This window comes from Carassius auratus, unplaced genomic scaffold, assembly GCF_003368295.1.
Source record: "Carassius auratus strain Wakin unplaced genomic scaffold, ASM336829v1 scaf_tig00216558, whole genome shotgun sequence".
NCBI lineage: Eukaryota > Metazoa > Chordata > Actinopteri > Cypriniformes > Cyprinidae > Carassius > Carassius auratus.
Window position 1 is genome coordinate 1,054,626 of NW_020528631.1, and position 144,179 is coordinate 1,198,804.

Here is a 144,179-nt window from a genome sequence, read left to right on the forward strand (position 1 = left end):
AGCACAAAGTGACAAATCAGGAACACAACTGATTGATCATAAAGAGGAAATAATCACAAGAAGTGCTAATAATTAGGGCTGTCATTTGCTTAAATTTTTAATCTAAATAATTACATACTCTGTGATTAATTAATCTAAATTAATCGCATACACAATTTTTCTTGTGAAAGTATAAAATATTTCAATTCAAATGAATAAAAGTGAGTAAAACTCTTCAAATGAGTAAAACTCTTTTATTATTATTTTCATTGTTCAAATAATGGCCATAACAATCAACAATATGACCCAATATGCTAAGAAAATAAATGTAAAAGTGCTTCAGGAAGAAGATATTTTTCACTGTACAAACAAGTCATCTTGAAGATGACGTTGACTGCTAGAGTTGGTATCATGGGACGTGCTAGGTCGTACCTCTGGATGTATGTATCTTGATGTATTACTTTAGAGTGGACGAACTCCTGTGATATGCAAATTCCTTGCAGACATTGCAGACAACTTTATTTTTGTGTGCATTCATAACACAAAGTAATCTATCCTACAGAAAAGCATTACAATTGCTAGATCTGATTACTTTTCGTCTCTTTTAGAAGAAAACAAACTTAACCCCAGGTATTTATTCACTACTGTGGCTAAATTAATGAAAAATAAAGCATCAACAAGTGTTGACATTTCCCAATATCACAGCAGTAATGACTTTATGAACTACTTTACTTCTAAAAGAGATGCTTCCAGAAGTCATAGATCCTCTTCTGACTATTATTAATTTCTCATTGTCTTTAGGATATGTAACCAAAACCTTCAAACTGGCTGTTATTAAGCCTATCGTCAAAAAGATTTGAGCCTAAAGAACTAGTTAATTATATTATATTATTAGAATTTGTAAAACTGCATTTTTCAATCTCAAAAATATATCTAAATTAAACCTAGGCTCTCAGTGTCAAATGCAGATATGTTAATCAATGCCTTTATGACCTTAAGGTTAGATTATTGTAATGCTTTATTGGGTGTTGTCCTGCATGCTTAATAATCAAACTACAGCTAGTCCAAAATGTAGTAGCTAGAGTTCTTACTACGACCAGGAAGTATGACTATATTAGCCCAGTCCTGTCAACACTGCACTGGCTCACTATCAAACACTGTATAGATTTTAAAATCTTGCTTATTACTTATAAATCCCTGAATGGTTTAGCACCTCAGTATTTGAATGAGCTCTTGTTACACTGTAGTCCTCCACGTCCAATGCATTCTCAAAACTCTGGCAATTTGATAATACCTAGAATATCAAAATCAACTGTGGATGGCAGATCCTTTTCTTACTAAGCGCCTAAACTCTGGAATAACCTACCTACCGTTGATCAGGAGGCAGACACACTCTTGCAGTTTAAATCTAGATTAAAGACCCATCTCTTTAACCTGGCATACACATAACACACTTATACACTTCTAATATCCAAATCCGTTAAAGGATTTTTAGGCTGCATTAATTAGGTAAACCGGAACCGGGAACCCTTTCCATTACACCAAATGTGCTTGTTACATCATTAGAAGAATGGGATCTATGCTATATTAGTCTGTTCCTCCCTTATTCCGAGGTCACCGTAGCCACCAGATCCAGACTGTGTCCAGATCAGAGGGTCACTGCAGTCACCCGGATCCAGTATGTATCCAGAAAAAAAGACCATGGATTATTCAAACTGAAGGCTATCTGAGGAATTACCAGTTGGAAAAATATGTCCTGCATCCATGTTAACATCCATGCCACAAACCACATTCACACACAGAGAAGCAGAGCCGAAGAACAACCAAAACTTTCACAAGACATACTGTAATTTTGTTACTTCTAAAGAGCCAAAAGTTAAAGTGTAGCTTAAAGAAGATAATCAGTTTCCATTGGTTTAAATAGCCTAGTGCTGTGCATTAGATTTATTTCATATATTCAAAGAGAACATGTTACATTTATAGTGCTGCTACTGTAAAACAATGTGAAAGAGAAGCTCATATTCTTTTTTTTCCTTTCTTTTTTTTTTGTCCCACCTGTAATGTTATAGTATGTATGATGGTATGAAATCTTACAATCCAGACACTCAAGCGATACACCACAATAATATCACCACCTGAGTTATTACTCCCACTGAGGAACTGAGATGATTCTAAAGGTTCAGAAAGGTGTGCAGGTGTATTTCACTTTATGCAGTTCAGTTTCCCTTGATTTAGTTTGGTTTTCGTTTATAACATTTCCATTGTGCTTATTAAAAACAGTGTGAGGAATAAAATGTATCCCCATCTGCTCTTCAAATTGAGGTCTTTTGTGCTTTTCACACAGTTTTTTCCTCTTTGATCAACTTCTCCAACCACTGACTTCAGATTTTCTTTTAGCTGCTCTTTCTCTCTCTCTCTCTCTCTCTCTCTCTCTCTCTCTCACTGCAGATGGCAAAGCCTCTGCAATTCATTATTCAGATTTGACTTCATCATTTATAATGGAGGGTGATGTATTTCAAAATGCCTCTCTAAGTCATGACAAGTGAAACCAGTCTAAAATGTGAGGCCCAGCCAGACCCGAAGGCTGTAGAAACTCAAGTCAACACACAGCTAGTTAACTAGTTTTACATTCATTTCGAAATGAATGAGTGGGGTTTTATTTGCAGTCTTTCTTTAGGAAGAGTTTGTTTGCCTCTATAAATGCGTAGGAACCCTCTGTTGAGGTTGACTGGATGGTAGATCTCAGAGCAGCGTGAGGGGAATGAGAAACCATGTGATGCTCATAAGCATTACATTTTATTGTCAGAATGCAGAGGAAATGATCCAAAAGCTAAATCAAAGGCATCATCCTTCGCAGCGAAGCCAGTCCTAAAGGATACAAAATAGTGGAGTTAAATATACTGCAATAATATTTGGATGAACATTACCATGTTCAATATACTGTACTGTACAGTATGTAAAATATACTGCATATACTGTATGTACCATATACTACTTATACAGTTGTGCTCAAAATTATTCACACCCTTGTTAAATATGATCAAAGAAGGTTGTGAAAATGTTTTCACTAATACACATTGGTCACAATTAATCATAACTTTTTTTCCAATACTTTTTGCCAAGAGAACAGCTCTGAGTTTTTTTTTTTTTTTTTTTTTGGATCATTGGATCCTTTTGGAAGATCCAACCATTATAAGGTTTCTAGCATGGACGGTCATGGTTTAATTTTTTTTATCCAATTGCATTATATAGAATCCATTATACCATCTATCTGAACAAGAAATATGCCCACAACATTAAAGATCCATCAGTATATTATATTGTACACATGGGTTACTTTTTTATCCCTCCAAACCCATCTTGAGTATTTCCATTTCCATTACATTTAGCAGACTTTTATCCAAAGCGACTTACAAATGAGGACGATAAAGGCAGTCAAAACTAACAAAAGAGCAACAATATATAAATGCAAATGACAAGTCTCAGTTAGCCTAACAGTTCACATACATACATACATACACACACACACACATAAACTCACACAAACACAGAGGAAAACAAGTAGATAGAATAGAAAAAATAGAAAGCTAGTCTTTTTTTATAGATGTGTTTTTAGACGTTTCTTGAAGATGGCTAAGGACTCAGCTGCTTGCATTGATTTTGGCAGGTCATTCCACCAGCAGGGAACAGTTCATGAAAAGAGAGCAGCCCGAAAAATGGAGCGCAGCTGGAGGAAAACAAAACTAGAGGTATTTCGTATTGCTTGGCGGGAAAGTAGCATATCCTACAGAAAAGCATTAAAACTGCTAGATCTGATTACTTTTCTTCTCTTTTAGAAGAAAACAAACATAACCCCAGGTATTTATTCAATACAGTGGCTAAATTAACGAAAAATAAAGCCTCAACAAGTGTTGACATTTCCCAACACCACAGCAGTAATGACTTTATGAACTACTTTACTTCTAAAATCGATACTATTAGAGATAAAATTGCAACCATTCAGCCGTCAGCTACAGTATCACATCAGACAGTGCACTATAGACCCCCTGAGGAACAGTTCCACTCATTCTCTACTATAGGAGAGGAAGAATTGTATAAACTTGTTAAATCATCTAAACTTACAACATGTATGTTAGACCCTATACCATCTAAGCTCTTAAAAGAGGTGCTTCCAGAAGTCATAGGTCCTCTTCTGACTATTATTAATTCCTCATTGTCATTAGGATATGTCCCCAAAACCTTCAAACTGGCTGTTATTAAGCCTCTCATAAAAAAGCCACAACTTGACCCCAGAGAACTAGTTAATTATAGACCAATCTCGAATCTCCCTTTTCTGTCCAAGATACTAGAAAAGGTGGTATCCTCACAATTATATTCCTTCTTAGAGAAAAATGGTATATGTGAGGATTTCCAGTCAGGATTTAGACCGTATCATAGTACTGAAACTGCTCTCCTTAGAGTTACAAATGATCTGCTCTTATCATCTGATCGTGGGTGTATCTCTCTATTAGTTTTATTGGATCTTAGTGCTGCGTTTGACACAATTGACCACAACATTCTTTTGCATAGACTTGAACACTTTGTTGGCATCAGTGGAAGTGCATCAGCAAGGTTTAAATCGTACTTATATGACCGCCATCAGTTCGTAGCAGTGAATGAAGATGTATCATATCGATCACAAGTGCAGTATGGAGTACCTCAAGGCTCAGTTCTAGGGCCGCTACTCTTCACGCTTTATATGTTACCCTTGGGAGATATCATCAGGAAACATGGTGTTAGCTTTCACTGTTATGCTGATGATACGCAGCTCTATATTTCCTCGCAGCCCGGTGAAACACACCAATTTGAAAAACTAATGGAATGCATAGTCGATATAAAAAATTGGATGACGGGCAATTTCTTACTGCTAAATTCAGAAAAAACAGAGGTGTTAATCATAGGGCCTAAAAACTCTACTTGTAATAACCTAGAACACTGTCTAAGACTTGATGGTTGCTCTGTCAATTCTTCGTCATCAGTTAGGAACCTAGGTGTGCTACTTGATCGCAATCTTTCCTTAGAAAGCCACGTTTCTAGCATTTGTAAAACTGCATTTTTCCATCTCAAAAATATATCTAAATTACGGCCTATGCTCTCAATGTCAAATGCAGAAATGTTAATCCATGCATTTATGACTTCAAGGTTAGACTATTGCAATGCTTTATTGGGTGGTTGTTCTGCACGCTTGGTAAACAAACTACAGCTAGTCCAAAATGCAGCAGCAAGAGTTCTTACTAGAACCAGGAAGTATGACCATATTAGCCCGGTCCTGTCCACACTGCACTGGCTCCCTATCAAACATCGTATAGATTTTAAAATATTGCTTATTACTTATAAAGCCCTGAATGGTTTGGCACCTCAGTATTTGAATGAGCTCCTTTTACATTATACTCCTCTACGTCCGCTACGTTCTCAAAACTCAGGCAATTTGATAATACCTAGAATATCAAAATCAACTGCGGGCGGCAGATCCTTTTCCTATTTGGCGCCTAAACTCTGGAATAACCTATCTAACATTGTTCGGGAGGCAGACACACTCTTGCAGTTTAAATCTAGATTAAAGACCCATCTCTTTAACCTGGCATACACATAACATACTAATATGCTTTTAATATCCAAATCCGTTAAAGGATTTTTAGGCTGCATTAATTAGGTAAACTGGAACCGGAACACTTCACATAACACCGTACTTTCTACATCATTAGAAGAATGGCATCTACGCTAATTTTTGTCTGTTTCTCTCTTGTTCCGAGGTCACCGTGGCCACCAGATCCAGTCTGTGTCCAGATCAGAGGGTCACTGCAGTCACCCGGATCCAGTACATATCCAGACCAGATGGTGGATCAGCACCTAGAAAGGACCTCTACTGCCCTGAAAGACAGCGGAGACCAGGACAACTAGAGCCCAGATACAGATCCCCTGTAAAGACCTTGTCTCAGAGGAGCACCAGGACAAGACCACAGGAAACAGATGATTCTTCTGCACAATCTGACTTTGCTGCAGCCTGGAATTGAACTACTGGTTTCGTCTGGTCAGAGGAGAACTGGCCCCCCAACTGAGCCTGGTTTCTCCCAAGGTTTTTTTCTCCATTCTGTCACCGATGGAGTTTCGGTTCCTTGCTGCTGTCGCCTCTGGCTTGCTTAGTTGGGGTCACTTCATCTACAGCGATATCATTGACTTGATTGCAAATTAAAACAGACACTATTTCAACTGAACAGAGATGACATAACTGAATTCAATGATGAACTGCCTTTAACTATCATTTTGCATTATTGAGACACTGTTTTCCAAATGAATGTTGTTCAGTGCTTTGGCGCAATGTATTTTGTTTAAAGCACTATATAAATAAAGGTGATTGATTGATTGATGAGAGTGATTCCTGCTTAAAAGCTTGTTTTTCTGTTTGTTTCATCTGACCATCGAACCCAGTCCTGTTTAAAGTTCCAGTTGTGTCTAGCAAATAAATATGCTCAAATGTGTTTGGATGAGAGTGTTTTCTTTTCTAGTTTTCTTTTTTTTCTTGAAACCCTCCAAAACAACATTATTTTGTTGTTGTTGTTGTTTTAGGCTTTCTGACCCCAAGACTCAACTATTTTCTGCAGTTCTCCAGCTGTGATCCCTGGAGCCTTTGGCCATTCAAACTCTTCTCCTCACCGTACATTAGGACAATATTAGACACATGTCCTCTTATACTGTATTAGAGAAAAATATTTATTTCATAATGTGATTTTCCCCCACTTTCTTTTTTTGTTTTTACTTTAATTAAAGGTTAGAATGTGTTTAAACAATACAGATTTATTTTCACAGGCTTCTTTGATCATATTAACTAACTGTATAAATAATCTTGAGCACAACCGTATGTACACAAAGTTGCACACAAAATAATATATATAAAAAAAGTGTAATAAAAAATGAAAGTACTTAAAATATACTACAATATAAAATAAGAAATCAACAATTAACAAATGATATTCAAATAATATTACTATAAATAATGCAACTAATATTAAAACATTAGTATCAAATTACATTGAATATTGTAATAAAACATTTTAATCAATATTTGTGTCTATTTATGTGCTTATTGCCGTATCAAGCTGTAGTTATACTGACACCAAACTTTACATACAGAGCAATTTTGCTGCATAATAAATGTATATCATATATAAACATATCTAAAAAATAAAAATAAAAAATACCTTGCTATGTGTAGTGTGTTAGGCTAACTAATGTTTTTCATTTGCACTTACATATTGTTGCTTTTTTGTTAGTTTTAATCGCACCTATTATCCTCATTTGTAAGTTGCTTTAAATAAAAATATCTGCTAAATGACTAAATGTAAATGTAAATATAATCTGTCACTTATGTGGTTCCATTAACATTAGGCAGCTGCTTTATGTAGACAGCATGCAGTGAGGCCGCTCACTAGGTTTTGGAACAAAGCTATAGACTGCTCTGTGTTCTCAGTCTCTATGGAAGCGCATTGTGACCCTGGGCGGAAATGGAGCCAATGAGTGTCAGGAATCCCAAGCAATTCTGCAACAGAAGAGGAACAAGTGACTTAATGTTCATGCCCATCCTGTGTCTGTGTGTGTGTGTGTGTGTGTGTGTGTGTGTGTGTGTGTATGTGTGCTGGCAACCCAGCAGCAGCAGTGTATCAATAGGACACAGGTGCACATTACAAAATGCACAACTAACCAAAGGTCAGAGGCCAAGAAGCCAACGCATGTGCATGCATGCTAATAACCACGAACCAACACACATGTAAAGCACACACTAATGGAAAAAGCATAAAAGCATTTGAAGAAAAGGTGAAAGAGCTAGTTGGAAAGCTGGATAGTATGTAAGAGTATGTAAGAGAGAGAGAGCCAAAGAGAGAAAAAGTGCAGTGACGCATACACCTCAGAAATAGACTGGAAATGACATTTTGCAAAGCGATTCCCGCTATGAGAGCAATTTTCCCAATGATTTAACCTCAACCGGCATCTATTTTGGTGAACCGTGAGCTTAAAAACAGCTTGCTGCATGAAAAAGCCACTCTCAAAAGAACAGGAGATTTGCCTATGAAACGAATAGGATTAAATACACAATATTTTTTTCTTTTTTGCAGGATTGAAAAGTTCACATTTGTATTATTATATTTAAGTTTAGCTAGGCTTTATATCAGCATCACATTGTCATGATCGTCTGTATGTTTAGATTTCTATGATTATCTTCTATAATTGAATCTCTTTATCAGTATTTCATGTGTTCTCTTAGCAGAAGTGGGGCCAGATTGGACAGACAGCAGGTGGCATGATTCCCTACACAGCTAATAGGCCACACAGTGCTAACTTACTTCATGCCAGCCTGATAACAAATAAATACATCTCTGATGTCCTGATTCGCCTGAGCTTCTTGTTAATTATTCTTAGGTATTTTTAGCAAACACAAGATTGTAGAAATTCAGTCTGAGAAAGAATAGAGCGGTGTCTCTGCAACTTAAACTGGTTTACTGGATTTTGCTCATCTAGTTCGCCAGGTTTATAGGTGTTCTGAGAATTTGTTCCACTTGCCAACCAGCTATAGCAACTAAGAACCACCGTAGACTAATTTAAGATGTTTAGTTTTTTCAGTAGGGTAACCCTATATAATGAAGGGCAGAGACTGAACGATGTTTGGCATGTATGAAAGAGGGTTAGAAAGAATCAGAAAAAAACTGTTATGGCTAAAAAGTCCAGACATAACCTTTCCAGAAAAATGGCATCACTGTGTGATAACATGATTTTGAGAACTGATCGTAACATTAAACAGCCTGGAGATTAAATATTACAGCACCTGGACAGATAATCACCACCTGAGAGAGGAAAACAAAAGAGAAAGAGAGAGACAAATGGCAAAAGCAGAGAAGGACTTAATCAGAAAGACTGTGCAGTATACAGTAGGGCAGTTTAATGCTCTGTCCCACAATGCAATGTGCTCAACTTGATCTTTCATTTCCAGTGTGACAAGATTACAGAAGATTTTTTGATTACAGATTTATTTATTTTTTACTATTTTAAATGATGACTGAAACCTTGTATAGCGGACACTTCTTATGTTAATTGCCATCTTATGATAATTTGCTTGTAACCTCAACTGAAAGTCGCTTTGGATAAAAGCGTCTGTCAATTGAATAAATGTAGATGAAATGAAAATAATGTTTTTTTTTTTTTTTTTTCATATATCCACCTTATTTATTTTCAAATTTGGAAGTAAGCTATGTTCAAAGAATATGTGGGACTTCCAATTCATTAGAATGAATATAGGTAAATAACTAGAATAATGACTAAGTGCAGTAAATGGTAATATTATTTGCATTATGATAATAAAGTAATACAATATGATAACAAATACTAATTTGCAATATCAAGCAGCATCACAGTAAGTTTTTGTACAGCTAAATTAACAGGCAGCAACTGATATCTATAAGCCTCACACATTCAGTAAAAAAGTCCATGCCCACTCTTATGATAAAAATATCATTAAAGAGAAATATATATATATACACACACACACACACACACACACATATATATATATATATATATATATATATATATATATATATATATATATATATATATAACTCTTTCTGTTGCTATCGTAGGCTATATGCATATTCTCCATTATATGCAAATTTTCTGTATGCATGGGACACCCAGATGCATGATCTATTACATTTGACCTACATATTGTATCTCACAATGCATGCACTCACCACAACCTTCCATTTCCATGTGACAGTTAAAGCAGAAGTAAAATCAGCCATGATTTTTTAAATGTCTTTTTATCTATTTAATGAAGCAACCGAGAGTCAAGGCTAATTTCATAATTAAGTAGACATGACTCATATAATGATATACATATTATGAGGTCATGTGCCAACAATGCACCATACTGCAGTTTGAAATGTTGCATAATGCATACCGTTTCACAACTATTAAAAAAAAGTAGTCAGTGTGTATTGCACAGTAATATAAGCAGTAGATAAGTACATCGAAAATGGAATGAAGGTTTGGCATCAAAACCGAGAAATTCATCACACATGTTCCTCATGCTGTTCTTTGTCTTATTTTGCTACACTTACAGACAAATGGTAAGATAAAGAAGAGATGAAGAGGAGTAGAAATTAATCATACCAAAGAAAGAAATAAAGGATTGTAGGAAATTACATTTCTATCGATCGCAACATATTCTCCCTGTGGTTGAGACTGCTAATCTTTCAGGGGCTGTGATATTGGCTCTTAGTGAGCGGCACTGACTGCCGGTCAGACATGTCCAGACACCATGTAAGCTCTTAATAAAATTATTGTTTTCTCAGACATGGACATGGATTTTCAATTTGTCCCCTCACGCTCACACTTTCAGGGGCACATCGCTGACACACCCCAAATCACAAGATACGGATTTACTTTCTTTTTGATCAAAAACTCCAACTGTGATCAGATAAAAGTAAAAAGATGCATGGCTCTTTTATGTGAAAAGGACATTAGGGAGAGAAAGAGCGAGGCAGGCAGAAGGGAAGACGTGTGGGGCAAGCGCACGGGATGTGACGGATGCGCTCCCTCCGAGTGGACGGTCTGGCCATGTCTCAAGAATCCTTCCTGTTCCTGTTTGTTGGCCTGAGTGAGTGCTGTCAGTACTGCCAAAGGCATGCTGGGTAACACTGACACATTGCAGCCAGCCCAACTCTCTCGCACCGGGAGGATGGGGAGGAGGGAAGTGGAGAACGCAGGATGGATGTGAGGGAGGGAAACAAGATTAGAGGACGGGAGAGCTGTAGAGAGTCAGAACCCCTCTCTGTGCTCGCATATGTGAGAGGAGAGTAATCTCCAAGTGGAGAGCGAGGGAATGCGAGCGATGGAGACGTCTAGGTGTGAGAGGAGAGAGGGAAAGATGAAAGGAGTGCAGGAATGGGAAGAAGGGAGCGAGATGAGAGGCGGCGTGCTGAGAGAGACACATGGTGTGTAGTGTGTGTTCTGTTCTCTTTCAGTAACACACAGCGGGGTCATCTGTCCATGACCAGCACCATTGTGACAGTCTGTGTAAAGAGGATTTATGTCTTGAACTAAGGCACTGCGAGTTGTATGTACCACAGTGTGGCATAGATGATTTGGAAGCGGTTTTATTTAATATGATAGTTCATCCAAAATAAAAACTAATAATGATTTACTTTCACCCTCATGTCGTATAACTTTCTTTTCCTACATAGAACACAAAAAGAGATACTTTGAAGAATAAATGGGGAAGAATAAATGTGATGTACCTTACAGAATAAACTTGTTATTCGCTTATAACTGTCTACTCCATGGAGCCGTTAACCAGCAAGTTTAACAATGAAAAAAAATCTAATTAATGAACAAATCATTCACATCATTTTCCCCAAATGTCTTAATTCTGAAAATATCTGACTCAAAAGAATGATTTGTCTATGAATCAGACGTCGCTTACTGTATCTCATGAACTTGAATGTGCAGATGTTAAAAAAGCTTTCCATTTACAGTAATTTCTCAAGGATTTAAACAGTTTCTGAAAATTTGGCTTTGCCATCACTGGAATAAATTAAATTAAAAAATATATTAAAATTGAAACCGTTATTTTAAAAGAAAATGTTTCAAAATATACAAATTTTTACTGTATTTTTTTTAACAAATAGGTGGTAAATTGGTAATCATAAGAGACTTCTTTCAAAAAAATTCAAACTTATTGACCTCTAAACTTTCAAACAGTAGTGTAGGTATTGTATTATTTCAGAAGTACGGACCATGTATATGATGATTTTTGGTTACTTTTAGTCCTTTTATGTTACCAGTCCCTAGTCATTGTAATTTCATGGAAAAGAGCAACAAGTATAGTCCTTCAAAATCTTTTCTTTTTGTGTATGAACGGAAGTCAGACAGGTTTGGAAAACATATATGGATGAGTAAATTAAGACAGTTTCTTTTTGGGTGAACTTTAACTCTCCTCTTCTGACGTGGTAAAGTAAAAATATTTTTTCCATGTCAGATTTGAAGTCTATAATAACAGTAACAGAGTCTGGGGATTTTCAAACTGTCCCATTCTGTTGGTGTGAGTCTTTGGTCCTAAATGACCTTCAATTTATTACACAATAAACCACATACAACTCTTGATGGTTAAGGCAGGGGGGTTGTGGGTAGTTCTAAATAAAAAGGGAATATTTTCATTTGTCTTGTTTTCCCATCATGTGTTTCCAGACAGAATGTAGCGCTCTGGAGAGCCTGATCCAGTTGTCTGGAGGAATCAGCATTGCTATGACAACCACATACAGCCCACTTTTCAAGGACCATAAATTGTTTATTGTAGAGTTTCAAAATTTTATTCAGGTAAACTCGGTTCAGCACTCTTGTGTAATCTGTGTCATTATTGTTTAGACTGGGGAGCCTCTAGGAAAATCTGTCAAAAAAAAGGGAAGGAAGGAAGGAAAGAAAGAACAATACAAAAAAGTTATAATAATAAATCAGCACGAGCTGAATAGCAAAGTTCAAAAGTTTCTCACTTTCTTCCCAGAAAACATTCTCATCCAGAATTTTTTTTTTTAATATGTATATATATATATATATATATATATATATATATATATATATGTGTGTGTGTGTGTAAGGGGGTTCTCTATGGTGGCCTCAACGCTCTGAAATAGAAAAAAACCTGAAAAAATTAAGAAAACATCTTTACCAATTTGACAACACACTATACTCAAATACTCACAACACAAACAAAAACAGAAATGTCCTGCAAATTCTCATAACATAAATAAAATAAAAGTTCGCACATGTAGTATGCGAACCCCTACCCCAACCCACATGTGAAGGAAAACTTGAAATCGCTTCATATGACCCCTTTAACTGATTCATTGTCAATGTTGAATACTTGAAAATGACCACTATGTGTGACCGTAGAGATGGGTGTGGAATTGTTTCAAAGCTTTGGCACATTTGCTTCAACTGTTTCAGTGTTTCACGAAGCCTTGCTTTGCCCACCATTACTGTTATGGTGAACAGTGGCGGCTCCTGCCAGTTCTCTCGGGGGGGGCATATTTGCTCGATTAATGAGGATAGTTTACCCATTCAATTGATAAATTAACAGCTAGTTAAAGATGTAAAGGGAACTGAACTACTATAGTATTAATTAAAAATAAACGGACATTAGGAATCAATCTCTTGCTCTCCTTATGTTTTTATATGCATGTTAACAGCAGCAGCAATTGAAGACTTACGCCAGGACGTGGTTTTCCCAAAAAAAAACTTTTTACTTTGATTTCTGTTTAATAAGAAATAATTGAAGTCACATAAATCACTGTTTACACAACTCGCTTATATTACTGCTCATTTATATCACATTCCTTACTTACATTACACTGCTTACTTAAATTACTCACTTATATTACACTGCTCCCTACTATCCATATGCATCTTTGCTCTTTCGTGTTTTTTCACCTTCTCCGAGAGATGATGCATTTCGGTGACACCTGTAGTTGTCCATGCAATGTCCGTCATGCTCTCGCGATGTAACAAAATGCAGCTGTAAATTAGCAGAATAAAAGCGTCAGCTACTTCGCAGCCTATTAGCCTTTTTCTCTGCTAATACCACTTCCTAGAAAATACTTGTTTATACGACTTCCCGCCCTTTGTAGATACTTGTTTGATGTTTAAATTTGGTCTTGGTTGTCCTAATTCTTTAATTGACAATTTATCCTTATTGCTACAACGAATGAATGGTATTTCTTTCAGTGACACGATAGAATTAATCTACGCTGAGGTAACGTTCACCATGATGTTGATCAAGTTCTGCTGACAACTGAATTTGCATAGCTGTCCCTGTCTCTCTCTGTTTTTTTTTTTTTTCACATTTGATAAAGATATTAAAGTAGTTTTAAATTTTTCCTTGTTGTTAAAATTAAAAATAGTTTTTAAATATTATTGGGTGTCACTGTTCCCACCAGTAGTTGCACAAGTTAAGGTTAGGCACGATGACAAAGGCACGTTAGGGCTAGCCCTCCCGGAACTCATTGAGATTGCATTGCAGTGGCTGCAGTTCAAAAATAAAGATCTATGAATGGAAGTCTATGAGAGCACTCTGGGCGATTCACAGTTTGATAGAAATCGCCCAAAAAGGGGCGGTACTACACATAACGCGACTCTACGCTGATTTGACTATTTAGAGGCAGCAAAAACAATCTAGAATAGTGAAAGCTAGCGTAACCCTGTGGTTGAATGTAAAATAAAAAAAAAAATCCCTTCCTTTCCTTTGGTGGTGCGTCACCCAATCGCCCTAATGGAGAAACCACAACTGGTGAATGACATCAAGTTGACCCTTCAAATATGGCAGACGGCTTACGTTTAGCGGCACATAGTAAAAGTCACTAATGAGGCATTTACGTTTACATATCCATGAGTGTAACCAAAAATTGTCTTACTATAGGATAGGGAGATGAGAGGGTCTGCATTACTTATTATTGGAGAAAGCGTAATGGTCAACTTGGATCATGTGTGCCTGAATAACCAACCACATTACAGCCTTGACGTCATTGAATTTCAGTCAGAGTTGTGCTACACACAATCGCCGTTTACAGATATCATAGGATTGAATGAGAAATGCCGCAGGCAGAATCCCACCAGTCGCAAAAAGTCAGTGACTTCTCTCATAAAATAGCATTTTTCACTGTGTAAACTTAAAAAATATTTAAATATGCTGTTGATTTATTAACTGATAACCTGTTTTTTTTTTTTCAAAAAGTTGTTTATTCAGCACAATGAAGTCTCTCTTCCATTGACATTAGCATGAGCTGTTACGCTTTTTTGGCTAAAGGTTGCAGGCCTGTTGCCCTCTAGTTGCTTTGGTGTAACCAGCCACTTTTATGATTGGCAAACATCCATTACCATCATTTCTATTTTCAAAATAGTTTTTAGATGAAACGCGTTACTTACACTTTGTGGCCTCATTGTCAGGTCCAGAGCATCATGCAGCGATTTATACTCAAAACAATAATTGGTGAAATGTACACACACGTAAATTAGCACTGATGAGACTGGGAGGTTTGCTAAAAGTAAACTGAACCCATTTTTCTATGACATCTGAAATCATGTTGTTTTTCCGCAGCCAGGAACGGGACATCGTCTGCAGTGCATCGCAATCTTATTGTAAACTATAGTCTTCTCCTCCTTCACTCGCTGCATGTCGACTGAACACCTGTGGGCGTGACAACAATGCGTTGATTCAAACAATGGGCGGAGTTGTCTGGAGGCAGTCATATGCAAATGACTGTGCCCAGGTGACGTCAGTTTGTCCCTCTGATTAAAAACGAACCGTTTTCTGAGGGTAATTACATTTTTTATTACATACATCCTTTTTTTATTGATGAGGAGGACATTTTAAGTAATCAAACTTGCAGGATGTTTTAAGCATACAAATACCTACTTTTTATGTCAAAAGATCAAGGGAAATTTGGTTTCTCATGTCAAGACCCCTTTGAATAAAGTTCATGTTGCTCGATACAACAGAATTATAGTGACTAGGGGCTGTCAAACTCCAAAATGATGAAAAACCCCTTGAAAACGAACTACATTTCAGGTTTTCTGAAACCATAGGATAGTTTTGTGGTAGTATGCCATTATTAGTTCAAATTGTGAGACGAGAACTTCAGTTCATAGTTATTATTGTGGAGAATAATGATGTTAAGTGACTCTACTCCTGACATGACAGTCAATATCACAGGGACCTACATACAATAGAGACATCCGAGAAGGTTGAAGAGAAAATGAGAGAAGATAGAATCCATAATAAATGGTTGTCTAATGTCTATAGGGGTTTTACTGTGTAATATTCGGTAAGCGCTATTGACTGATTTCACCCCATTGAGAGGAACACAATACCAGAAGTGTCAGCTGCTCTTTGCTCTGACAACAGCTCAGACCTGGAGTTACAGCTCTAAAAGAGAAAATATAGATTAATCAAAATAAAGTCAGTATTGGACAGCTTCTTGTTCTCATCTCTCTCTCTCTCTCTCTCTCTCTCTCTCTCATCACTGTTAATAAAGCAGCTCTATTCCAGGCCGAGTATTTTGATTATACATGTTGGTATAGTGTGCAACAGGGATAAAGGAAATTTTACATAACAATTATAATAATAATTTATGCCATATAACTATCATGCCCACTGGCCTTTTCCACAAATTGTGGGATAAAATGTCCCTTTTTTATTTTATAATTTTTTTATTAAAACAAACTTCTGTTGCGCGATTAATATTATTAAATTTTTTTAACTATACATATATGGGATGAGTAAAAAAACAAACAAACAAAAAATTCCCTTAAGTAGGTGATGTAAACCTACACCTTACATATGTTGGATGAGGAAGGACTGCTGCTGTGTGCGAATGTTTACAACTGGAGGGTGATTAATCTTCTCATTACATGTTTGCCTTCATATAGGTGGAGCTGGTCACACATGCACCAGACTCACTCACAATGGAAGTTAAGCTCTAGTGAGATAAGAAAAATATGCACGCAACTCCTTTGAATTAACACCACACATGTCTTACATATGAGATATCTACAACCAACTGCCAACACACACATAAAACATCAGATTTTATAACTGTCATATGATATGACATGTCCTACAGAATCTCTCTCTCCTCCCGCAGATGTAATCAATATCCAGGAATGTTATTGCGAGGGTCACATGGAAACCTTCCTCACTAATATTAGTAATTTCCTGCGGACGGACAGGATCTCCTGATGCTGAACCAAACTGACCACAGAGCTGAGCATCATGACACCATGTCTGCTGCCACCGCAGCTCTATTGCTGTACTATCCACTCACCCTGTTACCCAGGGTTATGGTTTACCAGGGCGCTCCTAATTTTAACACAATGTCTGGAGTCCAGACGTTCAACTGCTGCTGATGAAAACAAAGATGGGGAAGTACAAGTCCTGTTCTTCGCAGCACGGCTTAATGCATACAACCTGTTCGGTTTATTGCCTTGATTGTTAATCAAATGAATGCAATGAAAAAAATCATGAACGATTAAATGAAATCAGAAAAGAATGTCATCAAATAGAGTGCTGGCTCTCAACTGGTTTTGCTTCAAGGCCCAGATTTTACATTGGACTCAACACTGCATTCACCACAAACTAAAACTCTTAAAATGGTTTTTAAGGAAATATTATAATACAAACTAATAGCACATCACAAAATTACTTAAAAATAATGTCAAAACTGAAAATATAAAAGCTAATCTGGTTTATTAATAAATAAAATAAAGTTATATGAATAATAATATAATTTTAAAACACTAACACAAATTCTAACCATGCATGATTGCATTTTCTTATAGCATTAAGCAATTTTTTTCTTGCTATCTGTTTCCCTCTGACCTAAATCATTTTTAGGTTGTAACCCACCAATTGAGAATGACTGACACAGACCTTTAGTTGAGCTCTGTATGGGTTGAGCCATGTTGTGCTGTGAGGAGGAATTAGTTTGTGCATAATTAGCAATAAAATAGTTTGAAAGCTACACTTAAATTTCCTCAAAAGCCATTAAAATGTCTAATCAGATATGTAAATTAATCTGTAAGTCTCTTTTCAATCAATAAGCTGCTGTAAAATCTAACATTTCTAGAGTCAAACTAAAATTCATTTTGCACCTTTCACAGACACAAACGGAGTTCCACTTTATTAATGGTTGCTTGGCAACAACCAATCCACTGGCATCTCTAAAGCGGACAGAGGTCATAAGGGTGGCATCCTGTTTGGCAGTGGGTAATTGGGGCAAATCACTGAGGGCACGAAACACACACGACCTTGTGACCATATGGTCCTTTGGGTTTTGACTGCAACTGAAATCAAAACAGCCATATGTGCACAAAGGAAGTTTGTTCAGGAGCGAGTGTGTTTCAGAAACACAAAGCTGAAAAAGAAACAAGAACATGACTGAAAATAAGGATTGTAGTTGAGAAAAAGATGAAAGATGAAAGTCTTCAGAGAGCCTGGGGAGTTACAGACCAGTAGATGGAGGAGGCTGATAGGGGTTGAAGAAATGAAAATGTCAAAATTCTTGACAAAAAACAAACGAAAAGTAGGTGAGACAATGTGTTTTAGTGTGTTTGAGTTAAAGAGAAAAAGTGTAAATGTATAAAGGAGTCACAGTCACAATGAATAAAAGACAAGCTGAGAGAGAAATTGAATTGAGAGAAAGTGTAGAAACCACAACCCCTCATGTCATACGACAACCATGAGGCAACCGTAATATAGCTCACGCACATGCACACGCACAGAGAGAGAGAAAGAGAGAGAGAGAGAGATCTGGTGCTCTTCCTCTTCCTTAAAATATCCCCAAAAGATCTTTGCTAGTAAAACGTTTTTACTCCACATGCCACTGAAAAAAAGCACATCCAACTTGCTAAGAAAAAAGTATGCATTAAATTCACTTTTAGCAGATAACAACATTTAAAATTCAGAATTTTTCTATTAAATGGAGCTAAACCACTGAAAACTGAGTAAAAGCATTGATGATTCACCTGATTTTTGTCCAATCAAATACACTCTAGAAAGAGAATATCCCTCCCCCAAGTAGCAAGCTGCAAATCATAGCTAGATAATGGATGTGATGAAGCAAGCCTACTGACTCTTTTAAAGAAGTCCGTCGATGAGTGGCACCCAAACTTCCCGTTTCAACAGGAAACATGTCTTCACCGGACAGAGAACTGCATTTGTACATTTCATGAGATAAAACATGCAATATAAACAAGCTTATGAAAGACAGCATTTTACACTCTTGCTACCAGTTCAACTCACTTCCAGTGATTTGTGTGAACTGGCACTTTCCTAAGTTCTGCCTCCCTTGGTAACTGTTGTTGACTCCGATATCTACAGTATGTGACTATCAATAAAATATGCTCAAAATGTGGCAAAAAATGATTGGACTTTATTTTTATGTGGACTGGAATGGATTCGCGTTTTTATTTGCCATTTTTCTTTAGGTAATTTGTTAAATTATGCATGCAAACATAACTGAAGTAGAATTAATGTAACTGAAAATGGAAAGACGACAAGTCAGACTGCTTGTCACAGTCAGGTAAAAAAAAAAAAAGCTTCACTTGAAAGAAACATAACTGATCATTATATTTACTTATTACTTATTACTTTGTGTTATTACTTATTTTAAATGTTTCTACAATGTATTTAATAAAGTACTGTGAATTCTTCAGTTCACTACTGACCTGTTTCCATAAAATTTTATTTAAAACTACCCAAACATACAGATCTTAAACTTGCATTATAAGAGATCAACAGCTTGTTTGAGGAAATGATGGTGCTAAAGCACATTACAACATTTGTAAGGAGGAGCTTAGCGAGGAATCGGTTGAGGAATCAAGTCAGCTTCGTAGCAGTGTGTCGGACAGTTCATGAAAGTGGTGGGCCAGTGCAGTTCAGTGTCTCTTTAGTCCTGAGATTAGCGTGCAGAGCCACTCCTGCTTTTACAGACTGCAGACCAGCCGTCCGCAGCCTCAGGAGTTCGGTAATTAAAGCAGGATAGAACGCTATCAAGAAAAGCAGCTTATCTTCAATACAGCCAACCATGCAGGCAAGCAGAGCCTCACACAGACACACACTCTCGCTCACAAACACACATACATCCTGCATCTATAATCCCACTGAATACATCAGAAACCCTGGGACGAAGTGGGAAGTATTTTCCAGATTTGCCAAATTTCAGGAAAACATTCCTCTCTGCATGCCTGTGTGTGTTCGACTTAAATTCTTCACTGGATAAATGTAGCCAGCTTTGTGAACCATGCATGCATCACCAGCCCAGTTTGGTTGCTTTAATGAGCTGTAATCTCTAAGCCTTCAATTCATGCTTGAACCTGAAATAACTCTAATTCTGCTCAGAGGGGAATGTTGTCTTTTAAAATGTGACGCCGCTAACACTGTCTGCAGCCGGAGCATGCTGGATTTATACTCTGATTAATGAGAGCGTCTTTAAATGGGGTTAGATCAGGTTCTCTCTACAACCTTGTCTAACAAATCATGAACATTCTCTGTCTCCCTCTCTCACTCTCCATTGTCAGTATTAAATTTCCCCAAGTCAAGACTTAGAGGCTCCAGGGATCAATGCGAGCTGCCTGTCCAATTTATTAAAAGTAAATGGAGATTAATTATGATCACCTAATGAGCAGGCCACCATGTTAGAATTACTTTAAAACTGTGAAATATGAAATGTTTTCTTAGGTATATGCCTGCACGCCCGCTGGCTCCCTGTCATTGTTCAGGCAGGTGAGAATGCAGAAGAGATGGGCAATGAGCACAGAAGAGGGAAAACGTTCTCATGGCCACCGATAACAGAGCATAGTTCTCTAAAGCAACGTTTTTCAAAAGGGACTTTTGGATATAATTCATGTTTGATCAAAATCCATTCAACAATTAAGTACCACACATATATCTAATCTAATTTTTCACACTAACCAAACAATCCTAGGAAAAATACATTATGAGTCTCAACGTGTATATATATATATATATATATATATATATATATATATATATATATATATATATATATATATATATATATATATATATATATATATATATATATATATATATATATATATATACATATACATACAGTGAGCATGGAAATTCAGACCCCCTTAAATTATTCACTCTTTGTTATATTGCAGCTATTTGCTAAAATCATTTAAGTTCATTTTTTTCCTCATAAATGTACACACAGCACCCCGTATTGACAAAAAAAAAACACAGAATTGTTGAAATTTTTGCACATTTATTAAAAAAGAAAAACTGAAATATCATATGGTCCTAAGTATTCAGACCCTTTGCTCAGTATTTAGTACAGCCATGAGCCTTTTTGGGAAAGATGCAACAAGTTTTTCACACCTGGATTTGCCATTCCTCCTTGCAGATCCTCTCCAGTTCTGTCAGGTTGGATGGTAAACGTTGGTGGACAGTCATTTTCAGGTCTCTCCAGAGATGATCAATTGGGTTTAAGTGGCTCTGGCTGGGCCATTCAAGAACAGTCACGGAGTTGTTGTGAAGCCACTCCTTCATTATTTTTTGCTGTGTGCTTAGGGTCATTGTCTTGTTGGAAGGTGAACCTCGGGCCCAGTCTGAGGTGCTGAGCACTTTTCGTCCAGGATTTCCCTGTACTTGGCTGCATTCATCTTTCCCTCGATTGCAACCAGTCGCCCTGTCCCTGCAGCTGAAAAACACTCCCACAGCATGATGCTTCACTGTTGGGACTGAATTGGACAGGTGATGAGCAGTGCCTGGATTTCTCCACACATACCGCTTAGAATTAAGGCCAAAAAGTTCTATCTTGGTCGCATCAGACCAGAAAGTCCTTCAGGTGTTTTTTAGCAAACTCCATGCAGGCTTTCATGTGTCTTGCACTGAGGAGAGGTTTCCGTCGGGCCACTCTGCCATAAAGCCCCAACTGGTGGAGGGCTGCAGTGATGGTTGACTTTCTACAGCTTTCTCCCACCTCCCGACTGCACCTCTGGATCTCAGCCACAGTGATCTTTGGGTTCTTCTTTAACTCTCTCACCAAGGCTCTTCTCCCCCAATAGCTCAGTTTGGCTGGACGGTCAGCTCTAGGAAGGGTTCTGGTCGTCCCAAAGTCTTCCATTTAAGGATTATGGAGGCCCCTGTGCTCTTAGGAACCTTAAGTGCAGCAGAAATGTTTTTGTAACTTTGGCCAAATCTGTGCCTTGCCTCAATTCTGTCTGAATTTGTTCTGACATGCATTGTGAGCTGTAAGGTCTTATCAAGTCCAATCAGTATGATCAAACACAGCTGGACTCAAATGAAGGTGTAGAATCATCTCAAGGATGATCAGAAGAAATGGACAGCACCTGAGTTAAATATATGAGTGTCACAGTAAAGGGTCTGAATACTTAGGACCATGTGATATTTCAGTTTTTCTTTTTTAATAAATCTGCAAAAATGTCAACAATTCTGTGTTTTTTCTGTCAATATGGGCCGCTGTGTGTACATTAATGAGGAAAAAAATGAACTTAATTGATTTTAGCAAATGGCTGCAATATAACAGAGTGAAAAATGTAAGGGGGTCTGAATACTTTCCGTACCCACTGTATATATTTTGTTCTATTAAAATACATTATTTTTATAATATTACAGCTTTTACAGTAAAATTGATCAAGTAAATGCTTGGTGAGCATTAGACACTTCACTAAGAATTTACAATAAGATCCCATTAGTTAACATTAGTTAATGTGTTAACTAACATTAACTAACAATGACCGACACATTTGTTACAGTATTTATTAATCTTTATTAATTTTACTCAAAATACAACTGTTCATTGTTAGTTCATGTTATCTCATGTGTAAAAATAGTATTAACAAATAAAGCTCTTTATTTTATTAATGTATTAATGGTTGTTAAAATTAACATTAGGATTTGGTAGAATTTGTTTAGAATTTAGAATTTGAATTTGACTTCAGTTGCTAATAATTTAATATCTTCTCTTATTTTTCACAAGTGTGGAGAGACAGATATTCAGTGTTCAGATATATACAAACTATAAAATTATGTTTAATACCCAAACCATACAGCAATGTTTCTCTCTAAGCAACCCATTGTTTCAATTTCCCAAGAGTCTCTGGGGTCACATGGGGTCAAGGCCAGAGCAACACTTCTCATAGCATTTGTGACCATCAGACACGTATACAAAGAAGCCGGAGGCAGATCATGAAGTGATGAAGCCCATGGGCCCACTCTGCCTCTAGAAGCAGACCCCTTATCCTAATCTAAGCATAAAGTGCAGCTGGCTAAAAACTGAATACATTAAGAAACACATTTTTGGTAGTCTGACATTATTGATAGCAACTGAAGGCCCCAGTGTTCAGCGTGCATTCTAAGGCTTCGGAGGCCCCTGGGCATTGGCCCTTGGTCCATAATCCAGCCCTGAGAGTAGCTTTCAGTGCTCTCACACATGCACACATCCCTGACTGATCACCCACTGGAGCCTGATTCTTCATAAAACACATGCCACCATCAACGCTGTTCACTTCTGATTGTGCTTGCCAGCTCACATTCTGCCAAAAACCCCACTGACCTTTGAATGTGCAACAGTTTTTTTTTTTTCAATCTTGTAGAAGTGATGTTATCCCAAAGAGAAGCCAGCAGTCTTGCAGAAGAAAGAGTGCTATTACATCAATCATGTGCGAAGAGTGTAGGTGTCTGTGTGTGTGTAAAGCTGAACAGTTTGCTCTTTAAGCATGTGCTGCTCTGAAGCATTAACATAAAGTTAAAGGAGAAAGAAATTGCAGGTCTCTGGAAGGCTGCTGTCTAAATTGGTTAAAATTACAGCATAGGATCCTATCTGTGCATCTGCTGTCCAGGTAATTACAGAGTGCCGCTTTCACTGAGAGAGAAAAATAAAAAAAGTCTGCTCTGATGAGGTTGTCGTGATTGCTGCTATTTGCTGCATTCGTTCAGATCACTTCAGCGCGTGACGAGGTATTTGTTTTTCCCCACCTCTCCCTCTCAATTCAAAGATTAGGAAAGGGTTGACTGAAAGTTAGTGTGCTATTTAAAGCACATTTCTTGTTGCAGGCCTTGGCAATGGGGATGGTAAGCAAATTTCAATAAGGCGGACCTCAGAAACTCCAGAAAAATACCTTGTAAAATGGCTCTGATGTGAAATGAACTAGCAAAAATAGCAGCATCGGATGAGAACGGGCTTCAAGACAGAAACATCAGCTAGACAGACAATAGAAATGAGATTACAATCCGATGTGGGTTTGACAGCTGTGAATGAGACAGCGTTTCTTTTCATGTTTTATGTCAGTGTCGACGTTTTTGAGGGAAAGAATTGAAGACACTAGCAGATGTAAGCGGTTTCATTCTACAGAGCTGAAGATGTGTTTGCTGCTGCCGTATTAGTCAGAAATGTGGAAGAACAAGATGACCTTATTTCTGCCTATTTACAGATTATTCTTTGATAATGCATCACATTTTGTTGAAAAACGAAAGGGCCAATGGGTGACAAGACCTTTTTTGATCACCATGTTAATTTGCAAAAAAAGAAATAGTTAAATTGGACAAACTTTCTACAATTTTGACCCTGGACCACAAAACCAGTCTTAAGTGTAAATGTTCTGAAATTGAGATTTATCTGAAAGTATCTGATCTGAAAGTATGGTTTATTAGGATACTAAATACTATCGCCTTTGAAGTTATCCAGTTATAAGTTTTGATATATAAATTTACGATAGGAAATTTACCAAATATCTTCATTGAACATGATCTTTACTCAATATCCTAAGGATTTTTGGCATAAAAGAAAAATCAATAATTTTGAACCATACAATGTTTTTTTGGCTATTGCTAAAAATATACCACAGCGACTTAAGGTTTTGTGGTCCAGGGTCACAATTAAATGTTTACATTTTCAGATAATTTCATGGTTACCTTAAAAAGAAACTTACTGCATAAAAAAGCATATGATTATAAAGATACATTGTGGAAACTTTATGTTTTTTTGTTACAAATGTTTACAGTCAGTAAAAGTAATGATAAAATAATCAGCCGATGGCTAATTAATATAATCCTTTTTGATGCGACACAAACACACACACACACACACACACACACACACACAAACAGTTCTACATTAGACTATGCCAAGGCTAAAGAGCTGGGAGCTACTATTCCTTCATCTTACTGAAGAAATCCTTTCAAACAAGACAAAAGTGTTGCTGTGTGCTCTAGACTAGTCATATCAACTTGCCTGAGGGTCTGCACGTTGGTCCAAAATTCCTTTATTTCTCACAAATAGAGTGTCTTTTTAGGGAAGCTAGAGAGGCTTTTCATGCAGTAACCTCACAAGAAAGCTCAGAGACTCTTGGACTGTGGAGAATGTCTGTCAAAGCATGTGCACTGAATGAAAGTTGTATTGTTTAGCTGTTGAATAGAGCGTTTCCCTGTGGTCCTCTACTTGTCCGAGCACATCATGTCCACTCTGATGCAAAATAACGTCTGTTTCCTTCACTTCACTTTCCATTAAGTGACATTAAAGGAGCTAATTGTGAAGAAGAATAGGAATGAAGTATTCACACACACTTAAACATGCACATTCAGTTCTCTTGACTCACGAGTAGGTCTGCTTCTACAGCAGATACACAAATGAAGATGTTCTTATAAATGTAGATTTAGACAAAAAAATGTACATTATTGGCCTAACATAATGTGATTGTTCTTTTTTTGATCATTAATCGGAAAATTAGAACTGCAATTTAAGTTGATTACAAAAGGATAAATTAAAGTGTACTATTGTGAAATATGAACCTAGATGTATTTAATTTTAAACATCAACCCAATGTCACCTTCAACCCGTTTATCAACCCAAGGTCACCTTCAAAAAAAAAAAAATTCATTTCTTTAATAGATTTTGTTCTCATTAATAAAATTAAATAAATTTCATTTCGTCTTATTGACATAACTTGACATTACAATGGTTTCATTCTGTTTTGTGTGATTTCTCTTGCCGTATTTAACAGCATTTTGAAGGATTCAGTCACTTTACACAAGCCTACACTTGTTAAAATGGATGAAAATTCTGTCCACATTTTCTGTTACATTGTGTCAAAAATACTTATGGGTAAAAGTAGCTATAGAAATGTTTTACATTTCAGATGCTGTCAAACAAAATAAATATTGTAAAATGTCAAAAGTGCAAAAATGCAATATGGTAACGCTTAATAATGTCATGCAAAAATCATAATGAAGTAATATGCATAACTAGCTGCAAAATATCATACCTCACATTAATGGAAGAAATACTTCGGAGCAAAGTAAACAACGGTGCGAGAAGCATTAAGCCTCATCCTGTAAGCAAACACAAAACAGAAATGAGTTAAACACAAAGGGCAAGGTCAGATGTCTGTGGGAAAGAGTGAATCTCATGTCCTCTCTCTCTCCCTCTGCTCTCCTGCACACTGAAGAGGTGTTTGCCAAAGACATTTCATCATGTCATCAACTTTCCTTCTTGTCTGAGGTTTTGATGATGGATGTCGGCATGGATGATGGATGTTGAAGATGGAAAATGTGATGAGCAGATTATTAATTGACTATTGATTGAGGACAAAGTTTCCCTCATGAATGTGAAATCAACAGCTCAGATAGTTGCTATTCTTCGGTAACATCAATCATTTTTAAACAGGACAAGGCCATGATTCATTCTTAACTGCACCGGCATGCTGTCACCAGACCTAGCACAGGAGGTCCTGAGGAGCTGGATAAGGCTGGAGGAGCTGACTCAGAATGGGTGAGAGGGGTAAACACACACACACACACTCATGCGCTCCTTGAGATGATGGTCTCAGACAGTGAGTCAGGTGGGCATTTCCACACTCCACAGTAATGTCTGACAGACAGGTAAAAGGAGACACACATTCCTGACAGACAGGAAGTGGGAGAAGAAACACATGAATACGAATCTACTCGGCTGACAGAGAGTGGCATCAGCAGTGGTCCTTGTGTCAAACTCTGTAAGCAGCAGTCTGACATACACACACACAAACAGCTCCTTTTTTCCGCCAAGGTGCCAGGGTCACACCTTCACCATGTTTGATTTTGTCTTTCATACCAACAAAGCTTGAAATAAATATGTATTCAGAATGGTAGCAGTGCCCCAGTGCTGTCAGGAACCTGTCATGTCGTCCTGCTGAGTCTGACACACAAATAAACACACTCACGGTCATACCTTGTGGATCTTTGAGCCTCAGATGTAGAATTGAGAGAGGGCAGACTTTCCTAAAATTAAATCAAATTAAAAATACATTCAGTTAATCACAAAGTTTTTTGTGGTCAATTCAAAACATGACCCTGGGGACAAAACTTCTATAATGTTTGTAAAGTGGTTGTGTGTTCTTTTTTTTTTTCTTTTTTGATCATTTTACGTGGATGTACATTGCGATATGGAAGAATGGATCTGCCACTACTTCCTTTACATTGATTTGAAACAATACGAGGGTCAGTAAATGAAGACAGAATTTTAAGAATAAGGAATATGCATTCAAATTTTGTGAATATGTGCAAACTCTTTCTGAGTTTTCATTTGGACTTCTGTATTTTGTTCTTTTTGAGTGAATGACATACAGCCAAGTATGGTGACCCATACTCAGAATTTGCATTCTGCATTTAACCCATCCAAAGTGAATGAACACACACACACACACACACACCCAGAGCAGTGGGCAGCCATTTATGCTGTGACGCCCGGTGAGCAGTTTGGGGTTCAGTGCCATGCTCAAGGTTACCTCAGTCGCGGTATTGCCGGCCCGAGACTCGAACCACAACCTTAGGGTTAGGAGTCAAACTCTCTAACCACTAGGCCATGACTTCCCTCTTTTTGGAGCTTCACAACCCCTGGTCACTACAGTATGAATTGTATTAATAGCTACAATAAAAAAAAAATCTACCCTGTTTGGAACCAGAGTATTAATTTCCCAGTGAACTTTTCCTTTAAACAAGCACAACTTCCCTCATCCACAAATCAAACAATGACTGCATCAGAGACTGTTTGTCTATCAATATTTAATTAAGAATATTTTAATCTTTACTTTGCCAGTCCATAAATCTGCTGAAACCTCATTTAGAAAAGACTGGGTATATTTTCAACACTCTAGTGTTGGTTATTTTTCTTTCAGCGGAGCCCAAAACCCATTTCCTCCCCCTCAGAGTGAGCGTCACTGACTCTTTCCTCCAGACTGGTGTCATGACACTGTATTGATCATGTTCCACCCACTCTGCTTTCCTATTCCCACTTTTCATTAATATTTTTGCAGAAACAATCTGCTTCTTTTCTTCTCACTTCTCTCCCTCCCACTCTCGCTCTCTTCACCTGTTCCATTGATATTTTTCACTGAAAACACTTTTTCTTCATGCTCTCTCTTTCCTGGAGCCTGAGGGCACTGGCAGCAATTAGCTGGAGTTCTGTTGTTCTGGGTGAAAGCTGCCCTCACAGGCAAACAGATTCTCTCAAGACACACCAGCACTCACAGATAGAAATACGCTACATGTAATACAGTTGATGATGTTTGTTTGTGTGTGAGCATATGTGTTTAAGAGACTGCAGTCATCACTGAGTGTGTCTTGGATCTGGGTGGTTCAACTCTGTCAAGTAAAAAAAAAAAAAAAAAAAATTCCCTTTGGTGCTACACTGGCAGGAAACCAGCGTTGTAATTCCAGTACCATCTTAACAAGTGCAGTGTCAAACAAGGTCAGCAGTATGAATGGTAGTACTCTGGATCATGTGCTGGTAAAAAAAAAATACATAAGAATTATGATCGTGAATGTCAGTCATGTTTCAATGCTTTGTGGAATCCTAACAGTAGAAGAAAAATATACAAAAGTTTGGGGTCAGTAAGGGTTTTGTGTGTGTGTGTGTGTGCGTGTGTGTGTTTGAAAGTCTCCAACATTCACCAAGGCTGCATTTAATTGATTAAAATACAGTAAAACAAGAAATTATATATAAAAAAAAACTGTCCTATTTTAATACATTTTAAAATGTAATTTATTTATTTGTTTGCAAAGATGAATTTTCAGCAGCCATTGCTCCAGTCCTCAGTGTCACATGATCCTTCAGGATACATTTAAATATGCTAATTAATTAAGAAAGAGAACTCTTTCATTAAGTGGAAGTTTAATTGACGTAATTTGTCAATTAAGGCCAATAACTAAGTAAATAAATAAATAACTTAAGGAATGATATGATTTTGCTGTTTACAAGAAGAACCCCCTGATAACCATTAAAAAAAAAAAGGCACAGGGCTATGAAAGTATCTCTGAAAGTCAGGATGTTCATTGATTCACTGTAAGACAAACTGTCTATAAAAAAAGTTCAGCACTGTTGCTACTGTCCCCAAAAGTGAGTGTGCTGCAAACATGACTATAAGAGCAAAGAATGCTCAATGAATGCCAAGTGAAGCTCAACCGAAGCTGGGTGATGCAACAGGACAACAAAACACAAGAGTGATTCAATAACACAACGCCTTCAAACCGATTCAGATGTTTCGGCATGACTTTGAGACAACAATTCATCCCAGACCTTCCCAGAATACTAACAGCAATGCCAAAGGATTGATGCAAAATGTATCATTGTCCAGGTCTGATCCCAAATTACAGAAATAATGTAGGTTATTACTGCCAATAAGCTCATGCAGTAATTAATTTCAAGTGCATGTTAGTAGTTGTCAATGTTGTTTCTAACCATACTGTGATTGTTTACTGCCATGACATAGTTAGCTAATTTTACAGAAATCTCGCCTTCATGAGTTCACATACAGGACATTTAAGGTTCTACAAAAATCACTTTTAAAGCACAATTAAAAGCAAAAATTGTTGATCAAAGTGCTGTATTTTAAAATCAAATAGACAAATCAAAGCAGAAGAGCTGACATGCAAAGAACATCATATGTTAATATTATGAATAAGTCACAAAATGTGAATTATAAAAACAACACTACTGTACTTGCACAGTCTCAGAAAAAAAAAAAAAAAAGAAATGGCATGTCTTGGGATGGAATTTAAAAACATCAGTAGTAGAATATGATATGATCTGGAGTGGCATGCTGTAAGGTGTAGTCACAACAATGGGTGTAGATTTTATCTAACAGTTGGGGTAGGGGGGTAATTGTACTTGTAAGGATATGTGTACATAGATGAAAGCTTTACTACTATCTTTAGTCTAGCCATAGTTGTTTAAATACGAGACAGATTCAAAGGTTCACCACACGGTCCGTTATTCCACAAGCAGGAACTCCAAACAGGGTGGGTGGGTAAGCACCGGGTAACATACACAATAACCAAAAAACTGATTAAATTAATATAGGGCAGATAATGAGGGGCAGACAGAAAAATATTATAGGGCAGATAATGTGGGGCAGACAGGTGAGCACAAGGAAGTGATTAACTAATACCGTGAACAGGAACGACCAAATATAGACACAGAGGGAGAAACCACAATCAACAGTCCACAAGGGTGTGACAGTGTGCACATATGTATTCCTATAGACTGATCACATGAGCATGACATCAACGTTTTCATAAATTAGCATTTTTTTGTTTTGTGTTGTTTACTTGGAGGTGGATCTTTTTCAAAAACTTGTGTTGTTGTTTAAATGAACGTCCAAATTTAAAATATTTGTTAGTATTTTGTCTAACACATTTGGTTGGAGTGTAATGTTTAGTCCAGCTATCATTCCACAAAACGATATGAGTCATCAGCACATTTGCATTTAAAGACATTAGAAAAAGAGCAAGGGTTTTAGCAGTTCATTATCCGAGTGACTACAACACAACAACCCCTCTAGGGAACATTAACAGCATTTTTGTTTCCATAATGACAAATTCTTCTCACCTCTTCACACATAACATAATTATGTCTTTCCCTTTTTATCACTCTTGTCAGCTGCCTTGACATAGAGGACCCAGCATTACAGAATGCAGTGTTTCAGTAACGCACATACTGTATGTTGCATCTCAAAGCAGTCAAGCTACTGTATGTGTGAAGATTGAGGACTGAAGCAAATAAATAAAAATAAAAAAAATAAGAGAGGAATCTAATTTTCTAGCAGTTTGTGTTTTTGAGTTGCATTTCAATGGGGTGCAATGAGTTTTTATGGAAGCGTCTGCTCCCATGGTATGAAATAACATGGCATTTCAGCTCGACTGACAAATTTTATTATGAGTCTTTATATCTGGGGCCTTAAGCTGCCCTGATCAGCATAATCCCTGTCCAAACAACAGATAATGAATCTGCTTTTGAAACAGCAGGCAGCTGCAGAAAAACCCACTGCTGATCTGGAGAAGATGAGCACAAATTATTCGATTTATACCAGCAGGAGAATTTCTAATGTGTTTGTAGTAAGACTCCCAATGTTCATCAAAAGTGTCCTCTAGTTCGGGACAGAGAAAGAGAAGCTCACTGACACACAAAGATTAGATGCACTAATGCATGTCATTTGCATGAATATGACAAACACAACCAAAAACTGACTTGAAATATCATTGTGGTTTAAGAGTGGCAGAGAAAACACTCTTCCATATTACTGTACAATATCTCTCTAGGATTAGAAAACAATAGGGTGATAAAACCAAACACTAATTGTCCAAGGACACATTTGATGGATGTCTCATTACAATTTTACATCTCTTATGATCCCTGTACATGGAATATGGTTATTTTCTCTCCTCAAATGCCCAATCTGTCCTCGATTATGCAGGGAAGTGTTCCTTGGTCTTTCTGGCTGACACACACAGCTCAATTCAAATCACTGCAGTCTGCTTTGGCCCAAACTGATCCAGTCAAACATGACACGGGCCACTGCAGCAAAAGAGTAGAATGAATGAGGACAGCAGTTCATCTCTCTCTGCTGCCATGCTCTGGTGGATCACTTTTGACTTGGGAAATGAATGCTTTGTGGATGTAAAGAGAGAGAGAGAGAGAGAGAGAGAGAGAGAGAGAGAGAGAGAGACTATCTTTCTGTATTCCTAAGTCCCTAAAGCATCTGTGTGAGATCAGTTAAAGGATTAAAAAAAAAAAAAAAAAAAAAAAAAACTAATTAAATGTAATAACTGCATTTTGTAAACTAATTTACTCCCTTCGATTTTGTAAATGTACAAATGCATTGTCTTTATCTGCGCTATGTGAACAGAGCCATACTAGATAACTTGTTGTCTGTGTGTAACTCAGAGACAGAGGTGTGAGCTGTGTGTTTTATGGCCTGTGTACAGAAACCGAAGTTCTGCGTTCTTACATTTACCCCTGGATTGGGCTAAACTGAACTCACTTGAATGAAAAGATTTTCTAGCTTTATGGACATTGCCATCTGTGAATTTTAATTAATTTAATCGCTGTTGCTATGGTCAGGGGCGATTTTCACAGATATCGCAAGAATAAAAAGGGCTTGAAGTTTTTTTATAGAAAACAATAATAAAATAGTTTTTAGTTGCTCCACAGTGAAAACTTTATTTTTAAATGCTTATAAATGGTAAAAATGTTATTTTTTCTTCTTCTTTGTTTTCTTCTTCTTCTTGAAACGCTGGGCATGCTAAAGCCAGTGGCAACACATTTTAAATGTCATTCCCTTCAAATGGAAAATGTCAAATCCTACAGTGCAGTAAAAACACTTTAAAGGGGTCATATGATGCAATATCAATTTTTCCTTTTTCTTTGGAGTGTTACAAGCTCTTGGTGCATAAAGAAGATCTGTAAAGTTGCAAAGACTAAAGTCTCAAATCCAAAGAGATATTCTTTATAAAAGTTAAGAGTCAAGCACCCCCCCCCCCCCTAAAATGGCTGGTTCTAACACACCCCCACATCTCTACATCATGATGTGTGAAGATTTGCATAACTCCGCCCAGATGTTCATGCAAAGAAAGAAGGCATAACTTACATCCTGGTCACAGCCATGTTGTGGAGAAGCTGTGTGTTTCGTTGTCAAAGCGAAGCTACTTTGTATGGCCTTCCAAAAGAGGACACAACTAGAAATCAGTGGTTAAGTTGTATTTACAACACTGTTCCAGAACACTTCAAGCCAAATATTCAGATGTGTGCAGCACATTTCGTGGAGGATGAGGAATGTTTACTGTGAGAGTAGCCTACAATGCCGGTGTCTGTTTCTATAAAGTGGGGCAGTTCCAACTTTGCAAGGACAGTCTGGCACTTCTGACTCACAGTCTGTAAGTATATTTACTGATGATTCAAAATGAGTTTTGAGCAGTGCAGAGTAGCGCTTGTTTGTCATTTATCTGATCACAAATGTGGAAATGTTTTTATGTTTACACAGTGCAATATGCAATGCAACACATAAAAAGAGAGTATAAGTAACAATAATCAGTAATTACAGTATGTCCCCACTGGATGCAACAAATGCCTCGTTTATAATGAGTTTTATTGTTTTTGTCTTGACGCGCAGGGACACATGGCATCTCAGTATGGTAAGGGGTGTAACATTTCCATCACACACTTGAGGAATTCGGCCAATCACAATGTACTGGATAATTGGGCCAATCAGAGCACACCTCGTTTTTCAGAATGATGAGCTTTGTAAAAATCTATGCGTTTCAGAAAGGCTGGCCATAGAGGAGAAACAATAATTTACATTATGTGGAAAATAATGTGTTTTTTAAACCTTAAATGGCATAAACACATTGCATTACACCAAATACACAAAACAATGTTCTTATTAGCAATGTTCTTATTTTCCATTTAAGACAACACTACCATTTGGAATTCACCCATGTCTCTAGTATCTACCTTATTTTTAACATAAGACTGGGGCTTCCATTTTTAGCTTGAATGTGCAAGGCATCCTGAGTTATCTGCTTTCAGTTATTTTATTTTCCACTTATTCCAGTTAACATTAAGTTATGCTGCTTGTTATTGCAAAGTAGTATTTGTTATTACTTTGTACTTGTTATTTTAAATTATAATCTTCATCACAAATATACTGTACCTCAAATAGCCTAGTTTTACTAAATTTACTACATTTCTAGTTATTTACATGTAGACTGTAATCAGGGCAGACCCCGTATTGAATTTTTCATTGAATAAGGGAAAGATTTACAGTTTACAATGGCATGCGCTGTATAAAGGATTACATACAGTGTTCACAACTCACAACATTCAAAACTGAAGTCTTTCTCAACTTAAAGTCTTTTGGGAAGTTGTTTCATCAGCTGAACAGTTGGTTATTTGTTAAACAACAGTACACACTGTTCTCCTAACCCTCACAGCCTCATGTTCATTGTTGTCAAAAATTAAACATGGCACTTCCTGACTATGGTCTATAGTGGCTAATGAATCACAAGTCTCACTTATGCACTATAATACACAAAGTTTAGTACAAAATAATTACTGAGTGTACTCTCATAAGGGGAAAAGTTCACCTCTCCAGTACTGACTGCACTGATCATGCCAAATTATGTACCAGGAAGGGTATGATGAGGTGTGTCTAGCAAATATAAAAATCATTCTTGCAATTTTGTCAAATTAGATGCATTAGAAGCTGAATGCATGCATGTTTAATGATTCTGCTGACCATAGCATAGTGAGCCTTCTCAGCTTGTCCTCTGACCATCAAATCTAGAATCTACTCTATTGCTACTGCCGTGCTGTGATCCTGTCTCAGCGCCTCATTTAGATGATTGATACGAGGACGCAGGGCGAGGGCTATTTTGTGCACAAAAAAATGACCATGACCATTTTATCTCTGTATTTTGGCGTTTAAGTGAATCTGTGAATGTGGAGGGCTGCAGAGTGAAAACTGCAACAGAAAGACAAACAGAGTCAGTCTGAGTCCTCAGGCTAAAATGACTCAGTGCACCCGCTGCTTTTATACTGTTTTCACAGAGCCATTAAAACCTGCAGTTCTACTGGAATAGGACTCAAAGGGAGAGGAAAGATGGAAAGAGACAAAGACGAAAGAAATGAAAAGCAGGCCGGTGGGAAGAATAGGGGAAGAAAGGGAGAAAGAGAGAGAGAGAGAAAAAGCTTCCATGTCTGACAAGAACTGACATATACAGTACAAGCCCCTCAGTGACTTCAGTGCTTGACTGAAATAACCCTTACCTTCAGCGCACAGGCTCTCTCTCTCTCTCTCTCTCTCTCTCTCTCTCCACACACACACACACACACACACACACACACACATACACACTGCCTTATGCCGGACTGGGTCAGATTCTCGGATAGATCATCTCTCTCTTATGTAAATTCTGACTCAGTTTGTTGGAGGTAGAGGGGGATTTCTCTGTCGGTTTTAAAAGGTCAAGTGGAAAACAAAAAGCCAGTAGTATTCATGGATGCTGCACTGTAGTTATGTAATAATGCAGTCAAATGATGTCACAGAACAACATTTCTTGAACTAAATGTAACTGATGACATCAGAACAGTGTTATGAACACAATTTACAGTAATTCTGACCTGATGTCAGCTCCCCATTATTAAGGCCTGTTTACAAGGATGACATATATAACAATAATTATATTGGTGTCCAAACCAACGGATGATTATGTTTCTGATCTTGTTTCTCATCTTTCTGAAACACAGTGATTTTTACACAAGCTCATCGTTCTGAAAAGCAAGGTGGGCTCTTATTGGCCATCTATCCAGTGCATTGTGATTGGCCAACAACCATGAGCATGTGGTGGAAATTATAGACCCTTTACCATACTGTGATGCTGTGACCTGGTGCGTTGATACAAAAAAAATTATAAAACCTATTATAAACAAGGCATTAGTTGCATCCAGTGGGGACAAAATTACTTACTAATTTACCAAATTACACACACACACTTACCAAATTCGTATACACAATCTACTGATTTAAAAGCTTGGGAGCTAGGGAGCTGATTGAGATGCACCCAAAGTTATGCCTTCTTTCTTTGCATAAACATTTGGACGGTATTATGCAAATCTTCCCACAGAGTGATGTAGACATGGGGGTGTGTTTAACCAAAGGATTTTAGGAGGGAGAAGACAAGTCTTAACATTTATAAAGAATATCTCTTTGGGTTTGAGACTTCAGTCTTTGCAACTTTAGGAATCTTTTCTATTCACGGTCAGCTTGTACAACTCCAAAGAGAAAGGGAAACCCTAAATCACATCATAAAATGAAAATGGCCACAGATGAATTATTTTGACATGCCAAACTAAATCAAATGTAAGATAAACTAAAACTACTAAAACAAATTTAAATAAATAAAATTGACGGTGGTATAGACCTAAGTGTTTCGTCATATTTAATTTTTAAAAGGAATGAAAGTGAGGCTGTTAGGAAAAGAACAACAGTTGTTTAACAGCTGATGTTTATTGAAAAATAAAAATAAACAAAAAGACAAGACTCTACGAAACATTTTTTTCCTACAAAACAAAATTTGTTAGTTGTGAAAATGACATGATCTGCAACCTTTATATGGCATCTGCCATTGTAAAGACTATAGAGGTAAGTCTATCTCTCACAACCTTTTTTCACCCATGTTAGTTATGGCATCTAACCTGACTAAGGTCTATAGTGCAAAAACAAAAACTAAATTTAGTCGTCACAAATTCTCTTAAAACTAATGCTCCAATTCCTTCTGGAGTAGACTGTCATTGGGATTTCACAATGTCTTTTACAATCAAATTAAATTGTGATGTCACAAAGTCCTCCTGAAATCAAATCAAGTGGGGGAAAATCCTTTATCTGTGCAATTATTTCCCAATCATCCTTCCTCACTATCTCAGTGCTTTCTATCATGTGGAGGATGTGAGGCATAAATTTGATGATTAACTGGATGGCTTTCGTGCTGTTTGCTTTGTGCAGGTCACGGGTGGCTCACCTGTGGAGAGTAGCATGTAATCTGGAGCGAAGCGCTACAGTGATTCTGGCTGAGAAATAGATGTGCCTGTCACATCGAATTAAATTTTCAGAGAGCTGGTCTGGACCTTGATGGAAAGAGATGCTTTTCTACACCAGAAAGAGAGCAAGGGAGGTGGAGTATTGAAAAAGAACGAGGGAAAGAGACAAGGTTTGAAGGACAAACGCAAAGCGATATCAACAGGCTAAACAACAGCCTCACAGGTGTGAAGCACTCTGCCTTATAAATGCTATTAGTAGTCTTTTATCTGACTTGACAGCACACTAAATGCAGGGACTCTCCCTCTGGAGTAATTGGCCGGATGAATGTCTTTTCTCAAGGGCACAGTGGTGATAGTGGATCTGTGTATCTCTCCAGTTCATAGGTCAGTGTCATTTTGGTTTTAAACCATGAGCTTGTGGGTGTCAAGGCTTTTTTAAAACCATTACACATTCTCAAAAATAAAGTTCCAAAAGGGGGATTATAGGGTTACAATATAAACCACTTTCATATTCTGTGGGGTCTAAAAAAAAACAAAAAACAAAAGAACAAAAGGATATAGTCCACTTTAACGCTGCATTCCTTCATTTTTCTTCATGGAACTATTGATGCCAATATAATAACTTTTTTTTGCAGTGGCACTGCTGCTGTCAGCCGGAGTATGTAGACTGTGTAACACACGCACTATATATAATTGCAGAACTATATTTAATTGATAAGTTTCTGTCAAACATAGGATTAATTGAGTTAATTTGTAAAACATCCATTCATGTGTTTAATATGTGTCATTTCATATATGTATTCATACTTATTATACATTTTGTTTTATATAGCCCACTTTTTACAAAATACTTAAATACTGTGAAAACCGGAAGTGTTTAACTTTAAATGTACCAGCAGCATGATTTGATCAACAGAAGCAAATGCTTATGAGTAATAAGTTGCTGTAATTTTATCATTTAAATGTTATTTTAAAAACACTGGTCTTTCCCCTTCAATTATACTTACATAGAAGACACCTGTATGGCATCTTGCGTCAAGAGTGACACATTTTTAAGATGCCATTTTACTCCATTCATTTTTACATTTTTATTTATTTTCAAAAAGCAGAGCGTGTACTGTATGAATGGTCCCTTTGAACATCCATAAGACCTTGTCTGCCCTCTGGGAACACTTCTCTCTCCCGCGCTCTCTGTGCAGAAGGGTCTTTGACTAGAGAGATTAATCTAAGATAAAGGAGCATAGAGTTTAATGTTTACACCCACCAAGCAGATTAATTAGAGGAATTGAGGAAGCACACAGTCAGGGACAAAATGCTCATTTATCATGAAGCGAATGATGGAGAGCAGATGAGATGGAGAAAGAGAGAGGCACAGATGTTAATGGTCCCGCAGAGAGGAAGCCGACGTGGTGGTTATTGTAGCGAATCATCACAGGCTTCTCACCCTCTGAAAATGAATGCCACTCAGACCCAGACAAATAAGATCTATTTCTGACCGTTTGTAATTCACTTCTTCCTATGTGAGAGAATGTGGTTTTTAGTACTTTGAAACATCCCACAGCAGCACGTTCTTCTGGCAATCATTCAGCTGTACTCTTCACTCCTTCAAAAAAACTAAATGGCTGCACGTCAGTGATCACAGTCCAAATCTATTGACTCTAAATGCTTTATGAACAGCATGACAAAATCCCAGATTATTTAAATATATTGTTTAATCTTTGATTAATAGTTTTGTGTGTACATATAGGCTTATAGATAAAGGCCTCTGATGAATCAAATTAATACATCCCATGTATGAATTCCTTTGTTTTTTTTTTGGTATTGGTTATTAAAGCAGCATGTAGAATCAGGACCTAGGGCAAATTTATTAAACAAAAACTAAAAATAAATAAATAAATAGAAAGAAAATAAGAACAATGAGAACTTACTCACCTGTATGTTTTGACACTTTGTTCTTTGTCCATACAAGTGGGAAATCAGAATCAGAAATATCAGATCAGTGTTATTTTAGCCATAATAACAGACTATTATAGTATTAATATTTTGAATGGGCTTTTCCAGTTATTTTATTGTGCTTTTGTCATTGTTTTTTATTATTTCTATTTAGCTTTTATATATATTCATTTCAGTTTCAGTAATTCATTTTCAGTTGGTTGCAAATACAATATTTCTTTTTTTTTCCCCATTTAAAATTGTCATTCAGTATTTATATATTATTTTAGCTTTAATGCATTGATCACCTCATAATAGTCAGTCAGAATCAGTCATTATCAAAATATAAAAAATAATTGCACATACCATTAACCTTGTTTATTCCAAACTGGGGTCGGGCTGTGAGAATGCTGCATCAGTCTTTTGAGAGCGTTGTAATTGTTAATTAAACCTAATACTAATTATAAATTGATTAAAGAAAATGCAAATGACAGCAAAAGCAATAGTATGTTCTTTCTCTCAATAGACAGGATTTGGAATGGTGGAAAGTTCTTACACACCAGCTGGCCATTGAGACCTGAAGCACAAGGCACTATTCATCAACCTCCACAAGATGCCAAAAACACATAGAACTGAGCATCTCCCTCTCTCCTTCACACACACACACACACACACACACACAAACCCCACACAGCTGTGTCTTGATGAATGCTCCTGATTTATTCTGAGGAACTGGGATCATTTGTTACTTGCGACACCCCTCCTCTCTTCCATGCTTTGATAAAGCTGCCAGCTGCTCCAGTTATAAACACTCTTTTGATTTCTCGACTTCTGGTAGCCAAAACTGACTTCCGCCTTCATGCAAAACCTTCTCGGTGAGAGCAACAAAGACACGGGGTGCCAGAGCCAAGACTAGCCATGAGGCGATGGATTGAGACACATAGCCATACTTTGAGTAAGAAAGATCCACTCTAAACTTATTGATCTATAGATTTTCAATGGCACATCTCCATGACAGGTAGATAAAGACAAAAGGTGCAACAGTGTTATGTGACAGAAATGTCTTGATATTTAGTACATCCACACACACACACACACACACACACACATATATATATATATATATATATATATATATATATATATATATATATATATATATATATATATATATATATATATATAATAGAGAAACTTAAGATTTAATTTCAGTCTCATTGGTTTCAGTGAACACATCGACTTTATAACACCATTCATCAGCTTTTGGCCTACAGGTCAGACTTCACAGAATTGGCTTCATTTTATTCCAGTAAATACAGACTTGATCCTCCGTCTAAGTCAAAGCTGTGACATTTAGAGCTAATGCCATTTCTTTAATGGAATGCAACTTACCTAAGCACAAGGCCACAAATTCAAACGTTGATCTGATGTCCTTAGTGAAAAATGGTCCGAAACGACCTCAGCTTGCGGCGATAAAACAGCAGCACATTGAAAACACTGCCCTTTATTGCACATATTAAAAAGCTCCTTCCAAATCATTTATTTTTGCCATGAATAACAGGTCCTCTTCACACTTTTTAATATACAATATAAAAACTACATGAAAGACACACACACACACACACACACACACACACACACACACATATATATATATATATATATGAATGAACATTTATAATGTTATATGCATATTTATAATTACATTTTTAGTTCTAAATATTTAACAATTAAATACAATAATTAAACCCCCTTTGGAGGTTTTGGTTAAGGTGGCACTGACTGCTTCGGGAAACCAGGAAAGCTTCATCTTTGGACAAAGCTCAGAGTTTTGTAGGACATTTCGACAAAAGGGTCTCTAAAAGAAATCCAAAGAAAACACTCTTACTGTTAAGCATTTTATTCATTAGGTTTACTGCTAACAGTTGATTGAGCCCTCCACACATAAGCTATTGGACCAAATTTTATAAACCACAAACAAGTGATGAATTATTAAAATAGTTACTCAATGACTTGGATGCTGGTGATTGTGACCTGTTATGAAACATTGCCTGAGGACATTTTTGCTTGAGAAACCTTCCCTTTATTAATATAATATTGAGGCTTTGTTCAATGCTCTTCAAAATGAAGATTAATACAACTTCAGTCAGTCAACATATAATGCATGTTTTCTATTGTGAAGCTCCACTCTGGGATAACGATGGTCTTAAAAAAAAAAAAAAATTGTGCAGTTGCAATGCATTTCAAACTAGTGAAAAATGTAGGATTAGGACATTTGTGTGTGTATAAAAAAAACAAAAATCACATTAATACATATTATGCCTGGGTTGTTTACAAAACATTTCCCCACAGAAAATATTGCATAAATAAAAAGAAAAACAAGTTCACTTATCCCAAATAACAGTGAGGACACTTCCTTTAGTCTCCACGGCAACAAACCTCAAGCAGTTCCTACAAGGGCAGACTAGTTTGTTAGTAACTTCATCCACTAAAATGCTCTGAAAGCAAACAGTGCAGCCCTTGCAGACATCTCATCTCTCCACTGCCTCTGCAGGTCAAAAGACCTTCAAAAACTCCACATGACCCACTACAAATGAAGTCTGAATGATGGAGCAGAGCAGAGATCAGATACACTAGTGAATTTTGGGTGGGATGGACATTCATTTGATATACTAAAATAAAATGCTTTCAATCATGGCAGTAAATGCATAGATTCCTGAGGCTCAAGAGGTTATTACTGGTCTTTAAAAAGAAAAAGCAAAAGCAATGTTTAGAGCCTATTCAAGAGAAGAAGAAAAAAAAATGTATATATATATAATAATAACTAATTTGACTAAACATTTCCAGTTATCATTGGGTTGTAACAGAAAAAGTTGTGCTTTAACTCTACAGATATCTAACTCCCAATTGCATCCAGTTCTAGTGAAAGCAGCGATTTCTCAAACACAAAAAGGAAACACCAGTAGCACCATTAAACTGCGTGAACAGTGAGGCAGACAAGGCATGGGTAGATTTCTACAGCAACAAAGATGAAAGTGCAGGAGCGGAGTAAAGGACGGACTGCCTCGTGCACATTTACCTGTTAGACTGTGTGGAAGTGTGTGTTTGTGAGAACTGTTAATGTGTATGGACCTCTGAAAAATACATCTGTTTGACAGAGTGTGTGTGTGTCTATCTGTGAGAAACTGTGAGTGTTCACACACCAGATTTAATCGTGTTAGTCCGTGAACCAGAACAAGGTAGTAATTCATTAAACTGGTTAAAAAAAAGAAAATCACAACACAAAATATCAGCAAAGTTAGTAAATTCTTACTAAGAATGTTTATTAAAATAAATGCCAAGGAGGTTAATAAGAAAAAAATAACAGCATACACCATAAAAAACGAAATGCAAGCATGTAAAAATACCTATGACAAGAAGAACTAATAAGTTGCTAATGAGTTAAACAAGCTAAAGAATCGGCAAGAAAACAATAACTGTAGGAAAAGGCAACGCTCCCAATGAGAGACAGATCTGAGTGAAGAGTGGGCTGAGAGGGAGGGCGGAGGAGGACAGAGGACATGAAGAATAAAATACAGGTGTAGTGGGTTTCATCAGAAAAAAAATATTGTACATAGAAAATGAAGTTAGAAAAATACATTAGAAACCTGTAATTTACATTTACACATGTAGTAGGCAGGCGGAAGAGTTTTCTCCATACACCTGAAAGACTAAACCCAAGTCCAAAACATTAACAGCATGTAGTAACTGTAGTAACATGAGATTTGTTTAATACTGTCCATTTGCTCTGTAGTCATCTTTGCTCCTCTCCAATATTGCATTTCATTATTTCAATATGTTAAAAAACATGTATTTAACACTGAGAAGACATTGACCTTTTTTTGTAACAGAAGTGAAGAACAAGACTACATTAAAGACTGCCAGGGTTACAGGACACAAAGCTGAATGTAATCTTATTCAATGTGATGAACACCTCCGGTTGTTTCAACGACTGAAAACTGCTCGGGGCGGACCTGATCTTTAGCGTGTGATTTGATACTGTGGCTCTTCTGTGACTGTTCGGCTTTGGCACTGATGAATATCCCAATGACCTTCCTCTCAGTAATACTTTGAGTAAATGCTATATTTTCCCTCTCCACACATGACTTGCTCCTTTCAGATCAGTGCACTGTAATGCTACATCTATCCTTTGTGAAACACCAAAAAGACTTTCCCAAAGTAAGCGGAACACATTTTCCCTCTTCCCTTCTTCCTGTTTTTTAAAACCAAAAGCAAAAACACTTCCTTGGCATAAAATAAGAGTATGTTTTGGCAAATATGATCGAAAGCTTCCAGTTCGCAAATCTTGAAACAAGAGGAGGTTTCAGGTGAAGTCCAATTCATTGAGTTCTTTTTGAAATCTGCCTTCTAAAACACCTGGCAGACTTCCGCATCATGATTGGCAGTTGTTCTTGACAAAAATCACAGTAACCAAATACATAGACAGCATTGCTGATTGTGACCTCATAATAGAAGAATAATAACGCAGGTAAAATAAAGAGAAAATACACACTTTGTTCAAATGGAGATTAAAGTAAAAACAACAAAACTTCAACTCAATCTTGGGAAGACGAATCATGGCACATAGTTAGCTGGTCAAATGACTGCTATTCCTTTGCATAGAATAGATTCAGTGGCACAACACTGCAACAGCCTCGTGGTTTAACTCTTAGGGTGCTTTTCTCACAAACCCTCCCTCCCTCGCTTGATCTGCACTATCCTAGTTGGTGCTGGATATTATTGGACAGAATGTAACACTCGGAAAAAGAAACGACCATCAGTAAGGCACTTATCTCTCTCTAACTGTTCTCCTCTCCTTTAACATCATTCCTCCAACATTCCAAGGTTTGACTATTCTGGTCTGTTTTTTTTCCCCTCCTGGTCAATAATATCCAAAGTCACACAACATTTCTTTACCACCTTACGCTGTACTATTCTACAAACATTATATACTTTTTTTGTATTAGGTTTAATATTTTGTAACTGTGTAAGTATAAAAAGCTAAAATTGGCAAAAATATATATTTCTTCTCCAGCACCCTGTAAAAGTATCTAATTTTGATCTTTCGGTATTTTAATATGCAATGAAATATCTACATTTGTATACATTTTATATATATATATATATATATATATATATATATATATATATATATATATATATATATATATAATGTATGTATAAAGCAATTCGAACAGGCAGACATGGCTTTCACATCCTATGTTTTTTTTGAGGGGGTGTACAGAACTGAGAGTGGGCTCAGTAGCTGGGGGTGTGCAGGACACATTGTGGATGGGCTATTTGATACGGGTCTGGAAACAAATCTAAACTCAGTTGCTTCCCACTCGTACATTTCAATTCATGAAGGCAAGAACACCTGCATGTAGTTTCAGCTCAGTTGTATACATTTTTGGAAGGTGGGACGGGGGAAGAGAAATAGAGAAGAAAAAAAGAAAAAGAAATAAGAAATTTAGAAAAATCACCAAACAAAAAGTAAACGTGTACATACAGCAGTGAGGTTAAACCCTCCCCCGTTCTGTCTACTTCATTCATCTTAGTGTTCATAGTTTTTATTCCCCCTCAAGGAAATTAGCGTCTTGTGGGACAATTAATCACCATTTCATCCATCTTTTGATTTGCTATTATAACAAACAGATACAGGCATGACATTAAACCTTTTCAAACTCTAGACTAAAATGACAGAACCCTTGGCGGTTGGATACATACTCATGTATATATATATATATATATATATATATATATATATGAAATTCATTAAATGGAAACCCTTTGGCTAAATGCGCACACATAATACTTTTTTTTGTCTTTAATCTCAGAGCTCATTCAAAGAAAACATTTTAGAAAGTTCAGGCACTATATGTTGGGAGGGGTTGAGAGTTTTTAGGATGGCATAGTTCAGTAAACTGATTCCGGTTCATATCCCAGCTGTCCAACCCTGAATATCCTGAAGATTCCAAAAACACTTCACCCCAAATCTCTTGCCCTGCCTGACTCTGCCTACTGCCCCATACTAAACTGGCACAGATTCTGCAATGAGCAGCACATATAAACCTGCAAGTATTGCCGAACGCTAATAAAATACATGGAAACGAAACAGGGAGAAGTAACAGAAAGAAATCAAACCAAGCTTTGTGCATTCTGTCATTGTAGCCATGCTCTAAGTCAGCTGGACAGGCACACCCAGAATGTGTCAGCACAGTAAAACTCATCAAGTGAAAAACACAGGATTACATCAGAGAAGGACAGGAAATACACAAGTTGGTGTGAGTGCAGATTTCTTTCCTTCTTTTTCTTTTTCTGATTTATAGTAACAGATTACATGGGTTGGGTAGCGTATAGACAATCTGGATGCTGATGTCCCGTTTATCATTATGACTGATAAAACTAGGGTCACCAAGCTTTCTATTTCTTTCTCACTCTTATTTTTTTATTATTTTTACATTTATTTTGCGTATAAATGTATTAAGGGCTGAATTAGCAGAAGACGCTTCTTTATTGCTTTTAAACTTCAGTGCAGATTTTCGGGAAATGCAACATCACTGTTACAATTCACCCAATCAGATTTTAAAAGAAAAAGAAAGAAATAATAATAAAAAACAACATCAAATAATAAAGAGTATCATCGTTGTTATCGCTACACAATGTGTTGGTATGGAGGGTTGTTGTGTTTTATGTTGGTTTATGTTAGGATCACTGCTCGGACAGGTGCCTCTCTCTCTCTGCGTCCACCAGGCTAGCAAAAGGCAATTACCAGTTAATCTGATCAGCAGGCAGGCTCGGGCGGCTCATCATTGGGTGAAGAGTTCAGAGTTCATTTGTTAGTTGCCGGTGGCGGCTAGGTGGTTAGGAACAAAAAAGAAAAAAAAAGAAAAGAAAAAAAAAAAGGTAGAAAAGATATTAGTTAGCAAGAAGAGATTGGAATGACATCATTTTAACAGCAAAATGAATGCAATCTTTGTTTAACACACTAATTCCATGGCAAGGAGACAAACACAGGCTAAACCTGGTTATGATCATGACACAATAACATCATGATCCGTTCAATCAGGACGTTATTACATGTAATTAAAGCGCTAAAATGCCCCATGATCCCACAAACAAAAGCAGAGAGGTATCACGTAGACAAACTAAAAAACAAAACAAAAACAAACTAACAAAAACTAGTAACATTTTAGTTTCGAGGCGAAATGCGTGTTACGAACAGTGTAATTAGTTGTGAGGGGGAATCAGAGAGCTAGTGCTATGTTACGCAAATAAACAAATAAAGGTCGCGAAATATCGCTTTGGATTATTTTTCTTTATTTTTCAGTGAACGTACTGTATACACAAGATTCAAAAATACATCTGCTATAAAAATAGTACCTTCAGTATAAACATAATTGGGTGAAAAATACATTTTTACATTTAAACAGATGAACAAACAAAATCCAATGAGCTTAACCTGAGATATTAAAAAGTATATATATTGAGGTAATAGCTTAAGCACAAAAGCCAATGGCTTTGCTGTCGATGGAAGCTTATTCCAGTCCCTTTGTATTTTAAAATGATTTACACAGACACACACAAAAGAAACGCACAAAAAAAAACAAAAAAAAAACAAAATCCAATGTATTTTTGATCTAGACGTAGTTAAGAAATGCACTGATTTATTTAAAGCTATGAAACAAATGTAATTTAATTCAGTTACAGTCTCAAATTTCCGCAAACCTGAGTGTTTCCAGAGGCACTTCATATGTAAACATTTCCCCAATAAAGATATGCAGTGTATAAACACATGTATGGTCTCCATTCAGATAATAAACACAAAGAATTTAAAAAAGATAGAAATATCTTATCTAACTAACCTCTGTCTGTGGTCACTATCCTTTGGTAAGGATGGACCCTTGAATCATGTCGCCGCACTTTAGTAGCCATTGCACCTAGATTACAACAGGTCCATAGGGTTAGACATGGTTCAGCCCAGTAGAAAAACATGGGTAACACTTTACAATAAGGTTCCATTAGCTAATGTTAGTTAACTACTTTAGTTAACATGAACAAAAACAAAATAATCCTTCTACAGCATTTATTAATCTTTATGTTATTTTTAACATTTACTAATGCATTATTCAAATTAAAAATTGTGCTCGTTAACATTACTGCACTGAGTTAGCATGAACAAACAATGAATAACTTTTTTCAATAACATAGATTTATAAATACAGTAATGTATTGTTCATTGTTTGTTCATGTTAATACATTATCTAACATTAATGAAACCTTATTTCTACAGTGTTACCAAAACATGCATGTAAAGCCTGTGGACCCCATAACGCTAGAGCAGAACTCTAGAAACCAGAGAAATACAGAGCAAATTGGATTTTGATCTTTGTTTAAAGGGGTCATATGATGCGATTTTAATTTTTCCTTTCTCTTTTGGAGTGTTACAAGCTATTGGTGCATGGAGAAGATATATAGTTGCAAAGCCTACAGTCTCAAATCCAAAGAGATATTCTTTATCAAAGTTAAGACTCTGCCACGCCTCCCTAAAATGTCTCATTCAAACACGCCCCCACATGTCTTTGGAAATATTTGCGTAATGCCACCCAAATATTGACGCAAAGAAAGAAGGTGTGGTTTCAGTAACCGCAGTTAGTGTTGAAGCAGCCATGTCAGGGAGATGCTGTGTGTATCTAGGTGAAAGCAAAAGCACTATATTCGGCCTTCTGAAAGTAGATGCATTTATGAATCTTTAGGATTACTTACAACAGAACAGCAACGCATTTTATGGATGACCGTTTCGTGAACCTAGGAGAGGAGGTAATCTGGTGCTTCTGAATCAGCTACTGTGTGTTTTCTTGTATTTGCTATTGAATGTTCAAATGCTGAGTTGTGTGTGCGCGCGTGCGTGTGTGTGTGCGTGCACGCACGCGCACAAGAGAGAGGGTCACACAGTGGAGTCAGCCATCTTAACCGTGGCTTGTGTACTCCAGACTCATATGAGCTTCATCATGGTGTCTGTCACACCCCTCTGTTCACCTTTCAGACTTGAACTGATGGTAAATCTAAGGACATTAACTGTTTTTACATTCATTTTGAAAGATGAAGCTCGCGAGTATTGAAAGGGGCGTTACATTTCTGATGAGTGCTTGTGGTGTTCGACCAATCACAATGCACTGTTGGACAATCAGAGCAGACTGCGCTTGTCAGAAGGAGGGACTTTGTAGAAAACTATGCATTTGAGAGAGGCTGGGCATAGATGACCTACATTAATGTACAGTATTTTAAATAATGTATTTTTTTTTTACATTAAAGCATGTCAACATATTCTGTTACACCAAATACACAAAATAATGGTCTTTAAAAAAAGCATCATATGACCCCTTTAAGAGATCCATTTAAAATGTATCTTAATTTGAAATGGCTAGCTGTGAAACAGGCTTTACATGAAGTCTCATCTATATTTAAATTTATGCATATAATGTTTCCACATATAATACATATTCACAATATCAACACATCAAGTAGAAAATCTTTTAAAAAACAAGAGTAATAAATGCATACAAAAAAAAATTACAACTTAAAATTACATAGTAATTTGTTTGACTCACAAGGTACTAGGATTTGAGACGGGTGGGTAAAAGAAAACAACAACAACAAAAAAACGGATCATCACAGAATAGTTGCTAAACACAAATGTTTTAACTCAGGAAGTGCTAATGGTTCCCTCTAACTGTGTGTGTGTATACGCCCACATGCAACGCTGGAACAGCAGATATCCAACAAATCACTTCTGATTGCACTGAAGCCCAGCGAGCAAGCAAAGGGGAAAGAGTGAGAGAGAACATGGTCTGGTCTGGAGGAGGTTTGATGTTGGATCGATACTGTAAGTAAATAAAAGGCTGCTAAGCTTGTGAGCATTTAAGTTTAAAAGTGGAAACGCTGCACTGTCAGAACAGCAGAAGACCCAAACATGCCAACTCTACAGCATCCAGTGAAATTAACTCAGAAATCCCTCCATCAAATCAAAGACTAGCACTAACCAATGCTATTCAAGCAAAACAATCGACTGCTGGCACACATGACTTCAAGCTATTGATCGCCATCTCCATTTACTTGATTTCTAAATGTTAACATTTCTTTGATGAAAAATGTTGAGTCTGTAAAAGATGATGTTGGGTTATTATCTATCTTCTTCACAAGTGTTTGCAGAAGCCTCACTAGGCAGGGGAGTATGGACAATTCTCTCTGAATAGGGTCGAGCACTCAAGATCACAAGGCTAAAAATAAGACAACTGGATACAGTGAGAAGAGTGGAAGAATTTAATGAACATCCCCAAAGGGACTCTGGGCTCTTTCTCTCTTTGTGCTGCTCGCCACTGGTACCAAGGCCTGCTACAGCAGGGACGAAAGAAATTATTTCAAAAGCCAGGAGAAATCCAAGGGGAACCACCAGTAGCCTGCCTGACAAAGCCTCCAGCAAGAGAAAGAGACCAAAAAAAAAAAAAAAAAGATGTGTGCAAGCAAGCATGCCGCAACTGTCTGCGAGTGTGAATATGTGCGTGTGTCCTGAGAAAAGAGCTCTTACACAGCAGCAGCAAAAAAACAAAACAACAAAAAAAAAAACCTGAGAGATGAATACACCTCATTTAAGACACAGAGAAGTGTTCCCTTTCCCAACCCGTCTCAGTGGCAAATGTTTAATCACCTGGGTTACCCAGCCTGCTAGCACGAGCTAGTCATTATATATTTACCTCTCAGTGAGTCCTGAACTGGGCCGGATGACCAGCCATCGAACATCCCCCCGTAAAACATCCCGACAGTACCCTCTTGTGGGGCACCGAAGAGTGAAGTGCCAAGCCCCCACACCCGCTTACCTAGGACTCCACTGTGCTCGATGGGATATTCCAGCAGAGATGTGGGCGCCAAGGCATAAGGGTAGTCATAGGGTGTGGTGTAGATAATGCCTCCGTCTGGCGTTGGGGGCACCAGGGTAGGGGTGCCATTAGGTAGCATGGTGGCCATCTGAGTGGGCCGAATGAGGTTCATGATGGGGGTCCCTGCCGGAGTTGGGGGCCTGAGGGCAGATGGGGGGAGGACCTGACCTGCAGGAGCCGCGATCAGACGCGGACCTTGAGCGGCTGCTGCCGCTGCTGCAAGAGAGAACGCAAGGGTGGCTGCCATAAACAGAAGAGTGAAAGATAGAAAGAGTGAAAGGAAAAGAACAAGACACAGAGAGAAAAGTAATGGGAGAGATAAAGCGATAGGAGGAGGTTGTGTATGTGAAGGTGTATACAATTTTCAGAGCAGAAAGGGAATATAGAAATGGACAGAAAGCACAAAAACAGTGTGAAAAGCACAGGCAGGGAAAAGAAAACAGAAGTACACGAAAAGAGGAAAAAAAGAGGGAGGGGGAAAAACAGAGGAAAATTAGTCCATGCAATGGTCAATGAACCACAAAAAAAAAATTACACTCTAAAGCAAACAAAACCCCCACAACCAAAATCAATACAAAAATGAATCAAAATAAAAAACACAAGGAGGAACTGATGATTGATCATACCAGGGCAAACCGATCATCACTAATACACAACAGAGTAACTGATTTAAAGCAGCACATCTAAACTCAATGTCCTGCAGCATGTAGAGGAAACAGCACTTCAGTTTGTGTTAAAATATGCTCATGTTATTTCTTAACGCTGTAACTCTAAAGGGCACTCTCTAGAACTGATTCCAGTAAATTGCCATAAGCTTTCCCACATGAATCAAAACCTCTATTTGCCACTGGGACATTTAGTGCAGATGTGGAGGGGAAATAACCACAATAGGGGCGAAAATTAAAGTGCTTGTGAACATTCTGCACTTAAGTCAAACAGATGTGTTTCTTCCAAAAAGATGTCCCTGTCATATATACCCAAATATGCATGCACACTTACATAAATCCATACAATCATAAATGCAGTCATGCAAATATTACTTTACAGATCAGTATAAAAACCCTTCATGTCAGTGTGGAAATGCATTGCATTAATGAATATGTATGACATGGGCTGAATCATATGCAAATATGTTTAAGCAATAACACAAGTTTATGACCTAAAGACAACCTAAAACACACAATCATGCAGCAAAATTATTCTGTATGCCACACCAAGATTATGCAAGCGGTGATTGCAATTGGAACCGCTTTGAAAGGAGGTGGGAGAAATGAGGGAGAAGGAGAAAAAGAGAGAGGGAGAGACAGAGGGATTAAAGAGAGACAGAAATACTAGACTGTGGGCAGAAGATCAGTTGTTTTCAAGAGGAGTGTGCAGTGAACAGGATTCTTTCTCGAGTTAAAACAAGCATCTTATGTCTGATGAACTCAGGTGCACAATGTTTTTTTTTTTAATTGCTCATTTATGGTCAGAGTAAGTCAGCACAGAAAACAACGTCACTGTGTATGTGTGGATTTACATGTGGATTAAGGATGGATATAAGAGATGGATTATGGCTGGTTGTGATCTGATATTGTGTGTGTAAGCTCTGTCCAAACAAATATGGGTGTGATTGTCTGTGTAAGCATTTAAACCGATCTCTTTAGTCACTATGCAACAAAATCACAGCTGAACTCGCATTATTCCCTAATAGCTAGTTTCATGTGGAGATTCTTTTGGATATGCTGATGTTCAATTGTATTTATTTTGAAGAGTTTTCTTATATAAAGTTCCCAAGCGTCTAGCGGTTGATGTGTCTCCTTACACGTTTTGATGTTGGTGTCTCTGTATGTTCCGTTCAGAATGGCCAGCTCCATCAGCTGCATCTTCTTTAGATTATCTTCTCCTTCTGCCTACAATAAGAAAGAGATAAATCAAAGAGAACTTCATTACTCACACAACCTACCACCAATCAGAATTCATTCTGAAAAAGGGGACAATCAGCTTTCAATAATAAAAATGCAGTGAATAAAATCAAATACAATTTAAAAGGGGAATGCAACTTTAAAAAGTGTGATTCATAAAAATCAAATAAACTAGAAGAAAAAAAATCATTAAATTTAATTATATTAACATATTGATAAATATCTACTCTTAGCAGGAACTAGAAGTTTTGTGCTTCTAGACCAAGAGAAAGAAATATTTCAATTACTAAGAAAGAGTAGAGAGTAAACCAAACATGAGATCTCTCAAATGCAGAGCGACTAAAAAAACCCACTAAGGGACTTGTAGTTTCAACTGCAGAGAGGAGGAGAAGGGAGAGAGAAAGAGGGAGTAGAAATGAGCTTAATTCAGATTTATACATCAAGCTACAGACACACTGGAGGGATGGGACACCTTTAACTTCTCATGGTGTTTCAGAGTTTCCTTAGGAGAGCACACATCAAATGATAAACTACTTTGACAGACACCATTATTGAGTGGTATTGTGAGAGTTGCTCTTAAGGGAATTTGACTGCAGAAATAACACAATTCTAGATTAGTACAACTCTACATGATCCACATGACTCAAAAGCTGAGAGAAACCCTGAGTAATTTCCTCAATCAGAACGACTCACTCATTCCTGAGCACTTTAGTAACTTGATACAGACACAAAAGATTCTCTTCTAGAAAGTGAAGCTTTTGTTTGAACCCTTCACATCTGAAGAGCTTGTGGAGAGCCAATGAAGAGTCATCTATGAGCTTGTTACAATAACACCACTCATGTGAAGACAGAACAAAAGAAAGTGGGCTCCGGCTAATCGAAGCAAGAGTGAGGAAAACATTCTTCATTCGTCCACTTAATAACTACTGAGCCTGACTGGTGAAAATCACCTCCGTCCTTCACGAGTTTCACCTGGGATTAGTCTTGTGAATTTTCAAATAAATGCATATTATAAAAGAGAAATGAAAGTGTTTTTTGACCTTGCATGCATGCCAACCTGTTGTTGGGGACTCCCAAAACCAAAATATGAACTTTTAATTACCCATAATGGGGCACTTTAACCTATTAATGTATGCCATTTGCTGGAAATCATCCCCTCTGCTGCAAATCTTAAAACAACACCAAGAGATTTAGTACATACATATGTATAAAAAGAGAAATAAGAGAGATTAAAAAAAATAATATGCACAGAGTACAATGTGACATTGAACTAATTCATTATATGAGAGCTTTAGAATAGTTACTTTTCAGATTGAGTTTTAGTTACAATATTTGATTAAAAACAGAAAAAAGGAGGAAACGAGAAGCAGAAGAGAATGCGATCACCACATCTAACATTATATAACCCATTGTAATGGAAAAACAAAACCATTATCCATAATAACTTGTAACAAACAAAAGCATCAGCTCCTGTATTAGAGCAGATTAAAGTAGAGGGTCAGTGCAAGGAAGGAAATCAAGGTCTGGGGCAATCGTGCCTATAAATTCCTCTAAGAGGGGTGAGGCAGAGGATAAATGACTCGAAAAAGCCCCAACACCATAAACTATCACACTCATTTCTGCTGAGCATGACTTTGTGTGGTTGGCACAGCTCTAAAGCTCTAAATCCAAACAACATCTCAGTGGTGGCCATGAAAGCAGATGGAGTCGATTTTCTCTCGTCTCACAAATGAAGACTTTGTTTCTGGCTGATTCTGCAGGGTATTTAATGAGGCTGCAGTGCCTCTGGTCACTAAGAGTAACTTCCCACCGGCCTGCCATGACACTGGGGTTAGTGGAGCACAGACTTCCTTCGAGGGCCGATGACGACGTTTCTCAGAGTCACCGTAGAGTGGACATTACCGTTTGAGGTCAGGCCAGATTTTAATTTTTTATAACATCTGCTTTCTTTGCTTCTTTCCTCCAGGGCTAGAAGCATTCTCAGGATGTGCGTAAAAAAAAAAAAATGCATAGATTATTCCTAGGCTAGAAAGGGAGGAAGGAAATAAAGAAAGTGCGGTGATTCCAGAGAGCTGTGTGTCATCAGATGGGGGAGGCTCAGGAGAGACGTTCCTCTGATTTAAGCAACAAAAGCTGACACCGAGAGAACATTTCCACACACACACACACTCTGGGTGTGAGACATCAGGGAGGGCTGCTCAATAATCCTGCTCTATCCACAGGAATCAGATTCAATCAATGGGGTCTATTTGTAAGGGCAGCGGAGTGAAGCAGCTTTCATTGGCCGTGGGGGAGGACACGGGACGCTAGACTGTGACAGCAGAGCTTGAGAGCACATCAATTTTGTTACACGCACAGAAGACAGCATTTCCTCTCCATAATAAAATGTTTACAGCCATTTCCAAATCCATTTCCTTCTTCAGTGTAGATCTGCGAGATGGCTTGTGTCCACCAGCACGTGCTTATGTCCTTTAGTGAAACATGCATTTTTATCTGAAGACTTTGGAGAGAAACATTACATAGAGCCAATATAAGAATATTGCGACAGTAAAAATAGAGAGAAAGCTATTTTTGACATTAAGTATTTTCAGGACTTATTACAGTTACCTGTCACTTTCAGCTCTTCACAAGTTCCCTTTACCATATAAATATTGAACTCCACCCTTGCCACCAAACCAACCACAATCTACATGATTCAGAACCCTTATTGCATCATTAAAGCTTTAGTGTGAACTTAAACAGTAACCCAGCCAGCGTAGAGAGATTACAGCATATGACAAGCAGTTACACCAGCCTTCTCTTGTCAACTGCGTAGAGGTAAAGCCCTGTATACACTTCGGCAGCTGTCTTGAATGCAACTAAAACTGAGATTGAGTAAAACTCCTAATCATTTCTTTCATTAAGTCGTACCTGGTTTGTGATGGTAATTCAATTGACTTCATTAGGGACATTCGCTGAAAAAAGTGGCCTGAAAGCAGAGCCATAAATATCCTCAATGTACCATCAGCAAAATAAAATAAAATTAAATTAAATTAAAATGCTGTAATACTTTAACTTCTGTAATCAATAACTGTATTTATTATATATTGATTTCTTTATTTGAAAAATATCACGCCCTTAAAAAGGTCATGAACAAGGATTTTTACATAGTAATGGATGGCATTGAAAATGAGGGGAATTCTCACAGTGCACCTAATTTCAATACATCCAAGCATTTACATCACTGGGCTTGAAAATGTTAAATTTGGCAGGTTTGACCGGAGCAGTTTTCACCCTAGGATAAGAGACACAATGTGTCATGTACAGCGCTCCGGATAAAAAGGTCTGCAAAATGACAACCATATAATATGTAGGCCAGGTTTATAAGTGATAACTGTATTTTAAAAGCTGTAACAGATGCAATGGACAAAGGCATCCATATGGGATCACACTGGATATCGCCATAGCAGGATGTGAGGACAGATATCAGAGCGAGCGAACAAACAAAGCACAACAGAAGATGAGGAGGGAGGAGTGCAAAAACAGAGGGAACGTTAATGTGATCCATGATTTCCATTGCTGCAACACATTGTAAAACCTTCAGTTGACTTGCACTCCTCTCTCTCACTTTCTAAATTTCCACTCCACTCTTCCTCTCTCACTGCCAGATGATGTTTTGTTCTGCTCCCATGATCCTTTAATGCCACCCAATCGAGCCAAGAATATCTTGAAAGGATTTGGGAAGGCTGATCTGGAGGTTTAAATACCGCCGGATTTGCATCAGATTCCGAGATTTGAGAGTCAAAGCTGAAACGCGTTCTCCCTATGCTGCTAGATCTGGGCTGTGACGGAACCTCGCCTGCTTTACAACTCCCTTAACCTTGTGTTCGGTGTCAGGGGCAAATGGGAAGGAATGAATTAGCTTAGGAAAAAAAAGGTCTGAATAAATAAACCTGCAAATCCCAATAAAATCAGCACATTTATGACTGGCCCTTGAACATGCAGTGGGGATTGATGGACCATATTGAGACTAATTTGAAAACAGAGCTTTCCCAATGGCCAAGCAGAGGTTACTTCACAGTCAAGGTTAGCAGCTGCAAAGCAAATGCATGAAATGAAGTGTTGGCCAGTGCAGTCAAGGTCTCTACTGTGATAGCCAAACTGCTCTGTGGGGCCAGGGCCAATATATTAGCAAGCAGATGGCACAGAGGCTGATATACCAATGCATTCTGCGTGAAAATATGTTTTGCTTGAACAAAATTGGAAAACATATTGCAGGTGAAAGTAACAATCCACACACATACTTGTTTGGTTTTGCTGACTTCAGGACACACTGTACTACCAACGGGAGATTACAAATGAAGAATAATGGAGATGTATTCGACCAAATTGCAACTAAAAAAGCTCCTAGAGAAGGTCAGGATAAACTCATCCTAATTAAACCATAAACTTTTCTCAAACCACACCAGCTACTTGGACATTTCCTGCCTATGGACTCAACTAACTGTGGCATAAGATAGGAGGGTTAAAATGCTCTACATGCAAACCAAAATTATGCAGTGTCTACAACTGAAACCGTATGTCCTAACACAATCCTGTTTTGCCCGCTCCAAAACAATGCAAGAAGATGAAAGGAATCCATTGCTGGCTCTCTCCACGAGATTTCGAGAGGATTCTCTAGATGCCAGGGCTGATCATAGAGGTCCCTGTGCCCGGCTGACTCTGAATGAGCGGATAATTAGCCCAGACTCCATGTAACAGGGGTGGGAGCGCAGAGGCTAGGCTAGCGTACAAACACTGGTGTTTCAGTGTGTAGCTATTCTCCCCAAAGTAAAAGGATTAGTGGCCTGTTCAAAGGAAATGCAGTTGGACTGATGTCCGCAGGGGTTCTTTTACGGGAACCAGGAAGCGATTACAGCCAACTGATTTCAGTATAGGCAGGGGCTGCACTAACCTCTAGAGACAGGTTGCAAACTAAGAGGTTTATGCTATTTATCCAGATAGCTTGTTAAAGGAAGTAGAGCTTGGGGATGAACTCTTGAACTTTTCAAAGACTATAGTTGACTTTATGCCTCTTTCAAAAACAAGTTCTGTTTATAACCAATACCCATTCAGACTCTTTATTTAGGGTCATGATTAGTTGTCATTTCAGCATCCAACTCAATAAGAGTAAGATGTGTCACACAGAGACTGTTGATTAGGGATGCTCTATTATGGCAAAAATCATAATCACGATTATTTTGGTCAATATTGTTATCACAATTATTTAACACTTATGAAGGGGCCATACGACCAAAACTTCATAAAAGTGATTAGTTTAAAGATAGTGATACATATTAAATATGCATTTCCTATAAAAAAAAGTTGCTATGACATCTACATTGTAGAGACCAGCAGAATTTCAAACAAAAGTCCTTAAAACTAAACTGTCAGTAATGAAAAAGCAAAGGACAAATAAACGCCCCATTTTGCAATAGTCACATTACATAATTTTACTGATTTGCACGGGAAATTGGGTTTATGGAAAAATGAAAGCACAGTGCTGCAAAAGGGGGCGGAATGGGGTGCAATAATCGTTTTATCTTGATTATTGTATTTTCATAATTGTTTTAGGCAGTTTAGTGTTTAATTATTACTGTTAACAAATATGGTACAGATATATTGTGCATCCAACTTTCAGATCATCAATGTGACAATAAGTCCTGCTAACATTACAGATTTACTTTTGTCTGCTTTCTTTGGCAGAAGCATTCCAAGATTTCCATTTAAGACCCTTTCACACTGCGATTCCGGCAAATACACGGGAAAAGTGTTCCAGCAATTGTTCCCGGGTCGCTAGATTTTGCCCTTTCACACTGCCAGTGATTACCCGGGATATGTAAAGGTCCCGTAATGACACGTGACATCAGGGCGTTATATGTAATGTACTAGTCGAAAACGTTATGTTATGGAATGTTATACTTCCACTGAAGCCAAAGAACGATCACTGCATCAGCGCAGAAATTGAGGAACTAACTGATCTCTGGTTCATTACAGTTTGCACATATTTTTTGTCGCGAACGTTGATCTTCCTTCAAAACAGTCAGTAAAAGAGTCGCACGATACCGTGCGTCATCACTACGACACGGCATTAGATCTGGCTTTTGTTCACACAGCGCTCGTCCCAGGATTAAACCCGGCAATGTTACTAGGTCCCCGACCCGGGTTCAATGCCGGAATCCATCCCATGACGTGTTTGCTTTCACACAGAAGCTTTTTTACAGAAGCTTCCAACATGCAGTGTGAAAGGGGCTTTAGGTGGTGTAGGATTGGAGAGGTTCAGGAAATTAAAGCAGCTCTGTATCTTATTAAAATAAATAAAAATAATAAAAAAAAGCATCTATTAGTTTCTGCACAATTGAGTAAATATTTTTCCAAAAGCTTTCTGTTGGCAGTTTGGCGCAGCTATAGTCAGAAAGGGAAACTGCTGTAGAAAAACCTTTTGCCAATCACAAAGGGTTGCACAAAAAATCCTTTAAATTATCAGCATCAGCATTTCTGCCTTCACTCTGTATGTTTTCTCTTGGGCCTAATGTTGCAACTTGCTCAAAATCCTTGTCACACTTTTAAAAGTCAATCAGTTGACTGTACAAGTTTGAGAACTTCAAGCTCTTGAGCCTCATCTGAAGTGAGCAGATTAAATAGAAACCCGCAGAGAGAGCAAGAAGGTCTGAAGGGAGGTGGCATGACTGAACTGAGCTCTACCTAACAGAAGGGCACCTACCCTGGGTCAAGGCCACCTGCTCTTCCCCTGCAATAGTGCTGCAACAGCTAATTTGGGCTGGCATAAGTGTAGACTAAAAAGATTGTGTCACACGAACTTAAAAAGCTTGGTTTGTTGCAAATAATCGCATCATTTCTTTTGAATCTACGTTACCTGTTTAAATAGAAGTGGAAGGACACTGAAAACGATAGCACCACTTCAATCCCAGCTAAATGCTGCAGTTGCGCATTGCTATGCAGCTCAGTGTACTCTGAAATGTGTAGTTAGCCGATAACTGGGAGGCCCTCAGGGTCACTGTTGGAGCACTTTACAAGGCCATAGCAGTCTGTGAAGAGTTGGCAACTGAAATCCCAGAGAGAACAACAACTTAACGAGACCGCATGTTCACTAGCCGAGATAAGTGGCATTAACCCAAAAGCACACAACGATGCCTGTCTTTGTAAATTATGTATCAGTATCATAAAAAGACATTCTAATAGAACAGTCAAAAAAACAGAGCAGTTAAATAAAATGCTCCCTACAGCATCGGTTTAGAACTTCCACTTCAGAACGGCGATTAACATTAGCAAGACAGCTTAACAGCAGATGAGAGCATCTAAAATAATGGTTTGAGAAATGTGATTTAGTAAATTTTTCTTTCTATAAAACTACGGTCTCATTTGTAGTGACACTTGTTACGCCAAGAAAATCAGCTGAAATTGAAAAGACAAATCCCATTGCACTGTGTGAAGTGGTTCACTTCGCACATCGATGCTTGCATTTGTGCCTTTAAAATGGCAGGTGCTCAGGTGAAAATAGGCACACAGTAAATCCCTGTCTATTCTGGGTCTGCTCTTTCCATTCTGCTCAGTGAGTCGACGAACTGCCAGTCCAACAGAGCGTTTGAAGCTGCTGCCAGCAAAGGCTGGATTAGCATACAGACCCCAAGAGAAGCCTTCTCCTGTTGCGGTTCTGGTGGTCAGTAAGCCTGGGGTGCAAATCATGGCTCAAATCAAGAAGACCACAGAAAGTAAAAGAGGACAGCTGCTTTTTAAAGCCGAACATGGCATAGAAGGATAACCGTCTCCACCTCTTGGGGACGCTAGTACTAAAACTGCAGAACTGCCAGGACCAGCTACCATACTAACATCAGATGATGGAAAATCATCTCGGTCAATGCTTCAAGAAAAAAAGCTCTCTGAAATTTTTTAGTGGTCGACAGTTATATCGTATAAAAAAAAAAAAAAAGAAAGAAGTTTCCTTTTTCAACGTCAAATAATGGATGAACGTAAAAGAGAGCACTAGATGCGCGAATGAGGCGAATTCTCGTCTACCACGCCACGAGACCTCCAGACGCGCGTAAATGGATCTTTACATTGACTTAACATTGAAATCATTGGCGCCAGACGCTCTTATTCACGTTTGGTGTGAACGCAGAGAGGTCGCTTACAACATCACTGGGTCTTATAGGCGTGTAAAATTGCTGGTATTTTCGGTCTAGCTTTCGCAAGGCATACTGCACTTCCGGATTTCTTTATTTTCTTTTTCTGCTTGTTTGTGAGTTTTGTTACATCTACATTTTTAATTGTTTAATTATTTCAAAATTAATAGTGTACATATTTGGTTAAAATCGATTCCCTATTTTCATTTCAAAACATTTTTTGGTTGATCCGATCGATTGTGCAATCGATTTTCGAACTAAAAGTGACAGCCCTAATATGTAAAAACATATCTGCTTTATATCAGCCCCTTGCTTTCCAAGATATCGGCATCACCTTACAAAAAACAAAACAAACAAAAAAATAGGGATGCACCGAAATAAATTCTTGGCCGAAACCGAAAAAGAGAAAACCAAGGCCGAAAACCGAAACCGAAACACCGAAATAAATTATGCCAATTATTAGTACCATTGCATTTATTGCTATGACCGTGTACTAACTTTACTAAAATTAAGACATTGCAATTGCATAAATTAATATTAAAGTTTCAAAGATAATTACAATTACATAACTTATTAAAAAAAAAACATAAAAATACATAATTACAAATGATGTAAATATTTATTAAGCACATTGCAACAATGCACAGTGTAAAATAAAATTCAAAATAAAAATGTATCCCACTCATGTGTATATTTAATAATAATGTACAGGCCTACTGGCCTGCAGAAAGGTTTTAAAATGAACAGTTCTCTCATAAAAACAAAGTGCATTTAGGTGAAGTGCATTTGAAATTTTTCTATGTAGGACTAGAAAGTGCATTACTTCTCCAGTTGGCAAGACTGTTATCACTTCTGGGGATGGGGACTTCAGACAGATAACCATCTAGCTGTTGAGCAGTTGAGCTTGTCATCTGCCTGACATTTGAGAAATATTTGAGAGAGTGTATTTAAATAGGGCCAGGGCATAAATAAACATTTTTATCAAATTAAAGCAGAAATCTAGCAGAAAATCTAGCATAAATATGGCTACAATCTGATATTATGTATGTATATATGTTTGTGTGTGTGTATAAGAACAAAATAGCCAACGTATTATTATTATTTGAGGCACTTTCTTGCAGAATTCCACTGAACATATCAGACAACGATGGTGCATGGCACTCATCTGGTGCAGAGACCAGTCTTTTTTCTGCGCTCTGATCTGTCTCCTGCGCTTGGCTCTTCTCCGTCTCCACGCGGGTTCTCCGCATCCAGCGCGGCCTGGATCATTTCTCGTGCGCGCTGCCTTATTTCCGCATCCAAGTAATGGTCTTTATAACACGGATCAAGCACATTCGCGATGAAGTGCAGAGGATCCGAAAAGATCTCAGTGAGACATGTGCTTACAGACTCTATATGTACTTTTCTTTGTTTTTACTTCGTGGTCCGTCTTAATCTGTTTGTTAGGAGACGCTTTAGTGCTGCGAATAAAGGAATAAGAAGAGAGAGAATGTTCTCACTGGTGTTAAGTGAATGTCGCGGGGAGCTCGTGGTCTTTGCTATGCAGGTGCACGTGCAGGTCGCGGTTTCTGTTTGCGTCATCACAACATTTTCGGCCGTGTTGTTTCGGTGATAAAAGTCTATCGGACGAAAACCGAAAAGGCCATTTTCGGCCAAAAATTTTCGGTGGCCGAAATTTCGGTGCAGCCCTACAAAAAAATATTGGTCGATGACTAGAATGTTCCAGAGCCATATTTTTGAACACTGGATTGGTACTGGCCAATATACATTCAATCTTGAAAATACAGATAAATTAACATTTCTAATATCGGCCAATAAATTATTAGAAGAGAACAACTTCTCTGCATATGCAGATTAAAACAATGCTTTCAGTATGTCCCCTGCCCCTTGTTCTGTTTGTACCAACGCTTACAGGAGGAGCAGCAATTAGCACTGATGTCTCTCAAGCTATCTGCAAGCCACATCAGCAAGGCAGGTCACTGGGCTTTTACAAGCACACGGCTGAGGATGTTCACATTACCCATGATCCTATGCTCTAGACCCTGCAGCTGTGGCTTGAGTCTGATCGGATGCGACACATGGACTGAAAACAGGGACACAAGAGCATTCTCGGACCGGCTGCACTGACCTGCAGGGCGACTTGCATGCATTTCAGGAGGCTCTCATCCCAGGTGGTTGCATTCACAGCGATTTCTTTGTCCTACAAGGTCTCCAATGATCTCAGCCAATGAAACTCAAGCCGCATTGAAGTAGTCATGTACAATACAGACAAATTCCAGTCACTCCAAGGATAAATGCAGCTGCATGCTTCAAGGGATAGTTCATTTAAATGTCATTCCAAACCCATGTGTGTAGGGACACAAAAAAATATGCTATAATGGTTTTACTCATACAATAAACTAAAACAACTCTGGACCCCATTGATTTTTAACACTGAAAGATTTTTCTAAATATCATATTTTGTGTTCTACCGAGTTAATACAGTAAATACAGGTTTGGAATCAAACAATCACAAATGGTGGCAGAATTTTCTTTTGTGTATAGAATCCTAGAAATTATGAGGTTGTCAAAGAGCAAGCAAAAAAAAAAAAAAAGAAGAATGATTTCATTTTTAACAAAGAATGATTTGTAATTGGATAGGCATCCTCACAACACATACCGAAACAACAGTAAGCAGGCAGATGGCATTTTGTTCTGGTTTGTCACATGGGCCTGATAGGAGGAGAGAGTGATAATGCATGTTCAAGAAAAGGTGTTTATTGATCACGAAGAGTTAGCCACCCAGAACTGTCCTAGTTTCAGGCAGCATTCCACAAGACACACAGCCTGCGAGCTGACGCCGACAATTTGGCTGACGAAGACGTTACACCCCACAATCCAAGACGCCTGTCGTATATTATACACCATCTGTCTCTCTCTAGCCTTTCCTCTGAGGCTCAGAGTGAGTGAAAGGTCTATAACAAGGTGTACTGTGTGAAATTAACTGCATTCCTGAATTGGGAAAAGATTACAAATGCAAAGCACCCATGACAACTCAGAGAGGCTTGAAACCTCTCCAGATTAGGGACTCATTGTGCTTGACAGAGGCGCTGAATGTGATGGTTATTGGAGTACACGGGATAAAAGATGTGCCAAGAGAGACCGTGAGAGAGAGAAGCTGTGTGTGAGAGAAAGGAAGAGACAAGAGAAGGGAACAGGGCTTCAGGCTACAGTGCAAACACTGCTAACCCAGTCACTTTGTTACAGGCAAGGACGAGCCCATTCATGGAGAGATGCTGGAAGCGTTGTGTGAGCAAAGCTCCCCATTTCTCCTCTTCACCTCCTTCCCCCTTTTGTGTTCTTTTAAGATATTGGAAGCATCATGGAGGACACGGGAAGCAGCAAGTTGGTTCTCTAGTTGATTTCTGCCTAGTGCAAGCCGTGTTAAAACGAATTGCTGGAAAAAGGAAAGCAATAAGAAAGGAAGAATAAAGGAAAGGGCCAGACTGCTGGGCTGCAGCTGCTATTCGCACCCACGTAAAGCTTCAAAGTCACTGAGGTCTGGAGGCAAAAATTTTACTACCGATATGCCACAATCTAGCAGGAAGTGCTTCCCTGACAAAAACCGAACAGAGAGAGACTGAAATGCTACATGTTCCTTATAGCCAGGGGTTTAGACAAAAGAAACCATTAGCAGTACAGTATTGAATTTAAATAAGTGGTCTTCATCCACCGTTGATTTTAAACCTTTCCTAGCTTCTGCGGCCGACCATGTAAGATGACACTAAAATAACCCAGAAAAATATTTTGACACACCACTTTAATTAGCGGAGATAAAGGGAATGGACACATAGTGGCCTAGATTCTTAATGAGATGTCATAGGTGTGAGCTTCTATTTCCCATCATTCCCTAGTGCACTGATGCCAACAGGGATCAGACATGCGAAAGTACGGTACTGTGAATATACATACCATTCGCAGGGTATTTAGGGTGAATAACTAACATTTTCCCAGAAGGCTGTTCACTGGGCCCCTGAGAATGTTGTGACTGCAGGATTAACACTGACTTCACATACCAACACAGCTATTGTCAATCATTAGAAATTACTTTCTGCGGTCTGTTAGACGGATTCTCTCTCTCTCAAACACACACCTTGAGGGGAAATGAGGAATGTCACCTTGTAGCACAGAATCTCTCTTGGCAGTTGAGACACAGCATCTTCCTAACATCTAAATCCACAACACCTTTCACAAATGTGGATTTAGCACCCAATGAGAAAACCAATTTGTCAGGTTTTTAACACATTTGAGAGGCTAATTACTTCATAGGAAGGGATCGTACTGTTTTATTCTCTGATCATCTTCAAATGGGCTGGTGTATAAACCAGTAAATTAAATTAACAGGGATCTGATATGTAGATGTGTCCATGGACTACAACGCTTCTGTTCGCAGCATCGGAGCTTGTCACTGAATCTGTTGGAGATTAGACCTGCCTCGTAAGCACAGTTGCCAATATCAGTGTGGCTTTCTTGTGCTTCAAAAACTGGGCCAAGTTCTTGAGAAACTGGGAAAGTAAACAAATTTAATCTGCAATTCAGACAAATTATTACAGGACAAATTTAGAATATATGGAATGGGTGGCGATGCCTAAACTTGTTGGTTACAAGTGCGTTAAAAAGTACACTCACTGCTTGCTCTACTCATTCAATCAGCACACTCTAAATTGGACATTAGCCAAGATCGCTTATTTTTAATCAATACCATTCTCAATCACTGATGGATTTAGCAAAAACATTCTGCATGTTCTAACAGCAAGTAATTTTTTAGCACTTCATAACAGACTCAAGCCACATTTAACCCCGCCTTCACACTGGCAGTTGAAACCAGCTCCGTAATACGCAATACTCCCCCCAGTGAACGTCGTACTAAACCGCTGAAAAGCATCGGAAAGCTTTGGAAGCGAGTAGAACAAAAATGGCGGAGAGATTAGAATGATTGATATTGTCTGTATCTGAATGAGCAGTACTCTATGATCTCTCTGATGAAATTAGGTGAAACTGTGTATATTATGTGCCCTTTAAGGATGCACTGATAATGGCATTTCTGACCAATAACCAATAAATGACAATACAAAACACTTTAAAATAAAATGAGCACTAAATTATCAGATATTAATACATTTAAAAATCTGCATGGCATCAAAAATGTGTGTGATGCCAAGGGTACGTGAAAAGACGAGTAAGACTGAAACCGAATAACTGGGGGAAGCGCTCCGCATGTAAAAGTGTGGCTCGATTCTTATCTTTTTCCTTCCATTACGTTCCTGCCTTAATCCTCTCACTCGCTACTACCTTCATTACCAGCCCACCTTCAACTCAAATCTCTCTCGTTGTCTCCCTCTTCCTCGGTCTCTCGATGGGAGTTGAAAAGTTCACAGGGTCTTTCAGCTGAATCTCTCAATCACCCCCTTCTTACCCTGGCTTCTGAGGCAGTGTGTGCGTGTGCATGCCGTTCATGCACTCTCCCAGAGTCTGATGATCATTCACATGCTGTGTGTGGAACTGATTCCTTGAGCAAGGCTGAAAATTTCAATTTGGTCTCTGCGAGCGGGAACCGTTCGGCCGTGGCAACTCTTCAGGGCCCGAGCCAGGATTACAGATTCTTGCGGTAATGTGCTAGCTACCTCTCAAGGTAGGTAAAAATCAATAAATCGCCGATGTTTATAAAACAGAGAGCCTCTTTTGGAGAGCTCCGAGATGCTACTGCACCCCCTTTCTCTGCCCTAACAAATCAAATCCTTCCCACAATGAAAAAATGAAGAGAGCCGAGGGGAAACAGACTGTGACCTCATCTGCTTTATGATGTATTTAATAAGACAATTTCATGCCTCTAAATGAGCCAAAGATATCCTTCATTAAAGACTCCACGGGCTGAGATGGACAGTTTGTCATTTAATCCAGTTTAGCTTTGCGTGATAAAGGGCAGGACAGTCAATCTGTCACACACAGAACCAGCTGGAAAACCATGTTTAAGAGCATGTTTAAGAGGAGATTTATCTGTACTGCAAAACTTGGATAGCTCGATCAGCCAAAATTGAAAATTGTGTCATCATTTACTCACCCCTGTGCCATGATAACACGCACATTACTACAAGCAAGTCAATAAAAGCGTCAAAAACTTGCAACAGGAAGTGTCACCTCAAAATAACTAATATTTATACAAACTTGTCAAGAAATGGAAAAGCTTTCAGTTTTATATAAAAGTCCAAAAGTGTTGTGCAACAATTAATGAAACAAATGAGTAGACCTCCTGAAAGCCTGAGCATGGTGTGTGTGTGTGTGTTTATGGCAAAAGGATGATATACACTGTGAGAATGACTTTGATCTCAGGGGTGCATAAGGTCGGAGTGAAAATTTGGAGAGAGCATGTAGCCATTTACTCATCTCCCACGCACTTGGTACAGAATGACTCACACTCAGTCGGCTGTGTATGTTTGTTTTCTTTGACTAGCATCCGCGTGTACACTTGTGCATGTGTGTGGAGGGTATAAGGCCTCCTCACTCAAACAAAACAAAAGAGATATGAGCATAAAGGAAGGGGGAAAAATACCCAAACAAGAGGTGAAATGTGGGGATTCTGACCTAGAGAGAGAAGGAAAAAACACTGCACAAAGAAACAGGGGAGAACGAGTGCCTGAAAGCAGTCAGAGAACGCCAATGACTCCATGTACCACTCTGAATTGAAGCGAGAGGCACATGGCTTGGCTGAACAGCTGCTTCTGGCCAGGTTTCAGTGGGTCGAAGCATTTCCACCATGTTGCCTGATAGGAAACCGGCTCTTGCAGCTATCCAGCCATTCTGTTCACTGCAGGCAAAACTGCCTGAAGTCAGAGACCCTGACTTAAGTGCCCCCATCCCCTGCGGCAATCAACGGAGAAGCAGAGAATAGAAAGGTGGAATGGAGCGGAAACATGTGGGAAGCAGGTTGCAGAGCACCATGTTCTCTGTTGGGAGACTGAGATAGAAATATCTAATTTAGCAGAATAACAAAGCCAGGGGTCAGGGGTGGGATTAAAATCTGGCCCATATGCACAAAGGCGTCAAACCTAGATCAGAAAGCAAGCATAAAGGATTTTGCTAAATCTAACGCTGTTGCATTACATCAAAGCACAAGCCTCGGGCTGAGAAGATCTTAGGGGTCAAAATTTGTAACCAATCATATTCCACTTGCACAAGTAAATTTGGTAAGTTTAAACGCATGTTTGCAACTTACTGCAGGCACCAGTAGCTTCTTGACCTCTTCGACAGCTCTTCTCATCTTAACCTCAGCACGTGTCTGTGTGTCCTCCACTGTGATCAGCACGTGCAGCTCTTCATTTAGGTGCTCCCAGTTTGGTTTCCCTCTGTTCTGCTCCTCCTGAGAAATGGAGACAATGAGAGAGAAGAGTCAGTGTGAGAGAGTATGACATTTTCTTTGCATAGACGACAGCCCGCAAGTTAAAGACCTATGTTCTTCAAACAGCAGCTATTACCCAGAGCACATTAACCATGTGTTGGGAGTAAAATACTCACCACTACATTTACAATAACTCTGTTAGCTGCTAGAGGCAGAAAAATTACTGTAAAAATGACAATTTCTGGTTCATATTTTGTCATTCATTTTATGTATGGTAGAACGCTTATTGGAACACAATATTGATTTTCATTAGCAATAAATAAAAAATGTAAATAAAACATTAAAAATGAAAACCAGCCAATGACAGACTTTATTTGTCTAATAGAAGTCCAATGAAGTGTAATGCACTTAAGTGGAGGCCAAAAAGATATAGAAAGAATTTTAAGCAGAACAGGAAAAGCAAAGAAGCCCTTTGAGCCCTTTTTCTCCCTTCCATCATTTAAAACGGCCTGCAGTTGGTGTGCATGACCGTTTCATTGGCTTGTTAACAGCGGCCTCAAAAGAAAGCCCTTATGCTAGGGTAGAGCCATCTGAAGTCACGAGGTGCTAAACTGAATAAAGAAAAAGGCTTCACACTCTTGAGGGTGGGGCTTTTTCATATCCAACAATTACCCACCAACCAAGCTTTCATGACCTCACACGAGACTGACAGATCATATTGCGCAACGAAGCACTACAAATCTGATGGATGAAAGGTAAAAATAAATAATTAATACGATTATTCACCAGCCACCCTGGTGAATAATCGCCACCATAAAAAAAAAACACATAAAAAAAAAAATCATTACTAGACTGAAAAATCAAAAACGCATTTAAATAAATAAATTATAAATAAATTATATATATATATATATATATATATATATATATATATATATATATATATATATATATATATATATATGTGTATATATATATATATATATATATATATATATATATATATATGTATATATATATGTATATATATATATATATAAAAAAAATAAGAACTTTCACTATTTTTAAATCTGCACAAAAAGATATGCCCTCTTTAGATTACTTTTAAGGAAAGCTGGGTGATATAGGACACCAAGCACTTGTGTACATTTCTTTATTACAAGCAATTCTACAGTAACATAGCAAGATAGCACTCTATCCTTAAAGTTATGGATGGTGCAATTAATGCTAAAAGCATTTTTAAGCTGATCCACTTCCAATCCCACACTCTGTATGCCTGAAACTATCAGTAAAACAAAGACAGGATTCCAAGGTAAAGTAGTTTAAAGACCACTTGACCAGCCCTAACCGCCTCTTGTTCACATTGATTACAAGTTATAATGTCGGCTTCTGTCCCTCCCCCTCCATGTTTTCCATGATGCTTTCAGATCATTGCTCATTCAGACACCTCAATTAGCATGCCTGCTTCACAAACGAGCATAGAGTGCTGGATCTCAGCGGGGAGGAGAAGGGTCCACCTGACATGCTTACTAATACACTGACTGAGACCCTGTAGAGTGCCTATGACACCACTTTCTACAGCACTGCCATGGATACCGTTACTATGGCAATGATCACACATACACAAGCATACAACACAAGTCAATGTGTCCATTAGGGCAGTTTCAAATTTGTCAAATTGATCATTTTCATGACCTGAAAGAATACACAACAATATTATGGTGATAACTACAGAAAAAAAAATTACCTGTCAAATTTATCCATTTTAAGTTGGGTGGCAACCATTTTAAGATGTAATACTGCCTCCTACTATGCTGGAATGTCAACCAGGTAGTTACTGACACTGGTTTATTTACCTTTTGTGTAGCATTAACAAGCAATCAATATTTAACTTTTTAAATCAGGTTTAATCGCTAGTACCAGTATATTGCAACACATTTAGTAACATAACGTACAGATGATCCACAATTCCAATTCAACTTCCTGTCCATTGCCCAATCAGAAGCTCTCTGACTGTGAACTGAAAAATTTAATTGAACACCCACATTTCTATCTGAATGATTACTCTTGGAGATGACAATGGCTTCCTCTATGAATGAGAACACAGGAATGGATACACCGATTTACATCTCCCCAACACACCAATTATCTTTATCTCTAAGAAATAGATCCTGACCGATCATGGCTTTTTGTACAAAGTACTCTTAAAAAGCAAAAGCTACTTATTTTCAAGGTGAACATGCGGTTTGATCCATGTATGGAGAGAGACCTTTAGCTCAGAGCAGAGCAATGGCAAGAACTGTAAACACCCACTCACCCACCCCTGCCCATCAAGGGGCAAGGTTACTCTATGTCCTCTGAGGGTGGGTGAGAGGTGGGTAGAGCCAGGCAGCAAGAAAAACCTGAATGCCTCTGAAGAGTGCAAAGATTGTTTACAGACATACGAAACCAGCAGTGAGGCGACATGCATGTGATGGGAGACACGTGATGAGAGATCCAAGTACAAGAATGAAGCCAAAAGCAGCTCGCCAACAAATGTTAGAGGGTTTGTGGAATGTGCATATCGACCGAACTATCGTTCTTGACTGTATGTGCACCAAAAGCATAAGAGCAAAATAAACCATGCGAAGCTTTCGCCATGCAAAGGCAACAATTTGATTCCAAAGACAGATGGCCTTGCTGGAAATAATCCCACCACCCTATAAATACGGTTCATATCAACCAGAGCAGACTGAACTCAAGCTACAGTCTGGAATAGCTGTCCCGAGTGGAGTAGTTTACAGGCACCTGTTCAACAGGAGTGGAAAATTGACAGGGGGTTGGGGGGGGGGGGGGGGGGGGGGTTCTCAAAACTACCAACATGGGCGGCTAGAGGAGGCTCTTTTGAATGAACATGAAGATTTTAACATTGTACACATTCATATTCTTGGCACATGCTCTTTGCAAAACAACAAATCTAATACAAGATATTCATAAAAACATGCCAGATTTAGCCAATCATTTTGTCCTCATAAGTTCTGCCACCATCCAACCCACATCTGAGAGACGGGACCCCACCCAATATTTTTTCTTCTTTTTTTCCCCCTTTGATTTATATCACAATCTGGAAGAAAAGATACATCGTTTCGGAAACAGTTTTTTTTTTAAGCCCGAACACGTTTACAGCCTGACATTATTCAAATGTGCGCACACACTGCTCTTTTGCCTTTTGTCAAGAATGTGTCATTTATCCATGTTTTAATAATTTATTCATAACTAACAGACTAGACCACTTGGAAGTTGGAATAGAGAAAAAAAATTAAGTCCTCTCTTACATCTTAAGATCTCAGCACTCTAAATAGACATAGGCTCATTTTGCCTATAAATTAGAGTCTTTTTTAACAAATTAAATTAAGATAAATGTTAAATTTAGATAGTTATTTGGCAATATGCTATTTCATGCATACTTGAGTTTTTTACTGTTAAAGAGTTGGATTCCCATGCTAAACATGGACAAAGTTTCAAAAATTGAGTTGTACGTTTGAAGGAATATTTCTGTTCCAAAAATACTCCTTCCGGTTTGTCACAAGTTTCGGAAAGTTTTTTTCGAGTATTGCTCTGTGTGACGTTAGATGGAGCGGAATTTCCTTATATGGGTCCTGAGGGCGCGTCTGCCGGAAGAGCGCGCGCTCCTGTATAGCAGAGCACTGAGAGGCTGAGCACAGACATTCACTGATCAGAGCGGGAGCGTCGTGAAATGTCACAAAAGGAGTGTGTTTTTGGTTGCCAGGGCAAGACAACCCTGCACAGATTACCAAAAAAAAAAACAGCATTAAGGGACCAGTGGATGGAGTTTATTTTTACAGAGCATCAATGGAGTTGGAGCAAGTATTTGTGTTTGTTCCCTGCATTTCGAAGATGCTTGTTTTACAAACAAGGCCAGTTTGACGACGGATTTGCACATCGTTTATTTCTTAAGGATGATGCAATCCCAACGAAAAAGGGTCACGATCGTGTGTTGGAACCGCAGGCGGTGAGTAAAACTGCTTAAAATATCTCTGCCTCCTTGTTAGTGCGTCCGCCTCCCATCCCGGAGACCCGGGTTTGAGCCTCGCTCGGAGCGAGTCGTTGCTGCTGCTGCTCTCGTTCAGTTTCAGCCTCGGGATCCGATTCTGGATCATAAATAAACGGCTGAATCTGACTGTTAGCCATGGTTTGTTTTGGATGTTTTTTTCCTCACCGTATTGTCACAGCTTCCAAACGCTCTCAACGCAAAAGCCTACTGGCGCTCGTGATTCTTTAGCTCCGCCCACACGTCACGCCTCCAGCCGGTCGTGTTTTTCCGGGAAAAATCGGTACAGACTGTCTATCTCTTAAGAATATATTAAAACTAAAGACTTTTTGGAGTTATAAAGGATGCAGTACTACTCTATAGGTACTAAAGATTAACAGGATATTGAGTGAAAACGAGCATTTCACCCCCCCTCCCCCTTTAAATGCTAATTATGTCACCGTTTTGGAGCACATTGCCTTATAGATAACCTTAAAGGGATGGTTCACTTTCAAATTAAATTTTGATATGTTTTAGCTTACCTCAAGGGCAGATGTAGGTGTTTGTTTCCGCAGTAGTTCCCATTTTTATATTTTTTAGGTGAAACCGTTCTTGTCTGTGACTCATATAATGGAGGTCTATGGTCACCACCTCAAGGAGCATGCACAGAGGAGTCCAAATGAAACAATTCCCTGTTGTGAGTACACACTGATGACCTAAGACACGAAACGAGCGGTTTGTGTAAGAAAACCGTTTTATATCGTTTTTACCTCTTGTACACAACCATGTTCAACTTATCTGAGGGCACGCGTGCTTCCTGTTGTGTGACGTGTGCGCAGGCTTTGGCTTAGTCTGTGCAAGTGCTGAAAGCGCCGAAAGTGATCTCTCGCACGTGTACGTCACTCATTGTTTACACTTACTGTCTATGATTTACACAGAGATTTCGGAAGTGTTACCTTCACCAGCACGTCTTCAAGCCTCAGAGAGACCGATCTCTCTTCAAAATTGGTGGTATTTTAGTATAAATGTTTAAGGAATCCTGAGTTTTGTCCGCTGTTGGGTCGCAGCTAGGGGTGCACCGAAATTTCGGTCGCCGAAAATTTCGGCCGAAAATGGCATTATCGGTTTCGGGCCGAAATAAAAAATCCAGCCGAAAATGTCAACCGAAAATGAATATCAACCGCGCCCCTCCCATCCGTGCGCTAGCGCTTGGGTTTCACTCAAGGTCAAGCTGTTATCACTCGTCACCCACCCCTCCCCTCCGTGCTCAAGCAGGTTTCACTCACGGTCGAGCTGATTGCACGCGTCTGCAAAGATTAAGCATGTCAGCGGTATGGACGTATTTTAAAGTTTCAGATGAGGACAACAAACTTGCAATATGTAACGTTTGTTCTGCAAAAGTCTCAAGAGGGGGTACGGTGCCAAAGAACTTTTCGACAACAGGTTTGATACACCACTTGAAAACACGACATCCAGTTGAACATGAGGAGTACCGCAAAACAACATTGTTTAAAAGTACCCTAACTACATCACAAACACCCTCTGTGGCCACGTTATTTGAAAAGACTAAGAAATTTGAGGAAGATAGTGTCAAAGCACGTGGCATTAATGAGAAAGTGATGGAATTCATCGCCTTAGATGACCAGCCGTTTTCTGTGGTGGAGGACATTGGATTTCGTAGGCTCATACAACATATTGAGCCACGTTACACACTGCCAAGCAGACGCTATTTTGCAGAAACAAGTCTACCTGCAATGTATGACCGAGTTGCAAAACACGTTCATGAGCTCATGTCCACAGAAAGACAAACTCTAAGTTTTACCACAGACATTTGGAGCTCAGACGTTAGCCCAACTAGCATGCTTAGCTTAACAGCGCAGTGGATTGACTCTGATTTTAAACTGCAAAACATTTTGCTTCACTCACGTGAGTTTGTTGGGTCACACACCGCAGCAGCGATATCTGATGCTTTTCTCAATGTGCCAAGTGTCAAACATTGTAGACAATCTAATGTGCATGTGATTGTCCGAGATAATGCACGGAACATGTTAAAGGCTATGGAGGACAGTGGACTGAACAGCATACCATGCATGGCACACACGCTTCAGTTGGCTGTGAATGAAGGATTGCTGAGTCAGCGCAGCATTTCTGAAATAACAGCAATCGGGAGAAAGATTGTGGGACACTTTAAACATTCTCCGCTTGCTTATTCCCGGCTGCAAGATTTGCAAATACAGTTTGGGATGCCACCCAAATCTCTCCAGCAAGATGTAGCTACTCGCTGGAATAGTACGTACTACATGTTGCAAAGTCTACTTGAGCAGAAGCGGGTCATAGCTGCCTATATGACAGATTATGATCTGCCCGCTACTTTGAGTGCACACCAGTGGATGCTAATGGAAAACATAGTGTCTCTTCTCGCCCCATTCGAACAGATGACCAAGGAAATAAGCTCGGCTAAAGCCTCAGCTGCAGAGGTTATTCCTTTGATAGCAGCACTGAAGCGTCTGCTGGGAAAAGAGGTGGAAACAGATCACGGTGTAAAAACAGCTAAAAAGACTCTTTTGGAGGCTGTTAACAAGCGCTTCCGAGACACCGAGTCCAACCCTCTATACTGTATTGCAACTATACTAGACCCGCGCTTTAAAGAACATTATTTTGACGAAGAGAAAAAGCAGCGAGTGCGTGAAATGACACAAAAAGAGCTGACGGAGATTGAAACATCTGGTGAAGCAAGAGACTCGACGGGGAGCGCACCGCAAACGGTGCCCGAGAAACGGTGCCCGAGAAACGGTCGCGTACAAGTGAGGAGGCGTACACTCCCTCTCTTTCTGAGATGTTTGACGAAATTTTACAGGAAAGCACCCCAATTCGTAGCGGTGTTGAAACAAGCGCAGCCGCACAACAAATAGAGATGTATCTAGCTGAACAACCCATTGCCAGAAGCGACAATCCTCTGGACTACTGGCGCGCAAACAAAGACCGCTTTCCATTGCTTGCACAGATTGCACGCAGGTATTTATCTGCCCCAAGCACCAGCACAGACAGCGAGAGACTATTCAGTGCAGCATCTCATGTTCTTAATGAGAAGAGGAACCGTCTTTCTTGTCAAAAAGCTGAGCAACTTTTGTTCTTAAAGAGAAACCTGACACGTTTCCTTAAATAAACAGCAGTCAAATTGTCTGTTTATATAGTTACATTAATTTGCTTAGCTCTGCACAACTGTGTTTTCTAAGGCTACATAGGCTTAAATGTTGTTTATAGTTTGAGTTTGGATTAAGTTCTATTGCTGTTTTTGCACTGTTGTTTTGCATTGTTTTGCACAGAAATTTAAAATGCAAGTAAATAATTGTTTACATGCAGCAACAGAAAAGAGGCCCACTGCCATTCTGTGATTTTTTTTTTTTTTTTTTTTTGTGTGTGTGTGCAGTTATTCAGATAATTGTGGATTGTTTTTTCCACCACAAATGTTAAACTATTTTATTCAATGGAAGAAAACTTGAAGACAATATTATTTATTTATTGTTAAAAATATTTTAGGTTTTGTTATGTAACTGTAAGTGTTAATAAAAGTTTGATTATTCTATTGGTTTGTGATTTTTTTTCATTTCAGATCCAAAGAAGCCATTTTCGGCTTCAGTTTCGGTTTTCGGCCAAGTGCATCCTAAATTTTCGGTTTCGGTTTCGGCCCAGAATTTTCATTTCGGTGCATCACTAGTCGCAGCGTAATGCACATTGTGTTTTGTTTGCCACACATAAACTGGAGGTGACGTTCAATGCCAGAGGGACCCAATGGCACGCTGTCAATAGAGTGAGTAATGTGTTGTGTTTATTATAAATCGCAACGATTATAGGATGCATTATAAACAAATTAATTACAATTACTGCATTATATTTCAGACCGTGCAGACTGGTGGCTTATCGTGTGGTAAACAGTAAACAATGAGTGAAGTTCATGCGCAAGAGATCACTTCTGGCGCTTTCCACGCTTGCGCAGACTAAGCCAGAGCCCGCGCCCACATCACACAACAAGAAGCATGCGCGTCCACAGATCAGTTGGACGTGGTTGTGTACAAGAGGTAAAAACTATATAAATACTGTTTGTTTTCTTAAACCGCTCGTTTCGTGTCTTAGGTCATCAATGTGTACTTATGATGGGGAATTCTTAATTTGGACTCCTCTGTGCATGCTCTTTGAGGTGGTGACCATAGACCTCCATTATATGAGTCACAGACAGGAACGGTTTGACCTAAAAATATCAAAATGGAAAGTACTGCAGAAACAAAGAAACCTAAATCTTGGATGCCCTTGAGGTAAGCTAAAACATACCAAAATTTTATTTCAAAGTGAACTATCCCTTTAAGACTAACATAGATGCTAACACCCCCAAAAAATTACATTGATTTCATGGGGACTTTAAGAAAAAAGAAAGAAAGGGAACTCAATCCAAAGAACCAAGAACAAAGACTAGAAAATAAAGAGAGAGAAAAAAAAAACTGCTTCAGAGAGCCTACGGTGTGGCTCTGGAGAGGTTCTGTGATGCTCCGGTGAGGGTGGCCGTCTGTTACATTTGATCTGTGCTGTGGTTTCGGAGAGCCCTCAATTTGAAAAGTGTTTGATCAGAGGACAAGGCTACACAGTGGGACAGGTTATTATCCAGTGTTTGTCTGTCCTGTCCTATCCCATTAAATCGGCATGAGCTCAGCATCAGTATGCACACACAGCAAGCATGAGGATGCGGTGTCTCTTGAGGCTGTGTGAACTGGTATATTACACAGCTCGAAAGGGCAAATGGGGTTAAACCACCTTTGGGGAGCTGTTAAGTAAAATGCCTGTCTGATTTAAGGCTAACAAAGTATTTTCTCCTGAGACTTCAGGTGATGCTTGCCTTTACCTTTCAGAGTAAACATTAAATACACCACTAACAAACAAATCATCGAACCCTGTCGCATCCCCACAAATGACCTATAACTAAACGCTGTGCGATGAGAAACACTCCCACTCCACCTCTTCTGTGAATGAAAGTTAACTCCTTTTTCTGTCCTCAATTTTTCTACGTCTCAATCGCTCTTTCAGTTCCCTGAAGTAAACTAAATTATTGAGAGCACAAAAACGGCTTGGCTAATGGAAGCTAAATAAACAACTCATCAACCCAGACCTGACTGCTCACAACTCTCTATTTGGAAGGGTTCAACTATACACACAGCTGTCAATTTTTTTGTGCATATTTTGCTATCTGCAGACTCCATCTCACATTTACTGAATGTGATTTACTGAATTACTAAAACGTTGAGACATGAAGACATACACAGGCCAATGGCCGAACAATTGTAATGTTAGATCATTCACTGTCTTTCGTGAAGAATGTCTCTTTACAGTAATCAAGTTTATTCTAAAAAATAGAAAAATAATAAAAAAACAGCAACAAACCTTCTGGCCTCTTTGGTATGTTGTATATCCAAGTACAATTGATTAAAGAAAAAGGAACACATGTAAGATGGTTACTTGGTTCTATCAGTTGTAGACTGTCAAATTTAAGAAAGGGCTGGGTTTAGGCAGACTTAATGATTAAAGAAGTCCAATATATGAAATTATTTTTATTAATTATTATATTAAAGCAAATTAGACGTAAAACATAAGCATGGACAAAACATTCACAATGAGATCAGTAACATGCATTTAAAAAAAAAAACAAAAAAAAAAAAAAAACTACATTTTAATTTCATACCCACTTTAAAATGTTTTTTTATTTATTTTTTAAACAATGAATGGACCAAAAGTAACAAAAGATCATGATGCACAATGCTGGATTGTGGACAGTAACATCAATGGAACATTATGTGCTCTCTAATGTAGTAACAGTCAGTTATTTCAGCTTTTGGCTCCAAAATCTGCGGAAATGCAAGAGATTCACAGGAACCCCACCCAAGAAAAAACAACATTTCAGGGAAAAGGGACTACGAAAGAATCAGTCAGGAGACTACTCAGATAGACTGTTAGGAAGCAGGAAAACTCATTCTGTGTTGGGGAGTATTCTAGGAAGCTTTAGATAAGTCACTGAGACAAGAGTTTGTGTTTTACATTCAGCAGGGCAATAGAAGACATAGCCAATACAGAATGCTATATAAAGGGAAGAGAGATGAGAGAGAAAACTTCTAGTTTAATCAATTTGTGCATCAAGCCTTTGAGGTCACACATATGGCTTCTCAAGAGGGGAGCACAGCTGGGGCCCAGGTGTGTGTGTGTGTGTGGTAATACTAATGCACAGTGATGGGGATTTCCTGATAAAACAGCTCCACTGGGACGCTGACAGATACGAAGAGAAAGAAAATACTGGACAAATGATGCTGATTCCTGGCTTAAAGGTTTTTAGAATTAAATCGGCACAGTTGCTTACTATGGAATCAGCCATTTCTTCTGATTTTTCAGTGTGTAGTGCTTCGCACTTACACATACAAATGTCATTTCTCTCAACCCTCGAGGAAGTCTCTGCTAGAGCTGACAGGGCAGTACGGTTATGTCTCTGAGCTACATGAACTCCCCACCTGAAGCCATAATTTCCCATCATTCAGGGTTTAGCTTTTCCTCTGCTGATCACACAGTGGGTCTCTTCTGAGAATGTAAAGAACGATCTGGGTACTGCTTTCTAGTATGTCTGCCATGTGCTTTTGTTCTCTCTGACACCCACACCACCACAACCAGGCCTGAAATAGAACTGGGCCTCAGCCGGAGCCCTGCAAGCTAACCGTGAGTGTTCAGTAGATAGGAAAAGAAAGACATTAAGACAGAACTAATGAGTGAATTGGCTCATTAGGAACAAACTGGCTCCAAATGGCAAACGTCAGCAGAACACGGTCTGTGAAGGAAGAGGGGGTTGAGAAAGCTCCAAATGGTGACTAAGTGGTCACATTTGTCTATCCTGGTTCGACATGTCCTGCTGGTGCAACAATTTTGGTATTAGTTTTGCTGGTGCCCCACTTTTTTTTTATATTATGTGCTGCTATTTTTAATGAAAATCAAATCAGAAATGCCACAACCAAACTGAACCACACAGCATGGACCGATCATCTGCACTGCCCATATGGTCTGTGCAGAACAGGAAAACATGCAGCACAGACAAATTTGACCAGCGATGGTCCTGCTCTGGGAATCAGTTAGAAACATGGCTCAAGGATGAATTAGAGCACAATAAATGGACCCTGTATAAATTAAGTGTAGGTTAACTTTTTGCACATTTAAGCTTCTGTTAAAATTGGTAAAAAAAAAAAATGTTTATTTGGCCGTCTCACCTTCTTTCTGTCTCTCATGGAGCTCCTCCCTCTCACCATGATCTTGCAGCCAGTCTCTGCCTCCAGTTGCTTTGCTGTGAGTCCACGAGGACCAAGAATTCTCCCTACAAAATTATACTGAAAAAAAAAAAGAGAGAGAGATTAGAATGTATTCAGAAAAGTGTCTTTTATAGAAAATAAGATGTGTACATTCACAAAAATGCTGCTAAAGTCAATAAGAAGTGGGTCACACTTAAAATTAAAGTTCATTTTAAATAAAATGTTACCATTTAAATCACCTTGTTTCAAAATTATATCATTTTAATTGGAACATAAAGGAGTCAATCAGTTAAACCACAACTGTTCCATACAATGAAAGTAAATTGTGACTAAAGCAGTCATTCTGTATATCTCCTTTTGTGAAGAGAGAACAACAGTGGCAATTCTTATTCACTAGGCTGCATTTGCTGAGTGTGTATTTTGGCTCTGCAGCAGTCATGCACGCACACAAACACACACACTAAATAGCCTAAGCTGTGACAAAATCGAGAAGAACAGAAAGCTCACAAGAGAGAGTGTGTACATAGTGTAATGACAAAAAAAAAAAGAAAATTCAAATAGCTCCACTGTAAAATCCTCAGAATCCTTTGCCTCCACATGGTAATTGTTTATTTTAAGCAGTAAACACACAAAAAACCTTTCTCTCTCCCACACTAATAATTTAATTAGCTCCAGTGAAGCCTCTGACAAACAAACGTCAAATCCAATTCGTTTAAATTAAATTTGAAAAAAATAAATCAACAACTGACATAAAAACCTCAACTGACCGGGCGGCTAATCACTCTTCCAGCTCTGGCCACCGTTTAGAAGCTACAGCAACAGTGAATCAGGAAGGTGGATAGAAATAGGAGCTCAAAAACTTTGTCAAGCTCATGTTTACCAAACAGAATGGTAAGCAGTGCTGCAAATCCTCTTTCTTGCTTATCCTCCTTCCTGCTCTTCATTTTTTTTAATGTCCTTTATAATTTTTTCCGTCAACCATCAGTAGTGACTCCTGCATTTTTTTCAGGATTCAAAAATCTAAATTAATGGCAGTCATTACTCATAAGACTTTGCAGTGGGCAATAAGATCATCAGAAAGGAACTCAAAAGACTGACTCACGCTTAGTCAAACCCAAGGAACAGACGGCATTGTCCTGTCTGGATAAATAGAAAAACAATGCCGTTTCTCTCTAATAGCTTATCGTTTCAACAAAACAATAAGACACAGTGTAATCCGACAGCTCTGACTGTGTAGGTGGATCAGAACTGCTGGAGTTCAAAACACATTCCAAATGCTCTCGTGAGATGCAGAACAGGGCACGTGTGTAAAACAGTGCACTGAAGTAGCAGTGCTGCATGCCACATGTCTCATCATCATCATAAGACAGTCAGTGACAATGCCTTGAACATGTGCACTGACTGTCCCTCTGATCACCATCTGTAAAGACATACATATACTGAAAAAAAACAGACGGTGATAGAACAGCAGTGCCATTGTGATCAATTATCATCAGAACTTCCATCACTCCATCTCTTCCACAGGAGCGCACCTGCATGATCTGTCTCTCCATGCAGTGCGTATGTTGATGATGATGATTGGACATGGCAGAGAGCAGCGGCCTGGTGCAGTGGGGCAAATTGCACACTTTGAATACTGGAACCAGACAGTAATTACAGCCTGGAGGAGAAGCCACTATTTTACTTCCTGTAGAGGGAGGAAGGGAGGCACGAAGGGAATGATAGAGGAGAAACAGAGAGAAGTACTAGCGTTTTTAGACGACAGCATGAGAGAATGTTTTGACTGTGTGGTAGCACTTGTGTTTGTGCGAGAGTCTGTGAGGAGCAGAGATCAACCGCAAAAAGCCTGGAAAATTCCACCCAATCGCCATACAAACATCAGCCACTAAAAAAAACCAGGGCTCCGGGGGTGTAAGGCACACAGCTCATTTAGTGATTTCACCAACAAGGAAAATCTAATAAAATCTAGACAAACCAGACAGACAGAAAACACATCTTGACTGCTGCAGTTATTTATACAATTTAAACTAAATGTTTCTCACAGCATCCCGCTCGCAAATATAGGATCACTCAATTCAAACAAATGATTTTTATTTTAGACAGACGGGGGGGAAGAAATTCACTAGCGCTGTAACCCACAAAATCTGCACAGTGAGTTCACGCGTCACATCGCATGTTTCCAGTGTAGACAGCTTTTTTCAGCATAATGGGAGCGATGTAGTTCTGTTTTGTCATTGTAGTCGGACTGTAGTTTTTCTAAACTTTTTGTAGTGAGGATACTACACAACTTGGGATGCACATTTCTGTTAAAGGGGGGGGGGGGTGAAATGCTTGTTTTCACTCAATATCCTGTTAATCTTGAGTACCTATAGAGTAGTACTGCATCCTTCATAACTCCGAAAAGTCTTTAGTTTTATTATATTCCTAAGAGAAAGATAGTCTGTACCGATTTATCCTGGAAAAACATGACCGGAGGCATGGTGTGTGGGCGGAGCTAAAGAATCACGAGCGCGAGTAGGCTTTTGCGTTGAGAGCGTTTGGAAGCTATGACATTACCGTGAGGAAAAAAACATCCAAAACAAACCAAGGCTAGTCAGATTCAGCCGTATATTTATGATCCAGAATCATATCCAGAGGCTGAAATTTAACAAGAGCAGCATCAGCAAACAACGTCTCTATGTGGTATGTACTGAAACTGTATATATTTGCTTAGCGGTTTTGGAAAATGACCAAGTTCCACTTTATGTTTATTTTATTTAATTTTTTAGCTGTACATGTGGAAAGTGCAGTTTGATGACAACATCGCATGTTGTTTACTTGATGTGCTTACGCGCCGATAGCTAAGTTAACAACACAGAGATATTTGAAGCAGTTTTACTCACCGCATGTGGTTCCAACACACGATCGTGACCCTTTTTCGTTGGGACTGCATTATCCTTAAGAAATAAACGATGTGCAAATCTGTCGTCAAACTGGGCCTTGTTTGTAAAACAAGCATCTTCGAAATGCAGGGAACAAACACAAATACTTGCACAACTCTGTTGATGCTCTGTAAATATAAACTCCATCCACTGGTCCCTTAATGCTGTTTTTTTTGGTAATCTGTGCAGGGTTGTCTTGCCCTGGCAACCAAAAACACACTCCTTTTGTGACATTTCGCGACGCTCTCGCTCTGATCAGTGAATCGCTCTGATCAGTGAAATGTCAGTGCTGCTCAGCCTCGCTATACGGGAGCGCACGCTCTTCCGGCAGACATGCCCTTAGGACCCATATAAGGAATTTCCGCTCCATCTAATGTCACACAGAGCCATACTCTGAAAAAAAAAACTTTCCGAAACTTGTGACAAACCGGAAGAGGTATTTTTGGAACAAAAATACTCCTTCAAATGTACAACTTAATTTTTGAAACTTTGTCCATGTTTAGCATGGGAATCCAACTCTTTTTTTTTTAACAGTGTAAAAAACTCAGTATGCATGAAATAGCATTTCACCCCCCCTTTAATTTTCCTGACCGACAACCACTGCTCGCTAACTGAACACTGACTGATAAGATTAGAATAATAAATTAGTATTAAATAAAAACAGAATGCATGAGGTTTATTTTTGTGTGCAAAGAGCAACATACAGAACAAAAGTGCAACAACCGATCCTGGATTCAGACATCAAGTTATCACACAAGTGATTATGAGAACAGAGAAAAACAGAACAACATTTCACAAATAAAAATAAATAGGCCTCCACTAAATATTTCTCACTTAATTCAATTAAGGTGACAAAACAAAAACACACTGAATAGGGCAGTCTGTTTTTTTTTCTCTATCAGACATTAAAATAATAGTAAGCCTACCAAAGTGTGTTCTTTATTTTTTTTTAAAGTAACTTGGGCGTGCTGTGTGGATACTCGGGAGCAGATCTCTCCATGGGACTGTTTCCTAATGCCACTCCTGCTGAATTTCTGACCATTAACGGCTGCTCCCGCAATGTGTGTCTGCTTCCACAAACACTCTTCTACTGTATATCATTTTCTCACATCAGTAAGCCGCTAACAATTTGCGGGGTACTGAAATCTCTATAGAATGAGTGCTTGTGGTTCACGGTCACTTTTGAATTCACAATCACCCGTACTCTGTGTAAAGGAACCATATCATAAATTTGCCAGTGAGCTCAGGATCTGGTGAACAGCATCCTTCAGCATGGTATGTCAGTCCTTTCTCCTTACCCGTGATCAGTCAAGCTCGTGTTCGATGCAGGGTTGCAAAGTCCACGTTTTTTTTTTTCTCCACAGAATTTGGCTACTTTTAAACTGTTACATTGGTTTGATTTTTCACTGTGGGTTAACAAATATGTATAGAACTTTTCCTTCATCACGCAGCAAAATAAATAAATATTAATAATAATAAAAAAATTATTAGTATTAATAGGTCAAAATGTTTATTTTGTTAACAGTTATACAGTCAATATGAGCATCCCTATATACCAGAGACCATATAATACCCAAGACATGTCACTCGTATAGTTTTGAATGGGGGAAAATGCAACACTCAATATGGCCGCTCAATAGCAGGAAGCCTTGCTATCTGAATGAAAGAGCCAATCGCTTAATGCTAAAGTTAACGTGTTGCTGCAGCTGCCGTTAGAAGCGCCCCAGATTCTATAGAAACAGTCAGCACTCTGAGATGTGCTATTAGGACTGCGCATGCACACTGGCTGATCTAGCCTGAGAAATTTAATAACTACATTTATGACATAGCTGTTGTCATTTCTTTGGTTATTTCAAATTTTACAATTAATCCTAAGCTTATTGAACAGTTTTGGAGAATTTGAGGTTTCCCCATTCAAAGAGATAGGACCTACATTTGGATGCCCATGAGGCATTTCAAAGATGGCCGCCGAGTCACCTGACTTTTCTTAGACTTTAGCCGCGTTTCCACAGCTGGAACTTTACCCAGGAACTAGGGACTTTGATCTGGTACTCTGTGTTTCTCCACCACAGGAACCAGGATCTAATAAAGTGCAGGGGGAAAAAAAACCCTCAGAAAGTCCCTGCTGGTGAGGTAGTACTTTTTCAAAGGTCTGGAACTTTCAGGGGAGGGACTCGGGTGCTAAACATGCTTATTGGTTGAGTTCATGCAGCATTGTGATTTCTACCACCATTTATTTAGACAATATTCAAAATATCACTGTTATTGTGTCATGAAATTTAGTTTTAAAAGTATTTCAGGTGAGAATGTAGTCGTTTAAAAGTGAAATTTTTGGTTTATTTATAAAGACAGCACCTATTTAAAAATGTGTTTTGCCGAACTTGAAGACGATCAGTGATCACGTTACTGACGAGAGCAGCATCGCCTCAGCTAGTCCTTCTGACATTTGCCGCTGGCTCTAATGTCTTCTTAGTAGTTAAGCATAAAATATAATTCATTTTGGGTAAATCTAACAGGTATTTTTTGTCTTTATTCAATTTATCTATGTGTTAAAATAAAAAGAGACAATTAATATAACTTTCGTTTCTTTGTAATGTAGGCTATATAAATAACGTTACACATTTCCCTGAACTAAGTAAATTTCTGCGGGAATTTCATGGGAGTTTACACTCAGGTTGAACTGGCATAGTCCGAAACACCAAGGGTGCAAGTCTGAAATTTGCATACTTTGTATTGAGAAACGCATGCAGACCTATGTCACCAGACTATGATTAATCTTCACAGTACTTTAGACCGCGGTGGAAATGCAGAAAGCAACCGGTCTGGGGGGAAAATAGTTCCTGGGGAGAAACTCTCCTGGTACAATTGTTCATTAAATACTACTACCCTACCAAGGTTCTAAAAGCCACTATTATTACTACTATTATTATTATAGACAAATCTATTAATATTAGCATTTATTAATTTTTACTACTACAACTACTAATAGTAATATTATTACTATTAATAAATTAATAAAACTTTGTGATTATTTATAATACCCACCATCATATCTATATTATAACACAACTAGCCAAAAGAATAGTATTAGAATAATAAATATAATAATAATTATTATTAATTCCGTTTTTACCCTAGTAGAGGGGTAAAGACAGAAACCATGTTCTTCAGATGCCATTCCATTACGTCACCATGAACCTTAGTAATATTCCTGCATTACTGAAAAATCTATATGCTGAGCACGGGAGTGTGTGTGTGTGAGGGGGTCGGTGTTAAGCTGTAGGGATGTATAACAGAACAGCCTAAATGTGAGGGTAAGTGGAGAGTTGAGTAGTTCAGAGACGTAGCTGGGGGACCTGACAGAGACAAACGAGCAGCAATGCTAACATTATACCTCCTACCCACCCGCTCCCTCCTCTCTCCTTCTGCCTTGCTATCCTCCATCACAATAGCCACTTTTCCACTGTCGGGCCAGTGCGAGCCAGTGCTTTAAATGGGCCAAGTGGAGCGAATACCCTCAGACCTGTAGCACCAAGGCCAAAATATTGCTGCGTTTCCACCATCGGACCAGAAGCTCCGCTGTGCTTCACTAAAACTTGACCTTTACACGCCTCTAAGGAAAAATGTCATGCAAGCCCATCATTAAACAAACAGAGAAGTTATCAGAAAACTAGGCCTGGGCGAAAAATCGATTTAATGAATTAATTCAAATTTTTTGTTACAGGCGATTTAAAAAATAAGTAAATCGAGTTTTTGTGTAATGGTGCATTTTTGGCTCCCCAGAGCTTCCGTAGCGTTAGTTTCACATGGCAGTAAGGCAAGCGACAACAACAACATCATAGCACACACGAAACAGCAAGCGACAACATGGCTACCGGTGAGAGTTGGAAGTTTGTTCCCAAGAAAGGAATAAAATCATCTGTTGTTTGGAGCTGGTATGGGTTTGCTGCGACAGACGTGGAGCAAGAGACCCCACGCTGCAACATTTGCCTAAAGCCCATCGCAGTCAAAGGCAGCAGCACCACAAACCTATTCCAACACCTGAAACAGAGACATCCAGCCGAATATGAAAATGGGGGTTACATTTGTCTTGCTTTTGATTAGGGCTGCTCCGATCACGATCAGTGGTAAATTCCCTCAGGTGCGTGATTTCACATCGAACAGCTGTTACTACACGGAGCCATTGTTAACTGAGAAGATGCGCAAATCCACTTCATTTTCAGCGTTTATTTGCACATCTTCTTAGTTAACAATGGCTCTGTGTAGTAACAGCTGCTCTATTGTGAAATCACGCACCTGATGGAATTTACCGCTGATTAGAGAACCGGCTTTACTGACGAGATGTGCATTAACGATCGGCCGATCGTGATCGGAGCAGCCCTACTTTTGATTAAATAAAAGCAAAATTTGCTTTAAGTTGTCTGCTGTTTTTACTTATTGCTTTCCTTAAGTAGGGGGGGGGGGGGGGGGGGGGAATTGGCAAAAAATCGGAAATCGAATAATAAAAAAAAAAATCTCAGATTTTCTCCATATTGCCCAGCCCTACAGAAAAATAAAAAGAAATAAGTCACTGGAACCAGCGCGATCAAAAAACAAACAAGATATATATCCAATATTTAAATTCAAAAGCATCAGTGTTTTATATTATATAATAAGTGAAACATTTATCATTAATTTAGTGTTTTAACAAAGTGTTATGAACATAACCTGCTTAATTCAATCGAGTCTTTCAGTTTATTTGTAGTCCCAGTATTATCACGGTATTAAAATTTAGTTTCAAAAAGGGGTCATAATACAGTATAACAGGATAAATAACCTTTTTAAAAACAAAAATAACTGAACATTTAAACACAAAGCAATATAGAAAAATAAACAGTTAAATTTTACACAAATCAATGTTCAAATGAACTAGTAAGACCAATAGGTATCACGTTACAATAAGACCTCATTAGTTAACCATTAACATTCACAATGAGCAATAGCAACATTTGCAACAGAAGTTATTAATCTTTGTTAAAAAAAAAAAAGTTCGCGTTCTTAGTTCATGATATCTCATTAAATAACAGTTGCAACTTTTGATTTTAAGAATGTGTTATTTAATGCGCGTCTCTCACGTGTTCCCCCATGTGCTCCTCATGCATGCTTGTTTACATCAGTAGCCTATATACATCAAATTTAGAAAGAATTACCATTTTTATAAAAGCTCCCGAACAGAAAACATTTTTATGACACAGGCTACACTGAGCTTAACTCTTTAAGACAAGACTTACAAAAGATACAATGTTACTAAATAAATACACGATTGTGATGAAGAAATCAGATGTCAGCTACTTATTCTCTAAGTGGTCACATTTAACATGTACACTATGGTAACGTTAATGCCTAGCTTGCCATAGTCTTTTGCATCGCAAAATATTTCTGCCTTGTATGGCGATAATCCACATCGGATCAAGATTCAAACACTCACTGCTTACTGAAAGTGAGTTTTGAGCTCAAGTTATTTTCAAACGTTTTTAATGCTGGTGTTATGATGTAAATTACACTGGGACCTTCTAACTTGGTACACTGCAAAAATATTTTTTTTTAAATTGAAAAACAGGGACCAACAATGTAACTAATGGGGCTTTTCCACTGCATGGTAAGGCACAGTACAGTTCACTTTTGGGTGGGTTTTCCACTGGGTAAAGTACATGGTACTTTTTTCAGTACCACCTCAGTTGAGGTTCCAAGTTAATCGTTCAGCTACCAAAATGTGTTGTGTAAACTCTACTGATCATTGATTTGCAGGAGAGAATCAGCAATACCTGCGCAAATGAACTTGCAAAATGTGACAAACCCGCTAGATTTAAATCAGCACAGCCAGTGAAGGAGCAAATGCAACCGTTTCAAACAAGGGCACCTTTTTTTTCGTTGTCTGTTAAGGAAGTACAGACAATACTCTTGTTGATAGCAGAGGATCAGACGCAGCGAAAGCTTGATGGGGTGACGCAGAATGAAAGTTTTTCAGGAGTCGCGGCAGTAGAGGCGGCACAACTATAATGACATGAGAATAATCCCACCAACTCTAAAGCGGTTCTAAACTACAATGGAAACGCAGACCAAGGCATGCTGAGCAGAGTCGTACCACGCAGTGGAAAAGCACCATTAAGTTAGTTTAGTGGAACTCAAATCAGCCCTATTTGTTTACATACTGTTATCAGCTGAAGGCAGATGGAAAAAAGTGAGGAAAGTACAGTACTGCATTAAACGCTTTACTAGTCGAGGTTTCATTCAGTTTTGGACAACACAAACAAAACAGAAGAGAGGGCTCATGTGGAGAGAAGAGGAAGAGTGCTGAAAACAGCTAATCCAGTGAGCTGGAAAAAGAATAGGAAAAAAAAAAACGGAGGTAATTCATCCAACTGCGGCCTCCCAGGACACAGTCTTCACACACACACACACACACACACACACAGAAATAACAATCTGCTCGCCACAGTGTAAGCACATCTGTCACCGGAGTTGTGAAGAAAAGTGTCAGAGAACAGTCTTCTCTCTCACCACAACACTTCTGTATTCTGCTCGGTCCTCTATTTTTCAGCTGGTTCTGTAAACAGGTGTCAGCACACAGCATCACCTCTGCCTCACCTCCCTCTTCCTTTGCAGCTTTACACATCCTCTATTCAGCACTTCGTTTCTTACCTTAGTCATCCCTGTATACACCCTCACTCTCTCTATGCCCCATATTTGCATTTTTTCACTCTCTGCATCACATTTAGTTCAATCCTCCAGAGAGAAGAAAAACATTACAATCCATGATCATTCTGCTGCTGTCTCTGCATGGTTTTCTGTATAATTTCATCATAAACAATTCAATCAAAAGTTTCAGCATATCGTTTGATTAATCTGTATACCATATATCTAAAGAGAAACAGAGATAGAGAAATTGAGTGTGAGTGGGAGAGAGAGAGAGCGCGAGAGGGGAGATAACCTATCGGATGCCCTTGCTAATTAAACTGGTTTTATGAATGTGGTGGGGGCAGACTTCAGGAACAGTTTCATCTACACGGGCAGCTGAGTCAGGTTGAGAATAGAATCTGGTTTAAGTTTAGAAACAGTTTTATTTTTAATTAATGTATAAAATGCCAAAACCACTAGATTTATGACCGTTAACGGTTCTTGGGTGTCTCCATTCTTCTATTGATGCAAATGGAACAATCAATTAAAACACTTTGAAAGGGTTACCTGTATTGCAACTGAATTTATCAGCACCAAAGTAAAATTGTTTTAGCCAAGTAGTGAATTTACAGTTAGAGTTAGAGTTGAATGTGATAATAGAAAAAGTATTGGGTGCCACATAAGAATATAAAGACTATAAATAGACAACATATCTTTCTACTGAGCTGTCCCTGCTGGCTACCCACAATAAACAAATGACTTATGAGCCAGTTCTTTTTCAGGACTTGTTTACAAAATCATAAGTAAAGGCTGGAACACACAAGACTCAGAAGTATAAAGAGTAGGCAATATACATGCAAGTGAATACAGAGGAAAAACTGAGTGTCACACACTAAATGAATAAGGATTGCACACTACCACTTTGAAGATGTTCCAAACACAAGAAACTCAAGCAGAAACATTTTTTTAGTTACTAGGAGATGCATGACACATCTAATAATGTGTGTTTTAAAACCAGCTCAAAATATAAAATGTGCTTGATATCCTCTGACTGGATATGACCACTGTCTGGAGAAAAAAAAAAAAAGTGTCCGTTCCCATCATACACTAGACAGTTGTCTATGAAATCTGTACAACATCCATGGTTCAATATTTGCTTCTTAGTTGGTTTACTTTTTCTATTCAGTTTTGCGTTTAAATAAGTTCTGTGCATTTTATTCATCTCTGAATTGGCTCTGTGTGTGTGTTCGTGAATCTAAGTCCCATCAGTGAAATGTTTGAACCATAGAATGAAGCAGAAAATATATTCTACACCTAAAATATATTATAGTCTATAATTTTACACAAATTATAAATACAGATGGCTTTAAGAACACAAACTATATATTGCCGCAATGTTTATTGTCTGTGTGTGTCATCATTCAAAACATTTCCATTTCTTATTCAGTTAGATCCATAGCTGGATGCCTTTGACAATATAAGAGATCTTCTGGAACTTAGGTTTTATTACTTCTGTGATCCATATGTGGAAGTAATAGAACTAGAGGAAAATATTTATAACTAATACTATTTCTGCCAGTCACAATAATATCAGCACTTGGGATTGTTTAATCATTTGATCATATTATTGCAGTGTGACAGATCAAGGGTTTTCGCAAAGATTTCTGATGAGGCCAACAAACAAATGTGCACATGCGCGAACACACACATACAAAAAAAAAAAAAACAAACACTCAAGACAGTTTCAAATTATATAATCCAAACCGAATAATACAAGTCGCATAACAGCAATCCATCAGTCCAAAACTTATAGCCGGTAAATTATTCTCCACTCTTCTATATCCCTCTCTCTCTGTGTGTGTGTGTGTGTGTGTGTGTGTGTGTGCGCGTGTATGTGCAATAATTTGGAGGGCAGAAAATCCAATCTGAAACATTATGACATGACTCCTTTGAGAGCAAAGTAATTACTCTCTCTAAAGAGAATGAGAGATGGATGGATGAGAGAAAGAGAGCTAGAGAGGCAGCCTGTTATCCCTAATATAAATCTTTTTTTTCATCTAGTTACCTCTCTTTCTCTCTTGTTTAATCTCCTCTAAATACCAGGAGCAAAATCAATCTCTGTAAGCTCCCAGCATTTAGTCCTGACACACAATAACACAATATAAGCAAACAAAAGCCACATGAGCGCAGTGGTGGTGCTGTAAACAGGTGGTTTAACAGATGACTAGTGTTACTAAAAGCTACAGTTCAATTTACATTTAATCAGACGCTTTTATCCAAAGCAACTTACAAATGAGCAAAAGCATAAACGATTTATCATTTGAGAGCAAGTAATATTAACAGTACTGCAATACTGGAAATCAAGAGCAAAAATGTAATTGTGGAAAAGTACTTTTTTTTTTTTTTTACCTGAATGCTAAACAACGCAAATAATTCACATATAACAAGACATCCAGACAAGAAACAACATATTACAATGAAGAGGTGATTGGTACAGCTAATATTAAAGGGGGGGGGGTGAAATGCTATTTCATGCATACTGAGTTTTTTACACTGTTAAAGAGTTGGATTCCCATGCTAAACATGGACAAAGTTTCAAAAATTGAGTTGTACGTTTGAAGGAGTATTTTTGTTCCCAAAATACTCCTTCCAGTTTGTCACAAGTTTCGGAAAGTTTTTTTCGAGTATGGCTCTGTGTGACGTTAGATGGAGCGGAATTTCCTTATATGGGTCCTAAGGGCACGTCTTCCGGAAGAGCGCGCGCTCCCGTATAGCAGAGCACTGAGAGCAGAGACATTCACTGATCAGAGCGATTCACTGAGCAGAGTGAGAGCGTCGCGAAAAGTCACAAAAGGAGTGTGTTTTCAAGACAACCCTGCACAGATTACCAAAAAAAAAACAGCATTAAGGGACCAGTGGATGGAGTTTATTTTTACAGAGCATCAACAGAGTTGTGCAAGTGTTTGTGTTTGTTCCCTGCATTTCGAAGATGCTTGTTTTACAAACAAGGCCCAGTTTGACGACGGATTTGCACATCGTTTATTTCTTAAGGATAATGCAGTCCCAACGAAAAAGGGTCACGATCGTGTGATAGAACCACAGGCGGTGAGTAAAACTGCTTAAAATATCTCTGCCTCCTTGTTAGTGCATCCGCCTCCCATGCCGGAGACCCGGGTTCGAGCCCCGCTCAGAGCGAGTCGTTGCTGCTGCTGCTGCTCTCGTTCAGTTTCAGCCTCGGGATCTGATTCTGGATCATAAATAAACGGCTGAATCTGACTGTTAGCCATGGTTTGTTTTGGATGATGGTTCTTCCCTCACGGTAATGTCACAGCTTCCACATGCTCTCAACGCAAAAGCCTACTGGCGCTCGTGATTCTTTAGCTCCGCCCACACGTCACGCCTCCAGCAGGTCGTGTTTTTCCGGGAAAAATCGGTACAGACTATCTTTCTCTTATGAATATAATAAAACTAAAGACTTTTTGGAGTTATGAAGGATGCAGTGCTACTCTATAGGTACTCAAGATTAACAGGATATTGAGTGAAAACGAGCATTTCACCCCCCCCCCCCCCCCTTAAGAGAAAACGCCTTTTCTTATGGATATGGACATGCATCACTTTGCTTTGACTGTCAGCCCTGCCCTCTTTCTCTATGAGGCAAATGTAATTTGTGTCTGAATTAACACAATCATGCTAAACAGGGCAGAGGACATAGTGAGGATGTAATCTCTCCCCCCCTCTCTCAGTCAGCCCACTGCACTGGACAAACACACTTTCATATGCATCCCTGAAGATGTTGTTGGCTTCTAGTCCACCTGCCAAGCCTGTCTGCGGAGGCCCCCAATTACAGTCTCAGAAATTCATCAGCCACACACACACAGTGGCTTAGTTTCAAAACCTAGCAAGCTGCCTACATAGACGGTACTTTTGTGCAACACAGGCATGTTGGAACACACTTATGTTCAAATTTGCCATCTTGGTGCTAGAGACAGCAACACATTGGTAGGCTGAATACTAATGATTCTTTCTGTAGCTTGTTTTAGCTTCATTAAATCTCTACCATTAGGTTTGAAACCGAGACTTTGAGGCCTAAACTGCAACTGCATCATGGTGTTTTTCCATCAAATCCAGAACATTCTGCAGGATAACTTACTTTTAAAATGTTTCGAATGAACTACAATACTGTAATTTTTAAACTACACTTTTGAGAGCATGCAAAAAAAAAGAGAAACATCTGCATGTAAAAATGGCAATTAAGAAAAAACATCAGGGAAATGAAAAGGCACGCATCTACAGAAAACGAGGGATCCATGTGTGCATGCGGGCCCCCTCTGATGAATCGGTGAGCTTTTCAGAAATGGCTAGATGTCATTTGAGAGGCTCGATTGGAGTCCTTTGACTTCAAAAGCCCCAGGAATATCCTGCAAATTAAAACTGGGGGCTTCAATCCGATCTTCAAGTTATCAAACCCCAATATTGCCTCCCCAATGGGTCCACTGGCATTCTCTCTCATATCCAATCAAATTCCCAGCGTTAGACAGGAGACTCCACCTTTCTCAGCTGAAAGATTACTATTTATAGCTTGCTTAATTGGGCTGATTGCAAACAAACAGTTTGCTTGTGTTAAGTGAGCCAGAATCCAGAGGTGACCACTTCTTAAAGGTGCCACATAATACATTGATACAATATTTTAAATTGTTCTCTGATGTCCCCAGAGTGTGTATGCAAAGTTCTCTCAAAATACCCCAGAGATATTTTTTTATAGCTTCTTGAAATTGCCACGTTTAGGGTATGAGCCAAAATGCTTTATTTGTGTGTAGGGCTGCACGATATTAGGAAAAAATTACATTGCGATATTTTATTTTTCTGAAATATATATTGAGATATGAAAACTAATTTTTTTTTCTTACAAACAAAAACGGGGTGAGCACACTTACATTCTCTTTTTAAATGATTTAAACATCGACACCATCGTGTCAATTGATTATTATGCGTGAGGGAGAGAGAGCAAGACAGCGTTTGTGTTGTTTGAAGACATTTAGCGTGCGGCCGGGGCTCTCTCTCTCGCGGGCACGCGCAGACTCTTTCTCTCATGCCGGTGACAGGTGCAATTTGAAAATCAATAATTATTATTATTTTTTTTAAATTACATTTATATCTGAATATATGTCAACCTATAGACTTTCAAACATCTAAGTGTCATGAATTAATATGAATCTGTGTACAAAATGACATATAAAAATTTTCCTATTGTATTTTGCCTGAAAACGCTTCCAGCACGCTTGCGTGTCTCGTGAAAAATAGGCGTCGGTTTTATTTCTAGCATGCACACGTTTTCCGCTCGGCCCGAGCCGCGTGTCTCACACAGGCAGTCTACAAGCTCTAACCTGTTAACATGGGAGCCGAATTAAAAACAGACACGCCACGCAGCTGAGACGCTTGCGCCACACATCTAGTGTGTCGCCGGCTGCGCGCTCGCGCTCTCTCTCTCTCTGGCCCATACAGTTAATGAATAACGGATCAACTATGACAGCCTACATCGCACATCCTGCGATGTGACTATCGTGGATTCGTACATCGCAATATCGATGCTTAAACGACACATCTTGCAGCCCTATTTGTGTGTATGTCCCCTTTAAATGAAAATGAGCTGGTGCTCCCGCCTCCCTTCCAGTGTTGACAAGTCTGCGGTTTTCCCTTGGAATTAGGCTACTTTAACACTCCGCGGGAGGGTTTTGTTGCGAACCTGAGAACCCAGCACCCTTCTCCGAGAGTTCAAGAGCTTATGCTTGCGGCATACCGGTGTTACAGTGACCGTGTTACTGACCTCACACATTGCTTCCAATGCAATTTAACTACCACATTCCTATTCACGATCATTCTAGTAGCATGTGAATACAGCATTAGTGAAAACTGGCATTTACAATGTTAGCTTTAGCAACATTATTGGAAAACAAAAGATGCGCAATGCTAACTTTTTCTGGAGCCTTAACATTTGCGCACAAAGCATTGGTATTGATCCCGCTTTCAGAAGCAATATTTGTACAACTCCAGCCCTGAACTGACCCTCATCTGTGAGGCAGTTGTCCGATGTAAAATGATAGCACTAAAAAAAAAAAAAAAATTCTGGGACATTTCCTTCAAAAATAAAATGTAACAACCATGTCCTTAGCAGTCTATGGAGACTGTTTACAAATGGTATGTTATTTTGTGCATCCCAACACACAACACTTTTTATGGGTCTTTGGCACTGACATTGTTTCTCCAGCTGCTACAGCAAGACAACAGTAATGGCGGACCGCTGCTTCTCACTCAGGGCTGTGTTTATGTTAATAGGGCAGAGAGCATCACAAATGGAAAGGACTTTCACCAACTGTGTCATCTTAATCTGGAATTACTTGTGAGGAGAAGGTTTATGATTTTTTGGGAATGAGAGTGGATTTTATAGGTTGGTTGTTTTCACACACTGCGGCCACACAACTGTGTTCAATCACCTTATGAAAGTGGCCTTTAAAACTCAAAGAGAAGATCAGACGTTTCAACTGCACACATACAGCCTGAATAATACGGTTATGCACCCACGAGAGATAATTTAGCTGGAAAGGAACTGGCTGGATCACAGCACAAACAAATATGTGCTTATGCAGATGTGTCTGCATGTACTTGTACAGATGTTTGTATGGCATGTGAACAAAATTACAATATGCAACCAGCTAAATAAATCTGATTTATACACCCCTATGGCAACAGACATAAACCACAGACATCTTCTCAGTGTGCGGCCAACACACACACATGCCACAACATTACAGCAGAAAGCAGGTCGTAGAAGACAGATGATGTAACAGGATTTTTTTTCCAAGAAGAAAGGGAGATAAACGTCTCACTGAAACTCAGGACTAGAGGAAAGACAAAGATAGAGTGGTGGGGCGGTAAGGAAAACTGTCACTTCTAGACCTGGTCTGTCAGCCATCTTTTCTTTTCCTTTTTTTTTTCTTACCAGTCAGTCTATTCCACCTGAAAAGCTCAGGAGAGAAAGACTGTTACTGTATATAGACAGTTTTATATACAAGGCAGCTACTGGAGTGCGTTCAAAAATGTTCTGAAGGTTCTGGTTCCTGTTCATTGTTTGACTTATTTATAATCTTTTCCTTAATACCTATGTCATTTCTCTTCCAATGTCCTTTCCATTGTTAATTTTATTCCCCTTGTAATTTTTTCTATGTATGGACAGTCGTAAAAATCATGTTTTTTTTTTATACAAAATGTAAAAACACTGAAAACAGTCTCACACACAGAAGACTAGGACTAGGTCAGTTTATTTTAAAAGCAGGGTCTGTTTTCCATTTATTCTCAAAGCAATAGCGCGTGATTGGATGTTTAGTCTGGAATGAGGGGTCTGACCTTGGTGGATGAGCCTACATGCAGTTCTTCCTGAAAGCTTTTGCCTTCTCACTCGACACTTTAAACGAGACCTCTCTCCACCATTAGACTTCCCTTTAAAATAACATTTTACAGTATAAGATCTAGAATTGCGCATTGAGCTCAAAATGTAAAGCAAGCTCTCTTTGTTCCTGGAACTGTAACTAGATCAGGTGTCAAACCACTGTGTTTAATATACAGCAAGTTTATGTTATGAAACACCATAAAATAACTTCCAGCTGACTGAAAGGCATCATTACTTAAATATCAAAACCTTCAGATCACGAATCATGAACACTTTATTCTCAGTCAAGATGCTGATTGGATGACTGAGCCAAGTCACCTGCCTGATAGAGCAAATCAGAGAGACTGCGAAATAAATGCAAGCGTTTCCCTGCTCAGAAACGGCTGCAATTATTCTTCCTTTCCTTGCCTGTTTAGAACATTAGGGTGGAAACATCTGTGTGTTGTGAAACAGTGACTCATGCTAACCACCAGGGGGAAGAATAATGAGGCAAGACTTTCAGGGAACACCGTGAGAGAGAAACAGATTTGAGGGGTCAGCTGGGGATTCTATGTACACTGGTCTGTGTGTTTACACGCGTGTCCTCCTCGTTCTTTTTTTTCGAACACACAGCCAGTCACTCTATTTTTTCCATAGCATTACAGAGCTGTGGTGTTCATTCTATACTGGTCAGCCATGTTTTCCATTAGATGTTCTAGCTATTCTGAGACAGACGTCACATGAACACACACTTAAACATCTATATACATTAACTAAAAGAATGCGAGAGAATTTGCCCTCAGCTTTGCCATCACAGGAATAAACTACATTTTACAAAATATTAAAATAGAAAAACTATAATGTTTCAGTTTTACTGTATTTTTGATCAAATAAATGCAGTCTTGGTAAGCATAAAACACCTAAACTTCAAAATTCCCCTGATCAAATTTGCATCATTCCTTACAGTACCCTCTTATCTATAGTAAAATTACCTTAAAGTTCAGCTTTCCAGGTCAAACAGAGGTGAATCTATTTCTCAAGCACAGCATCAATCATTATAGGAAGTGCTTAAAAGCAAATGCCAATTTAAAAAAAGAAACATTCTGCAAAAGATAAGCAAAGCCGTAGCCTTAATCGTAATTAACTCCGCTTCAGACTCAAAGAAAACTGGGGTTACAGTGTGTGTGTGTGTGTGTGTGTGTGTGTGTGTGTGTGTGTGTGGTGGTCCGCTGAGACAGGTGGGTTGGCCTTTATCAGGGCCGTAAGAGGGAAAACGCATTTCATGCTCTGCTGACCCCCTTTTTCTCTTTCCTCCCCTCTCCCTTGTCCATGAAGCAGAAGAATTAGGCAGCAAAATTGCTCCCTGTGTGACATGGGCCACCAGTGTGTGTGTGAATCTGTCTGGGAATATGAGAGAAATGTCAAACATGATCATCTAAACGTCAAGCTACATCTTGTGTGCACAGGTGGAAACAGTTGTCTTCAACATAGAACAAACTCCAAAAAGATCCCACTCTACTACTTGAACATGGCCTGTGGCATTTTGACACCATTCCAAGCTCCCTGCAGGGGACTGATAAAAACTACTACTGCTGAACTAGCTTATGGCAGAGAGTCGTTATTTACACCCAAACATGTTTCCCTCTGCTAGAGAACCTTTGAGTAAACCTTCTCACCTCTAGATTCAGACACTATAATCGCCAATCATCTGTCACTACAGTAACAGTCAATCGCTGTGCTTGATTCTAAAAAGATCAGCAGCATCATAAAACAGAAAAATGTAGAAAGTGCAGGTCTGAAACTTACATCTGGATACTCTTTGACAGGTACAAAGAGTTTCTCCTGCAGATGTATGATGGGTCCCACTGGCTCTGGTAACTCCAGGGGGTGTTTGTCCACCAGACCGTTCACTGTGTCGTTATACATGTCTTTCCTCACTCTGTTTATCTCTGCAGGTAGAAAAAAAAAAAAAAAAAAAGACAAACAGATCAGAAACGGATGAGTGAGAGGAAAAATACAAAAAAGACAAAAAGACGTGAAATGCAACATTCCAGGGCACCTCCCCCTAAATTCCGTTGCTATTATCAAGAGAAAAGAACAAACAGTCGTTATGAAGTTTCATTGCGAGAGGAACTCACATGCACCCAGTGAGATCATTTAAACGGAATTTTTCATAGCTGGCAGCTCCAGATGAGGTTAAACTGTTGCTGCCAAAACATGATTAAGCTCAGGATGTCCATTCCAGTCACGCTTACACACACAAAGCCTACCCTCATGATCATTCCCTCCCTCACACACAGTGTCTTATATGCTTTAAAACCTAGTGACCTAAATGAGCTGATCGTTAAGAGTTTGAAACGACCAGATGGCGCAGCTATCACAGACCTGTTGTGGAATATAGAGATGCATTAGACACTGAGAACTATCTACAATAAAGGTGGTAACACACCAGATGAGAAGCGCAGCATCTACAACTATTCGTAAAGTACAACACGACGTAGCTGGGCACTGCAGACAGACGCCGCCGGTGTGCGTACATTCATAGGAAACAATGTGTTTTTAAGAAGTCTCATCAAGAATACCTTTGATCTAAAACAACAAATCATTCATATACATTTTTCTATTTGATTATATTTTAAAATGTAATTTATGAAGTTCAAAACAATGAACAGAGACAAAAAAAAAAATTATTGTAACAATTTTCTTCATTTTTGTCTGCATGTATTGCACTCGGTTCTGCATTACTAAACATTAATCTGCACTGACACGTCACCTGTCTCAGAGCAGGATCAAGAAATTAACTGCTTACACACTAGAGGAAACTGACGTGAGCGTTTGACAACTACCAAAAGTGTAAGATCCAGGTCAGTCTGAAATCAAGTGGGAATAGAGCAAATTGGATTTCCTAACAAACAACCGGACCAATCTCTCTAAATATCTCATTGGCTGCTGGATACCCATCTAAGCGTAATTTTTGGCCATATGGAATATCACTTTTAAATACCCTTGCAGTTTCCAGCTACACAGCAGTCCATTTAGAAGACAATGGAATCACAGCATTCTCTGAAGTGTAAACTAATGTGTGGTATCTTGAAGTTGACTGAAGAACAGACTTGAGGAGGCCTACATCACTGATATTAAGTGTGTGGGTGTTTCATGGGGCCCCAGAATCCTGGGAGGGGTTGAAGTGTGATGCAAAACCCAGATCAGAACAACAGCAGCAGCTTATGGCCTACGTAAGGCTGGAAACCTTGCAACACATTTTCTTACACATGCAATGAGCCCCAGAAGTGATGACATAGCTGCTGCAAGTATATTAGCCACATTTACAGAAACTCAGTCCATCTTCTCTATTGACCTGAGTGCAACCTCATATTCCTCCACCCTTATCTTTTTCATTCCTCCATCTCAGCCTGCATCTCTCCCTCCACACTACAGCAGGAAGGATTTTTCCTCTGGCTCGCTGGAGTAAAAGTACCCCGTGTCTGCATGTTTAATATTCTTTGACTGCAAGTGAGCAGTTTACAGTAAAAGGAGGAATTAAATATATATATATCCTCGACTCATCCAGAAATGGCTCATGAAAGAATGCATTCATTTAAATCTTCTGCCAGGCTCACACAGTATACATTCCTCACCATGTGCCCTTTCAATCCACATCATAATTTTTGTAATATATAAAAAAAAAAAAAAAAAAAAAACACTGAGCTTCTGAACAGTAGTGTAAGGAGGGAAACGCAGGGTGATAGGGCTGTGGGATTTGGGGAAAATATCTAATTGCGATTTCTTTGACAGATATTGCGATTGTGATTTGATTTCCAATTTTAATTTTGCAAAGTCAAGCTTCAGCTTAATATTGACAATAGTGTGTAGCACAGTATAGGTATCATTACCCTGCTTAAAAATTACTTTTATGTAGTGCGTTTTGGGCATTATTCCCATAGAAATGAATGTTGTTCTATTGTTTCCCATCTGACAGATTATATCCAACCAATAGAATCCATCAAATACCAGTAGACACCATAATAGTAGGGCTGTAGTCAACCAAAGAAATGCTTAGTCGACCAAAGTCCTGTCCTGCGCAACGATCAGTCAATCGTTCCTAGGTCTATAGTGACCGTCAAAATCGTGAACCTGACCAAACCTAACTAACTCCACGTCTGGCCACTGACCGGATCCCTTCAGTAATTCCACCGAGAGCATGTTGACAGTGTTGTCCATTACCACTGATACCCTTTTTTTCTGGTGGAATGTGGTAAATTGATATTTGGCATTAAATTATTTTCTTATGCAAGTGGCTGCATGATAAGTGGGACGGACAGTTATGCAGTGTAGTCTTTATCACCCTGCAGAGGTTTCTTTTGCAAAATAGTCTGCTGAATATACACAATCCCTCAGATCAAGAACCACTGGAGTAGGCGATTTGGGATATATTAGCTTGGTCTGTTACGATGCTTTGTGTGTTTGATTACCAATGCCTGAGTAGTATGGTGTTGCACACAGAGGATAAAAACGTTCAGCCTCGACTCTTTATCATCATGTGTTAAAACTTGCAAAGCCTACCAAATTAAACAAAACTATTTACAGCGGTATAGCACCCACCCATAATAAAAAGTAGGGCTGTGCAATTAATCATCTCGTCAGTACAGCCAGTTCCGTGATTAGTAGTAAAACTCTATAAGGACTGTGCAATTAATTGCATGAGTGCATCTTGTAGCTTGACGGAGCGGCATTTACTACACGGAGCCGTAGTTCACTGACAATTGGGGAAAACACGTAAAGCATCACAGATTGAATTGCCTGCGATAATGAATGTGATGTTACATAGCTTGTCAGTGAACTAAGAAACGCTGCACCATCTGAAAGCAGGTGATAGAGATTTAATACTAATCATGGAACCGGTTTTACTGACAAAATTCTCTGCTTGGTGTACAGCCATTACCAGGAAAACCACAAGGTTTCAAAAGTCCCAGATAGTGGCAGAAAATGAATGTGTTTTATATTTACATTATATATTTCCCCAGGGGGAAGTACCACCACACATAGAGTGTAAGTCCGTGGGAAACACTGAGACAGTAATACATTTCAGTAGACTGACTGAAAGACAACACTCACGGTACTTCAGGCTAGCGATTTTGCTAGTCAGGCTAGTGTATCTGCAGACCTCACCAGTCATGAGGTAACACATCAACTGTATTAGAAATTTCAACACATCATCAGATGGGCAGGAGGTAGACGAGAAAAGCATTCCAGAGGCAGAAGATAATTTCAGAGAGCAACAACATGTCCAATAACCAACAGGTCACAAAGATTATACGTGTCCCTGCCAACAAAAACAGGTGTTTCTTAGTTATATGATATCAGAAAGACTGAGGATTAAAAGATTCGATAGCTGGACATTAGTAGTGGAATGAATCTGGTCCCTGACCTAACACACAATCTTACACTCCGATATCTACATTATCTCACTGTGCATTCCCAGATTGTCCTGCTGTAGTACAGGTTTCCACAGAGCCATTATGAAGAGCTAAATTTAGCAGGGAGGCTTGTCACACTTGATGATATGGAGCAGGGTTATATAGCTGCTGGGGAGAAGGTGGGTTTGGGTAAAAATTCAGGACAATAGCACAACACAGTTGCTGCGGTGGTTAAATAGCCACCCAGCAGGGCGCAGTGTCTAACTACAGCCTGTAGATTACTCTGACACCCAACACATATGCTGGCACAGGGAATACAACAGCTTCAAGAGGTCTATGGTCACAAGAAGAAGCTGGTCACAGCTGGTCTGTTCAGAGGTAGGCGAGTTTGGGACACTGGGGAATAGGGATGCACGATAATATCGGCACAATATCGGTATCGGCCGATAAAAGCTTAAAATGACCATTATCGGTATCGGCCGATATGAATATTTCTGCCGATGAGCCAAACCGATATTCTCCAAGTGAAATAATTGACCTGTTTTTCAGATGTGAATGTCTGTCTACATTTGTAAAATAATAAATTTATGGTAGAATCAGTACAGAAGAGATACATGGATTTCTCTTCAGTAAAATTAAAGTTTAAATATATCAGTATATATTTGTATATATATCGATATCGGTATCGGCATCGGCCAAAATTATTTTGAAAATATCGGCATATCGAATATCGGCCAAAATCCAATATCGTGCATCCCTACTGGCGAACAAAAGAATTGACACAGCTCGACCGATCCAGCAAAATACACATGAATGCACAAGCGTTTTCTATATCGCTATTCAGCCATGGTGATGCTGTTGAACAACTGATACAAAATAAATATTTTTTGAGCTGTCAGATTGTAGTTTAAACAATGTTATTGCAGAGACTGAATGCTGGGAAATAAAACCAGAACACCACATCTTTCCATTACAATATTGTGAAGTGTGGTTGAATGCTGCTGCATCTAAAAGCCATAGAAACTCCAAATATGTCCCGCCGAAGTAGTACCATAACACGCATAATGGGAATCTTTTGATTGCTGTTCTTCAAGGCTTCTCAGTTTTTTTCATGGTAAGAAAGTATATTTATAATGATGAAGTTTGACGAGTGTTGCTTTTACAAATGCACATTATAAATTTGTACATCATTGCTCTTTTGTTGATTTTGATTGCTTCCATTGTCCTCATTTGTAAGTCGCTTTGGATAAAATGACTAAAATGTAAATAAGCGACTCAAACTCTGAAAAGTGATTTCAAATGGAGCAGCACTTCCTACTGATCAAAGATATGTGCTTCATGGACAAGCTGCGCATTAAAACAAATGGCAGCCTTTGCGATATCAATCCCACTAGACAGGACAATTCACGTGACATTTAGTGTTATCCACGATTTATCTGTCAGCCCGTTACAACCCTTTGTTTTGTTTTCTCGTTTCTGCCTCTTTTGTTTTGAGAGTGTTCCAGGTATGATGTTGATTGGCTCCTGCATCTGGATTGGTGCATTTGAAAAGGCACAACTTAAAAGCCCTGATGTCACTTCCTTTCCCCAGATCAGAGCAAAGGGAGAGACCGCATAGAGAGAAGAGGAAGAGAGAAAGAGTTGTTGGGTTTTGGCTGTGTGTGCGCTTAGTTGAACTTTGATTATTAAGAGTGAGCTCTGTTTGATCTTTGAAAGAGATAAAAATTTTGTTTATTGAAACTGTTTGGTATTATGACCCCATTGCTTGTTATGATGCAGATTTGGATTCTCCTTTTAACTCTGTTTGCCTGATCTTGTAAACAGTTTGTATATCATTGTAAATATAGAGTTGGGAGAAATTAAGGAGTTTGACGCCATTTTGTTTATTGAAACCTTTTTGATCTTTGTTTTTGGGTTAGGGAGTTAGGTTAATATATTGTACTTTTATTTTATTTTTATTTTGGTTAGGGTTTAGGAAAGAGGTCTTAAAATAAGGAAGCTTATTTTTTTTGTTTATTATTTTGGCCTGGTCAACTCCTGAAGGAAATTCCCCATTTATTTATTTTGATGGTTATATTTAATTTTTTTTTTTTTGCTTTTAGCTTGTAGTTGCAATTAAATATGGGAACAGGAGGTGCAATTTTTTCTTACAAAATCCGTAACAACAACTAACCTACACTCCAAAAACTGCAAGTAAACACAGGTGAGGAGACCGCTCAAGACACTTCAAGGACCTCGATATCTCTCTCTCACACACACACACAGTCAGAGCAGATGTTTTTGGAATTAAACAGGTTGTACTACAGAGATAAGAGAAACTGATTATACGATTTACAAATGAACAGATAATTCACTTTTTAATTCACTGTTGACTGTACTCCATCTGTGTGCGCACAGACTCACAAAGTAGCTTCAGCAGGATGTGGATCGGAGGAATAACAGGAAGTAAATTTAGGATACTAAACTGGTGCAGACAGGAAAAGCCATCAATGTTTTAACAGACCATCAACAGAGTGCTCAAGATTTCCTGAGAGCGTGTGACGGTTCAGACAAGAAGATCCTGTGAGATCAGTATGACATGCATGAACCGTATCAGACAAGTAACAGGTTACATGCAAAAAAGTTATTCACCATGGCTTTTATTGAAGACTAGTATGCAGATTAAGTTGGGCATCTAATTATCCATTCAATCTTCCTAATGCTAACCCCACCCACAGAAAATGAAGTAAACTTGCTAAACAATGAGAGGAAGAACTGAATGCTCAAGCAGGAAGGAAGGAACCGGTCTGTAAATGTGCTAAGAGTAGATAACTAAACACCTCCTCCCTCCTGGACAGGACACCCCCCCATATCCTCCTGAAACAAACAAGAACAAAATGAGCTTCTTTGTTCCCTTCTCCATTTAAAACTAAACTTATCCAAAGTTTTTCTTTAAATAACATAATAACGTTGTTGAAAATGCAAATATTAGCACTAATCAAGGAGAGCAGAACTGATCTGATCCTGTGGTTTGGTCTCTGATGTGGTTGTCAAAAGCTAGCCAAGGCGAAAACCACCAGCTTGGGTGCCTGCATTGAACTTCTCTTCCTTTTCATTAACCCTTCTTTTTTTCTGTCTTTTAACAGTGCGAGACGGAGTGGCAGGGCTGCATTCCTCTGCTTTTAATTAGCAGGAAATGAGGGCAGCCAATGACAAGGACCATTTACACCAGTGAACGAGAGAGGTTAGAGAGAGAGAGTGAGATCTCAAGGTGCTAGTTTCACTATGTAAGTGATCTCATAAGAGATGCCTAGGGACACAGGATGGCAGACAACATGAAGTGCCATCCTTCACAGGAGTAGTAATGACAGCAAAGCACACTGGGTAACAGCACCACAACAACAGAAGCTCATTGACAAGCCTAAGCACGACCGTACGTGACAGGAAAGAGACTGTCTGCCAGTCTTGAAAACATGTTAAACCAATTTTATTAAATTAAAGAGCGAGACAGGAGTATATTATAGAAGGTTTCTCATTTCGGCACTGATGGTTCAATCTAATGTTTTTGAATCCTGTGCCGCCCATGTCACAAGACGAAACCTGTACCAAGAGCGATAAGGTAGATATTTATCAAGGAACTTTCCAGTCATGCAGTGCAAATCAGCAGATGTGTAAAACCAGTTCATTGGCATTCTGAAGTGAAACTCTGCTTCAAAATCCAAGGACCAATCAGAGAGCAGCGCTACCCTGAGGTTCTGTAATTAAAATGTGGGTGCCTACAGCAACTAAAATAAAAAACAAATATTTACAGAAATAGTGCATTAGGGCTGTGCAAAAAATCGAATTCACTTTTCATGAGATGTGCATGAAAATCGAATTCGATTTTCATGCACATCTCATCAGTAAAGGTGCTCCTGTAATTAGTTGTACATCACCAGCACGTGCATTCAGATCTGCTAATTTAACCAAGGGAACCCCCGCCAATAAAATAAAAATACAAAAATAAAATAAAAGGATTGAAATTCCAGAATAAGATGGACAACAGAAAGATGAGCTGTTTATATGGATGATGAAAACACACGGAAAAAAAAAAACTGATTCACAATGTTGACTCAGCATCTGTCAGAATGAGTACTGACCCCCACCAGCTTTCAGCTGATGATGATTTTAAGGACAGGAACAGAAAGATGCAGAGAGAATGGAAAGAAAGTAGGGACTTTTTACATTTAACAATTTTAATGATACAGAATTTAAAAAACACAACATTTTACTAAAAGTAACAAAATTGGACAGAATTTATATAAATATTAGTAACACATAAGGTAACGTCTTAGTTGAAATATTAATCTTAATGTCAATTTCAACATTTAATATTAAAATCATCAGTTGTGTGTGTTAACAGTTAATGCAGTCTGAATAAACATGAACTGACAGTGAACAACTAATCTCTTTAACCAACATTAAGATTCATACTGTAATAAATGTTCATGTTAGTTAATAAGCTACATTAACTAATAGAGCACCATATTTAAAGGGTTACATTAATATTAAATATCAATATATTATTTTTATTAATATTAACTAATTACCGTATTTTCCGGACTAAATTAATTTTGTCATGAACCAAGAGAAAACATTAGTCTACAGCCGTGAGAGGGCGCTCTATGCTTCTCAGTGCTCCTGTAGTCTACACTGAGCAGCATAGAGCTCACTCTCTTGGCTGTAGATGGTAATGTTTTGTCTTGGTTCAAAATAAATGCGACTTATAGTCCAGTGCGACTTATAATTTTTTTTTCCTCGTCATGACATATTTTTGGACTGCTGCAACTTATAAGTATTTGGTATCCAAATAATGTATAATCCTACAAAACTATTATTATCAGTGAGCAGAGCAGAGCCCCAAGACGGAATGAATGGTACACGAGCGGAACACACAATAGACACGTTTCCAGTGTAGGGCCAAAAGCGGACGTCCTAGTGCGTGCCAGGGCCAGTCGTGTTTCCACTGTCACTTCTGGGGCTTGATCGTGCCTCGTCAGTGCTTCCTCAGGGCCAACAGCCCGGGGTTTTCTGGCCTTTCTAAAAGAAAGTGTAACATACTAAAAACGTTCAAAACATTCTATTCTATGCAACACTTTAAAAACAATGGTAACAGCAAAATTGTGTGTGTGGAAGGGTTAGTGAAAACATTGGCAGGGCAAGTAAAATTTTGAAAAAAATCCTTACTGTTGAGCCTGTTAATATATTTTTGAATTTTTTTTATTTATTTCTTTGATGGCAATGCTGAATTTTCAGCAGACATTACCCCAGTCTTCAATGCCACACAATCGTTCAGCTATCTAATATGTTGATTTTTATCAATGCTGCATACAGTTGCGATATTAAGTTCTGATTAATATTTTTATAAAAACCATGATACAATACAACCATGATGCGTGTAATGATACATTTATACATATGAGATTTAAATATATAAATATGACATTACGCTTACACAGAGACGTTCATATGAGTCTTATCCAAATCACTTCAGCCATAAAGCCAAATTCATTTATGGTCAATAACAGCTTTGTGTGGCTATTGTTGTGAGGTTTAATGAATGCTTAAAAAGTGAAAGAATGCAGAGGCTCACAAAATCAGCTTTGTGCTGGACACACTGGTGGTGCAAAAGGCTCAAACAGAAAACTGTTACCGAGGTCATATCCCGTATGCCAGAGCAGTGATGTCATGTGTGTGGGAGTGGGTAATGTTGAACACACAAAGCTTCATTGTCCAAGCACAGACACCCTGTGAAGCCACACATACTATCACCCACCCCATCCATGCAGGCTGACCTCATTCACACCACACACTATTTGTCTTTCCATGTCTCTTTCTCTCTCTTTTCTGCCACCCGGTTCTGTTCGACCCTGCCATCGCACTCTCTGTGCACACAATCAATCGGTTGACCCCACTAGCCTGCTAACCCTTCACACAAAGCACAGTCTTCCTCTCCCATGATGCACTTTTGTTTTTGACACATTAAAGAGCTAATTGAGCACAAATGCAGCAGCATAACGAGGAGATAGAAGACAAAGACAAAGGTTTGTGTAGCGCAGGGGATGGCGGTGGCTCCTCTGTTGTGTTTGACAGAGGGATTGATGGAGGCCGATATAATATCAACAGCGAACCAGAATTTTTCTCCCCCCCTCTCTCTCTCTCTCTCTCTCTCTCGCTCTCACACACACAGTTGGGTGTAGTGGAATGATAAAATTACAACAGGTGACTAAGCTTCAGTGAATAGTCTTTAGAACACACACACACTCAATCATAAGCCCAGAGTGAAACAGCTGTTCATATCTGTTAAGAGCTCTAGAAATAATCAATGGTTGCTCTAGAATATTTTTTCTTGGTTTCACAATGTTGACGTGTATTTTTTCAACACACAAAAGCTGAAGAATGTGTTTTGGACTTGTTCAGAGAAATCACAGTGTCCTAACCAGACAGGACACAAGATTCCAATGACAAGCAGTTAGTCTGTCCACAATAAACATGAATATTTAGTTTAATAAAACTATGAAAAGTGACAATAAAAGACCAACATGTTACAAAAAATATATCCTAATATAAAATATTGATATAAAGTAAGAACACTTCCTCTTTGTGTGAGTGAGTGATGTATAGAGGAATGTTATTATAAGAAAAACAGGAACTGCAGATGAAATTTTGAATGAAATCAGTCTGACAACATTTAGTGTAGAAAGGACAGGAAAATAACCCACTTATATCACAATGACATCTGTGTTTTCCCATGAGGTCTTGTGCATGGTTCTCTCTGATTGGCCTTCTATTAGGCAACACTCAAAACAGAAAGGGAGGATAAAAAATAAAATAAAATCAACACATTGGTTTGGAGACACCAATTTCTGCAGTGAAATAAAACCTGCATTGTTTCCCCTCCACTGCAGAGAGCAAATTGGAGGTGAAGAGTTGAAATCACAGGGTGAGACAGTCAAACAGAACCTCCTCTGGCTGAGGCCATGGTCCACATAGATCAATTCAAGGACCATTTTCCAGCCCAAAAGAAATAAGCATGATCATAATTACACCCAATTAAAGCATTTAAAGAGACAGAGCAAACATTAGACGAATTCAATTGCTTAATGAATGTGTAGATGAGCACTGAGGAATACTGTCTGATTTAGCTAAACAATTCCTCTGTTGCTCAATTAGAGAGAGGAAAATGCAAAGGCATACACAGCGTCTCCAAGCTGCTGGTTGTAAAACAGAGGAAAAACAGCACAGAAATGGCATGAAAGAGGAGTGTGAAGGGGTGTGGAAATATTTCAGGCAGTTGTGGAATGTGAAAGGGTGAGGCCCTGCCCCCCACTTCAGAAAGAGAGAGAGAGAGAGAGAGAGAGAGAGAGAGACTAAAGACCAACCACTCCTGGACAGATTCTCCTAACCACAGTAGAACTACTCACAGTAAAACTACAGGCACACACGCTGCCTCATGCTATAAAGCATGACTTTTTGTTAAGAAACTGTTTTTTCTGTTCTAATGATAAGGTCATTCTAAAAACACTGAATCAGCCTGTTCCTGTGCTAGCTGGCCCATGAAAGCTCTGTTGTTCTCTTACAGGAAGCACATGAGCATGAGTGTAGTTAGGAAGTTAGTGACCATGTCTGAATCATTGCATCAGCTTAAGCCTATCATGCTCCCAGCTACTGTGGTGAAACAAAAGTTGTGATCTGGTTCAAAGAGAGCGGCAACTGAACCAGCAAAATTAATTCTTTACTGTACATGGATGGAAAAGTTGTTGAAGGGTGTGTGCTGGTGTCTGTGCGGTGTCAGGCAGACAGTGGTGCTGGCAGGGCAGAGTCTGATAAGAAACCTCTGTGCTTGTCAGACAGACCCCTTGATAAAAGGTCATCGCCTGACGCACAGAGACATGACTTTATCAGGGGCCACACAAGGGCCAAGTCCACACACACACACACACACACACAGCCACTGGGGTGAGCGAGACTCCTCTTTTCCCTGTGATAACCCTGTCAAACTCTTCCTGCTATCCAATTTATCACCGCCCAGCAGGATACAGAAAAAGAGAGAGAAACAAAGATAGAGAGAATAAAATGATCTGCACATTCACTCTATTGAACCCTGGCTCGAGCAGAGAACATGAGCTAATGGATCTAGCTAGCTAATTAAACTAGATGCTGTAAGAGATCCCAAAGGTCCCAGTCTATAAGAATCACTTCTGTTAGCACCTGGAACAACCTCAAATATGAATGCTGCATCTAAATTACTGTACTTTTACAGTCCTGTATTTAATGAAGAAATTGATCATTGATGAAGAGGGGTATTGGTACTTGTACAGTTTATTCACTGACCAATCAGAATCAAGATTTATATTTATTCCAGAGGACTGTATCATAAATGAAGCTACACTAATGACAAATGCATTAACAAAAGTAACAGTAAAGATATTTATATTGTTACAAAAGATTTATATTATAAATAAATGCTATTCTGTTGAGATTTTTATTCATTAAGAAAAAAAATGCTTTCCACAAAAATGTTAAGTAGAACAACTGTTTACAACAAAAAATGTTTCTCGAGCACCAAATCAGCGTAATAGAATGATTTCTGAAGGCTTGTGTGGCGCTGAAGACTGGAGTAATGAATGACTGCTGAAAATTCAGCACATATATGTCAGAGACACAGCAAACAAGCCATTTTAAGACAGAATAATGTCCAGACAACCTGTATAACCATGAGAAACCAAGATCTTTAACCTTGACTCTACCCTTCCATCGCTGTGTCCATTTCTGAACACCGCACTGGACTCAGCTGCCACTAACTTATCAAAGACAGCTCTAAAAACACCCTCAGGGTCACCTCTGAAGATCACAAGCATGCTGCGAACCTGTCTTTCTCTCGTCAGCCTGACACACACTCGAACGGTGAGGGGAGAGGGAGGGAGAGCAGTTGTCTCGTGTGGGGAACAGAAAGGGTGAAAGGGAGACGTAAGGGTGTTGGTATTCCTTTGCCATGACAACAGCTGCAAACACCCACAATCCAATTGAGCTACGAGCGTTTGTGCACAGATGTCACGAGAACTCGATCAAGACAACTGAGAAACATTACACCTCCAAACAGACACAAATTGTCTTTCATCCAGCAAAAAAGGGTGAAGATGCATTGAAAATCTTTCAAATCTGTGCAAGTCAGTCATGACTTACGCATAATTCAACACACCACAATAATAACAGTAATGCTTAATGAAATCCCTAAAACACTATCATCTGTCTAACCTTCTCAGTCCAAGCTCAGCTAATGACTTTTTCAGTTGATCTTCATTCTCACCCTTGTGCACCTCGTTGAAACCTGATCCGAGCAATAAAGTCAAGATTGAGCACATCCCCTTTCTAAAACTCGTGACAGACCAACACATCTGCCAATTTGTCCATTTTGTGATTATTCACATCAATAATGTCCGATTAACAGAAAATAAAGAGTTGTTCAGCATCACAATCTACCGCCAGCTTTACCAATTAATATAGCATCTTCCATCCACAAACATTATTTAATTATATCAAGCTGCTGTCTAGACATTAGTATCGGGCATTTAAAAACCCATATCAGTCTGATGTAAAGAAGAGGTCAAGAGAGATAGCAGACACCGTGTGTGGCTGTACAAATTTCCCTCCTTAGGCATTAAGTCTGAGTATTTACCGTTACAAATACAGGACTGGCCCACATCACCCTGAGCTGCTCATTTGCATAGGCAAATCAGTATGCAAATTCAGCTGAGAGCAGCAGAGATTTTACACCTAGTCAGTTCCATGTACGTGTTCAAAGAAATGTCAGAGAAAAAAAAAAGCAAGGATGAAGTTCTCAGCTCATATTTGAGTGGATTGAGGAGAACAGATAACAGCAAGAGAAGAGCAAAGTTCAGGTAAACAGAGCTGAATGAGTCCAGATACACAAACATGAGGATGTATCACTGCAGAAGGAACTAACAACTCACTGTTTGGTGACAGAGCACACAGCTTCATGAGAATTCTCTCATGGATATGCAAACGGACCAGGAAGACTTCTTAAGGAAACACATCTTTGCCATTTACGCATTTAAAGAGAGGAAAAAGTCATATTGTAGATGCAAGAACTTTAATAGTTTGGTAGCTCATCACGATCTACATACTAAAACTATAAGATATTAATAGTTTCAAAACTAACAAAACTAGACTTCATTTGCGGAACAGAAAGGAGAATATAAAAAAAAAGTTGATGGGCACAAAAACTGTTTGGTTACCAATTTTTTTCAAAAAATATTCTTTACTAAATAGTTTACATAATTTTCATTTTCAGAATGATTAGTTAAAAACAAGTTTTTCTCCTATAATAATAATAAATTACATCTGTAGTAAAAAAAAAAAAAAAAAAAAGTCAAGTCCATTCGTGAACTTTGCAGAAGTTCAGCTGGACGTCTGGACAGTCAAAACCACCAAACTCCTATTCTAAAGTGTGGTTTCTGGGGCTGAGTGTTGGAATGTGGGCTTGTGATCAGTCAGACCAAACTGGTTTATCCGGTGACGCACAGGGTGATTTTGCAACAAGCTGAGAGAATAGGAGCGCAAACAAATGTGATACTGGATTACATTGCGGCAGATTTTGCGGCTGCTCGTCCCTTTATGTTAAAAGATAAACAAAGCCGCGTGTTTGCATGTCAACAGCACGAGCATTCGTGCACTTTATGAAACTAAGACAGACAGACACTGGATGTGTGTGTGTGTGTGTGAGAGAGGGGGGATTCAAACCTTTGCGGATCGGAACAGAAGATGATAACTGCCTGACTATAAACTACATGCATTTCAGACACAAACAGCGCGTGGAAATAACGCACAACTGTGTAAAGTGAAATCAGTGACGGTACTAAGATACGTTACTCAAACTAGTTGCATTCAAAAAGAAACCTGCTACATAAGTCACAAAGACTCTAACTCCCTCTCTCAGGTTGTGTGGTAAAAAGTTAAAAAAAAAAAGTTTTATATGCAAAAACTATCTGGGATTAAAAACAGTGGTTTATCTTGTACAGTTGACACATTATTGTACGGGTTATTTATGCGTTTCTCTCCATAGGGAGCGTTCATGCAAAACTCAACTGCACGCCTTGGGAAAAAAAATCTCAATCTGCAAACAAACCTAATTGTTCTGGATTAAATCCTTTTTGTGGAGTACAGATTTACATTTTTGCATTCTTTAGTAAATAAACACGTAAAATGTGATTCCAATCGAAAAATAAACATGAAGTTTCTTGTGTGTAGCTAAGTTACAGAGGCTAACGCCACGCACACCCCAAAACAAGTAAGGAACCGTTGAAACGCCTAGTAAAATGTCGTTTACATCACAAAATAAACGTTTGGAGAAACATAAACTCGTAAAAGAGCTAAAATTTGATGGTACAGAAGTGAAAGTTAGTAAATATTGAGGCGTGTAAAAGTTGTTGATTTAGCAGACTGCTAACAGCGCTAGCGACCCCCAAACAAGAACTGACGGGAAAAATACTTTTGAAATTCCAACGGTAAAATACGGTCCAAAGAGGTTCAACCGTTTAGAATCAGATGCAAAAACGCTAAAGTTAGTCTAATTTCTTTTTAAAAAAGAAACCTTGACGGTCATTTTGGTTCTCTTTCGCTGAAAACCGATAACGTTAGTTTTGTGAAGTTGCAAAACACCGCATACATACTCGTGGTTCAGGTTTACACAAACGTACCTTCGTCCAAGAGTCTCTCCAGGTGTGTGAAGATGCCGCACAGGTTCGGTAAACTCGTCATGAGCTTCTTCTCGTTCAATAACTGCATGAGATAGTCGGGACTCGGCCTCGGTCTCTCCTTCACCTCCATCTCCCCGACCATCATCTTTGCACACAAACGCTCACAATCCTTCTCCAGAAAAAAAGAAAAGAAAAAGAAAACACAAAATAAAAAATAACGGTGCTGATCAAATCCCTCGTTCCCCCTCCAGGCTGCGGCGACCCTTTCCAGATACAACGACTGGTTTTAAGGTGCAGGCTCTCTCTCTTTATCTCCCTTTACTAAAGTCGCTCGATGTGGACGCGTTGGGTTCTTTTAGTTATACTGAGCTCGGCGCTACCACTCCGTACTGCCACCAGTTCGCTTTCTCTGAGGAACCTCCGAGAGCGCGCGACCCGCCTCCAGCGCATTGGCTGCATGCGCAACGCGGACACGCCGGGTGGCCAATCAGCGCGTAGGATGGTGAGGCGGGGCTAGTGCTTTCATCACTTGAATCAGAGCCTGAGATGATGGGCAGAAATCAGAGCCAATAGCATGCAGGCTCGTGAACGCTTAGAGTCACCGGCGGGGATGATATATTGTGAAACGTTGTGACAATTCGTCTGCGACAACAAGTATTTGCCTTGTGTTTTGATAGTGCTTGGCATTTTGGTGTGTTGCTTTTTACGATTGAATCGTTTTATGTTTATTGTTATTATTATTATTATTATTTAAGTCGGTTTTGCCGTGTTATGTGATTTTCTGTTTAAGACAGGAATATACGCGAACGTACGTTGCGTTCCAAAATATGTCTAGCGTGCAACTTGTTAAGTTACCAAACGTTGTAAAGTATGCATCTGGCCTTAAAATGTAAATATATTTCACATTATATTTATTTTTATATTTTATATTTACTTTTATATAAAAGTATAGTTAGGGTTATTCAACATACAACGATCCTATAAACATACAGACATTATCACATTTTACATATGATCATTCTAGACCAGTGGGTCTCAACATTTGTGACTGGTGTTATTTTTGGTATTTCTTATGCATTTATGACAAAGCTGCTTATTTTGATTAATTAATCATGATTAATTTTGTTATTCCAGAAGTTTCAACAACTTTATGTACTTTACTAAAAGAGTTTAGTCACCTTTACGGTATTTCAACCCTACAGTATATTATTTTCTTCTGTGAAAGACAACATGATATTCAAATATTCATGCTTTCTTCACTAGTAATGGGTTTATTTGATTGTATTTTACTATTTATTATTATTATTTCACTAAGTAGATCAATCCAATGGAAAGGTCATGTGATGTAAAAGTTAACCTCTGTTGTTTAGACAGTAGCTTGGTTCATTTGACCAATCTTGACCACTTATCAAGCCTCTCAAAATAAAGAGATTGATAAATAAATGTATATAGGATCAAATCTCCAAAAAACAGTTTGACATTTATCAGTGTGAAAGACACTGATTTAAACAGGCGCTATATCAGCTTGTGACTTCATGCTCAGCTGACCTTCTCCAGAACCTTTGCTATCCACAATGAAGATAACAGGACACAGGAAACATTCCTTTAACATCACACCGCAGCTAATAATACCAGATATTTACAATTCAGAAGAGGAGATATGTCGTGATACACTCAGAAAAAAAGGAGGAGGTGTCACTGGGGCAGAACCCTTTAAAAGGATTTCAATTTGTAGGATTTAGGTTCTAAGTTGGTGAATAAGATACCACTGTACAGTGACTTTTGTACCTTTTTTTCTGAGAGTGTATTTCACGGTTTCAGAGTAACTGGCTCCAAATAATGTCCAGAACTGAATGCACATGAACAAAATACTGAATGCAGGTTGAATTTTGAAATAAATGGCAATGATCCAAGTATTACAGACCTCCTCGTTTGTTCCATACAAATATATCCACATGATTCACTATGCATCTTCCTTTTCACATGACTCATCATCCTTTATTTCTTTCATTTTTGATTTTTCAACTGCATCACCCTCTTAGCATAACAGACTAAATAAAAATACCAGTTTCTAAAGGCAGCACAAAAGATTGAGCATTTATCTCGGTCTCAGATAAGAATCCTTTGCTCTTATCATCACTGCAACATACATTTTCATTTTACTATAGGCACCGCGTCTGAGACTGGCCACACGTGGCTGTGTGCTGCTAGTGGTTTTGTTTGTGTGTTCTATAGTGTGAGATATTAATCCCTGCCCAAACCCTGTATTTTCCTCCTCTATTACAAATACGGGTTTCATTCTACAATTAATCCAATTAAGGACACTTTAGATAAAAAGTGAATATGAAATCAGGTGGTTGTGAAGCAGCAGGGAGCCGAGACCGGATGGAGATGGGGCTTCAGAGGAGGCATCAGTCATGATACCGTGGTCAGCAGCGGCAGCTGATTAGAAAAGCAGTAGGTGGCATGTGTCTGGAATATAACGTGAGCTTTCAAAGCACACATACTCTCTCCGGTTATTTTGTCTGAAGAAAGCTTAAAGGCTTTGAGTATGAAAATAATACAAAAGCATATAACAAAAGCGATTATGTGTGGGTGCAGGAATACCAGAGAGTGAAATCTGGGTCAATTGTGAGATCCAGAGAGAGAGAGAAGTCACACATTGTTAAGGTGAGGTGAAGAGTGGCACATTCTCACTGAGTATTTATAGGAGTGAGAGTTAAAGGATGTATATACCTAATACAGGCTGATGACTGTGAAATACACAGAGTATTATATGTGCTGGTGGTCAGATGTTGGGTGGTGTTTGCTGGACTGGGGCACTGACAGTACTGATGGATCCTGTTCTCTCCACCCATTCCAGCGCAGTGCAGTATAATCTCACCGTGGGTCACCACGTCACTCATGGCTCCCCAGGGGTCTGCAGTGAAGATTACAGCAAACACACAGTCCTTCATCACTCACTCGGGGTCCACGGCCTTTATGCCACACGTGCCGACACACAGTTTCTCCAAGACATACTTGGGTCAATGAAACGTAAGAATGCTCACGTTAAAGATAAAGAAGAAATCTAGAATAAAATAAATTGTTAAGATCTTAGAAATATACACTTTACATTCATACTTGTTCCATCTAGTTTTGAAAAACATTTATAACATTTTCAAGAAACATTTTCAATCTGTAGTAGTCAACAAGTATTCAACATTCATGATAAAATGTTTAAAAAAAATATTTTTCAAGGTAAACAGTTTTATTTTACAAAATGTCATCTATACACAATGTAAATTTGTTTAATCTTGACCATTTAATATATTATGAATGTATTAATGGGTTTATGAGTGGACATTCATGCTTGCTTTTTTTTATCTTTAAACTTTAATGTTTTCACTATATTCTTTACATTATGTAAAAATTACTTCTAATATTTATTATCATAAGAAATATTTCATCCTTTTAATGTGTTTTTTAGTTTCTATCAGTGTAGTTGTATATAGATAAAAAATATACAAGTAAAATCACAAAAAATAAAATTATATTCAACATTAACATTTATTTTGATGCAGAATTGATATTTGAGTTTCAAATTTGCAATTTAAAGGACTGCATAGAACTGCTGTACATGTGGGTTTAAAAAAATACATTTGACATTTCCAGGTGAATATGTTTGTTTATGTGTTTGAATGATTCTCATGGTGTTCCAAAGGATTAGGACGGTGGTTGTACAGGCATTTGTGTGTGCAGAGCAACGGCAGATGTGTTTGCGTCTGATAAGAGCGTCTGGCTGAGGTAGAGGAGGAGCGAGGATCAGACAGCAGAACCCCATCGATTCAGAGCTCGAGAGAGAGGAAGATCTCTCCAGTCTCCTGCCGAAAAACCATCAGCCTCCTGTGAGCCTTCTCCAAAACACACCACACGCATCACTTTAAAAAAATTCACTTTTATAAAAGTCTGATATTAAAAAAGAGTGCTCAACGAAAAAGCTTAATTCTGCTGCTTGGCGAGATGTTACAGAAGTTCAGAATGGCGAAAACGCACTGATGCCACGATCTATTTTACTGCAATAATCTGATGTATGATTATTGAATTAAGACTTTAAAAGCTAAAAATAGAGAAATGAGTTGATGGTGTAAAGTGATGTATCCACGTGATTGATTTCATTTCAGGGTTGGAGCATGTTGTTACATTTTAAAACATGTTTTTGTTTCTTTCACCACAGCTCTGAGGTCTAGGAGTCCGAATCAATGTTTTTGAGGGAAATTTTGGAATAAACATCAGAGCTCCAGTCCTGAGGTTGAGAGGTGCGAGTGACACCTGAAGCATGAAGTCACTCCAAAATAAATCTCCATTGAGCTCAGGGCTTTGCACATGCTCACTGGCTGGCGTTGGGTTTTGTGCGGCCCCTGGCAGATGCACTGAACAAGAAGAATAGATCCCAGAGGGCTATTTATTCCTGCTGCTCCCTTCGCTTTCTCTCCCTCCCCTCTGCACTGTTGCTCCTAACAATCTGGCATTCTTAACACTCTGATGTTTTTCTTCCCTCTGCTCTCGCATCAGTGTCTCCATCACTGTTTTATACCAATTTCATTCATCGATTCACCTGAGATTCAATTAGAACTTAGCCACATCATGCACATTAAAGCAGACATAAAGGAATTTTTCCCTCATGCTGTTCAAAACCTTTCTTCTTTGAAACAAATATGTCTCAGTATATTCTGTCTATTTGATGAAAGTTGTTTTGGACCCCTTTTTCTTTAATTGTAACGGTACAAAAAAAAAAAACAAAGAGTTCACATATTCTTAAAATATCGTATTTTGTCCTCTGCAAAATGTAGAAAGTGTGAGTAAATGATGACTGAAACTATTCCTCTCACCATACAGTTTTTAGGACTCAAGCTGGGACTCCAGGTCTCTTTATTGACCCGATTGTTGCAGTAAAACTGATTTGAGGGCAAATCCCGTCTCAATTCCCTCTTGTGTCTGTTCAGAGCTGTAATTTACAGGCAGTGTGATCAAATCCAGACTGAACGGAGTTCAAATGTTCCAGAAATCTCAGCTCACTATAAACATTAGCTCATGGGACTCACTTTAAAAAAGGCTGCTAAAGGAAATACTTTGTCAAAATACTGCACATTCTTCATGTTACGGTATGGTCATATGACGGCTTGATCCACTAGTGTCAGAAAGTAACATATGGTGATTATGAGGGCCTGGTGTCCAAACAACTGCTCAGAGCCCTTCTAACAATCCAAAAAGGAGTAGTTCTACAGATAGTTGCTTAATGTGATTGAACTGAAATAAAACCAATGCATACTGCAGCGTTTGATTTTCACAGGTAGGAAAAGACAGAAGCTGTTAAGCATGAGGGAAACCCCCGATTGAGTGTGTGCACGTGTACGCGTTCTGATAAATGAGCATTTCATTCAGACATTGTGTTCTGGCACACAGCCTGCAGCTCATACAGGTTCATGGCTTTCAAAAGCACATTATGTTGCTATCTGAATACTTGCTATCTGTCTGTGTTATTTTGTGCAATCTCTATGTCCCCTCAGGTGCATTCCAGTGTGTTTCCTGTCTATATGTAGGTTTGTGTGTATATAAGTGTTTCCTTGGGATTCATCACCTTTATAGCTAAGACCATGAGGTCTAAAATTGCTTTAATATAACCGCACATGTACTAAAAGAAGAATCATGATGAAAAAAAAAAAAACTATGCCGAAAATAGTAATATCAAACAAAGAGCTGACTGGAATAGACAGAGATAAAGAAAGCAAAGAGATCAAGAGAGCAGGAGGCAGGGGTGTTGAAATGGGTTGTTGGGGATGCATATTAAAAATCTATAAAAAGCATCATATAAGATATTTTGAAAGTATATTAACTAAATTTCCTAGTAATGAGGTTTATTTATTAGACAAAGTATTTTTGGCTATGATTAGGGAAAACTGCATAATTTTGGAAATTTTAAATATGACTTTTATTCTCTTCTGCAGTTCTCATACAAATTGGTTTACTTTCTGTCAGTGGCTCAGCACACAAACCATGGCTTATGAATATTAATTAAGTGATGATAAAGATTAACTTTGGTAGGTGAACTCCAGGCAAAGAGCATTGCATTGCCATTGCAGAGGCAAATATGCATTGTTGTTATGATGGGGCAATTTTTTTTTTTTTCAATTTCAATAGGTGCTACACCCTGGTAAAAAAGATTTCAAAAAAATAAAATAAAAAATAAGAGAGATTTCAGGTGGTGAATGTTGGAAGGCGAGTGAACAGCCAGGGGGGAAGTCTCAATATTTACAAAAAAAAAAAACATTCTCATCAATGTTCATTAATATAAATGCTTCAAAATCTAGATCATCATATTGTAAAAAAAAAAAAAAAAACATTCAAGTTTGTTCCATTCAAAACATTGTTTCCTGTACCTGTGGCCAAATAATTCCTTATAGAATGAAAATTAAATGCAGGTTATTTGCAACCAAGAGATTTATTGAACCCTGGGCTCCCTGTGTCTGTTTGTCTTCACAAGAAACTGTGTGTGAGTGTCTTCTCTGATTCAGACAGTCGTGGTGCACAGATTCATAACATCTGCATTATGACTTTAATAAAGTCAGAAATTAGGTTTGTACATGAGGTGGGTGTGTTTACATGTTTGAACAAGAGTGTGTTTGTGAGTGAGTTCTCCATTCCACTTAGTTGAGAAGGCAGGACTCATAGGTGGGCACCATGTATTTGATGTTGATGAAGGCGTCTTCGCCCCCATAGCGTTCAAACACCTCAAGTGTCTCCTGGATCAGGTCTCCGATGTTCTCCCTCTTCTGCTGGCTGTAGTCAATACCGTCACCGGAGTTTTCTGCACACACACACATTGCATCACATTAGCATACTTTGTGATGCTTCAAAGTGTAAATGCCCTAATAAGTAAGACACACACACACACACACACACACACACACACACACATGTATATCTTCAGTATGAAGCAGCTCAGATGACTGTTAAAGATATTCAGCATGAGTGTGTGTACCACTGAACAAATCTCAAATAATTCATCAGGAGGAATGTGCTTGTTTGCCGGATGTTCTTGTGCATATCTTTGCCACACTCTGTCATGACTTTAGAGAAACCCATCAATCACTTAGGTAACCTAAGCATACACACACACAAATCAATACGTTTACACTCCTCCACCACCACACATACTCACAGACTCCTCATAGACACACAAGCCCGCCCGCCCGCTACCTACCAAACAAACTTCCCTCTGAGGTCGCAGACCCAATTACACAGGAAGTCTGAACACACACACACACACACACCTCTCTGTCTCTCCTGCCTGCTCATTAAAGGAAAGGATGACAGGCAGATGAAAAGAGAGCAGGTAAGTAGGAAGTCTCTCTCTTCTAGCATGTGCGAGTGTGTCTGTGTAACAGTAACCGTATGTCTTTAACTGCCTGTCTTTATCTCTTGACTTCTCTGAACACAAAGCCCTTACACATGTCTCAAAACCCACAGCCAGTTAATAAAATATTAGTACAAATAGGTCTTGTGGTGTGTTAGTCTGCTCATTTGTACACAAACAGGCCTTTTTAAAAGCATAGTGGCCGTCTTAGTTATGCCTCCGGGCAGCTGTTTACAAGTCAGCTAGTGCAGCTTCTGTCTACTTGAAGGGGAAAAGCTATGTGAATGTGAAACCTATAAATCTGACCGCAATAACAATATTTATGTCTTTTATAATTAGATTCTTAGCTAAAATGGCAGTTTTATTGATCCAATCTGAACCACGGTATATAGTTCATTTTGACATTGTCATTGATGATCACACTGACCATTTTTTTTTACACAACTTGTATGAGCATATTATAATAAATATATACTATCGTACAAACCCTTTTGGTCAGTAGGGTTTTTGTTGTTTTTATTTTTTGTTTGGAAAAACTTGAGCGTGAATAAATAATGAGTTTTTTTGGAAATCTATTCCTTTGAGGCTGCACCTGTTGACTAGACAAGCCATATATTGATGTACAATAGATGTAACAGACCACCTTATTCTCTCTGGACCCCAGACCCTCATTTTCAAGGTGTGACTGACTGCCTGCTGTGTATATATGTAGTTGTATCTCATGTTCCTCACATATTCTGTACTAACATGCTCAAGTGGCTGGGCTCATGGGCCACACCAGAGAAAGCTGCTGACCGCACTGCAGGAACTCCTTCATACACACATCACTACGGCCCTCAAACACAGGGAAATAAAATCAACTCTCTCTGTTAATCCTGCCTTCAGGCATCCTTCGCTTTCTCTCTCTCTCCCTCATCATCTTTGTCAATCTATTTTCACCAGAGCAGGAGAAGAGAGAGAAAGTAGGGGGTTGAGAGCCCGAGGAGAAAAAAATCCTCACCAGAGGCTTTTAAAGAAAAGAGGTATTGCTTTCAAGAGGTAGGAGAGCTTCATTTGCCATCTGTGCATGAACTGAAAAGATATGCTTCTGTTTGGAATCATGTGGAGTCCAGGCTTCGATCTACAGAGTTCAGGGGTAGCATGAAGTTCAAGCAGGAAGGAGGATTCAGCATCTTTCAGAAACTGAAATCATATCCATAACCCCTCGGATAGAGATTCCCTTGCAAAACCTGAGGAAAACAACAACAACAACAACAAAAAACAAACACACCTATTTCTGTAATCAGTAATCTGTAATCAGTAATTAAGATTGTTCTGTAAAAACTTTTGTCTCAGCCTCAGACGGTCCATGGACTGCTTAATAACCCTCTGAGAACACAAAAAATGGCAAGAGCTTTCAGAAAAACTAAATTAAAATCTAATTTCTGGGAATCAAAGTTCATAGATTTTTATCAATCTGCCAGGAAGCAAAGTTGTGTTTACAAGTTCCCATGCTGCAACAAAGAGCATTTCTGAGCAATAATTAGTGACTTGATTTGACAAAGTTTACAAGGTTCATGGCATCCAATTTCTTTTTATTAATTTTTTTTTTGTCTTGACTTTAATGTGACTTTTGATTTATGTTACCTTACTGAATAACCTTACTTTGGTTTTCTGACACAAAACTTTTGAATGGTAATGTATGGAAAGGTAATTATGAGATATAGAATAAAACAATAACTGAAGTCACATTGTGGGATATAAAATTGCAGATATAAGAAATTCTGAGTCTAACTTCATCTCATACATAAAGTCGTAATTGTGAGGGGGGGGGGGGGGGGGGTCATAATCAAATCATTGTGAGGGATGACTTTTTCATGTAATTCATAATTATCTTTCAAGCTTTTATACATTTCAAATTTACTTGCCCTAAACATAGAAGAAAAACACAACTTGGCTTGGTCACAATAGATGGTCAGACAGTCACTTCCTGTGTGGGCGGTTCTTGGCCAGATAAAGTTGCAATATGGACCAGACGTTAGTCACAATCTGGCAGTGCAAGTACATTCAAATTTGAATCTGTTCGTGAACTGGGGGATGTTATTTTGTCTTGAACAAATATTTCTCTTTAAATTTCTCAGTAACTCACTTCCATCTGTGAGTAAGTTTGTACTCTCTCTCTCTCTCTCTTTCTCTCATCTGTTCATTGTAAGTGTTAAATGAGTTTCAACAGCTGTGTCCACACCTCTATCCTCACCCCTCACTCCATTCTTTCTCTATTACTCTTTCCTCTTCACATCTAGGCAGACAGGTTGGCGTCCAGAGGGTTGTCACACCATGGCACAGCCTATAAAACTAATCCTTCTCTCTTTCCTAGTCTCTCTGGATATGTTCAGGTCTGGATGTCTGGGGCAGCAGCTGAAGAGCTGATGGTTCTTGTGTTTGGGTTTAAACTGGACTGACCCACACACAGTATGTTGATATTGGATTTCACTCCCACTAACGGCCGTAAAGAGAGTACAAACAGTACAACACTGTGAGGCAAGGCATTCGCCAAAGGACTAAGAGAACTCCTGTCCTATTAAATCATTAGCAACTTATTAACAGATGACGTAGCTCATACGCATATTCTAATAAACACCTAACATACACTTTAACACACAAAGCAAGAAGCAAAGATGTCAAATTAGAGATTGCCCTAAATAACACATAAAATAGTTTTTTTCTTTAACCATTCTCAGTGTTTGCTCTAACAGGTCCTGACCTTTCTGAGCCCTGCTAATGATGCTAGCATTAATATTCATGTCCAACAGCTTGATGAAATGTACCTTTGCACCAGGAACAGGTGTGCATATGTGAATAGCTCATTTACAACTCATAATGGCTGTATGGGCAATTGTTTATGCAATGACAATACTTAATTTGTTTGAATTATATTCTTTTCAATGCTGAAAAAGAGAACAGTCAGGCAATAAAAAAAATGAAGTTCTTTGTCCTCTATGTTTGATTCCCATTTTATTTTAAGCTTTCTTTGTTTATTTATTAAATTGATTTCCTTTTGCTTCAGATCAAAAGCTGTGGTTCATCTCAGGGATTGGTTCAGAGATATTTATTGACAAAAAAAGCCCTTTAAAGAAAATGCCAAGGGAAAAAAAGCAGTAATAGAAAAAGATATCAATGTGTGAATCATTATGTTGAGATAGTGGACGTTAGGAAGTGGGTGTGTCAGTATAATCCCACCAATCAAAACACCCTAAATGACTGTAATATACATATGAATGTTGGTCAAAACAAGCAATTATTTATAACATGAGTGTTTATTGTGGGATAACATTGTTAGCTCTGAATTAGTTTTCCAAGGTAACATCCATAATTGTTCAATTGTATTCTTAGCATTTGGCATAAACTGCATGCTATATGCTAATATTTAGACCTATTATTATATTTATAAATTTGAATACAGTTTATATCCATTTGATTACAGTTTTAAAATAAACTTCTAAACAAAGCTTATAAATTAAATAAGATTTCTGTAATAGTACTAATTAAATCATACTAGGTTTCATCATCATCGAATCCGATTTGTTTCAGTTTCATACATTTCATACATCGTATTTTAATTATTTTCAGAGTGAACCGATTCTACTGATTCTCATAATAAATAAATGCTGTTTCTGTTTCTTTTATGGAAGACTGACAAATATGCATTACATTACATGTGTATGCATTACATGTGAAACAGTGAATTGGTGGGTTTTTGTTAAATGTGAGCAAAAACAAAAAACAAAGACTTAAACTACTTCAGCCTGTGTGCATTGGATTTATTTAATACACGAGTACACAATTTGAGTTGACATTCTAATTTATTGATATGCATCTGTATATCTTAAATTCAGCTCAAATATTTTGAAGTGTATTTGGTTAACGGAAAATCATGTAAAATGTAAAAACAAAAATCAGTTCTTGGAGTTAGCCAAGTTGCCCACATTAGAATTTAGCAACTTAGTCTGTCCTAATAATTGATGGCAACACCAATGCCATAATGCAACAGTAGTTAGCCAATCATAAAAGAAAGAAGTCACATGCATATGTTTTAAAGGTACAGCAGCGAAATCAGCTGAGAAAAGATTGGGGGGGGGGGGTGGGGTAATGTAAAACTAGATTACAACATTAACATAAACATCACAATTGGAATTCATTGACCCTTTAAGCACTTTTCAATTAAACTGTATTTTTTGCTGAGATGTGATAAACACTAAAATGTCCATCTTTTACTGTCCCCATGTTTGCTGTGATTAGTATTTCCTTACAGTGATCAGTAATCTGCATGTCACACTAATGAATTAATGGTCTGGAGCACTTCTGAACCTCTCCTCGTGTGTCCATGAGTTAAACTGCTCTCTGCTCCCTCCATTAGTGGGATGAAGAGCCTTTAGACAGAGTATCTGATCCGTCTCTCTGCTGCTCTACCTCCCTCATGGGGCCTATTAGCATTCCAATCCATTCCACTTCAGGGGTTTTCATTGGTGGAGGTTATTCATTTCTTTAATATGATTGGCTGAGGAGGAAAAGGGAGGGTAAGAAGGGAAACCATGGCTTGTCAGAGTGATTAAATGCACAGCCCAACCATGACACCAGCGCTATGATAAGCTCTCACTTTCTGTCTTTCTTTCACTCCCTTTTAGTAAAATCCAAAGCTATGTGACAGACAAAGTGTGTTCTCTCTCTATACTGTTATGAGAAGAGGCGCAGGTCTCCAGAAAATTAGTGTTTTATGGGTCTTCAGGAAGGCTCTCAGTGTGTTTATGGACAACACACCTCCTTAACCAGCAGAGTTTAAGAGTGCAATTTACATAAAGCCCAGTATGTGTGTGAGCTTGTGTGTGGTTTTTATATAAATTATAATTAGTATTCTGTAAAAAGAGGTTAAGGGAGCAGCAGCTTTCCAGGACCACATAGGGTATCATGGGAAATGAGGTAGCTTCTGAGACTAAAACAACCTACTGTATGACACTAAAGATTGGAATACACTACATGACTCTTAAATTCAGAAAAGATTAAAAAAAAAAAAAAAAAACTGTGCATCATGCACTTACCAACTTTGTAATAGTCACAGAGGAAAAACTGACCATCATACACTAAACAACCATGCACTACCAGACTTTAAAGTTGTTCCGATCAAAACAAATTCACACATAAATGTGCGCCTTGCTGCTAGGAGACGAGTGACAAATGAAAGCCATGTGTGTTCAAGAATCGGCTGAAAATATCAAACATGTTTGATATCCTCAAACTGGATGGAATCATAGTCAGTAGCTAAAAAATGAGACCATCATATACTAAATGATTTTCTATTAAATCTGTCATCTCAAATCTGCAGACTGGCTCTGACTTGTGGCAACTAGCATCAACTTCTCCAGACAGTAAATCGTCAGAAAATCAGGGCAAAAAACATGTAGCCTATTCCATCCTTAAGTCAAACCAAACCTGTGACACTGACAGCTCCCTTTTTGTTCCCGTTAAAGCAGACCAGATTCTGGAGAATTATCAGCCTGAATTCCCACGGCAAAAAACTGCTAAAACATTCCATCTTTCATTCTGTGCGAGCATGTTAGAGACTTGGTGAACCATGTTGGAGACTTAAGCACATATGTTGGTTTATTGCTAGCAGATGTCCTTTATTTGAAAGAAAGAGGAAACCGAGGATACATTGAGGTTTTCCTTAAGCTAGAGACTTGCTAAGTCTGTACAGTAATCGTACATCTAGTACAAAAAAAAAGTTAATGTTGTTCCAAATCCAACTTAGTTTCTTATGTGTAAACCCAAAAGTAGATGTTTAAAAGAACATTAACGTGGACGACAAAAGTAGATGTTCAGAAGAATCTCAAATGTGCTTGTAACATGAACATGATCATGAACAAAATCAATGCTGTTAGATGCCAGTAAGGTCAAACCGTTCACCGCTGGCATCATGTAAAAATAGAATACTGATTTTTAGTGCCTATATTTGACAGAATTTTTTTGAGCCCAGCAAGAACATTGTTACTTTTCCTAAACGTCATTGCATTAAATAAACAGACATTAAATAAGTTAAATAAGAGAGGGAGAGAGACAGTAAGACAAGGAGAGCTAGAAGGACTGGAAGAGAGAGACCTGCACCAGGATGTGTTTCTTCACACTGTCCCACATGACTACCCTCCTCATCAGTGGTGTAGAGGTAAAAGAATAGCCTCTCGCTGCTCACCTCATTACCGTCTGTACACATGACACAGACTCACTCCTCTCTCCCTCTCCTCTCTCAGGGTGGAGGCTTAAATGGCAGCTATTAGGCAAACACAGGGCTATTTGTTTTCATATTTCCTGGCCCCATGCTATCTGACATGATTCTATTTGTGCCTGCAGTGTTACACTGCGTGTGTGATGACTGATGGGGCACCAGGCAGAGCTGGTTCTGCTTGGCTGCTAAACTGGGGCATTTGTGGAGGTGGAGGGGCACAGGACACTGATATAACTCATTCATCATATGGGGAGATGGTGAGAGAGACAATTTATACATTCCATTTTTAGGAAATATTGTTATTTGTACAGGCAAACTGATCAAACTCTGTGATTTGATTTGGACTTTAGTGAGAGGAAGAGAGAGAAAGTTATGCTTCCTGATGCCAAAAGAAGGCTCATATGTATGGTAGACGCTGACATCCTCCTGAAAAGATAAGTGTTCTAACAATATAAAACTGTATTTTCATTAAAATATCATTAAATATGTATATACTACAGGTCAAAAGTTTAGAGTCAGCAAGATTTTTTTTTTAAATGAATACTTTTATTCAGCAATTATTCTGTAAAGCTATCAGAAGTTAAATCATATAAAAGTAAAAAGTAATGCAATTTTATTACAATATTCTATGACAATGAAACTATAATATGTATACATCATATTAAATATTATTTTAATGTATTATCATTGGCTTAATAATAATGGTTATAAACTATATATATATATATATAGAGAGAGAGAGAGAGAGAGAGAGAGAGAGAGAGAGAGAGAGAGAGAGAGAGAGAGAGAGAGAACAACAACATTGAAGTTACTTGCCGAAGCCCATTTTAACTCACAACCACCACTTGGAAAATGTTGATTTTTGGCCACCGTATGGAGATTTGTAGACTGCATTCACACTTCTCACGGGACCAAACACGTTTATACATGAAAGCTGGTATTTATGAACACGTTGAATAAAATAACACAGTGTACAGCAAACAGCAGAGCTTCCCTGAGTGAAGTCTGACTTCTGTAACTCTCTCAGGGGTCACATGACTAATGTAGCCGTCATTTCATGCTTTCTAAAATCAAATGTTTTTTTGTTTTTTTTTTTGCAGTAGGTGTACCTTATGAGTGTAATCAGAGCTGCAACATTAAACAGAAGCCTGAATAAGGAGCAGTCAAGTTTATTACATCAGTCAGAATGAGAGCGAGAGAGACAGATGGGCCACCAGAGGCTACCACACACTTCCTCACTCTATCTCTCTCTCCAATTATCTACCCTTCTCTTTCATTCTGTTTATGCTTTTTTCTTACATCACCTTTGTTATGTAAGTGTATGTGAGCAAGTAGGTGCGTGTGCAGGTTAATGTGTGTGAAGCACTTGTGTTAAACTCTACTAAAGGCACTATAATATCCCAGGGGTTAATTTTTATGAAAACTAATAGATTATTTATTTATTTGGTATACAAAAGTCACATTAAAAGAGTGTACCATGCTGTACACCTTCCGTCACATTACAACTGTCCCACAGTTGTGGCATCGTCTACACTATGACCATTAAAGTTTAATCACTGTGTTAAATGTGATGTGACATAGTAACATGTAACATAGAATAGAAGCACATAGAATAGAAACCTCGCCACATAAAATGATCCTCTCCATCCAGACAATGAGTTGAAAAAGCAGCAGAGACAGAAACGAGAACAGAAGGAGGACTGAAGAAAAGCAGACAACATTCTTATGATAGAGTAAACTACACACAAACACAATGGGACAACATTTCTGCACACAGAAAATCCCTTTCACCTGACAGATCTCCAACCCAGGCTCATTGCAAAATAATATCATGTTGCTTTGTGCATGTTTTGCAACATTTTTAAAGAGAAATGTCCAGTGGTGCTAAAAGTGTGTTTAGTTTCATCTGCAACAGATGAAAGTGAAACTGCAAACATTTTATTGCACTGTACATAATGCGACAGTTCAGTACTGCAACTGACATTGTTATCAAAAGCAAATGTGAGATAAAAAAAACAAACATTTGCTGAAGTAACAATGGCAATTTAGTTTGATTCTACAAGTCTTTGAGCTCTTTTAGCTGAGCATGTTTATTTTGCTAGAAAAGGCATACATATAGAGTTACGGGATGCAAATGTATTAGCAAATGTATTAGCTTAAAAATCATGTACCATTGGCAAAAGTGCATTGAGGACAGGTCGCCACATGAAAATAAATCTTTACTTCATCAATAATTTGTCATCATATTTGTGGGAAAGGGAATAAAACCTGGCATTTTATTGCTGCTAGTAGAATACATTTAGACTGGAAACTGCAATGACTTGTATGTATAGGTACGTTTTTAGAGTTTTGCAACAATGTAGGCAGAGGCATGTTTTTCAAATGTGATTGTATTGCAAATGTCATTGAAATCGTGAGATATAAAATCTTTCCGTGATTGCAGGATGCGCTCTCTATCTGTCAGTCATTTTGCAGTTGTGTTCGATTCTGAGAAAGTTAGCAAAACGGCTAACATCACTAAAAGCACTTTTTAAAGAGACAGTATACACAAAAATTAAGATTCTGGCATCATTTACTCATTCATGCAAGCTTGACACAACTTTAGGGTGAGAAAACGATGACAGAACTTAAATGTATTTAGAAGCAAGATAACAGGTTAAAATAGCAGTGTACACAAATGCAAAACACATAACAGCATGCCTCGGTGTGAGTTTGTGCATGCAAGTGTGTGACTGCATCAACAAGAAATAAACTGGCATAAATGGGTGTAAGCCAAGGCTATTTATTTATTTATTTAGTGTGTATGTGTGTGTGTTTAGAGCATAAGTTACACACTGAAATGACTCACAGGAATTATCAAACACAACTGAAATTGTTTCATCATCAATAAAACCTGTTTGAGAAGCTCATGAAATCTGTGCAAAGCTACATGTTCACACACGCACACAATTGATTGGGAATGTTGATTAAAGAGCAAAGATAAACACACACTCACTTCTCACGCTTCAGAGTCATTAGTATTCAAGTCTAACCATCTAGTCCCCAGTGTATGTCTCAGCAATGGCTGCAGGTAACAGTTTTATGAAAGCGAAGGATGAGAGAGGTAGATAGGGAGGGAGGGAGAGACTGAAACGCTTGCCTCTTTTTCTCCAAGAGAGTGAGAACAGATTAATCCTGTGATTTCAGCTGCCTGTATCTGCTCAATAGGGGAAATTACGGCTGGCACAAGGCTCCATTTTCATTAGAGTCCAGACTACATATATATTCAGGCTCTAATTGAGGCCAGGGCCCTCCTGCTCTGTAATCGGGCCCTCTATAAATGTCTGTTTAGTGCTTTCTGCTCCTTTCCCTGTGTTTTAATGATTTCTGTGTGTAGTGGCCCATGGTTGTTTAACGGATCACTTCCTGCGCGGCTTGTCTGTTCGTTCCAAACAAAGTTCGGTGGAATGGAGACGATTCATCACTTTTGGATAAGCCTTTGAGAGTGAAAAAATAAAAGAAAAGGGAAGAGAATGCGGATAGCTTGCACATCTTCTATATGTCAGATTTAATGAGTAATGTTTAGCGGAATGTATATTGTCACATATACACAATGTACAGAAATAACAAGGAAGAGCTAAAAAACCAACTGAAGCTGTAAACAGACGTCACAGGAACTCGTGAAGCGAGTCTCCCAGACTCCCCAGTGTATTTCACTACAGCTTCAATCTGTGTGTGTGTGTGTGTGTGTGTGTGTGTGTGTGTGTGTGTGTGTGTGTGTGTGTTGTAAAATGTACATGCCTGTAGGTCTGAATAAGGTGTTCATGGTTTAGGCTGCTGCTGAACCTTTGGAGCTCGGGGTTTAGGAGGCTGGAGTAGGCCATCCCACAAAAACCTCTTTGATTTGATATTACATTACTGAACTGTTCAACATTTTACATTGTTTGAAAGAAGTATCTTATTTTCACCAAGACTACATTTATTTAATCATAATTATGGTAGAAAGAAAGAAAGAAAGAAAGATTTATTACTATATCAAATAACTCTTTTCTATTGTAATACATGTTAAAATGTAATTTATTCCTGTGATGGCAAAGTTGAATATTCAGCATCCATCAGTGTCACATGATCCTTCAGAAATCATGCATGCTGATTTGGTGATAAAGAAACATTTATTCTTATTATCTTATTAATAGATTTGCTTCACATTGTATTATATTATGTTACAAAACAATATATTCAAAACACAGCAACTAATTCTCCTAAAAAGGATAGTTTAGAATCTAAATTCTGACTGAATGATTCACATTCAAAAACACATTAAAATGTCGTTACCCTTACATAACTGAATTGCAGAAAGTTTTATAATGTCTTTCATTCAGATTAAATCAGTTTCACTGAGCCAAGATAATTTAGGTTGGATTATGTTAAAATAATGTACTGTTGTACATTATACATACCTCATTAGGCTCATTTTTAAACGTTAATTTAGTTATTTTATTTTCGTCCAACTTAATTTACTAAGCGTTAATATTAAAATATACTAGCAACAGCACACAATTGCATGTTACATGTATTCTTTATTATTATTATTATTATTATTATTATTATTACACATATGATAAAGCAAGAACAAACATTCTGGGCATTGTCTAAAATGTACTCCCCCAAAACACACTGGAAACTAGAAACACACAGTCGAATTTAGATGTCCTCGCAAAAAAAGATTCTTGTAGTGCCAACACAAAAAGTTTACTTAACTGTGGATTGATCATGATGAAACAAAGCTGTGAAATTAAGATAGCTTTAGCTTTCATTTTAATGAAGTAAACTGAACATGAAGTAGGCTCAAATCTTTTTTGGGTGCATTATGAAACCACAAGGAACCCACAGGAGGGCTGTGGGAGATGTAGTTTTTAGGCTCAAGTGAAGCAAGAACTGAGCTGAAACAGGAGGGAAGAGAAAAGAACAGCAACGTCTGCATGCGAAAAGAAAAGAAAAAGAGGAGAGATGTGCCATAAATTGTCTGTGGCAATAACAGATCCAATCTGGCCAAAGATGCAAACACCAGCCTGGGCACAGGATGCAGCTTCACACACACGTTTAATGACATGGGTATGACACAGGTATTACAAGGAGAGGGTGACTTATGAGGACATAACCCATGTCCCCATTTTTCACAAAAACAAACGTATGTGTGTGTGCATGCAGATGGGAGGCTGAAGGATTGGTTGCCAAGGAGATCCTGACACACTGGACCCACTCCCTGCTGCCCTCAGTTTAGCCTTGACAAGGCAGAGAAAATGCTTAAAGACAGGCTCCCTTTATTCTCCGTCTCTCTTTTTTTACCTCCGCCTTTCCGGTTTCATTCTCTCTCGCTCTCGCTGTGAGGTCTCGTTGCAGAGTTAGAGGGTACTTGAGTAATTAATGTGGAATTCAAATGAGCTTATCAGGTCAAAAGCAGCTTTGCTCCTTTAGGATACTCTCCACTCATGAAAAACTGTTCTGACAAGCTTACAGTACAATACCACATTGTGAATACTGATGACAGCCCCAGATTCATTACAAAACAAAACTTACACACATTCTTTCTTCTTCTCAGAGAAAAGGGGATTAGCCAGCTTAACTTTATAGTGTAACAAAAATGCATTATTAACTGACATGGGCAGAACAACAGCTGAAAATAACACTCAACAACTCTCACACAAGCCTCTGGGAGAACTTTAGGTTCACCATTTTATCTGGTTTGTTCCTTTGAAGGATTTATGGTATGACAGCAGGGATGAGCAAAATTCACTCTCAATTCACGAGCTGGAATTTGAATTGTCTACACTACACAGTATGCTGAAATGGAATGAATGGGAGAATGAACTGAACAGCCACGAATTCAACACAATAACATAAAGAGGAATTTTTATTAGTTCAACACAAGTTGCACCGAAGCATTAATGCATATTTTGACTGATTAAGCTTTTGAAAACATTTTTTTTTCTGTTGTAGCGGACATTTATACTACTGTTGAATCGTTTGTGGTCAGTAGGATTTTATAGGCAGAATTCAGTAACTATATATATAAAAAGGTAGTAGTATGAAATATTATTTCAATATATAATAACATTACTGTGCTATACAGAAATCATTCTAATATGCTGATTTGGTGCTCATGAATATTTCTTATTGTTATCAATGTTGAACATGTTGTGCTACCTTATAATGTTTGTGGGAATATAGTTCATCCCACGTCCTGTTGGAAAATTAAATCTGAATCTCCATAAAGTTGGTCAGCAGCAGGAAGCATGAAGTGCTCTAAAACTTCCTGGTATACAGCTGCGTTGACCTTGGACCTCAGAAAACACAGTGGACGAACACCAGCAGATGACATGGCACCACAAACCATCACTGACTATGGAAACTTTACACTGGACTTCAAGCAACGTGGATTGTGTTCCTTTCCTCTCTTCCTCCAGACTCTGGGACCCTGATTTCCAAAGAAAATGCTACATTTACTTTAATCAGAGAACATAACTTTGTACTACTTAGCAGCAGTCCAGTACTTTTTGACGCTTCTGACTTTTTGACATCTGTTGTTCAAGAGTGGCTTGGCACAAGGAATGCGACACCTGAAACCCATGTCTTGCATACGTCTGTGCGCAGTGGTTCTTGAAGCACTGAATCTAGCTGCAGTCCACTCTTTGTGAATCTCCCCCACATTTTTGAATGGGTTTCGCCTCTCTATTCATGTGCTTGGACACAGAGCTCTGTGAACAGTCAGCCTCTTTTGCAATGACATTTTGTGTCTTGCCTTCCTTGTGCAAGGTGTCAATGGTCATCCTTTGGACAACTGACAAGTCAGCAGTCTTCCCCATGATTGTGTAGCCTACAGAACTAGACTGAAAGAGCATTTAAAGGAGTTAATTAGCTGATTACAGTGTGGCACCAGGTGTCTTCAATATTGAACCTTTTCACAATATTCAAATTTTCTGAGATACTGAATTTTGCATTTTCCTAAGTTGTCAGTTATAATCATCAATATATAAAAAAAAAAAACATTTGAAATATATCAGTCTGTGTGTAATGAATGAATATAATATACAAGTTTCACTATTTGAATGGAATTGGTGAAATAAATACACTTTTTGATGATATTCTAATTATATGACCAGCACTATATATATACAGTACAAACCAAAAGTTTGGACACACCTTCTCATTCAAAGAGTTTTCTTTATTTTCATGACTATGAAAATTGTAGAGTCACACTGAAGGCATCAAGGGCTATTTGACCAAGAAGGAGAGTGATAGGGTGCTGCGCCAGATGACCTGGCCTCCACAGTCACCGGACATGAACACAATCCAGATGGTTTAGGGGTGAGCTGGATCGCAGACAGAAGGCAAAAGGGCCAACAAGTGCTAAACATCTCTCCTTCAAGACTGTTGGAAGACCATTTCAGGTGACTACCTCTTGAAGCTCATCAAGAGAATGCCAAGAGTGTGCAAAGCAGTAATCAAAGCAAAAGGTATATAATATTTATATAATTCCATATATAATTCCACGTGTTAATTCATAGTTTAATGACTTCAGTGTGAATCTACAATTTTCATAGTCATGAAAATAAAGAAAACTCTGAATGAGAAGGTGTGTCCAAACTTTTGGTCTGTACTGTATGTATATATTATCTTTTAAATATGAAACAAAAACTTTTCAATTCACTAAGCCAGTGAAGTACACAAGAGATGGTCCACACAAGGCTTCTTACTAACTGTTTATCATACCAACTCTAGAAAAAAATATTGGTTCGTCCATTTTGTGGAAGCTGTCCAGAAAATGCAACACCTGCAGAAATAGGATATTTCATTACAGCATGAGAATGTGTGTAATAGAGGAAACTAGTTAAACTGGATGAGAGACCCTCTGCTCTATTTCATTTTTCATTGAGGCTATGTTTTCATTGAGGCCATGTGTCACTGCATCGCATGAAAAGCTGTCTTACAACAGCTTTTGCAATTAGTTTAATATTTATATTAAACTAATTGCAATCACAATAAAAGCTAAAATCTTGATAAAAACCCTAATATATATATATATATATATATATATATATATATATATATATATATATATATATATATATATATATATATATATATATATATATATATATATATATATATATATATATATATATATATATATACATACATACATACATACATACATACATACATACATACATACATACATACATACATACATACATACATACATACATACATACATATATATATATATATATATATATATATATATATATATATATATATATTTATTTATATTTAGATATAATTTTTTTTTTTTAATAAATAATTTATAAATATGTATGAACATTTTTTTTAATAAGGACATAATAAGGATGTCCCAAGAGGGAATGTCAGATTTAGTTAATTTCTGAGTACAAAATATGTCCCCAAAGAATAATTAATTAAACACAAACACAAACTCACTCACTCACACACACAAACACATGCACACACACACATGAACATTCCTCAAGGCAAACTAACACACAGAAAGCACCATTCACACAAAACACACACACACACACACACACACATACACACACACACTAACACACGGACACACATACATTTGCAAAACAGGATGTTAGGAAATGTCCATCTAGGCATTGAAATTTTGGGACTTAGATACTTTCTCTATTAACTGGATTGCGTTTTCTCATTTCAGCTCTCATTAACTACTGGTGTCATATCAGATGAGATCTGTTTACTCTAATCAGAGCTGAGGTTCAGCCCTATTACTCACCGAAATCAAATCAGCCTGTAAACACAGCAGTACAGTACCTCATAAATGGCAGTGTTTAATTATGTTACTTTGTTTGTGAACGTACAGATGCCGTCTCAACCTTCATGCAGCCACATATGGCGTTGATTAATTAATCTCCCCCTCTCTCGTTCTCTGTAATTTCCTAATTCTTCCTGTGCTTAACACCTGTCAAGAGAATCTGAACCTTAATTTGACAACCTCAATACAAGATGGCACATGGACATGAATGGCACCCTCGCTGAGCGCGGGAAAAGTTGCAAGCGTCCAAACAAACATATGCTGTTCGCATTTCCTGCCAGAAACAGATTTCCTGGAGTTTCGAGTATTCGAGGTCTGAGTGTAGAAATGCAGAATAAACAAAACTACAACAGATGTCCAGCGCAAGGAAAGATGGCCAGAATGGATCGTATCTCTAATTGATCCATTTATCATGAAAATGATCAGTTGAGTGAAAAGCTCAGATGGAAGTTGTCGGTGGAGCGCACATGGCCTGAGGGGGTGCGGCCGTTTGGCTGGTTATTGAGAGTCATTAGAGTGTCTGAAACAGCAGGAGTTCTCCCCACCCCACTCCACTCTCAACCAGAGATTCCCGTCATACTGAGATTGTGAGCCAGAGGAGTTTAAACAAATCTTTGTTAAGGTCCACATCTGGAATCAGGAGTAGTTCTGCATTTCATTTTCTCATCTCTAAACAAGTCTAATTTTGTTCTTGCTCTCTTTTCTTTTTCTATTCCACACACAAATCTCTCTATTTTCTCAATTTTTAGTATAATTCATTTACATTCATTGTATAAATCATTTTCACTTGGCAAGAAAATCCTATAGACTTGGAGGTGGGCTCTTTCCTCCCAGTAACCTTGTAGCAAACGCTTTGCTCCAAACACTTTAGCATTCACATTGAAACAGTAGTTTTGGGTCAGTAATTTAGATTACAACTTGCCCAGCCAATGATTTCAATCCCCAACATTTTTTTTTTATATATAATTTAAATTTCTAATTGTATATACATAATTTTAAACTGATCATTTTAAATATTTCTTTTTACATGTATAATTCAATTTATATTACCGTTCAAACATGTTTAATGTTTATGAAGGAAGTCTTATGTTCACCAAGGCTGCGTTTATATGATCAAAAAACAATACAAATATATTTTAGTTTCTTCAGTCAGTGTCACAAGATCCTTTAGAAATCAATCAATATGTTGATTTTTATTTTGGATGGTATTGTATATTTTATAATGATTTAAAAAACCTTTTTACTACACATTTTTCACACATATAAATGTTTTTTTCTCCATCAAATATAGAAAAATAAATGAAAATATAATATAAATGAAAATTATACAGGTATTCTAAACTTATGATATATCAAAATATTTCATCCATTTATACTGTGCTACCAAGACATCCTATCACAAGTCATTTTTTGCTACCTGAAAATAAATCTATATTAGCAAGTTAAAACATATTAAAAAAAATAACAAGCAGAATTTACAATATTTTTTAAGTTTGGGTAGCTGAACCAAAACTCTCTCACATTGGCCTGTTGGGCGGTTTCTCCTTACTGTTGAGTCATGAAATGATTCCAGAAGCACTTCAGGTACGTGATAATAGCCACCCCTCTATACTATAAACAGAGTTTGATCATTACTTGCTGATAATATTAACAGTAAAGCCATAAATATCTCACAGATGGTTTGCTACACCTTATTTCAGAACGGGAGCCTGTACATCAAAAATAAATGTCTAGAAATAGACAGAAATCTCTATCACTTTCATAATTTGTCATATTTCAGGTACATTTAATGAGCTCATAGTAGTCTCTGATTACAAACATCTTCTGCATTTTCAAAACTCAGCTGTGCACTGTAGAGAGAATGTGTGTGTGTGTGTGTGTGTGTGCGATAGCTTCATTTTTAATGGAGTCATGATTGAAGAAATATCAAGTGAAAAAAAAATCTATGACGATGATCCCTGAAAGGTGTGAGGCGGAGGGGGATAATGCCACAGGCGACGGCTAATGAAGGGAAATAAGTTAGATAAATTATTTAAAGGTTGTCATTTAAAAATGTCCAGAAAGAACAGAGGGTTGATACTAGAAAGGTCAGAGCGATGAAGGAGAGATTCATTAACCTCGGTCCACCTCAACCATGCAATTATAACTGCCACTGATCTTTCTCTCTCTTCCTCTCCCTCACTCTATAAGGTGTTATAGCAGGAAAAAGCAGCTTGATTGCTTTTCAAAGAGAAACACTATGAAAAGGACTTTAAAAAGACTATGTCCCATCCTCTTCTCTTCTTTACCAAACAAGAAACAAACCAGCCTTGACCATTCCACATTGGTCTAAAGGGGTCTCTTTAGAAGGGAGGTCCCTCATCTTGAGGTTCTCCATCAACACTGGTTGGCTTAGAAAGAAAAAAGGGAATGAGAGAGTATTTTATTTGCCCTTCAACCTGCTCCCTCTCTCTTTCTTAACTCTCAGGGGTTAGTCTTGCATGCGTGTGAGAGTGTTTTACTTCTGGATCAAATTGAAGAAGTTTGGAGAGGTGTTCCCAGTGCCGGAATGTTCTCTGGCATTCCTGCTCGGCCCAGGGATTTGGGTTTTGATTGCCAGGCCGTTCTGCTAATTCTTCATTTGTGGGTCGAGTGCCAGCTGTGGGCCTGGGTGCGTTGAGCCCCGGTCAGCTCTGACCAGGCCAGATTCACATTCTGAGGAAATTCTTGTTTTTATTATATTAATCCCCCCCCCCCAGTATTCTTCTTTACTCTCTCTCTATCGCACTGAGAAAACAGGAAATGAAAGTGAAACACAGGATGGGTGGGCCATTGTAGACATTTGAGACATGTTTCTGTTTTTGTTAAAAAGGGTTCAATCTTAAAAAAAACAGAACATTATAAAAAAATAAAAAAAATCCTGCATTTTTCTCCCTGGAAATCATACTTTCTCCCTTTCTTTCCCTCTCTCCAATTACATTTTGGTTTGTTTTATTGGTATAACAACATTTCTATCATGACAAGATTTTTTTGCATGGTACACCAGTTTTTACCATGGTAATGGATATGGCAATGTTAATGTATTGGTCTTGGTGGTCTGCTACTCTACTGAATTGCTCCTGCTGTTGGTTACTGCTGTTGTTGTAGATTATTATTGTTGCTGCTGCTACAAAGCAAGTACAGGAACTTGCTACTGCCAATACATACGCCAATATGGTGATGTGAGTATTTAATACATACTGCTGCTAGACAAATAGCACTTAAAATAACCCATAGCAGATCTAGGCAGGTGGAGCTGGGGAAGGTAGAGGTTTTCAGAGGAACACTGAAAGTGGGCTGTGAAATGCTCTAACGAATGCTAACCAGTCATTTAAACGTAAAAAAAGGTAAAATGTTAGCCTGGCTTACATTTAGTAACAGAGATACATACATGGCAGATGTCTCAATCTCTTCTTCCCACATGAAAGGAAGATCAACATTCAACCACGAGCCTAATTTGTCTAATTTCTCTGCTTTTATTGCATGTCAGAAAACTTGAATCAAACCACACTGCCGTGTGACAGATGAAGGATCCATGCTGATATCAAATGAGATCTTTCACAGCTCTACCAGAGGCCTGGTCATCAAAGCACATTCTAAGACACATGCACCAGTCTTCTGAAGATTGTCCTTATCATACAGATAACATTTGATGTATTTGGGTCAGATTCCTATGGGAGTGGCACAAAGGTGAGAGATTAATTGGCTGTAATCTGGGTGATTGAGGATACAAGATGAGAACAAGAACACTGGAGTGAACTGCTGCTTTAGAACATTAAACGTCTCTAGTGCAATCTGCTCTGAAAGTAAAATATAATAGATGAAACAGAGATTATGTGCAATGTGCAGAAATAAATGAAGGTGGGAAATCTTTAACGGAAGGAAGCAATCCCAGAATGCACTGTGATGAGCTCAATGGAAAAAAACTAAAACAACAATGAAATCTGATGACAGTGATATAAATGTCAACTATAAATGTATTTTGTTTGGTATTTAAAAAATATAATAAAATGTCAATTAATAATAAATAAATAGGTTATGCAACAGAGATAATGTGTATTGTAAAAAGTGCTATACATTTGGGTGGGGGGGGGGGCAATATGCACTAATGCAGTGATGTTGTAAGATATTGTCACGGTTTTATGTGTAAGATCAGGCAAGGCGATGAAGACTAATAATTCCACAATAGGTAATCCACAGAGAGAAGGCAGCACAACACGTACACAGACAATCACAATAACCAACAAACTAGAAGACAAGAGACAGGAACTAATATAGGGCAGATAATGAGGGGCAGACAGGTGAGCACAATGAAGTATTAACTAATAATGAGAACAGGAACAACCAAATATGAACACAGGGAGAATCCACAATCAACAGTCTACAGCGGTGTGACAGATCTGAACTAAACTTACAATATTTTATATAAGATTATTACAATGTTTGCAAAGAATATTTGGAAATGTACAATTTCTTTCTGGCAGACTAAAGCAAAAGATGTGAATAACTACCTCAAAGCTAATATTTCTGTGAAGCAAAATACTGAATATGCAAGGTGTCATCAGCGATCTGTCTTGGCTGTCCATTTGAGATGGGATTTTAATAGCATGTGTGAACAGGGCCTATCTATTCCAGTCACTATAGTCATTAGAGAGACAAGCTCAGCTCTCAGCAAGGGTTGTGCTTTCAGCAGGTCTGGCAAGGGATTGGCAGTCTATTAAACCAAACTCTGCTTAACTCAGAATCAACTGCATGAAGAAGTCAATCCAACCGATTAACAGAGTCTCTGCTTCAGAGTATAGCTAGATGGGAAACTCACAAATCTAATCTAGAGACCTCAACCCTCTCTCTGGATAAGATACTATTTGCATTGAAATAGAACCATCTTCAGCTGCTTGGTGTCAGGGGTGGGTGTGTGTGCATGTGTGGGTGGGTCTCAGGTGGTAGTAAATGAGGACGCATTCGATTGGAAGGTTAGCACTGAATTAAGAATACACACAGGTGCTGTAGAGTGGAAATGGAGTCTGGATAGTAGGCACACACATTTAAAAGCTTTGTCACAACATACACATGCACGATTATAAACCGCATTATATACATCCTCGGATGTAACATGTTTCTTTCTGGTTGTGTCTAACTCTATATATGTGTGTTTGCAATTCTCTAGTGTGTTCATGAATATGATGCATCATCAAATTCAAGATCTTTAGTAAAGATACTATGGGAATCCCTACACACTTGCTTTTCAATTACAATATATATATATATATATATATATATATATATATATATATATATATATATATATATATATATATATATTGAGCAGTAGAAAAAAAAAACAGATTTAAACACAATGATTAGAAATGTTTCTTTAGCACCAAATCAGTATTTAAGAATGATTTCTGAAGAATCATGTGACTCTAAAGACTGGAGTAATGGCTGCTGAAAATTCAGCTTTGCCATCAGAGGAATAAATCCCATTTTAAATAATATTAAAATTGTTATTTTAATTTGTAATAATATTTTGTGCTATTATTTTGTAATAATATATTGTGTTTTTACTGTATTTTGAGCAAACCTAATTTGAAACATAACTTTCAAAAATATAAAAAATCCTACCGACTCCTAATTTTGAACAGTGTAAATTCAAAGAGTGTATGCACACACACACACACATACTGAGTTGGTGCTGGAACATTTGTCCTCTAGCACAGATGGTTTTACTTCTTACCACGAAAACGAGGCAGGTCTGGTCTGGTGTCAGTGCTCTCTCTCTCTTTCTCAGTAAGGGTGTGATGATGTGATTAGCTGCTCTTGGGTCACAGGATTTTTTTTTTTTGTCTGCATCAGCAGGTACATAAACTTCTGCCATCCCATCAGTCCCTCACTCATGGATTGATTTTTGATTTTCACACACATACACATGGTGGTTTTTGTAATATTGAGGGGACTTTCTATTGATAAAGTGTGTATGTGTGTGTGCGTGTACATGTGTATGTGTGTGTGTGTGTGAATTAGAATACATTTTAATCTAAAAAAACAAATGAGCAAAATGTTATAAATTATAAAATGAAATATATTTAAATATTAATATATCATTAAATATTAATAATACATGTAATAAAAACAAATGATCAAAGATTTTTTAAATACATATGATTAAATAACATTATAATAAAACATTTATTAATAAATAATTTTGACAAATTAAAAATATTTTTTTACAAATTACCAGAGGCCCTGTTTTCTGTTTTATCAAAAAAGAATAATATAGAGATACATAAGCCTTTATTTAATAAAAGTGCATGTCTCTGTGGGCTTCCAGGTCCAAACTGCTAATCTATGGACATGCAGATGGTCTGGCAGATCACTGTTTCCACTGATTAGTACACACAGATAACACATCTTAAAGACTAGAGAGATCAATTGAGAGAGAAATAGAAAGCGGATGTGCCCGTCGATCATTTTTAAAAGACCACAGCATTCAAGTCTGTGTTTGAATGTCTAATCCAGAGAATGTCTAACACAGATAATGTATAATGCATGCACACACTGGTTTCCAATTGTTTATTTTTTTTTTTTTTTTGTATTTTTTGTGGGAACACTCCATAGATGTAATGGATTTTGTGGGGTATTTTCTATCCCCTTACCTTACTCCTGCCCCTAAACCTACCCTACTCACAAAAGTTTCTGCTATTTTAGATTTTTCTTTCTACATGATTTATAAGCTTGTTTGTTGCAAAATGTACTGGTATTACTATCTTGTGTGGACATAGAACACTCTCTGTGAAAGCTTTTATGGACAGTGTCTTACAAAAAAAATTAAATAAATAAATAATAATAATAATAATAATAATAATAATAATAATAATAATAATAATAATAATAATAATAATAAATGGGAAAAAAAAATTATTCAGAGAGTCCAGAGTCTAAAAAATAGTGAGAGAAATAAAGGTTGAAATATAGGTGCATGAATGCAAAATATGTGTATGTGGGCAATAGACAGATGTATGGAGAGACAGGCAGGTGGGAGGATGTTTTATGGTATTCATGAGTCTGGGCTGTTATCAGTTGACCTTTAAATTGGAGCCGCTGCTCGGCAGGAAACCTGAGGGCCCATCTCAGATTTGACTAGCTTGGAGCCCCCAGCCTGCTGAAGATAAAACTGCAGAAGCCAGCAGGAATATATATATATATATATATATATATATATATATATATATATAATATATATATATATATATATATATATATATATATATATATATATATATATATATATATATATATATATATATATATATATACACACATTTTATTTTACAGTAGAATATATAAATTGACTGCTGAGTGAAAGCAGCATCATTAAGGACTATGAAGCATGCTGAGACGGGTCAGGTGGGCACAGTGAGAGCCGTATGCATGAGGGTGGGCTTGGCAGAGCTGATCTCTTCTCTCTGGGGGCAGCAGTGGCTGAGATGATGAATTCATCACTGCTGTAAGAGTCCTACAGGAGGCCAGATTTGCTCAAATCCCTCATGAGAGGAAGACACGTGATATACGTAGATAGGAAAATGAGCCCATAGGGAACAGAGTATGAAACTTATATTGCATTGCATTGTGTTTGTGCGCGTGTGTTCTTATGAATATACTCTTTACAGGAGGTGAGGGTCTCGTATCGGTAGTGATAAAACCAAAATTTATTAAGAAGTCTCACAAAAACATGGACTAGCTCTACAGTAGCATTATGAGCAGATGTTCTCTAGTGTACAAGTAGAGGCATACACACACAATCGAACTGTTGTGGACAGCTATGTTCCTCTACAGTTATTTTTTTAAACACAATAATGTAATATCATTTATACATTATTTCATGCTTTCCAGGTAAAAAATTGTGAGAATCAAATATTTCAAATATAATCAAACCCTTTTCCCAAATCCCTTTTAACTTCTATGTTCATTTATTAAATATTTGGCCTAATTTAAATACACTATGAGTTTTTTTAATAAAAGTGTTACACTTTATGTTCCATTTAACACATTTACCATGCTTAAATCCAGTTGTAAATCCCCCCAAAATTCCAGAGATTCTGTCTAGGCCTGCTAATCACTCATGAACAAATGAAAGTATGTGAATTTAGAATGAGCATTTGCATTGCATAAGGTCAACATTGGCCTTGAGTCACCATTGCTTCTCCAGTCTTACAGCGGAAGGAGGTCACAAACGGAGGGTACAAAGTAACGAGTGATAAGAAACACCTGAGGCTAATATAGCACCTCTGCCATGCAGACACAAGGAACAAAATTACCAGATCGCCACCAAGACAATATATCACCGCCAACCCTCACCTGGGAATCTACCACCTCAAGCACAAATATTTTGTTTATTCTAACAAAACCTCTCAGAGTTGCATCATTGCCACCACACTATATATGTTTCTGTGTGTGTTTGTGCTTATCAGAGTTGTCTGCATTCACAGCAGGAAGATTCATAGGACCAAAAGGAGTGTATCACAGCAGGTCTGCAAATGAATGTGGAAAGCAGACTAACAGCACAAAGATAATGCAGGCCAATAAAAAGACACACACACGGACTCACGCACGCACGCCGAGAACAGGAGTGAAGCAGAGGCTAATGGCAGAACAGCTTGGGGTCGTTAAGCATCATTAGCTGGACATTTGTTCACACACATTTTTCAGGAAGCATCCTGCTAAGCAGGGAGTGTGTTCTCTTCAAGGAGTGTGTACTGGACAGAGGCAAGCAGGCAGGAAATGATGTTACTGCCCTGTGTGTGTGCGTGTGTCATCTACTGCATGATGGAGCAGATCTGTTCCTTGTAAGAGACATCACCTTGTTTGATTACCAACAGGAATCATTCCAGCCAGAAAACAACAGAAGCATGTAAACTGCATCTGTGATTTACATACATTTATAGTTCCAGCATATTTCAGTCATTTCAAGTACAGCAGCACACAAACATTCACTCACACGACACAAAAGTGGAAATGCTGCAAGGCTACAATCAGGGTTTTAACCATGTTTACCAGTCCACAGAAGCCTCAGAAAGCCATGCAAAGTGAAAAAACACAGCAAGATGTCAGTGCTACATAATGATTAAGGGGGTTAAACTTCCAGACTATTAATGATTTAAACTGAGTGGAATAGCATTTGGAAAATGCACACAGAAATAGTTAATTTACAACTACTCCAGGGTCAAGGAGTTCGGTCTAGAACACATTTACCACTAATGTTGTTTTTAAATGAATACAGTCTATCCAAAATTGCAAGGTTTATATGTAGCTCTGAAGGTCAAGATCGGAGTTTTGATTCCTAGGAATACAA

The 144,179-nt window shown here is 38.3% G+C and overlaps 1 protein-coding gene across 4 annotated transcripts; it reads right to left on the reverse strand.

Moving 5' to 3' along the window:
- Window positions 1-44,008: 44,008 nt before the first annotated feature.
- LOC113098438 (protein quaking-A) lies at window positions 44,009-112,727 on the reverse strand. 4 transcript variants are annotated; one of them, XM_026263511.1, is made up of 8 exons: window positions 112,322-112,727; window positions 96,973-97,115; window positions 78,127-78,243; window positions 66,685-66,828; window positions 51,171-51,258; window positions 49,184-49,582; window positions 46,295-46,369; window positions 44,009-45,285 (listed from the first exon to the last, which is right to left on the reverse strand). In XM_026263511.1, exons 1-8 carry the CDS (start codon window positions 112,464-112,466, stop codon window positions 45,269-45,271), a joined length of 1,128 nt encoding a protein of 375 aa, XP_026119296.1. In that variant the 5' UTR covers window positions 112,467-112,727; the 3' UTR covers window positions 44,009-45,268. The 4 variants fall into 4 exon arrangements, with proteins under 4 accessions (XP_026119296.1, XP_026119295.1, XP_026119298.1 ...); XM_026263510.1 differs by having other exon boundaries at window positions 49,184-49,606; window positions 112,322-112,725; XM_026263513.1 differs by having other exon boundaries at window positions 49,307-49,582; window positions 112,322-112,724.
- Between the last annotated feature and the right edge of the window lie 31,452 nt (window positions 112,728-144,179).

Bases quoted from the DNA above. Each gene is read 5' to 3' on its own strand.
- LOC113098438 (XM_026263510.1), bottom strand. From the start codon at position 112,466: ATGATGGTCGGGGAGATGGAGGTGAAGGAGAGACCGAGGCCGAGTCCC. The intron at 49,607-51,170 runs GTAAGGAGACAC...TGTTTATGGCAG, and splicing joins AGACACCAACATCAAAACGT to CCACCCTTGCGTTCTCTCTT. The intron at 46,370-49,183 runs GTAAATATATAA...GTTGTAATCTAG, and splicing joins AGTTCAGGACTCACTGAGAG to GTGCAATGGCTACTAAAGTG.